The 141233-nt window shown below is 39.7% G+C and overlaps 1 protein-coding gene across 6 annotated transcripts; it reads right to left on the bottom strand.

Annotated features, from left to right (window-relative positions):
* Positions 1-53354: 53354 nt before the first annotated feature.
* On the bottom strand, positions 53355-124561 carry znf827 (zinc finger protein 827). Of its 6 annotated transcripts, XR_007958170.1 has the most exons (16): positions 124417-124561; positions 111314-112327; positions 109139-109311; positions 106128-106614; positions 98473-98688; positions 90774-91007; positions 73737-73794; positions 69948-70042; positions 65635-65772; positions 65295-65466; positions 64983-65149; positions 63181-63426; positions 59684-59861; positions 58584-58699; positions 55483-55572; positions 54511-54567 (listed from the first exon to the last, which is right to left on the bottom strand). XR_007958170.1 is itself a non-coding variant. In XM_052038364.1 (15 exons), the coding sequence occupies exons 1-14, from the start codon at positions 124460-124462 to the stop codon at positions 58615-58617; spliced, it is 3309 nt and encodes a 1102-aa protein (XP_051894324.1). In that variant the 5' UTR covers positions 124463-124561; the 3' UTR covers positions 54436-54567; positions 58584-58614. The 6 variants fall into 6 exon arrangements, 4 of the variants coding, with proteins under 4 accessions (XP_051894309.1, XP_051894311.1, XP_051894312.1 ...); XR_007958172.1 differs by lacking the exon at positions 58584-58699 and having other exon boundaries at positions 54420-54567; XM_052038364.1 differs by lacking the exon at positions 55483-55572 and having other exon boundaries at positions 54436-54567.
* Between the last annotated feature and the right edge of the window lie 16672 nt (positions 124562-141233).

Genomic DNA, 141233 nt, shown 5'->3' with positions numbered 1-141233 from the left:
AAAAGAATTCCTATCTAATTTTAAGCCATCTGTTAATTATTTTACTTCTATTCTGACTAAGACCAAGTAATGCATTCTGTTCTTTTCTGTAATTTCTGAATCTCAGTTTCCTACTTGGAAATTGAATTCATGGATTTATTGTCGAAATGAGAACTGAGGTCTTGAAGATCAAGTCCACAGACCCGGCACAAAACTTTGTAGTCTATTGGGGAGCAGTGATCATCCCTGCCTTCCTATATGCTTCTGAAATCTGGTCCACTTACCGAAAGCATTTCATGGCACTGTAAATATACTACCACTCTCAACTACACTCAGTTGGTTCCATTGGGTAGGATGTGTCAAAACTGACAGTAGGTTTCAAGCTCTGTCAAGGGAACAGATTACCAAGCAAACAGAAAAAGATTCAAGGATGGGTTCAAAGCCTTCTTGGAAAGAAAAATGTAGCAGCCAACTGATTCTTGGGAATTGCTTTCACGTGACTGCTCATGGCAGAGAAGGAACATTCATATTGAGAACCTTAAGTCTATGGAATGTGGCCATGTTTCGAGTTCTGTGAACAATGTTGGTCCTCCTATTTAAGGAAAGATATTATTTCAGTGGAGGCTGTTCAGAGAAAGTTCACTAGGATTACACTGGGTGTGGAGGGGTTTTATGAGGAAGGGTTCAATGTATTGGGACTCATTGGAGTTTAGAAGAATGAGAGGCCTCTTTGAAATGTATAAGCTTTTAGGAGGCTTGTCAGGGTAAATGCTGAGAGGTATTCCCTCTTGGGGAAGAGTCCAGAATCAGAAGACATGATCTCAGAATAAGAGTGCTCCTATCTAAGACTGAGGTGAAGAATTTCTTCTCTGAGTGCTGTAAGTCTTTGGAACTCCTTGACACAGAGCTGTGGGGTCAAGAATCCTTAGAAATGTACCTTAGCCTAAAATATACCTAATCACTAAAGGAATCATGTCTAATGGGGAAAGGACGGCAAAGAGTTGTTGATGAATATTGGATTAGCTGTGATCCCTTTGAATAGTCTACTCCTACTACTTATAGTCCTATAAGAACACACACATTTCTGTGTATGTGATGGGAGGAGTGAACCATCTCACAAACTACCCACCCACTTGAACCATTTGTGGAAGAATATGCAGTTCTGACATAAGCCTAATCAGTAACCTCAGAACCTAGAAAACCAATGTAGAGGCAAGTCATCCTGTATCACGAGGGCTTGCTTAAGACTTCTGAATTAAGTGAGTTTTTCAAACAGTTCAAGATCTAGAGTTATTAATGGTAGAAATCTCTGACAGACACAACCAGGTCAACTTTCCATTTAATTTTTGCAGAAGGGCTCTGAATAGGGAGTTACTCCCATAGTTGTTGTACATTTTACAGGATAGGAAATGCTGCTAAGGCCATTGTTTATTGCCTTAGCCTTGGAAGAGATGGTGATGAGGTGCTGTCTTGCACTGTTGCAGTCCATCTGGTGAAGGTGTCCTCTATAATGTTAATAGATGGCAGATTCCAGAAGTTTATCCCAGAATCAGTGAAGCAATCGTTGTATATATCCAAGGCAAGTTGCTGTGTGACCTGGAGATGGTGGTATTCTCAAGCAACTACTGCTCTTGTCTTGGTTGATAAGAGGTTATGGATTGAGGAAGTGCTGTCACTGAAGCCTTGAGCTGATTATGTGCATTTTGCAAAAAGCACATAACAAAGTTCCACTGGTGATGCAGGGAATGAATGATTTAGTTAGTGGATGGGTTGCCATTGGCCTTTTTTTATCCTATGTGGCATTTAAACAATTGGAGCTACAGTTATCCAGAGTTATTCCATTGCATTCCTGACTGGTGCTTTGAAAATGTTATGAAGACTTGGATGGTGAGCCACTCATTGCAGAATACCGAATCCCTCACATCATAATGTTTCTATGTTTGGTCCTTTAAGTTTCTGGTTGATAATGATATCCCCAAAATGTCGATCATGGGATAACGTTCTTAAGAGTTCCTATTGAATATTAAGGGAGGGTGATTAGTTTGTTTTATTGGAAATGCTCAGGTGGTGCAAATGTTACTTGCCACTTACCAGCCCAAGTCTGAATGTTACCTTGGACAGATGCACTGTTTCATTATGATGTATTGTGAATGGAACTAGTACTGGTCAGTTATTGGAGTACATCTGGATTATGACTGTGGGAAGGTCATTGATGAAACACATAGTTGGGCCTTAGACACCGTCCTGAAGAACTCCTGTAACAAAGCCCTGCAGTTGAGATATTTAGCCTACAGCAACAACCATCTTTTGTCATAGAGTCACACAGCACAGAAACAGACCCTTCGGCCCACTGAATCCACATCAACAACTAAACAACCCTTTTATCCTGCCCCCACATTCCCATCATCTCCCTCCAGATTCACCTATACGCTATGGCCATTTACAGTGACCAATTACCAACCTGTACATCTTTGGATTGTGGGACCTGGAGGAAACCCACACAGTCAGAGAAAAAAATTCAATCTCCATACAGACAGCATCAGAGGTCAAGATTGAACACAGAAAACTGGAGCTGTGAGGCAACAGCTCTACTGGCTGTGTCACTCTGCTACCCTTCTGTACTCTGCATGTTTCCAGTCAGTGGAGTTGTCAAATCCCTGAACCCATAAGACTTCAGCTTCGCATCAGTAAGGTTATTGGTGAATTAAGGGCTACTTAAGAGCCCTTTCAATAGCATGTTTCATTAATTAGTGATGACTTAGAACAAGGTGATGGGGCAATGATTGCATGATTGCATCACTTTTTCTGAACAGAACATATCTTTCTTTGAACATTCACTTTCTTTGCAGACTCTTCTGCTGAAACTTGTTGGTTGGGGTCTAGTTGGTAGTGCTGTTGCTTCCTTTAGATGTTATGGGTTCAAATTATATTCCAAGGTCTTGAGCAGAAAAATCTAGGCTGACAGTCTGTACTGAGGGAGTGCTGCTCTATTGGTTGTCCATCGTCCAGACCAGATGTTAAATGGAATCCCTATAGGCTTTCAAGTGAGCAGATGACCAGGAGCCATAGCTTTTTGATGTATCCATGCACCCAACTGTTGCTTGATATGTGGAGTGAAATTGGCTGAAGAATGGAATCTCTGGCATGACTCCCGGGAGAAGGCCAAGATGAATTGTATGCTTTGCACTTCTTGTTGAAAGTGATTTTGAATGTTCAACTTTGCCTTTCATGCTCATATGCTGGCACATGGAGACACATGAAGCTGCCTCCTTGAATCCTTTGTTTCACTGTCCACTGTTGTTCATGCCAAGATATTGACAGGACTGAGGCATGGAGTAGAAATACCTAACCCTGGTTTGTAGACTTGAAGTATGTAAGACTGCAGAGATTTGAGCTAATTTGTAAGTGGTAGTGCAATTTGAAATAGTCCATCCAATATCTATACTTTTGGGAATAGAAGAATGATGAAATAGGAAAATAAAAGAATTTAAAGAACTATAATTCATTCACACTAGGCTGCTTGTGAGTTACCCTGCCCAAGTGGAGAAAAGAAATGTATTGGTATGCACAGAGCTCCACCTGTCACTCTTTATCTTATTCAAGTGGCCATTCATTATTTGTGAATCTCGATAAAACTTGTTGGTGCACAATTCAGTCGTGAGATGCATTGATTCTGAACTCAACCTTATCCTTACTTGCAACTTAAATCAATGAGATGAAATACAGGATGAGTCTTTGTGTATAAACTCTAAAATGGCAGAATGAAACTCAAAGATCATAAATGATTTCATTGCACAAGTATGACTGCAACTTTTTTCAGTGAGGCTGCTAGTAGTAAACATTGCAGTGCTTTTATAAAAAAAAACTGAGTAATCCTTAAAAAAAAAGTACCATGAACATTCATTGTGGGTAATTGAAGATTTGGTCGTAGTTTAAGAGTCTGAAGTGTCCTTGATGTAAAATGGGATTTTGTAACTTGACTGGTCACATTAACTGAAACAGAAGTCTGATTGGTTTCCCAAACCAAAAGTCTGGTTGGTTTCCTGAACCAAAAGTCTGCCTGATTTCCCAATCCAAAAGTGTCTTCAGGGCAATGTGTCAGTCTGCTGCCAACCAGACATTCTAGACCTGGTACTATGAAATGAGATGGGATTAATTAATGACCTCATCACAATGTTACTCCTTGGTCACAGTGACCTTAATGCGAATCTTACATTTTGTTTAAGAAGAGAATGGGACCAAGACTAGTATTGTATTTTAACTTTAAATAAGGGCAACTATCAAAGCAGACCTGGCTAAAGTGAACTGGCAAATTAGGTTGAGGGATCGGTCAGCCAAGGTGCAATGGCAGACATTTGAAGGGATCATTTGGAATACACAGCAAAAGTACATTCCAAAGAGAAAGAAATTCCAAAGGAAGGATCAATCCACAAGCTATGGTTAAAACAGTTAAAGGTAGTATTGAAATTAATGAAAAAGCATTCAGTTGTGCAAAAGTCTAGCAGGTCAGATTAGTGAGAATATAAAAAAAAAGCAACAAATGACTGAAAAATTAATGAATTGAAAATTTGAGCATAAGATAAAGCTAGCAAGAAATATAAAAATATAGTAAGAGATTTTATAGATATTTTTAAAAAGTGATAACACACTCAGTCCTATAAAAATTGTGTCTGGGGAATTAATAATGGGAAATAAACAGATAGCAAATAAAGTAAATAGGTAGTTTGCCTCAGTATATGCTACAAAGAACACAAGTAAAAACCGAGAAATAGTGGTACTGTACATCGGGAATTGAGAGGAACTGGGAGAATTTCAGTCACCACGGCGGTGGTACTGACTGGAGCTGTATGCTGATAATACTTCTAATCCTAATGGAGTTCATCCTAGGACTGAGAAAAAAAAGTGGCTAATGAGATCATTAATGCCCATAATTTCCTAGATTCAGAGCATTTTCCATTAGATTAGAAAATAGTAAACATAAGTCCTTTATATAAAAAGGGAGCGACACAGAAAGTTGAACACTGCAGGCCAGTTAGCTTGACATCTGTCACAGAGAAAATAATAGAAGCTATTAACTTACGAAATTCAAAGTAATTAGGCAAATTCGGAATGTTTGTAAAAGGGAAATCATGTTTGATCAATTTATTGGAATTATGAAGTAATAATGTGTGCTGTGGATAAAGATGGAGGTGCAAGGATTTTCTGAAGGCATTTGATAAGATGCCACAAAAGGTTATTGTGGAAAATAAAATGTGTAACAGATAACATTGGTGTGGATAGAAGGTTGGCTGGCTAACAGGAAACACAAGTAGCTAACACACATAGCTAAGCGAGGAGGGTGTGTTGCCTTTTGGATAATGGAGGACATGACAGCAGTACTTAGAGATGACGTTCTTGGGGTTCATCCAGTGAGGCAATATGAGTAGAGCAAGAAGGGGAGGGTCACTCTGGTGAGGCTATATTATAGACCCCCCAGTAGTTAGCGTAATCTTGAGGAGCAGAAGTGGAGAGAAATTGTTCATTGTTGTAAAAATGAGAGTGTCATATTAGTGGGAGATTTTAATTTTCCCTGTAATGACTGGGCCACCAGTCATGGATGGAGTGGAAATTGATGGAGTGTTAAGGGCATGGATGGAGTGGAATTTGTGAAATGTGTCCAGGAGGGTTTCCTGACTCAATATATAGAGGGACCTACTCGGGAGGTTGCGATCATGGACCTCCTCTTAGGGGACGAGCCAGGCAAGTAATTGAAGTGGCAGTCAGGGAGCACTTTGGCTTCAGTGACCATAATTCTATTAGTTTTAAGATAGTGATGGAAAAGGATTGGACAGGTCCACAGTTTAGGGTCCCAAACTGGAGCAGGGCTAATTTTGGGGGAATTAGGCAGGATCTAGCAGAGGTCGATTGGGTGAGGCTGTTTGAAGGGAAAGGAACGAATGGCAAGTGGAAGGCTTTAAGTGTGTGATATCAAGAGTTCAGGAGCAGCATGTTCCTGTTAGGTTGAAGGGTAAACCTGGCAAGTTTAGGGAACCATGGCTGACAAGATATATTGAGGCTCTGGTCAAGAAAAAGAAGGGAGCATACATTGGGTTTAGGAGGTCGGGGATGAGTGAATCTCTTGATGACTATAAAAAGATTAAGAATACTCTTAAGAGAGAAACCAGGAGGGCAAAGAGAGGGTATGAGATGGATCTGGCGGGTAAGGTTAAGGAAAATCCCAAGAGGTTCTATACCTATATTAAGAGTAAAAGGGTGGCTAGGGAGAGAGTAGGTCCCCTTAGAGATCAGCAGGGCTGCCTATGTCTCCAGCCGCAGAAGATGGATGGGATTCTTAATGAATATTTCTCCTCAGTGCTTACTGAGAGGAAATCATGGTTGCTCAAGAGATGAGGGAAACAAGTAGAGATGTTTTGGAGGACATTCATATTACCAGGGAGGAGGTATTTGCAGCCTTACAGCGCATTAAGGTGGATAAATCCCCAGGGCATGACCGAGTGGATCCTCAGACTTTATGGGACACTAGGGGAGAAATTGCAGAGGCCCTTACGGAGATATTTGTTTCATCGTTAGCCATAGTTCCCGAAGACTGGAAGGTGGCTAATGTTGTTCCATTGTTTAAAAGGGTAGCAAGAACAACCAGGGAACTACAGGCCAGTCAGCCTGACATCAATAATGAGGAAGTTACTGGAGGGAGTTCTGAGGGACAGGATCTACCAGCATTTGGATAGACAATGTCTGATTAGGAGGAGTCAGCACAGCTTCATGTGTAGAAATTGTGCTTGATGAATCTTTAAGAGTTATTTAAAGATGTAACCAGAAAGGTAGATGAGAATCTATGGGCATTTAGAGAATCATGGTCTGATCAGGGACAGCCAGCATGGCTTTGTGAAGGGCAGATCATGTCTCAAAAGCCTAATAGGGTTCTTTGAGGAGGTGACCAGGAAGATTGATGAGGGTAGTGTAGTAGACGTGGTCTACATGGATTTTAGTAAGGCATTTGACAAGGTTCCACATGGTAGGCTTCTTCAGAAGGTCAGAGGGCAAGGGATCCAGGGAGGCTTGGCCGTGTGGATTCAGAATTAGCTTGCCTGTAGAAAACAGAGGGTTGTGGTGGAGGGAGTGCATTCAGATTGGAGGGCTGTGACTAGTGGTGTCCCACAAGGATCGGTTCTGGAACCTCTACTTTTTGTGATTTTTATTAATGACTTGGATGAGGGGGTAGAAGGGTGGGTTGGCAAGTTTGCAGATGACACAAAGGTCGGTGGTGTTGTGGATAGTGTGGAGGGCTGTCGAAGATTGCAGACGGACATTGATAGGATGCAGAGCTGGGCTGAGAAGTGGCAGATGAAGTTCAATCTGGAGAAGTGTGAGGTGGTACACTTTGGAAGGACAAACTCCAAGGTGGAGTAAAAAGTTAATGGCAGGATTCTGGGTAGTGTGGAGGAGCAGAGGGATCTGGGGGTTCATATCCACAGATCACTGAAAGTTGCCTCACATGTGGATAGGGTAGTTAATAAAGCTTATGGGATGTTAGCATTCATAAGTTGTGGGATCGTGTTTAAGAGCCACAAGGTAATGATGCAGCTTTACAAAACTCTGATTAGACCACACTTAAAGTACTGTGTCAGTTCTGGTCGCCTCATTATAGGAAGGATGTGGAAGCGTTGGAAAGGGTGCAGAGGAGATTTACCAGGATGCTGCCTGGTTTAGAGAATATGCATTAGTATGCATTTAGAGAGTATGACTAAGGGAGCTAGGGCTTTACTCTTTGGAGAGAAGGAGGATGAGAGGAGACATGATAGAGGTGTACAAAATATTAAGAGGAATAGATAGAGTAGACAGCCAGCGCCTCTTTCCCAGGGCACCAATGGTCAATACAAGAGGGCATGGCTTTAAAGTAATGGGTGGGAAGTTCAAGGGAGATATCAGAGGAAGGTTTTTTTTACCCAGAGAGTGGTTGGGGCATGGAATGTGCTGCCTAGGGTGGTGGTGGAGGCAGGTACATTGGTCAAATTCAAGAGATTACTAGATAAGCATATGGAAGAATTTAAAATAGAGGGATATGTGGGGGGAAGGGGTTAGATAGTCTTAAGCGAGGTTTTAAGATCGGCACAACATTGTGGGCCGAAGGGCCTGTATTGTGCTGTACTGTTCTATGATTCTATGAATAGTAAGATCTAACAAAATAAAAGATGAGCAGTTTCATAATTTTATGGAATCTTGAAATTTTAAGAAAAGTAAAATTGAAAGGTACGTGCTGGGAGTCAGCATGATAAGAATAACAGTCTTGGTAAAAGCTGAGTTGCAGTACTTAATGCAGATCTGTGTTCCTTGCTAAAGAAAGGATGTCATACCCTATAAAAAAAACTTGCTGGTAATGCCATTTTCCCTCTCAGGAAGTCTCCAAGCATTTACAGTCATTAGTTTTGAAGAGTAGTTACTGTTGCAGGGTGGGTGCAGATTTACTCGGGTGTATCCTGCTTTGAAGATCGCAAGTATGAAGACTTTCTTTAAGAGCAGATTATATGTTAGCTGGCAAATATTTATGATAATTATGGGATAGGATAAAGTGGATAGGAATTGTTTCCTGTGATTGAGATTTTCACAGTGCAGGAAAACAGAATAAGATTAAATGCAAGAAGCTTTTAGAAGGGCAGTGCTTGTGAATAACAAGATTAGTGACTGAATAGAGATCACATCAACAAATATTAATAGAAGGTTCAATAAAAGGATGGGGGAGGGTGAAGATAGAGAAATAGAACAAGTGCATGATTAGAACTATTTCTCATGAGGAAGATAGAGTCAAGATGATCTGCTTAGACTGAATGATCTGCTTCTGTTTATAATTCCTGTGTATTCACAAGAAGGATGATCTCTATTCTTGATGGCATTTTAAAACGCACATCCTTGTGGATTCATTGCCTCTCACATACCCTTTAAATACATGGGGTTAGTTCCAGGTAGTCAGTTAGTTGTGTTATGCTGCTTTGCAATGTGATGCAGAAAAGCAGTCATGTAAAACATTGAATCTCAAACCTGCTCTGTTTTATGAAAATATTTCATTATCCAATCTTCAATCCGGGCATAATCTTAAATCACTAAATATGGGTGGATCTCAGCAAGATGAGATGTTAATTTTTTTTAAATTGCAAATCTGAAACCAACCTTTCTCACGGCTGCCCACATATTTTTAATACAGACAGATTGTTGACCAACGTATTTGGAGAATGCAATATTTTAGACATTTTAATGAGGCCATGTGCCTCAGTTATTATGTCTTTCCAGCTTTAATTCTGTCTACCATGTTTCCCAGGCCTCGAGAAACAGCAACTGAAGGAAATATACTACAGCAGGGGAAGGTTAAGTACTTTTCCTGCACTGTTTTCAAGCAGGAAGGAAATTTCTCCATATCAGTGTTCACCTGCTTCCTGTCCCATAATTAATCACCCACCTGCAATCAAGCACTTCACTACCCCAGCTTCCTGCAACAAGAAGTTCCCTTTCTTGATTACCAACACTGCAATCCACCTTAATCATCACACCCAAATAGTCAGTGGATGTTGAATAGCCTGAAATCTCTAACCACCACACCCCCACCCCCCCCAACAAGCTCTCTGCTGAATGATCACCAATTAGCCTCCCCTTATCCTCCTTGGCTGTAAACAGGGTTCAGGAGGGTGAGTGACATGCTCTGTTCTCCTTTGATTTCAATCAGCCTTACGAGCAATTTGACTCTCTTTGGACACAGTTTAAAAGAATACGATTTTGATTTCTTTCCTTCTGTCGTTGGGACAGAGACACTTCCCTATACTACCTCTCTGACCCTATCCTCATCCGTTAACATGCACTCCAAAATGGAAAGGTTCCAGTTCCAGTTGGTTCTCTGTACTGAGTGAGTGGATGAGCAGATGGGCACCAAAATTCCCTTAGAATGAAAGAGAGGGGGAAGTTTATTCCTGTCTCAGTTTGTTAACCTGTTATACATACATTTGTGAATCTAAGTGAGAACAAGGTTATGGTTAGTCCTGCTGTTGCAATATAAATAGAAAGAACTAAAAGTTGTTTTTTCATGCTTTCACCTAATACCAGGATTAGAAAATTGAGGAGATGTTACCTCAGTTTTCTGATATAAATTGGGCTCAAAAGATTGACCCCATTTGCAAAGTCCATAAATGAATAATCATCACTTAGGAGAGAACGGTAGGTGGAATTGTATAGCTACAAGGGATGTAGGGACAGGACTTGACTACTGAACTGCTTGACTGATCTTTACTTTAACTCTTCTTGCTCAGATTAGTTCCATAACCCTTAATAATATTTGATGATTGCTATCACAGCAGGCATTTAGTCTGACAACAATAAGCCTGTTTATCATTCAGGCATGGTTATTATTTTAATAAACAATATTTATCATATTGACTAATGAGTATTAGATTTTATATATTAGATTTTAGATCTTGTGTCTTTCTTGGATTTTATATAAATTCTCTACTGCATATCATTGAATGCAAAGATATACAAATAATGCAATTTGGTTCTCAGGCTCCCAGCTACCTTGGAAACACTCCAACTCCCAAAAGACCCACACAGCCCATGTTCCTATAGCATGGAGGAAACCGGTCAAGTCCTCCAGGCCATTCACATGGCTGGCTTCTCACCACTTGGTCAGTCCCATAATGGGGAGACTGGTTCTAACATCATATGATGAGGTTAGCATTAAATTGGTGACACTTTTAGGTGAGGCCGTGATTTTAGTGTTCAGCTTGCTTCTAATGTTTTTAGCTTTTTCCTAGGATCTAGAAGCTTTATTTGTGAAACATGGATGTTCATCAGTCTACATATTTGTTTGCAAACTGTGTGTCCAAGAGACATTTAAGATTTTAATTTACTCCATTTTTGTTGTCACATTAAAAACCTAACTAAAGGATGTTGAGACTATTTAAATCACCTTAACATTGTTACTGAAGAAATACATCAATCTCAATTTTGAAATTTTCAATTGATCTAGCTTCAGCAGATGTTTTTGTTGGATGGGTTTCCATATTTCCACTATTCATTGCGCACCATTAAACAACTTGGTACTAATTTTAAAGTTATCCATCCTTTGTTCTGGATCCCCCTATGAGAGAAAATGGTTTCTCCCTACCCTATCAAATCATCCTAAATGCCTCAATTATATCACCCCTTAAATATTTTATATGCAGGCTAATACAAATCTAGACTATGCAACTTGTCTTCATAATTTAGCAATTTTGAGTACAATCTTATTTTAGTGAATCTGCATTGTAGCCTCTCCAAGATAACTATATCCTTATTGTGCTGCTGTGTCTGAAACCAAATGCAGTACTTCACACATGGTCGAGCCAGAGCTTTATAGCTATGTGATAACTTGTATTGTTTCCTGAGGAGTAATTCTTAAGGAATAAATTTCTCCAGTTTCTTTTAATTTCCAGTCGTGGTGTCCTCTTGTTCTTGGTTGCCAATGCATGTAGCAGGACATGATTCATTCAGATTGTGGGAGGTGCTCTGCTGGCCCTGTTGCTTAGCAAATGATCAACAAAGCCAATTACTTCACCAAAAGTGGAAGAACGACTTTATCATCTCTGAAAACAAAGTCACTCTAGTAAAACAAAGTTTCTGTTCATCAATTGATTATTTAAGATGACAAATAATTATCTGCAATCGTTCTCTGATTACGCTCCGAACTATCTGAAGGAAGCCTTTGCTCAAGTGGAGACTAAACACTTTCGAATGCCATTCAGATCTTTAGATCCTGAAGAGTTTGAAAAAATCAAGCAAAAAGCAAGTACTGCGTGGATAGAAGAACATGAGAATCGACTGAAAAGTGTTACTACTTATTCAGCTGAATACAGAAAAAAGCAATTGGACGAACCAACTCAGAACCTGGTCCGACCACACTCCCCAACCAGACTACACAAACCCCATCCACCAGAGTAAGGAATAATTTCATAATAATTAACGGCATTTAATAGTTTTTAAAGTATATATTTAGTTTTATTTAAAATATTTTTTGGGCATTCGGATGATAAAGTGGCACATTATTTGTATAGTAACAGAAAACCCTATTGTCTTTAGATAAAGCATAGTAAAATTAAACTTTAATTAAGTGTTGCAGATCCTGATAACTTGGCAAATTAATTAAATTAAACAGGAATCTTCATAGTGACCCACAAACACATTTTGGGTCATCCTGTAAATTAAATATGGAAATAGATTCCACTAAACTGTCCACTGGCAATTTTCACTCATAACAATGTAGGAGATATCTTCATTATGATGAATTAATATTTGAACATTTTGCAGTGCTGTGATTTAGAAATAAAAGAACATTGAGATGTAATTTTGAAAGTGTTGAAAATTTGCACAATTTAATTAACGAGTATTTCATGATTAACAATACTACCTTCATAAAATAAAATCCCTTTGAAGTGTCAGGACAGTTTTGTGCTCTTAATTCACTTCCATGTGGAGATGGGTCACCTCCATCAGAGAGGTGTTGGAAGTGTTAAAATTGACCTCATCATTGGAAATGGAAAACTGATTTTTGATTCGCTCCCAATTTCTCTCCAATAATGCTTCTTGATAGGTGAAACCAGCAGGTTGGGTTATGATGCTCTTTGTGATCCAATAACCTGCCAATAACTCCCTGGATTTTCATGGGACCAGGAGCAAATTATCATTTTGAACTGGAGTGTGGGTGCATGGAAAAGTCAGAACACTCAGCTACATTTGGTGCCAGTCAAGGCTGTGAGTTTCTAATGAAGCCTTGAGAACTCAAATTTTCATCAGCCCAAACATTAGCCATGAGCGAAGGGGACAGAACCATAAGGACACTAATTCCCACATTAAGGAATTTCTTGGTTCTAGTTTCCAACACCCAGAGCTCCTACCATCAGAATGATCTGCCTGGACTCCAAATAAAATACAAGTATTATTTACATAATTGTTCCCATTATAAAGTGAGTATTATTAATATATTTCTCAGTAGTGGCATGATCTACATAAATAAGAACTCGCTGTTACCTTTTCCATTTTGTCTGCTCCCATCCCTCTAACAAGTGCTGGGGATGTGCCATGAATATTTTCCACCAGCCAAAACTTGTTAGTCTTCTAGTGCAGGGAGTTGCTGTCCACAAGTAAGTATTCCAGAGCACAGTCTTCCATGATCTAGGATTAGCTGATGAAGGATGCGCTGAAGCTTGGTGACTTCAAAGACGATATGAGGCAAGGCCACATTTCAAGGCCTTGCAGACATTGCACACCGAAAGGCTGGAATTCATGTAAAAAAAATTTGATCAAGGAATATATGTAAGGGAAAATTGATGCCATGCCGTAGTGAGAATGGCAACATGTGAATGTAGTATATTCATAAAATTTTCAAACATACAGAAAGCAATATTTATGAAAAACAATGTTCCACCAGGATTGAAAATAAATTGCCTTCCTCTGACACTAAAACCAATGCTGGAATCAGGAAATGAGTTCACCAACACCCACGCTGCTGTCAAGACAGAATTGAGGATTGTCAGCTCCTCACCCTATCATAAGCATAATCTAACAATCTGCAGTAGCTGCATCCACATACACCTTAACTTCCATACATTTCACTACTTCATTTCTTGTTACTTTTAATGGTCAGCTTTTGGTGCCCATGATATGACAACCAAATTATTCCTCCTGTTGAAATATTGCCAATACACTAATCACTTACAATAAGACATCACCTCGGGTTACTGTGAATGAATTGGTCGAGCAAAAATAGAGTACAGTGTGGGAAAATGTGAAACTGTCCATTTTGGCAGAAAAACGAAAGAGAAGCAAATTACCTAATGGAGACACAAGAGACTGCAGATACTGGATTTTATTAAAACAGACTGCTGGAGGAACTCAGCAGGTCAGGGAGCATCAGTGGAGGGAAGATTGTTGATGTTTTGGGTTGAGAACCTGCAGTAGGACTGTAGAGGGAAGGTAGTCAGCATAAAATGGAGAGGGGGTGGGGTGAAGCAGAGTCGAGTGGGTGATAAGTAGACTGAGGAGATCTGAAGGATGAGAGCCAGGTAGAGCCAGCTGTTGGGTGGCGGGGGGGGGGGGGGGGGGCGCGGAGGGAGGGAGAGGTGGAATTGGGAGACAGAGGCTGGAGGGTGCTAGGTGAAAGGTGCTAAGGTGCTAGGAGGGAGCAGACAACGAGGAAAAAAAGGGCAGATGGAGGCAGGTGGGGGAAGGGGAGAGTGGAGGTGGAGACAGTTGATGATTAGCGGCAAGACAAAGGCTACCAGTGCTGGAATCTGATAACTAAGGAAGGTGATCATGGGAACCATTAGGGGAAAGGTGAAACCAGATGGGGGAGGGGATCCGGTGGGTGAAATAAGTGGAGGAACCAGGAGGGTGGGATGAAAATGGGTGATCAGGGAGCTGGTCAGCGGGAATGGGAAAAGGGACAAAAAAATGAGAGGACCGGAGATGGATTGAAGGGGGTGGGGGGTGGACACAGGGGGTAAGAGTTACCTGAAATTGGAAAGGTCAATGTTCATATCATTGGGTTGTAGACTACCCAGGCAGAATATCTGAACAGTGAGAAATTGCAGAGTTCTGAGATGGAGAGGGATCTGAATATTCTAGAGCATCATTCGCAAAAGGCCCGTATGCAGGTAAAGCAAGTAATTTGGAAAGTTAACAGAATATTATTGTTTATTGTGGGAATTGAAATAAGTATAGTGGTCATGCTTCTGGAGCAGTGTGTACAGTATGTGTCTCCTCATGTAAGGAAGGATGCCCGTTCATCAGAGAAGGTTTACTCGACAGGTATCTGTAATGGGCAGGTTGTCTTATGAGGAAAGGTTGACAGGCTGAACTGGAGTTTAGAAGAATGAGAAGGGACTTGATTGAAATATGGGAAATCCCAAGGGTACTTGGAAGGGTTGATGTGGAGAGGATGATTCCTTATGTGAGAGAGTCTAAAACTAGTGATCATTGTTTAAAAATAAGGGGTCATTCATTTAGTACAAAGATTGAGGTGAGATTTCTTAGAGAGTTGAAAACTCTCTTTCTTGAAGAGGGGTGGAAGCAGAGACTTTCAATACATAAGGCAGAGGTAGGTAGATACTTGATAAGCAAAGGCATGAAAAGTTAATGAAAATCAAAAAAAAACTGCAGATGCTGGAAATCTGAAATAAAAACAAAATGCTTGAAACACTCACCAGGTCAGGCAGCATCTATGGAAAGAGATGAAGAGTTAATGTTTCAGGTCAAAGACCCTTTATCTGAACTGGAAAAAGAGAGAAACCCCACTGTGAAAGGTTAACACAGGTAGATGGAATGAAATGTGGTTATGATCAGATCTGTCAAGACGTTATTAGAAGATAGGGTAGGATTGAGGGGCCAAGTGACCTCCTCTTGTTCATAATTTGTATGTTTGTATGCATGTTATATCACTACCGTGGGTGCAGGTATTGGAGTATTCAGTATGTTAAATTGAAAAATGGACAATCTGTAATTTGCCATCTTTTTCAGGATATTTTTAGTGACTCGGCTTCATAAAATTCCAAGACACCACAGTACATCTGAAAGTACAACCACCTTGTCATCACAAGGTAAATAAGGAGCACATTAATATGTCGCGTGGTTAGGCTGAAGGTTTGGTGAATATATTGATAGACAAAAAGAAAAGTCAGGTGACATCCACATTGAGGATCCTGTAACCTTATCCTAATGCTATGCAAGTCACTTTATTGGAGTGTGCAGTACATCTAAAATTAGATGGCACTGTGCCCATTTTTGGCTGAGCCATCTTGCCTGAGCCTCTAACATGGCAAGTGAGGAGTGCACATTGATTATTTTAAATGTCCCAGCTGCTATATTGAAGGGAGCAACTTGTAGATAGTAATTTGTCTCTGGTTACTAGTGTTAAATGACCATCTGTTGCCTTCTGTACCCTATTTCTGAAAATTATTGACTTCAATAGAACTGAATACTGGGAGGGCAATAAAATGGCTTCTTTATATCTTTAGCAAAAATCCTAATACTGTTTGAAATTGCCTCTATAATATTGCATGCTACCTGAGTTCAGGAGTATTAGTTCCACAAGCAGTGTTACACATAGTTAAAAAGTGGCTATTGTAGGCTGCTTCCACAAATTAACATTTTAATATATACCTATGTGAATGTGGGTTTAGGAAGAGCAGGATTGACTTCCTAATCAGACATACAAGCTATGCACAATGCTCCTGGCCATGGTCTGCTCCATTACAACTTAAGTATCTCCTATCTCAGGCACTATATTCTAGATTGCAGTCAATACAGATCCAAATCAACAGGTGCCATGTTTCCAAATCCTGTTTCCTTCTATCATTGCTTCCTCCAATTCATCCCTGCTTGCCACTCTCCTTCCTGATCACACCTTCCTGATTTCCTCCTCTGCTGATCATTCCCCCTCAAATGGGACAGATGCAACTCCCCTTTCATCATTACCCATTTTGGTTTCCCTTTCTTGATCATTCAAATTAGAAGAGAACAGCTGCAGCTGACATCATGGACTTGAACTTCAACGCCCCTTTAATGGTGAACCACCTTGGAATTCCATTGGGTGCCCATAAATCACCAGCTCAATAACAAGGAGACCTGAGGTTCAATGTTATGTGTACCTTGAATCAAGTAATTCAGGCATGGGGATTGTTTTGTTTGAATTTCCAAATCTAATTTTTTGTCTGCACTATAAAGAAATATCAGTACCTAATATTTTGTGCATTGACAGAGATGGGGACTTTACATACAGTGCTTATTCTTTTGACAGATAAATGGGAAGAAGTTCTCAGAGAGTCACCAGGATGGCGTAAATCTAATCTACTTCCACGGGCAGCAGTAAATATCAGCAGAACCAGAGAGGTATTTGAAAAGTTATTTTGGAGATTGGCACTTTTTAAATTTGATAGTTTAGGCCTTACACTTGTCTAATAAAGTGAAATAAACAGAATTTGAGATGAGACACCAAATGCAGCAGTTAAGAACAAGTCCTACAAAATATTATTGATACTGGGGGCTAAATCTTTTGAGGATCCATTGCTGTGAACTTGGTTGCAGAATTTATCCTGATCAAAAGTGGCAAGAGCCTACACAGTGCAAGCACCTGGTCTGACAGTACACCACAACATGGGTGGACATTCTCGACAGTCAGAAATATTCAAAAACATGTAAACATAATGAAAAATTTAAGCAATTACAAAAAAATTAATATCATTAAAAATTAAAACATCTAAATAACTTACACTTCAAAATAATTTTATGTAATTAAAAAACAAAACTTTGAATTAATGCTATTTGTCCAAATTAGCTCATACCATGCTTTATCCATTGCAACCAGTCCTCGCCATACAAATTACAGGTTTAATCTGGTTCGGGGTAGCAAAGTGATTGGAGAGATACAGCAAGTTTGCCCTTCACTGCTCAATCAGAGGGAACTACTGGAATTTCCCAGGAGGCTCTGACATTGCTTACTCTTTGTGGATGCTCTTTTTTCATATTTTACTGTGGCTTTCAGTGTTCATAAATTGGTTCTCCTATCATTCCCAGCCCTCTGGACACTTCAGTGGAACCTTTGTACATATAAGCTAGTGTTTCTTTCACCTTCTCTGTAATTTCCTTAACAATGAGTGGGTGCATTCCATTTCGATCTGGGGCTCCATCGTATTTTAGTTGTGTTAGTTTGTGAATGACATTCTGTCTTTTTATCCCAACTGCATTAATTTTCTTTTTAAGCGTCTTCCAGTGAAGTGTTCATTTCAAAGGCTTCATCATATAACACTGAAATAGGCCCTTCAGCCCATCTAGTCTGCACTGATCATCAAGAACTCATTTTACACCAGTCCTATTCTAATCCATTTTTTATTCTCCCCCCAGGTTCTGCCACTTGCCTACACACGAGGAGAAATTTACAGTGGCCAATTAAGCTACCAATCTTCAGTAATAATTCAGCAACAATCCTCCAATTTTTTTGTCAATTTAATTTGTTTTTCTTACTTACTCTGTAGTGGTCCTATCGCTACTTTGATTTTTCCTTTGCTATTTATGTGTCCAAAGAATGCTTTATTTCTTTTCACAACTTTGATGATATAATTTTGTAATTTCTTTATACCCTCCTGATCAGCACAGTGTACACAGAGTGGAGTTATCCTACTGTTCTCTGATGCATCTCTCTTCAGCATTTCTTTTGATTCCCATCAGAAATAACTAAAATTGACTGATGTAATCTCATTCTCTTCTAGTCACTTCAGACACTCCTCAATAACTCAAATGCAGTCAGGGTAGCAGAGGCCTGGCTGAAGCTTGCCAATGAAAAAGGTAAACAGTTGTGACTCTGAGCCTAAGCCAACTGAAACCATTGTTGTTTTCTGTTTTGAAAAACCTCTTCTGATATTTTCAGATTGAATGTTTGACAGAGGTTGTGACAATGTGACTTATCTTGGCTCTTTAGATCGCCAGGCTGTGAAAAGGATGATGGACTGCGCCATCAGTGCATCAGTGGCTATAACAAGAAAAGATGCTCCAAGACAAAGCTACATCAGACAAGTAAGTAACTGATGTTGTAGGGTGAGAGTAATTTATTACAAGGACAGAAACACACAGTCCATTCAAACACTAATCAGAAATGAAAATTATTAGTGCTTGATCATTTACATTACCACTGTAAAATATAGCAAAACATGTGGTTATCTCCAAAAATCAATGCCCTCACAGTTAGTTCTTCACATATTCACATCTAAACAGCTTGTCAGATGTTCACAATGCAGGCATTGCTCACTTAAAGTTTTTGCTAATAGATAACAAATTTGTTTCAAATTCTTTTGAAATATTTATGCAATTGAATGTGTGTTTGAAGTCCCTTTGTCTGCTGTCAAGAATCACTATAGAATTCACCTCAGGCAAGTAAGATCATTGCATTTCCCAGTAGCTCTCTCAATATCTAGCACACCACTGCCTTTATTAATGTGTGTAAATTACTTCTTGTATGTGCCTTTAAATTTTCTTCCAAAAATCTTTGATCAGAAAGGTTTGCTGACGCGGTCTGATCCAACAAACCCACACTTTAATAAAAGGGGTTATGTTATTTTTGTATGCGAAGCGAAAGAAAATTGCAGATGCTTAAAATCTGAAATAAAAACAGAATATACTGGAAATCTTCAGTAGAGATACAAGAGATTCTGCAGATGCTGGAATCTGGAGCAACACACACAAAATAGTGGAGGAACTCAGCAGGTCAGGCAGCATCTAAGGAGGGAAATAAACAGTTGACGTTTCGGGTCGCGACCCTTCATCAGGACTGGAAAGGAAGAGGGCAGAAGCCAGAATAAGAAGCTTAGGGGAGGGGGAGGAGCACAAGCTGGCAGGTGATAGGTGAGTCCTGGTGAGGGGGGAAGGTAGGTGGGTGGGGGAGGGGGGGGTGAAAGGAAGTGATGTAAGAAGCTGAGAGGTGATAGGTAGAAGAGGCAAAGGGCTGAAGAAGAAGGAATCGGGTAGGAGAGGGCAGTAGATCATGGATAAAAGGGAAGGAGGTGGGGAATAGACGGGCAGGTCATGAAGGCTGGGGAGGGAAAAGAGAAAGGTTGACGGGGGCCACAGGAATGAGGGAAAACAAGGGGGGGGCAAAAAAAAAAGGGAGGGGGAAGAGGGGAGGGGTTACTGCAGTGGCCAGCCACTTCAATTCCACATCCCACTCCCATACTGACCTGTCTATCCATGGCCTCCTCTACTGCCACGTTGAGGCCAGATGCAGGCTGGAGAAATAACACCTCATATTCTGCCTTGGTAGTCTCCAGCCTGACAGCTTCAACATTGATTTCTCCAACTTCCAGTAACCCTTCCCTTCTTTCCCACACCCTTCCCCTCCCCACTTTGTTTTCCCTCATTGCTGTGGTCCCCTCACTCCTTCCCTTTCCCTTCCCCCCCCCCCATGACCTGCCCATCTATTCCCCACCTCCTCCCCTCTCCTACTGGATTCCCTCTTCTTCAGCCCTCTGCCTCTTCCACCTATCACCTCCCAGCTTCCCACACCACTCCCTTTCATCCCCCCTCCCCACCCACCTACCTTCCCCGTCTCACCAGGACTCACCTATCACCTGCCAGCCTGTGCTCCTCCCCCCCCCCCCCACCCCCCAACCATCTTATTCTGGCTTCTGCCCTCTTCCTTCCAGTCCTGATGAAGGGTCTCGACCCGAAATGTCGACTATTTATTTCCCTCCATAGATGCTGAGTCAGTGCTGTTGGGTCAAGAATGCATTTGGCAGAAGTCTTAGCTTTTCTCGGGGTCTTCAGCCGTCAGATTGTAACTCTGCTGACACCATTGAGTATATTCAAATCAGAACAATTCAAAACATAGTTTTAACCTTGGAGAATTGTTCTCAAAATTGTATTCTTAGTTATGTTGGCCAGTCATATTTGTATTTTATATGCTCAGTTTCTAAGTGCAAGTATTTATTACAAAGGCAGGAATGACTGCTATTCTGGATGTCCTCTACAGCTACAAATAAAACTATCCTTTAACTCGTATCAGCAGGTTTGACAGCTAACTTCAAATCATTATTAGACCTCTCCAGATGCAAATAAATCAAATTCTATCATTTTGCAACATTAAAACTGAAGTACAAAAACCAAGTGAACAGCCTTATTAATAAATGTTGGATAGACTTTGTACAATTCTCTAACAATGGATAATAAATTCTTTATGTTGTTGAGTAGATAAAGAAGAAAGGGAAGCAGTTTGATCTGAAGACTAATACCTGTTCAACAATATTACATTTCATTAAATAGGTTTCATCATTTGCTGATTCTTTGTGTAGTGATATTTATCTTGTGGTGACTAATTCTTTCCCTTGATGTTTAATATTGTCAAAGTGCTGCAGTTCATTTTGTTAAAAGCATAAACCTAATTGCTTTATTAATAGATCAAGTGGATGCTGTTGTTTTGTTATTCTGGAAAGTGGAGAGTGTTCAGTGCCAGCCTGGCCATTGTAATCATTGTAATCATTGCTCTGCCTTATTTACGGTAAGGATGAAATTATTAATCTGCAGTCATAGAGTCATAGATTTATATAGCATGCAGATAGGTCCTTTGGCCCAACTTGTCCATGATGACAAAGGTGCCTACCTGAGCTAGTCCCATTTGTCTGCGTTTGGCTCATTTCTCTCTAAACCTTTACTACCCATGTACTTGTCCAAATGTCTTTTAAACATTGTAATTCTACCCACTTCTATCACTTCCTCTGGCAGCTCGTTCCATGTAGCCACCACCCTCCGTGTGAAAAATTTGCCCCTTAGGTCCCCTGTAAATCTTTCCCCTCCCACCTTAAACTATACCCTCTAGTTTTAGACTCCCCTATCCTGGAAAAAGGACTGTGACCATTCAACTTATCTATACCCCTCTTGATTTTAAATATACCTCTCTATAAGGTCACCCCTCAGTCTCTTATACTCCAGGGAAAACAACCCCAGCCTATCCAGTCTCGCTTTACGACTCAAGCCATCCAGTCCCGGCAACATCTTTGTGAACCTTCTCTGCACCCTTTCCAACTTAACGACGTGCTTCCTATAGCTAGGCGACCAAAACTGCACACAATTCTCCAAATATGAACTCACCAACAATTTCTAGAGCTGTAATATGACATCCCAACTCTTGTACTCGGTGCCCTGACCAATGAAGGCAAGGACGTCAAATGCCTCTTCACCACATTCAGAGAACTATGTACTTGTATCCCTCGGTCTCTCTGTTCTCCAATGCTCTCCAGGGCTCTGCCATTTATTGTGTAAGCCCTGATCTGGTTTAAATCCTCAAAATGCAACACTTCACACTTGCATGTGTTAAGTTCCATCTGCCATTCCTTGGCCCACTTTCCCAGTTGATCCAGATCCCGTTGTAATCTTAGATAACCTTCTTCACTGTCCACTATATCACCAATTCTGGTGTCATCTGCAAACTTACTAACCATGCCACTTACATTCAAGTAGATGACAAACAACAATGGACCCAGCACCGATCCCTGCAGCACACCACTGGTCACAGGCCTCCAATCTGAAAAACAACCCTCCACTACCACCCTCTGACACCCTGTCAATTTTGTTTCCAATTGGCTAGCTCACCTTAGATCCAATATTATCTAACCTTCCAGACCAGCCTACCATGCAGGACCTTGCTAAAGTCTACTGCTCTGCCCCCTGTTAATTCTCTTTTCACCTCCTCAAAAACTCAATCACGAGACACAACTTCTCATGCACAAAGCCATGTTGACTATCCCTAATTAGTCCTTGCCTTTCCAAATGCAGGTAGATACTGTCTGTCAGATTCCCCTCCATTAATTTTCCCACCACTGATTATCGGCTCACCGGTCTGTAGTTCCCTGACTTGTCCTTGCAGCCCTTCTTAAATAAAGGTACAACATTAGCCACCCTCCAGTCTTTTGGTACCTCACCTATGGCTAACAATGATGCAATGATCTCTGGCAGAGCCGCAGCAATTTCTTCCCTGGCTTCCCACAATGTCCTAGGATACACTTGGTCAGGCCATGGGGATTTATCCACCTTTATGCACTTTAACTCCTCCAGCACCTCCTCTTTTGCAATATGGATATGTTTCAGGACATCACTATTCCCTTCCCTGAATTCCCTAGCTTCCATGACCTTCTCCATAGTAACTACAGACAAGTAGTGCCATTACAGTTGCAGACACCAAGTGTTGTAGCTCCGCTTCAGTCACATAGTTACCATATTGAAAGGACGATGGTTTCCTTAAGGTCAGCATAGATGTGGTGGGCTTAAGGGTCAATTTTTGTGCTGTACGGCTCTATGATTCTAGTTAGGGTTCACTGCTGAACTTTTATTTCAGTTGCACATAGTTAGGGTGAAGTCTGGCTGGTGCATTGAGTTCCAAAGCAGCAGCAGCAGCAAAAAGTCAGCGTTGCACACTGATTGATGTCATGATCTACCTGTCCTACATATTTCCAGTAGGTTTTCATTGTGCACAATAATCTTTTTACCAGGATGCTGTCAGGCACTGTTTCCCCCACAAATGTGCATAAGTCTTAAATGTGGCAAGTGTTAAATTCTTGTTGAAATTTCAGAAGTAGTTTGCTATATTATGATGGGAACGGGCTCAAGTGATGTGATGTTCAGCTTGCTTAGAACATTCTTCAAGTACAGATGGCATCAAATACAGAAGGACATTCAGACTGTATTTTGTTGCAGAGGGGAGGCACTAGGCTGATCTTTGTGCCAAAACATGGTTATGAGGAAAGTCTGGAGAAACTTGGCATTTCAAATAAGATAAAGCTGGAAAAATGCTTCAAAGTTACCACTGGGCATTAAGACTCAGGTCTGAACTAGGTAAGGGTTGAATTTAAGAATGATTGGTCTTCAAAGTGTGGCAGGAAACACAAACTCTTAAAACACATAAGAGATAATTAAATGATCCAAGGAGCCTCTATAAACTTTATAAAACCATCACTCTGAATCAACTCTCATCTATTCCAGAGAGCAACTCATCCTCAAACAAGCTGGTTTCCCATTGGGCAAGTCATGTATCAGTCAAGTGCTGAATCTCAGCCAATATTTCAATGAAAAGCTAATCACTAATGTGACTTTTACTGAGCTGTCAATGGCCTATAAAATTGTCAATCATCATCTGTTACTTTGGAAGGTCTATGTTATGATGAAGGACCATCAGTTGGTCTATATAATCAAAACAATTGTGGAAGCCATCACTTTTAGATTAAGCACAGAAAAAAATGCACCCAGTGGTGCTTGCAATTTAACAGTCTACCCAAAGGAAGTGCATCAGCATTCCTGCTCTTTACATGGGGGGACAACCATCCTACCCTAAGTAGCTTTATCTATGTTGATGAACTGTAAGTCTGGAGGAGATAGGGAACTTCATTAAGATCAAGCCCACTTCAACAGTTGCACCAATTAAACTGGCCAATTACAGTGCCTCTGATCAGATTAAATGAAAACAATTACAGGACAGCCTCTTCCACCAGCCGATCATGAAATAAAACATAACTTTACGAAACAAAATAAAGCAAACAAATAAAACATTAAACATCAATTGGAATGATGTTCCTCTCACTCACTGCATGAACTCAGTTGATCTCAGAGTAAACCTGCTCTGCACATTTTCAATCATAAGGGGCACAGATAAGGTCAGAGTCTTCTTCCCAGGGTAGGGGAGTCTAAACCTAGAGGGTTTGAGCTGAGAGGGGAAAGATTTAAATGGGAGCTGAGGGGCAAGTTTTTCCACCCAGAGGGTGGTGAGCATATGGAACAAGGTGTCAGAGGAAGCTGCAGAAATGAGTACAATTACAATATTGAAAAGACATTTGGATATGTACATGGATAAAACAGGTTTAGAGGGATATGGGTCAAGTGCAGGAAAATGGGACTAGTTTGGATAGACATCTTGGTTGGCATGGACAAGTTGGGTCAAAGGGCCTTTTTCCATGTTGTGTAACTCTATGGCTTTATACTGAGAACATGAGAAGTGAAATCAGTCCTTGCAGCAACATCATCTGAAAGTTTGCAAGCTCAAAATAAGGATAAACCTACCATGATTGGAACTACTTTGCACATACTAGTGTTGAGTATATTCGCCCATATGGGAACTTTCTGTCTACACACATGCTCACACACACACACACACACACACGTATACAGTGCTGAATGGCAGCTGTAGAATCATCATTGGCTGCCTTAAGCAATGAGCATCAACAGCTTGTACATCCTTGCTATAAAACACCTCCAGATATCCGGAGAACGGCAGCCAGCCTAGGAGAAAGGAAATAACAGAGGATGTGAGATATCCTCTACATGGCCACATTTCTACAGAAAAAATCCTGAAGTCATGCAGGAGCTTGCTTATGATGACACAGGTAGGCAGTACTACAACAAAAGTCACCCATGAGAGGCATGGTAGACGAGGCTAACTGTTCTTGACAATAGGGTCAGAGTGGCCTTCAGGGTGACCGAACAACTTCCAACAGGCAGAATGGAAACTGACTGTGGACAGAAAGAATTCACTTGGAGTCCGGTATTTACCTTCAGAACAAACTTTCTCTTTATTACAAGCTGACATCAACAGGGGAGTCACTCATCCTGGAACAAATGCTCCCCGATCCAAAATTTCCATTACTCTTATACTATTTCTTATTTGTTTCCCCCACCCCCCCCCCCCCACTACCTCTGCCCTGCATGCACTGTGTATACATAGAGTGAGATTAGCTTTTGCAGTGTCAAGCTTCAGCGCCTATGTGCTACGTGAGCCATCAAGCGTCAGCACCTCTTGTGCTACATGAGCCCACGTGCAGTTTCATCTTTACCTTATATGTAAAATGACAAGCTTCCATCCTGGAGTTTATGGGATTGCTGTTAGGCTGGTAACCAGGCATGAGTTTATTATAGTTCACTTCAGCCTGCAGATCGTGGTTTGGGTCAGTTTGAACTGGTTCCAGATTTTCTCTGCCTGGTACCAACCCTGCAGACTCCACATTTATCTCTCTGCTATAAGATCATCCCCCTGTTCACTATCACAGTGTTGCACAGACTTTTCACTATTCCCTACTACACTGACCACCAGGAAGGCTCTCTTCACAAGTCAGCAAGTCAAGAACCAGTTGATGCCCGTCTATGCTGCAATAGCTAAGACCTTCGATCTCTGGGGATGTCTTGTTCCAATTATGTAACGCATGAGGAGACCACATCTGGACTATCGTGTATACTTGTGATAAAGAGTGCAGCAAATGTTCACCAGCATGATTCCTGGGATGGTAGGTTTGTCAGATCAGAAGAACATGCTCTCAAGTTCAGAAGAATGAGAGGTAATCTCATCAAAATGTATCCACTTGAGGAATCTACAACCAGAGGTCATAGTTTCAAAATAAGAAGTCAGCCAATCGGGACAGAGATCAAAATAAATATTCACCCAGAGGGTGTTAAATTTTTGGAAATCACCCCCAAGAAGGCTATGGAAGCTCAGTTCCTCAGGACTATTAATAAAATAAAGGAATATGAGGTTAGTGTAGGATGATGGTGTGGAGGTGAAGGACCATGAATGAAGGGCTGAATGGCCTACTCCTGCTTCTATTTCTTATATTAAATTTTAAATTTAAATTTTATTTACAGTGTGGTAACAGGCCCTTTCGGCCCAACGAGTCCGCGCCACCCATTTTAAACCCAAATTAACATATCTGTACGTCTTTGCAATGTGGGAGGAAACCGGAGCACCCAGAGGAAACCCACACAGACACAGGAGAATGTACAAACTCCTTACAGACAGCGACGGGAATCGAAACCCGATCGCTGGCGCTGTAATAGCGTTGCGCTAACCGCTACGTTACCGTACTTACAGCACTTACAGCACTGGTACCATGAGTCAAAATCCTGTGCACTGATACATCAAGAGGTCACCAATATTTACTCTTTGCTGTGGGATTGGGTATAAGGATGAGTTTGTTTTAGGCTGTGTGGATGTTAAGAAAATACAAGAAAATAGGAGCAGGAGTAGATTACCTGATCCCTCAAGCCTCATGATCCATTCAATATGATCATGGCTGATCTGCCTCAGGCCTGCACACCTCTTCTGTGGCAGTCTTCAGTCCTTCAAAAATTTTACCTACCTCCTTATTAAATACCTCCAATGATGTGTCCTTTCCCACCCTCCAGCTGGAGAATTCCAGAGATTCTGTGCGAGAAGAAATTCCAATGCACCTCAGTTATGCATATCTACCCCATTATCTTGCAACTTTGTTACTTCATTTGAGACTCTCCCACCAGCAGAAACATCTCAACATTTATCCTAAAATGCCCCCTCAGGATCTTATATGCTTAATAAGATCACCCACCCCATTCTTATAAACTCCAAAGAATACAGATCTAATATTTTTAGCTGTTTGTGATGACAATCCTCTCATCCAAAGAAATAGTCTTGTGAATATCTTCTGGGACTGCTTCTCATCCTAATCTTTCCTTTCTTAAATAAGGGGATCCAAACTATACACAATATTCCTTATGCAGCCTCACCAGTGCCCTGTATAATTGTAACAATACTTCTCTATTGGCAGCATCCATTACTAAGGACCCACACCATCCAGGACATGCCCTCTTCTTGGGGAGGAGGTACAGGAGCCTGAAGATCCACACTCAATGATTCAGAAACAGCTTCTTCCCCTCATGTCTTTGCACTGTACTGCTGCTATAAAACAACACATTTCACATCATATAAGTCAGTGACAATAAATCTGATTCTGATTCTGATAATTTCTTAACTCCGACCCTTTGCAATAAAGGCCAATAATTCATTTGCCTTCATCATTACTTGTTGCGCCTGCATGCATTAGTGCATGCTAACTTTCTGTGTTTCATGCATTAGAACACCCAGATCCATTCACTCCATTCATTTTGCAATCTCGCCATATTTTGATAATAATCTGCCACTTGATTCCTTCTACTGAAGCGCGGGACCTAACACTTTTCTACATTAAACTGCATATTCATTCACTCAGTCTATCCACATCCTATTGCAGAGTCGAAATATCCTCTTAATAGCATGCATTCCCACCACTTTTCATGTCATTGCAAAACATGGAAATCTTACACTCTATCCCCTCCAAGTTACTAACATGGAGAGCAAATAATTGAGGGTTATGAACTGATCCTTGGGGCATTCTACTAGTTACATCCTCCCAGCCTGAAAGACCAACTCATTCCAACTCTGTCTTCTAAGCGTTAATCAGTCTTCAATCCATGTTAATGTGCTGCCCCGATCTGACGATTCTTATTATCTGCATCGGCCTTTCATGTGGCAAATGCCTTCTTGAAATCCAAATGCATTACATCTATGGATTCCTCTGCATTGATTCTGCTTGCTACCTCCTTGAAGAACTCTAACAAATATGTCAAATATGACTTTCATTTCAATAAACCATGTTAACTAAGTTTGATTTCATTAAGATCCTCTATCTGCCAAGTTATTTCTTCCATAACTATAGACTTAAATATCTTGCCAGCAACAGCTGTTAACTGAAGTATACAAGTGTCCTGCAATTTGTCTCCTTGCCTTCTTGAACAAGCGTGCCACATTTGGGTTTTCCAATCTATTGGTACCCTCCTTGAACCCAGTCAGTTTTGAAAATTTCAACCAATGGATCTTCTATCTCTGCAGCCAACTCCTTCAAAGCTCTTGAATGCATGCTGTTGGCTCCTAGTGATTTGTCAGTCTTTAGTCCCATTGATTTTTCTAATATCTTGCCTCTTATAGTCAGGATTGTTAGACATTCTTCCATGCTGTTTGAAACCAGCCCATCTGTTATCTCTGGGATATTTGCAACATCTTCCACTGTGAAGACCAATGCCAAGTATGGGTTTGAATTATCTGCCATTTCACTGTTTCCCATTATTAATTGATTAGTCTCACCCTCCAGGATTCTCACACTTACTTTAGCTATCCTTTTCCTTTGTTATATACTTATAGAAATTCTTGCTGTTTGTTTTGATATTGCTTGCCAGGTTTCTCTCAGAATCAATTTTCTCTCCCCTTATTAGCTTGTAACCTCACGCTGCCGGTTCCTAACAATTCCGAGCCCTTGGGTCTACTATTAGTTTATGCCACTTTGCTTGATATAGTTTTTGATCTAATATTTTCCTTGACCTCTTTCACTGATGACTCGTCTTTCTCATTAAATCCCTCTTTCTAATTGAACTAAATTTCTGCTGAACATTATGAAACAGCTGCTTAAATACCTGCCATTTCTCATCTACTGACATTTCCTTTAGCTTATTTTTCCACTCCACTTTAGACAACTCTTTCTTCATATTTTTGCAATTGCCCCTGGTCCTGATGGGATGCATCCCAGGGTGCTGAAAGAAATGGCACAAGTTATAGTAGAGGCATTTGTGATATTTCACCAAAATTCTCTGGACTCTGGGCAGGTTCCAGCAGATTAGAAGACAGCAAATGTCATGCCACTGTTTAAAAAAGGATGTAGGCAAAAGGCAGGTAACTATAGGCCATTTAGCTTAATGTCTGTGGTCGGGAAAATGCTTGAAGCTATCATTAAGGAAGAAATAGTGAGATATCCGGACAGAAGTGATTCTATCAGGCAGACACAGCATGAATTCAGGAAGGATAGGTTCCTGTTTGACAAACTTACTAGAGTTCTTCGAGGATATAATGAGTGCAGTGGATAGAGGGGAACAGGTGGTTGCAGTATACTTGGATTTCCAGAAGGCATTCGATAAGGTGCCGCATAAAAGACTTATCAAAAAGATAAGGATGCATGGAGTTATGGGTAATGTATTAGCATGGATGGAGGATCGGATAACTAATAGAAGGCAGAAAGTTGGGATAAATGAGTGTTTCTCTGGTTGGCGATCAGTGGTGAGTGGGGTGCCGCAGGGTTAGTGCTGGGCCCACAACTGTTCACGATATAGATTAATGATTTGGAAGAGGGGACAAAGTGTAGTGTATCTAATTTTGCTGATGATGCTAAATTGAATGGAAAAGCAAATTGTACAGAGGATGCAGAGAGTCTGTAGAGAGATATAGATAGGTTAAGTGAGTGGGCAAGGTTCTGGCGGATGGAGTACAATGTTGGTAAATGCGAGGTCATCCACTTTGGAAGGAAAAATAGAAGATCAGATTATTATTTAAATGTTGTGCAGAGGGACTTGGCAGTGCTTGTGCATGAATCGCAAAAGGTTGGTTTGCAGGTGCAACAAGTTATCAAGAAGGCAAATGGAATGTTGGCCTTCATTGCTTAAGGGATTGAATTTAAGAGCAGGGAGGTTATGCTGCAACTCTACAGGGCCACATCTGGAGTACTGTGTGTAGTTCTGGTCTCCTTACTTGAGGAAAGATTTACTGGCTTTGGAGGTGGTGCAGAGGAGCTTCACCAGGTTGAATCCAGAGATGAGGGGATTAGCCTATGAGGAGAGACTGAGTCACCTGGAATTGTTCTTGCTGGAACTCAGAAGAATGAGAGGGGATCTTATAGAAACATATAAAATTATGAAAGTGATAGATAAGATAGAGGCAGGGAAGTTGCTTCCACTGGTAGATGAGACTAGAACTTGGGGACATTGCTTCAAGATTCAGGGGAATAGAATTAGGACAGAGATGAGGAGAAACTGCTTTTCCCCAGAGAGTAATGAATCTGTGGGATTCTCTGCCCAGGGAAGCAGTGGAGGCAACCTCATTAAATATATTTAAAATATAGTTAGATAGATGTTTGCATAGTAGGGGAATTAAGGGTTATGGGGAAAAGGCAGCTGGGTGGATTTGAGTCCACGGCCAGATCATCCATGATCTTATTGACTGGCCAGATGTCCTACTCCTGCTCCTATTTCTTACGTTCTTATGTTCTTATTTAAATTGACTTTGGACCTGAAGTATTTACCCTCAGATTCTGGAATTTTACCATATTGTGATCACTATTCCCTAAAAGCTATTCTGGTCTGGTGTCAGAATGCAGAGACTGGCACTGCTTTGCTTTGTCCCAATACAAATTTACATACAATTCTTTGTCCACATACAACTTCACCACCGACACCACTGTTGTTGGACGAATCACAGGTGGTAATGAGTCAACTTACCGGAGCAGGATAGGACACCTGGTTGAGTGGTGCCACAACAACAACCTCTCGCTCGACATCAGTAAAACTAAAGAGCTGATTGTTGAGTTCAGGAAGGGGAAGGAGGGGCAAACATGCACCAGTCTACATTGGGGGATCGGCAGTGGAGAGAGTCAGCAGCTTTAAGTTCCTGGGCGTTAACATATCGGAAAACCTGTCCTGGGACCAGCACGTAGATGCAATCACAAGGAAGGCACACCAGCATCTTTGCTTTCTTAGGAGGTTAAGGAGGTTTGGCTTGTCACTGAACACTCTAACAAACTTCTACGAATGTACTTTTGAAAGTATCCTGACTGGTTGCATGATGGTCTGGTACGGCAATTCAAATGTACAGGAACATAAAAAGCTGCAGAGAGTAGTGGACTCTGCCCAATACATCACGGACACATCCCTCCTCACCATTGGTAGTATCTACAGGAGGCGCTGCCTCAAGAAGACATCTATCATCAAGGATCCCCACTCTCTGAGCTATGCCAGCCTCTTGCAGCTACCATCAGGCAGGAAGTACAGAAGCCTGAAGTCCCACACCACCAGGTTCAAGAACAGCTACTTCCCTTCAACCATTCGGTTCTTGAACCAATCGGCACAACCCTAATCACTAGAGTTTAGCAACACTATGACCATTTTGTTCACTTTGCACCAAAATGGACTTTAATTTACGTTTCTCTTGTGAATGCTGCTAAAATGATGCTATGTGCCTGTGATGCTGCTGCAAGTTCTTCATTGCAATGAAAAACACAATGATGCTGGAGGAACTCAGCAGGCCAGGTGGCATCTGTGGAGAAAAGCAGGCATCAATGTTTTGGGTCAGGACCCTTCTTCAGGACTAAAGATAGGAAAAGGGGAAGTACAATACATAGGAGGGAAAAGCACAGCAGTGATAGGTGGACAAAAGAGGGGAGGTGGGGTGGGCACAGGGAGGTGATAGGTAGATGCAGGTAAGAGTGATAGGCAGGTTCAGGGAAGGAGGGGAGAGCAGATCCACTGGGGGATGAGTCAAAGGTGAGGAGAAAAAAAGAGGGGATACAAAAAAGACAGATAGGATAGGAAAGGGAAGAAAAGAAGATGCATGGTGGATGTGGGGGTTACTTAAAGTGGGAGAATTCAATGTTCACGCTGTTAGGCTGCAAGGTTCCAAGATGGAAAATGAGGTGCTGTTCCTCCAGTTTGCACTTGGAATTCTCCTGGCAGCGGAGGAGGCCGAGGACTAACATATCTGTATTAGTGTTGGAGGGAGAGTTGAAGTGACTGACAACAGGGAGATGCAGATCGCTGTTACAGACAGAGGCAGGTATTCTGCGAAACAGTCACCTTGTCTACGTTTGGTCTCACCAGTTTAGAGGAGGCCACACTTGGAGCACTAAATGCAGTAGATAATATTAAGGGAGGTGCAGGTAAATCTCTGTCTCACCTGATATGATAAGATAAGATAAGGTAAGATAAGACTGCTTGGGTCCCTGGATGGAGGTGGTGTAGGGCAGGTGTTGCACCTATGCCAGGGGCAGTGGAAAGTTCCTGGGGTGGGAGCGGGATGGGTGAGGAGGGAGGAGTGAACTAGGGAGTCGCGGAGAGAGCAGTTCCTGTGAAAGGCAGAAACAGGTGGGGAGGGGAAGCTATGCTTGGTGGTGGGGTCCCGTTGGAGATGGCAGAAGTGGTGGAGAATGATGAGTTGGATATGTAGGCTGGTGGGATGAAATGTGAGGACAAGGGGGACCCTATCCCTGTTGGGTCTGGGAGGGGTGGGGGAAATGGCAGAGATACGGGTGCAAGCTCTCTCGACCACAGTCAGGGGGAAGCCACGGTTAGTAAAGAAGTTGGACATCTCGGATGTCCTGGAGTGGAAAGCCTTATCATGAGAGCAGATGAGAGGAGGAGAAATTGAGAAAAAGGGATAGCATCCTTGCAAGAGACAGGGTGGGAGGAGCTGTAATCGAGGTAGCTGTGGGCATCAGTGGGTTTGTGGAAGATGTCGGTGGATAAGGAATCACCTGAGATGGTGATGGAAAGATCGAGGTAGGAGAGAGATGTCAGAGATAGTCCAAGTGAATTGGAGAGCTGGGTGAAAATTTGAGGCAAAATTTATGAAACTGTTGAGTTCCACATAGGGTTTTCATTGTATTTTTGCATACATGTACTTGTGCATATGATTTTTGTGGTTGGACATGAGCAGAAGATTGAATGTTGTGATGGAACAACTGGAGAATTTTTTGATTGACTAAATGGTCTTTCCTCATTAATACTTAGCATATGATTTTGTGAACTCTGTATTGGTTTACAAATACATAGTGTAAATTAGACTAAAATGCGTCAGTTTACATATGTAACAAGTTTAGAAGAAAAATAATACATGTATAAAAGGGCAGTGAAAAGGTAGGGAAATGACATTAGGATGGACAGCTTCAGAAGAACAAGCAGGTGGTTCCATAATATCGTGGTATAATTGCTATTCTCAATTAGATAAGCATTCTCCAAGACTTTTGTTCTCCACAATAATGCACTGAATTTCAGTTTGTGTGTTGTCATGTGATACCTGGGGAGCAGAGAGGAGGAAGGGACCTCGGGCCACAGAGGAGAGTTCGCTCGTGGAAGAATGAGGGGCTGTACTGTAGAAAATAGGGAAAAGATAGGAAGTCAGAGGATGGGAAACTGGTGAGGGTGATGCATGGATTTAGTTGGAGGAAATCAGGGAGAAGGTGAGTGAAAGAGATAAACAAGATCCAGCAGGTAGGTAGAAAGACTTTCTGGACCCAGCACTTCTCCCTTCAGTTTTCCTAAGGCCTGGAAAATTCAGTCAGCCAGCATAAGATCTAAAATAGCGATTAATTCTGAGGAACAGAGCCTTATTATGAGATTTAAAAGACTAGTTTGCTATGCCTAAGGGTTCCCGCTTCCCTTAAAACCAGCAATGCCAAGTTGTGGTGAGGTTCCAGGTTTTTAACAATTTTCCATTTCACCCAAACCAAAGTTATACACAGAGTCAAAGTGTCATACAGCATGAAAACAAGCCCTTCAGTTCACTGAGTCTGCATTGACCATCAAGTGCCCACTTACACTAATCCCATTATATTCTTCCCACATTCCCATCAACTAACCTCCCCCCAGCCCCGCATCCCAGGTTCTATCACTAAGAACCATCTGCAGCAATTAACCTGCCAACCCACACACCTTTGGCATGTAGGAGGAAACTGGAGCACCCAGAGCAAACCCACATGGTCACAGGGAGAACGTGCAAACTCCACACAGGCAGCACCCGAGGTCAGGATTATACACGTGTCCCTAGAGCTGTGAGGTAGCAGCTCTACTACCTGTGCCACTGAGCTGCTCCAATAGATTTTTGTTGGGTTAAACTTCCCCTATGTGATTGGAAGAAACTATATAATAATGAATAGTTGGAGTGTGGCTTCTGCAGAATTCTCGCAGAAACAAACCAGGAGGAAAGGGAATGAAAGGGGTTTTGTCCTGGAGTGCCCTCTTGTGCCTAACCACAATACTACATTTTTAAAAAGTAGCACGTGATTTTCTTTCCAATGTACATGGTCACAAAAGACCTGTATTATCATTGCAAGTACTCCTGACACTAATGTATAGATATTGTTCACATTGCCAGTGTAGCAATAGTGTAACTCTGTATCCTGCCAATATTGTAAATGAGGAAAACGATAATTTACATTAAATTTTGCTCAGCAATTTCTCTCGAACTTCTACAGATGAGCCATATAAAGTATCCTGACAGGTTGTATTTCAGCTTGATATGGCAACTGCTCTGCTCTGGATGGTCAGAACCTGCAGAAAGTGGCAAACACTGCCCAATCCGCCACAGGCTTCTCACATCCTTCCATCTTCACAGTGCATTGTGTTATGGACTCAGTGAAAGTCCCTTTAAGATAGAGAGTGTGTGTGTATGTGTGTGTGGGGCGTGCTTACGTCAATAGAAGATAAAGGACGTAATGACGTTGTTGAAGAAGAAGAAGAGAGAGAGAGAAGGGAGAGAGACACCAGCCTGCTTGTTTTTCCTTGGTATAATCAGCTGCATCCTCAGCAGACAAAGCAGAATAAGCTTTTTGAGCTTTACCTTTAATCACACTCTGTACCATAAGAGCCCATCCTTTCCTTGGCCAGTTTGAACTCACAGCAACCTTTTCAAAATGTTGGAAATACTGATCAACCTGATCTTCTTCAAACGGAGGGACTAATCGAACCTCCCTGCTGGCTAAAAACCCATCATCAGAATCAGATTCCAAACTCTTTCGCTTCATTTTTACTCATGCTGCCTCTTTTTCTCCTCGTTATCCAGCTCCATCTGCTTCATTGCTAGATCAGCTTCTATCTTCATCTGAGTTATCTTTTGTTCGGTCTCTAATTTCTTTTGTTCGGCCTCTAATTTCTTTTGTTCTCGTTCAGCTTCTATCTTTAACTGGGTTTGCTCTCGTTCAGCCTCTATCTTTGCCAGCTGCACCTGTGCCTCAGAAATTGCTATTTCACTTCCAGGAAACTGTTTTAACACTTCCTCCTCAAACACCTTCTTTTCCACATAATGGCCAGCTATCAGTCTCTGAATATCTGCCTTCCTCATAGACTGCTTTACTTCTGTAAGGTTTAGCCTTGTAGCAATCTTTATCAGATCATCCTTTTTCGCCACCTCCAATCCCTTTTGGGTTGGTGACTCCAAAAATGCCTTAATATCCATTGCTGCTGGTTTCCACACACACAAGCCAATTAAAAAGAATTTATCAGACCTTCCTCAAAAATCTTTGGATTTAATCTCGAACAAATCTCGTCAATCTGGGGTACTATCCCAGACGACACTCGTTAACCTTGGGAACTATCCCGGACGAGCCCCCAATTTTGTCACAAACCAGCAACAAAAGAAACACACTGAGCATGATTCAGTGTTAAAAACTATTTTATTAATTACTACTTATGATAATACGTAAAATAAAAGTAAAAATGTTAGTATGTTAGAATTCAAGAATGTTAAACCTCGAACGTTAACCCCAAAACTAAACTTTGTGTGTGTGTGTGACAAAGTCCAAAACTCCCAGTTCCTGAATGGTTCTTAAAGTTCAGTTCCGCAAGCCATAAGGTGAAACATGAGCAAGGGCTTCTTCAACAACCACCGTTGTCTGAAGATAAGATGTAGATGTAGAAAAACATAGAGAGAGTACATACGAAATCCAAATGTTCCACGATGGAACCCAAACGACACTCCAGTGTTTACTCGGTAGTGACTTCCTCACCCCGAAAAGCATCCGAACCGTGGTCGTCCACATACAAATACCTGTTTCCTTCTACAGGTCAGCAACAAAGTGAACTCCACCGGATTACTTCCAACTTCCATACATGGATTTCAGTGGTAAACACAGTTATTGTTTCTCATCCATCGATAGAGAAAAACAAGCAGGCTGGTGTCTCTCTCCCTTCTCTCTCTCTCTTCTTCTTCTTCAACAACGTCATTACGTCCTTTATCTTCTATTGACGTAAGCACGCCCCACACACACATACACACACACTCTCTATCTTAAAGGGACTTTCACTGAGTCCACAATACTACATTTTTAAAAAGTAGCACGTGATTTTCTTTCCAATGTACATGGTCACAAAAGACCTGTATTATCATTGCAAGTACTCCTGACACTAATGTATAGATATTGTTCACATTGCCAGTGTGGCAATAGTGTAACTCTGTATCCTGCCAATATTGTAAATGAGGAAAACGATAATTTACATTAAATTTTGCTCAGCAATTTCTCTCGAACTTCTACAGATGAGCCATATAAAGTATCCTGACAGGTTGTATTTCAGCTTGATATGGCAACTGCTCTGCTCTGGATGGTCAGAACCTGCAGAAAGTGGCAAACACTGCCCAATCCGCCACAGGCTTCTCACATCCTTCCATCTTCACAGTGCATTGCATCAGGAAGGCTAACAGTATTGTCAAGGATGCCTGCCACCCTGGCCATTCTCTTTTCTCTCTTCTACCTTCTAAGAGAAGATACAGGAGCTTGAAAGCCTAGACGACCAGAATGAAGAACATCTTCCCCACTGCTATCAGACTTCTAACCAATGACCTCTTTCACGTCCCCTTCCCAGTGGTGCTGGCACATTCTCCAAGCCTTAATTCTACCTCTTCCATTACTGTCACTTTAGCATTTCTTTTTGCACTACCTCAGTTTGCGCTATTATACTTTGTACAATTCCATTGTTTTTGCACATTTATTGTAATACTTATTATTACCATGTATACTGTTTACTCTGTGAGCTTCATGCAAGCAAGGAATTTCAATGCATCCTGGTGTATGTGACAATAAACTAGTCTGTACACGTATCCAATTATCCACTGATTAGGTTGCTTGTTGCTTATAATCACTTTGCTTTCTGACTCTAATGGTACTTTCTGAGGTTAAGCAGCCTCTCAGATCAGAAACCAGAAGCTCACATGAATAAGATAAGATATATTTACTAGTCACATGCATATCAAAACACACAGTGAAATACATCTTTTGCATAGAGTGTTCTGGGGGCAGCCCGTAAGTGTTGCCATTGCTTCCAGTGCCAACATAGCATGCCCACAACTTCCTAACCCATATGTCTTTGGAATGTGGGAGGAAAACGGAACACCTGGAGGAAACCCACACAAACTCCTTACAGACAGCAGCTGGAATTGAACCCAGGTCACTGATGCTGTAATAGCGTTATGCTAACTGCTATAATACCATCTTTCAAAAGTTCATGAAGACTCAATTTTTCCCTCCCAATTATGACATTAGACAGCCAAGATCTTATAAACCAGTGGTGAATTTCTTGAGACACAATGTGACCAGTGTATTGTTCAACATTTTCCATTGGATGGATTTTCTGTTGAATCATATTCTGCGTTTGAATGCCCAAGTGATTTCTGAGTCTTGGAAAACTCTGATCATTATTACCTGGTGTCAGACTTGTTCAGCTGACAATGCTCTTGTTTCTTGATTAAAATGGTGTGGGCCAGATACTGTACCACAAGTTGAATTTATGACAGTTGACACTGCAATGTCCTTCAGTGGAAGCAATACTATGTTGAAAGTGCTTAAACAAATTGTTAAACCTGATGATTCAAAATTCTGCCAGGATGCCTTCAGATTAATTGAAGACGAAATGGATCTTTTATAACCAGTGCAAACTGGATGGGCCAAAGGTCCTTCTTGCATGTTGTATGTCACCTTGACTCTCTAAGAGTAAATAAATTACCATTCTGGGCCAACATTCCCCCTTCAATCAATACCATAAGCAAAACAAGTTAACTGATTACCACTCCCCTTGGTCTCTTTTTTTCCCTTATCCCACCAGCCCCATCATCCCATCTCTTTCCCTTCCCCCACCCTCTCGATCTGCCCATCACCCACACATTCCTCCCACTGGTTCCCCTCCTCACCTCCTTTCCTTTATTCCATGGTCCACTGTCCTCTCCTAACAGATTCCATCTTCTTCAGCCCTTTGTCTCTTCCACCTGTCACCTCCCAGCTTCTTACAACATTCCCGCTCTCCCCCCCCCCCCACCTGGATTCACCTATCACCCACCAGTTCTTGTTCTACCCCTTTCCCCCACCTTTTTATACTGGCTATCTCCCCTCTTTCTTTCTAGTCCTGAAGAAGGGTCTCAACCCGAAACATTGACTGTCCATTTCCCTCCATAGATGCTGCCTGACCTGCTGAGTTCCTCCAGCTTTTATGTGCTGCTAACTGATTACCCTTGGCTGTAAACTCCTGACACACCTCCAAAGTAATAAAGTGGAAAAATAGTGTATGGTTCATTGAAACTTTTCAGTGACAACAAATATAATTTTGTTTGTAGTTAAGCTTGGTATAATGAATATAGTTCATCATTAGCCCAAATTCATGTCTGTTTTTCATTAACAGGCACTATCCAGATTTGTCAAGCCCCAGTGCATTGCCTCAATAGATCACTGGTTGCAGAAGGCTGAAAAAGAAGGTAAAGTATTATCAGTTTGGAAGCACCATCAATAACCTTTTTAAAGTCAGCTTGTTTTGTAGGTATTTTATCTTATACTAACACTCATATTTAATAGGATTTGTTTTAAGATTATTCATGGAAACATACAGCACAGAAACAGGCTCTTTGGCCCACCATGTCCAGTTTAACCATTAAGTACCCATTGTGCTAATTCCATTCACCAGCACTTGGCCTGTGGCCTTCCATCACTTGGCAATTCAAGTGTTCAGCTAGATACTTAAAGGTTGTGAGAGTACCTGTCTCTACCACCCATTAAAGCAGTGCCTTCCAGATTCCAAGCACCATCTTGGTGAAAAGGTTCTTCCAACAGCGAATATTGAGAAAAAGTGGATGTCCAGGAACCACATGGCCCTCATGTGAACTGACGATGGTGCTCACATAAGGTAGTGGCAGATACTAACCATTTTGCCTTGGTACTTACAGTAGTGGAAGAAGACGGCATTCCAGATAAACCAAGGAAACTAATATTGAACAGGGGGATAGACTGCTCACAATTAATGAAAGCAAATTAAAAGTAATGAAGAAAATAATGGTACTAAGGAATGAGAAATCCCCAGGACCAGATGGGGATTTCCATCCTAAGTTTTTGGAAGATATAGGTAAGAACATCACAGATGCCTGAAATAGAATCATCCAAGATTCCCTTGACTCAGGAAGTATTCCTCTCAGCTGAAACAGTTTGTATATGATACTTCTGCTCAAGAAAGGTGAAGGAAGGAAATCAGAGAATTTTAGAAGACATGGATCGTCAAGAAATTACTAGAGTCTATGGTTTTGGAGGGAGTGATGGAGCATCTTGAGAGAGCCAGCAAAGAAACATAGTATGATCCTTGCTTACATTACCCATTTATACACTTTTCTGGATAAAGTTGCAAATGTCTGTCAGCTCTGCCTTATTTGAGATTTTGTCACCAAAGTGACCATTTCATTTATCTTAGTTGAGAGGGAGAGAATTTTTGTGTAAATGGAACAGCTTAAAAGACAAGTATGGAAGGTCCAATCAAGAAAAGCATTGTGCCACCCAGCCAATGTGTATTGGCAGTTACGTGCCACATGGGCGACTCATTGACCTGCTTCCTTCTCCTTCTGCCATCAAATCTTGTTGTAGTGTATGGTTCAACCATTAATCCTAGAAAACTAATTCCACAACCTTGCATTTCTCTGTGTGAAGATGTTTCCCTTGTTAACTTTTGTAAATCTGTTATTTTAATCTTATATTTCTCAATCCTCATTCCAGACATCTCATCTGCTGGAAAGGGAATAATTCTATTGGTTCCATCCTATATTTTCTTAATTTTGAACACAAAGCATTGGGCTATTAGAAGATATATCATTGTAAAATATCCAACTTCTTGTTTAGTGAAAACCTTTCTACATAAGGAATTGGTGCTCTAATGCAAATTCTGATGCCCAGATACACATCCTCATTCTATAGCATTAAATGACCTACATGGTGGCCTTAGTACAAAGTACCCTGCCTCACAAATTCCTTCCATTGAAATTGATTCCATTGACTTCAGATGTAAAGTTCAATGTACTGATGCCTCTATATAACAGGGTGGGATAATGGCACAGTAGATGTTACAGCTCCAACAACCTGGGTTCAATCCTGACCTCTGGTGCTGTCTGTGTGGAGTTTGCATGTTGCTTCTGTAACCCTCCCTGGGTTCTTCACAGTTTTCTCCCACATCTCATGCTGATTAGTAGGTTCATTGGATGCTGTAACTTGCCCCTAGTGTTGGTAGGCGAACCAGAGTGGTTTTGAAGGGAATTTGGGACAGAATAAAACAAGTGGGGAAACAAGTGGGGAAGTGAGATTGATAGAGTTATTCTGAGAGCTGGCAATAGACTTGGTCAAATAGCCACCTTATATATCACAGAAGAAAAGGAAAGAACATATGAAATAACATGTTCAGCATTACTGGTTGAGAATGAATTTCTAGGCACCGTAATCTATGTTTTCTTGCACAGTACCACAATGCAATTGCATTGCGCAATCATCAATTTAATGATGTAACATGTTTTTTTAAAGTTATTTCTGATACAAGGGTCTGAATGACACAAGTGCTAGTTGAACAAAGATTTGCAGACCAGTAAATATGGGCTTCTCACACTCACACCCACTGAAAGTGTTAAGTGATCTGACTGACATTTCCACAATGAAAAAGCACACAACTTCTCCAACACTTATCCTACTACTACCAAGATCAGTGTTGGAGAATTTGTGGGATGTTGTGAACATACAAGGCAGAAGTAGTCTACCTCTCCTCTCCTGTAGCAGCTGGTGTTTCTCTATTCTTAACTCTATTCTTAGGAATAGATAGAGTGGACAGCCAGCTCCTCTTTCCCAGGGCACCAATGCTCAATACAAGAGGGCATGGCTTTAAGGTGGGAAGTTCAAGGGAGATGTCAGAGGGAGGTTTTTCACCCAGAGAGTGGTTGGTGCATGGATTGCACTGCCTGGGGTGGTGGTGGAGGCTGATACGTTGATCAAGTTCAAGAGATTGTTAGATAAGCATATGGAGGAATTTAAAATAGAGGGATATGTGGGAGGAAGGGGTTAGATAGTCTTAGGTATGGTTAGAAGGTCAGCACAACATTGTGGGCCGAAGGGCCTGTTTTGTGCCGTATTTTTCTATGGTTCTATGGTTAACTGTATAGAACAACTGCTCTAATTGTTTTCAAAAGTTTTCCAGCAATACAGCACTTACATCCCTGAATACCACTCTTGCCTCTAAGTTTTACATATTACACTCACAATTATTGAATTGTACAAATGTAACCATGAGAAATTGTATAGAATGCTGAACATTATGGTGGTCCAGAGCACCCTTTAGGTATTCTGTTATCTGTTAATTTCTGTTAGCCATTGAGAGGAGAATTAAAGACTCATCATACACAGGAGACCACGTAGTCCACCTTGACTGTGTTAGAGCTTTCTGATTGGTCGCACTCCCAAAAAACCCTATAAATTTCTTAGTTTTGTGTATTTATCCAAGAATATTTTACGTTAGTACTGAATCTGCCTCCACCACCCATCCAGACGGAGTATCACAATGTGCTGTGACAATGTATCTCCCCAATCTCTCCTTTTTTTTAACCAATTACCTTAACTCATCTAGACAACTTGGGTTTGCACCCTATCACATCCTAGACATTCCCTTTGTTTTTTTCTACCTTTTTGTAAATCAAAACAAGCATGATTTCTCACTTTTTTGGTTCAGATGATCAGTCCATGACTTGAAACGTCAAGTCAGTTTCTCTCTCCACTGATGCTGCTTCTGCCATTTTCTGTGTTAGCACCCTAAGTCTGTGGAAGTTATTACTGACACTCCTATCAGTAGAAACAAATCCCCCTATTTATTATATTAAAACCATTCATAATTTTGAATAGCTCTGTCAAACCTTCTCCTAGTTTTCATGTCTAAAGAGATCAACCTCAGATTCTCCAATCTCTCCAGGTAACTGAAGTTCTTCATTGCTAGCTCTGGCAAATGTCTTCTGTATCCTCTGAGGTCTTGACATCTCTCCCAAAGTTTGTTGGCTAGAATTGATTTTAATAATTTAGCTGAGGCTTTACCACTAATATACAGAGACGTAATACATTATTGCTTCCTTTGGTCTCTGTGTCTCTCTTTTTAAAGCTATATACAGTATCATGTATTTTTTTTAAAAACAGATTTATCCACTTGTCCTGCTACCTTCAAAGGAGTAAATTCACCCACTTCCTTCCCTGCCCCTGGCTCACTGGGCTAAAATTCCAAAATTCCCATTGCTTTAGCCTGAACTTGCACCTTCAGCTTCTTTCATCTCCTCATTTGCCCTTTTTGATCTTGCCTTGTCCATGAGACCAACCTTGTGCTTCCTTGAGGCTCCAATAAACTGTTAGCCAGTCAACTTTCTTTGCTAGTACCAAGTTACCTGATGTTGTTTGCGATGATATCCCCTCTGCTATTATCTCCTTCTTTCAAATTTTCAAATAAAAATAAATCATTTACTTGGCTCTTCTCAGAAATTACCACCCCATCTCAACTTCTCTAATGTTAACATGTTGTCAACTTCAAAATCTGTGCTCTTCTTTCCCAGAAATTTATGATTGAATTCATTCAATCATGTTTCTTCTTAGTTGACACACAGTAATGACCTCTAGTGCTGTCTATGTCACAGCTCCAGTGACGCAGATTCAATCAATGCTGTCCACATGGAGTTTTGTATGTTCTACCTGTGACCACATGGGTTTCCGGTTTCTATCTACATCCCAAAGACATGCAGATCTGTAGGTTAGTTGGCTACTGTAAAGCTGCCCTCAGAGTGTAGGTAAGTGGTAAAATCTGGGGGAAGTTGTTGAGAATGTGGGAAGAATAATATGGTTAGTGTAGGATTAGTGCGAATCAGCGCTTTAAGGTTAGCACAGACTTGGTGGGCCAAAGGGACATTTCTGTGCTGCAGGGCTCTTTTACTGTATGCCCCGTATCAAATTAACAAACAAAATCCCATTTGACGGTGATTCAGGAAAACCCTTTCTCATCTACCTTACTGATCTTTCCGCACCCTTTTATGATGTTAATCACACCAACTTCTCTCTATCATTGAGGTGGGTGTGATTCTATTCAATTTTATTCTTAACCATCCCACAGCCAGAAACTCATTTCTTGTTCCCACAAGGTTTACTTAAATCCCACAAAAATCACTCTCTGCAAGCTTTTTTTACTTGCTGTTGGTGGGTGACATAACCCAAAAACATGGGGTCAGTTCTCTGCTGGACGACACACTTCTTTTGTTGCTTGCATTGTCCAGCTTGACCCACTGCTTTACCCACGTGCTGTGCTGAAGTCGATGTCTTCAGTCCCTGCTACAACCTCCGTTCCCTAATTAGTAAGTCATTTCACCTCACCAGGCACAGTATCAAAAGCTGAACAAGACTATTGTCAACACTGGAATCCTACCTCTTGAATTAAGTTTCAAATCCCACATCTATTTTATTATCATGACAGATCACCTTCACCTCTGTGGCACTGCCTATCTTTATTTAATATTCATTAACATTTGGTATGTGTCACTGTATTTTCTGTTAATAAAGATGCTTGAAATAAAAATTGACTTCATTCAATGATATTTCTCCCTAGCCACAATGTCTGGAATCATATTATAAGCCAGCCCCGAAGAACCTATTACTCAAATCCAGCAACCTCATGATTACTGTTACTGCAATTAGTAATTTTTCTTAAATTCATTATTTAATTAATTACTTACATTTAAATTCCCTAGCTGCAAATGTGGGATTTGAACAAATATCACTGGATCATTGCTCCAGAACTCAGGTTACCAGTCAAGCAACTTAATCACTATGCTACAGTTCCCTTGCCACACTCTTTTTGGCAGACCTGTCTTCAATTGCCAGAAAAGTTCTGGAAATTCACTCCCTAAGACTCTCCATCCCTTTACCTCTCCCTCCACCTTCAACTTGCTCCTTAAGTTCTTCCTTAAATTTTGTCTGAAGTTTTTTTCCCTTTACAGAAACAATGGCTGTGGAACGGCTACTAAGAACTCTTTCTAGTAGCAATCTTCGAAATGTGCAAATGAAAGGTCCTCGCTTTCAGCTTGCAAACCGCGCCTCTGTGTGGGAGATGACCTCCAAACCATATATTTATGATTATCAAATACATCCAGAGTGGGTGACCCAGCCCTGGCACACGCAGTACAGACAAAAACAAACAGGAACCTTATAACTTGGTACAAACCTAGATATCACGAAGAATTAGTTTATAGTCAAGATTTTTGAAAGGAAAAGTTATGAATAATCAAAAGGTTTATAACTTATGTCTTGTAATTGAATTTAATAAAAATCTAATAAAGCATTTGTTTAAACAGTGATTTTTGATGCCAGCCAATGTGCTAGTTTGAGAACATTACTGAACTCAGGAGTGTGAAAGGATTTAACCTAGCAGCACAGATTAGGGCCATGAATTTAGAGTGCTTCAGCTTTAAATGTACACAGTACTTCAGGTCCTTCCTAATCTCATGCATTTATACTACGGAGTATTGGAGTCACTCTGCATCAAAACATGCCCTTCAGCCTACCATATCCATTAAATAGTTCCATCTAGTATCTTAATTCCTTTGCAAATTAAACAGTGCTTGATCTGCAAAAACAGTCCATTATCAAAAATTCCTCAGTATCAACAGCCATTTTTCTCAATTTCAGTTGATTATCATTTAAAAAATTAAACAACAACAATGTTATTAGGCATTGTCTTGGATCCCTTCCTGAAAATGCAGAAGCAAATTTGAGTATTGATTTTGAAGCAATATTAGATCAATAATTGTGTTAATGTTTTATTAATTAATGTTAATAATTAATGTTATTTCAATTTACTCATCAGTGAAATCATTACCTGGTGGTTGAATGTTCCAAAGTTAAGTAAGTGTCCCAGGAAAGCAGATGAACATGTTTTCACTTCTAACCATCAATCTAGTCATTATCCATTCCAGGTACCAATCACTTCCAGTTTTCACTGTGTGAAAAGCTTGTGGTATTGCCCAGATTGGTTCTGTCAACACACAACAGGGACAATCCAGTTTGGCCATGCAGTACTCAATTCTTCTTTATAAGCAGTCACTCAGGGCTTCAGATGACTTGCCTCCACTTTACTTCTGTAGTTCTGAAGGGGTTAATGAGGAATTTCCTATCCAACCCTCACACCAGCTTCTTCGCAATTTAAAATTCCCCTCTTTTTAAAAAAATCTTTCCCAGTTCTGATGAAGGATCTCCAACCTGAAATATTCATTTTGTTTCTTTTGCCACAGGTGCTGCCGGGCCTGCTGAGTGTTTCCAAAATTTTCTGCTTTTATTTCAGCTGCATCTGCAGTTTTATCAGTTTTCCCTAAGGAAGGGCATTAGGTATACCTCATGTGGGGTATTGGTCTTCATACTTATGATAGGATGTTAACACATTGTAAGCAATTCAGGAGTTCAGGGAAGGTTTCCTAGACTAATAACTGGAATGGGCACTGCAGCTTAGAAGTGCAAGAAGGGACTTGATTGAAACATACAAGATTCATAGAGTTATACAGCATGGAAACAGGTCCTTTGGCTCAACTTGTCCATGCCAACCAAGATCCCTATCTACACTAATCCCATTTGCCTGTGATTGGCCTATATCCCTCTAAACCTTTCCTCTCCACTTACCTGTCCAATTGTCTCTTAAGTGTTGTAATTGTACCCACCTTGACCTCCTCCTCTGGCAGCTCATTCCATATACCCACAATCCTCTGTGCGAAAAACTTGCCCATCAGGTCTCCTTTAAACCTCTCCCCTCTCACCTTAAGCCTATGCCCTCTAGTTTTAGATTCCACTAACCTGGGAAAAGGATTGTGACCACCTACCCTATCCATGCCTCTCATAATTTTATAAACCTCTATAAGGTCACCCCTCAGCCTCCTTCTCTCCAGGTAAAACAGTCTCACCCTGTCCAATCTCTCCTTATAACTCATGCCCTCCAGTCAAGGCAACATTCCTGTGAATCTTTTCTGCATCCTCTCCAGCTTAATCACATCCTTCCTATGGTGTGGTGACCAGAACTGCACACAGTACTCCAACTGCTGTTTAACTTGTACAACTGTAATATGATGTCTCAATTTTTGTACTCACTGCCCCAACCAATGAAGGCAAGTGTGCCATACACCTTCTGCGTTACCACTTTCAAGGAACTATGTACTTGTACCCCTAGGTCTCGCTGTTGAATAAAATTCCCCAGAGCCCTGCCATTCACTGTGTATGTCCTGGCCTGGTTTAACTTCCCAAAATGTACCACTTGGTACATAAATTCCAACATCCATTCCCTTGCCACTTTCCCAGCTGATTTACATCCTGTTGTAATGTTAGATAACCTTCTTCACTGTCCACTACATCACCAATTTTGGTGTCATTTGCAAACTTACCAATGCCACCTATATTCGCTTCCAAGTTATTAATATATATGACAAACAATAAAGGACCAAGCACCGATCCCTGCAGCACATCACTGGTTACAGGTCTCCAATCTAAAAACCCTCCACCACAACCCTCTTCCTTCTAATACCAAACTAATTTTGTATCCAATTTGCTGTCTCACCTTGGATCTCATGTATTCTAACCTTCTGGACCAGCCTACCATGCTGGACCTTATCAAAGACCTTGCTAAAGTCCACGTAGACAATGTCCACTGCCTTGTCTCCGTCAATCCTCTTGGTCACTTCCCCAAAAAAAACACAAATCACATTTATGACATATGATTTCTCATGAACAAAGCCATGCTGACTATGCCTAATCAGTTATTGCCTTTCCAAGTACAAATACAAACTATCCCTCAGAATTCTTTCTAGTAACTTGCCCACTACTGATGTAAGGCTCACTGGCCTGTAGTTCCCTGACTTGTCCTTGCTGCCTTTCTTAAGTCAAGGCACAACATTAGCTATCCTCAGGTCTTCTGGTATCTCATCAGTGGCTAACAAATTTACAAAAGTCTCTGTCAGGGCCTCATCAATCTCCTCCCTTGCTTCCCACGATGTCCTAGTATACACCCGGTCAGACCCTGGGGATTTATCAGACTTTATATGCTTCAAGGCTGCCAACACCTCTTCACTTGTAATGTCAAATTGCTTCGGGTTATCACTGTTCTCTTCCACAAACTCACTAGCTTCCATGTCCTTCTTCACTGTAAATACAGATGAGAAGTATTCATTTAAGACCTCGCCCATCTTCTGTGGCTCCAACACATAGATTACCACACTGATCCTTAAGGGGTTCTCCCTAGCTACCCTTTTGCCCTTAATATAGGACATAGAACATAGAACAGTACAGCACAGGAACAGGCCCTTCAGTCCATGTTGTTGTGCCAATTTAATTAAATTAGTTATCAAATGCCCAACTAATCCCTTCTGCCTACAAAATGTCCATATCCCTCCATTTCCTGCACATCCACGTGCCTATCTAAGAGCCTCTTAAATGCCTCCACCACCACCCCTGGCAGTGCATTCCAGGCACCCACCACCCTCTGTGTAAAAAAAACCTGCCCCGCATATCTCCTTTGAACTTACCCCCTCTCACCTTAAATGCATGCCCTCTGGTACTAGACATTTCAACCCTGACAAAGATACCAGCTGTCTACTCTGTCTACACCTCACATAATCCTCTATCAGATCTCCCCTCAGCCTCTGCTGCTCCAGAAAAAACAACCCAAGTTTGTCCAACCTCTCCTTATAGTACATGCCCTCTAATCCAGGCAGCACCCTGGTACACCTCTTCTGCACCCTCTCCAAAGCCTCCACATCCTTCTTGTAATGGGGCGACCAGAATTGAATGCAATACTCCAGATGCAGCCTAACTAGAGTTTTATAAAACTGCAACATAACTTCCCGACTCTTGAACTCAGTCTCTCGACTAATAAAGGCAATCATGCCATACACCTTCTTTACCACCCTATCAACCTGTGTAGCCACTTTCAGGGAGCTATGGACCTGGACCCCAAGATCCCTCTGGTCATCAACACTGTTAAGGGTCTTCCCATTAACAGTGTACTGTCCCTTTACTTTTGATCTTCCAAAGTGCAACACTTCACATTTGGATGGGTTGAACTCCATCTGCCATTTCTCCACCCATATCTGCAACTGCAGTATCCTTTGGCAGCCTTCTATGCTATCCACAACATTACCAATCTTCATATCATCTGCAAATTTACTAACCCACCTATCTATGTTTTCATCCAGGCATTTATATATATCACAAACAGCAGAGGTCCCAGTACAGATCCCTGAGGAACACCACTAGTCACAGACCTCCAGCCAGAATAAGTCCCATCGACCACTACCCTCTGTCTTTTATGGGCAAGCCAGTTCTGAATCCAAATGGCCAATTCACGGTGGATCCCACGCATCTTAATCTTCTGGATGAGCCTCCCATGAGGGACCTTGTTAAACACACTACTAACAATACAGTGTGGACGACATCCACAGCTCTACCTTCATCAATCACCTTCGTCACCTCCTCAAAAAAAAACTCAATCAAGATATGACTTGCCCTGCACAGAGCCATGCTGATTGTCCCTAATTGGGACATGGTTTTCCAAATGCTCATAAATCCTGTCCATATACTTACAGAATCCTTTACAATTCTACTTTAATTTATCTGCCAGGGATATCTCATGTCCCCTTTTTACCCTCCTAATTTTCTAAAGTGTACACCCATGTCCCTTATACTCAAGGGACTTGCTTGATCCCAGATGCCTACATCTGACATATCCCTCCTTTTTCCTGACCAGAGCCTCAATATCCCTTGTTGTCCAGGGTTGTTCCTGTCAGCCTTGCCCTTCACTTTAACAGGAATATCTGGCCCTGAACTGTTCCAGTCTCCCACTTACCAGACATCCTTTTACCTGCAAACAGCCTCTCCCAATCAACTTTTGAGTGTTCCTGCCTAATGCTATAAAAATTAACCTTGCCCCAAATTAGGGCTTTAACTTGTATAATCAGAGCCACAGGATTAATTGATGCATGCAGAGTCCTCCAGCATATGGAATGATCCCCCTGGAAATACTTGCCCTGGTTGTATCTGCCACATGTGCCACAATCTTGCCATCATAAGGGCAGACCATATGTAGCTGCAGCAGCAAGAGCAGGGGAGACATTTGTGAATTACTGGTGATGATAGGTCCTTCCCAGACTTGATGATTGGGCCCACCCATTATCTGGAAGTTCTCTTGTGGATCCCACTCAATTGCTTCTGCACACAGGCAGGGATGAAGGGACGAGTTCAGGCAATGATATCATATCTTGACACCAGAGATCTGGGATTCCCAGAGCAAAAGCAGCTCTCCAGAGTCTGGCTGTGAACATCTTCATCAAGTGCAGTAGAATCACATTCACTTGTTTACCAACAGCATGAGCAATGTTCAGACCAAATTGCACAAACATTTTGGAGGAACATACCATCAGCCACTAACGTCCATTAGAATAAAATCAGAAAATAGGAGCTACTCAGATCAGGCCACACTTATGTGAAGAGAAACAGAGTTGATGTTCCAGGTTGAGGACCCTTCATCAGAACAGTAGGCTGTCAGTGTCCATGTGGACACTGGTTTCTGTTGATGCCGATGGAATTTTACATCATATTCAAAACTTGCCAGTCTGTCCATCAAGGAGGCACATGGTGGTGACGCAACTTAAGTCTCGACAGCAATTTAGGACATATATTGAAACTTTAAACCTGTCAGCTTGAATGTCATTCTCACCAGAAAGTTAATACACTTGGCTGTCAGATTGCTGCCCATGACAAAAGAAAATTGGTGTACCTCACTCAGGTAGATGATAGCAGATAAAGATTGCTTTCTCTAATGAGCAATTCAATGGCAAGCACTTATAACTTTCAAACTTTTATTGGGATAGATAGGTTCAGAAAATTTCTTTGCACAGGAGCATTGCTTGCTTTGCCAAAATAAATGGTGGAAGCAGAAACCACTGGATCTTGAGGATAAATATTTGAATTTGAGGAAGATATGTATTTAGTTTAGTGGCTGGTTTAAAAAGAAACAGCACAATGGCTTTGAACTGCTCTAGCAAAGCACCTACACACTCACAAAGGGCTAAGTGATACTGCAAAACCCTTTACATGCTTCTTCATGACCAAGTTTTCTGTTTTGTTCTATTCCAGATTGGTGATGAGCCAACCTAAAACATTAGGAATAGGCTATTCGGCTCTTGTTCCTCCTCTATTCAATTAAATTATAGCTGCCATGATACCTCACCACCATTTTCTTGCACCAACCCCATAATCCTTGAATTTCCAAAAATGTATCCATCTTTGTCTGAAATATATTCGGAAGGTGAGCCTCGCAGCCTTCTTTGATAGAGTATTCCAAAGAATCACTAGCCCCTGGCTGAAGAAATTTCTTCTTTTCTGTCCTGAATGGTTGAACCCTTATTTAGAGACAGCAACTCATGGTTCCCATGGCAAAGGATGGAAAACTATACAGGGAGACATTGGAAGGGGAAACATGAGTAGAAACAAAATGCTGAAAGGGAAAAGCAAATAGTGCCAAGAGGGACTAAGAATGTTAAAAAAGACAAGCTTAAAATGGCTTTGTGTCTTAATGCATGGAGCATTCACTATAAGGTGGATGAATTAATTGTGCAAACATAATTTCTAAGTACTGGTCACTCTCTGTGCACAAATACACTCGAATCCTTCACCCTCAGGTGCTTTTGTATTATTTTCCACAAATTATGTATATTTTATGTTTTACCTATCTACACAATACTGCATTTACTAAAATTAAATGCTATTTGTCATTGTTTGGCTCAAGATCAATTAAGTTCACCAGACTGATTTCTGAGATGGTGGTTTTGTCAAACGAGGAGAAATTAAGCAGATTTGGGCCTATTCTGTTTTCAGTTTAGAAGAATGAGAGGCAACCTCAATGAAGATTTCAACATTCTTTTTGAGTTTGACAGCATAGATGTGGAATTGAAGTTTCCCCTAGCTATAGTGTCTAGAACCATTGGTCATGGGCTCAAAATAAGCGACTGACCATTCAGGACAACGATGAGTACAAAAGGGCAGGGGAGGCTCAGTCACTGAGTATATTCAATACGGATCAGTAAGGTTTTTTTTAAAGATATTGATGGAATTGGGGATATAGAGTTAGTGTAGGAAAGTGGTGTTGAGGTAAAAGCCACGAGCCTAGTGAAATGCGGAGCAGGAACAAGAGACAAAATAGCCTACTCCTATTTCTATGTTCTTATAGAAGTCCGAAATAAGTTTTTCCCCTGTTCCTTACCGAGCTTGTTAACCTTACAGTTATGGTCCCTAGACTTCCACAAGTGGAAACATCTTCTCTGCATCTATCTTATCAAATCCCTTCATGATTTTAAATACTTAAATTAAGTTACCATTTTGCCTTTTCATTTCTAGACTTTTCGGCTTTTCCTTATGGGTATAACCTCAGTTCTTGTAACTTGTTTCTAAAACTAGCCTCTTTGGTGCCTCTATATATAATTTACAATGTAATAATTAAGTCTAGAAATCAATTTTGTAATTTTCTGTTTATATTAGGGCAACAACTCTAGTTAAGTACTATCATTTAAATGGCAACAAGTACGCAGAATGGCAATCCAGAGTATGTTTTCGATATTGGAATGGAACCATGCAGGAAATAAACCAAGCGTCAGCTTATTGGGAAAAACAGAAGGTGACTTAAAAATCTGTGAATTATTTGACAGTCTGCAGTTGATTCAGGACTGTGGAAAAACAAATCTTTACAGGAGTCAGCAATACAAATACTTCTGTCTACTTTGTGTGGATTTGGGGGACAATTAGCCAATATAGGAGCAGAAAATCTCACAACGATTCTGGTGCAAAAATGTTTCATTGGAAGTTCGAAGTATAAGGAAGAATCAACTGAGGCTACACAGATTTGAATCTTTGGTACACAGAAGTCACAAGTCATTGACCCATAAACAGGTCTGCACAGTAGGTATTTATTTCAAAGGAATATTTGAAATAGCTATTGTATTATTTATCTTCTGATAGCAATTACTTTTTTGGTGCCATAGTCAATGCAATCTGAATTATAGTTATAAATGGAGGCTGGGCAACTCAGTCTGAAATAGATCAAAGTGCAGGAATTTAACAACAGACAAATAGTTTTGTAACATTCAGAAAGCTAATTTGTCTGCTGTGTTTGATACTGCTTGCAAGTAAAAGGCAGTTTAAAATTGTCCTTACCTTAAGTAAGTTGTGTACAAATCATTTCTACTTCGAACAAAACTATTTCTACATTAGATATTATTCTTCTGGAATGAACCATTTTCCTCCCCAATTCTCACTACATTCAAAATATCACAATTATACAAAGCACTGCTACAAATTAATTAGAACCATGGGAAAGCAGTTCATAACTGACAGAATTCACCAGTTTGAATAGGAATTGGCAACATATTGTAGTACAAACTAAAAGGTGATGTTTCTGTAAAGAAGCCTGGATGCCATTTTGATGTATGAATGATGTCAAATATGCAGGCTGAACCTAGGAAATGATCACTCTCCCCGTCACAGGTAGTGTCTGCTGAGAAATGTAACATCAGCAGAAGCATTAATTCAACTATATGAGTCGGAGGAACAAAAAGGAAAATGTATAGTGGCACCTTGACAGGAACAAAACTAAGTACTAGGAAACCAAAATAATGCAGATTTATTTAGAATATACTGCAGGTTACACTAGTAATGCAACTGAACAGGAAATAGAGCAAAAAATCTAAGTGCCAATCACTGTCACAAACAGCCTTTTAACAGCTTTTTTTTAAATGCAGCAAAGCATAATCAAAGCAAAATATATAAATATATATTATATGTACATACACACAATAATATATATATAAATATATATTATTATATATATATTAGTACACACACACACACGCACACACACACACAATCTACACGGTTCAAAATACTGAAAACAACAATGTTGCATTTTGAATAAACAAAATACTGGAACTCAACTGTGTGGTTGAAGATGAACTTCAAACATAGTGCAGGGATCATTTATACTGCATTGAATGCAAAAATGTCAATGTGCCAGTCTAAAGCTTGGAGATGATAAATGCTGAAAACAATATTCAGCAATGCCATGCATCTTTCAAAGTGCTAATGGTTGTTGCCAAAATAAATGGGGCCGATCACTATCACGCTGATCAGATTTAGTCAACACACTGCTGCTCTGAAATTAGTAATACTAGGTAGAAAATGATACTACTTTAAGTAACGCAAAAATGTGCAAGACTAAGCATTGTGCAAAATTCTGCCTCATCACATAACTTCTCTTTTTTTTTAGACTGGGCATTTTACAGCCCAGAGTCCAACTACCTCTTTCCAATACTTGGGTTTCCATACAAATATGGACATATAAGTATTTATATATAATTCAAGCAGCACTTATATGAATACAAGAAGCATTTACAGCAACTTCTACGCATTCTACTCTTCTACAATAATAAACATTTTTGAAAAAAAATCTTATATTGCAGCAATGACCACGGTTCACTCTGTGGCTGAAACCTAAACTGTGTTTGTCTGTTCAGTTAAGCCAAGGTAGGCCAGGAACGAGTTTTTGGGGGAAACACTATCTGCGGGTGCAGTCTGCTGCTGTGACGAATGGAATGTAGTTTCACATTTGTTTTGAGGAAAAAGTGTAGTCAGTGGAATAAGGTGGGTGAGATCACAGTTCCTGTATTTATTGAGATGTGCAGAAATGCCATTCAAGCCAAATAAACCAAATGATCCCGTTGAAATTCCATTCTTGCCAGTCACTGACAGTGCAACAGATTGCAAAGCCTGTGATGCTGACATAACTGAAAGTGGTGAAAGGAGCTTTCTAGGACTGCCACTGTTTAATACAGAGTTACTTTCTTTCCCAAGTACAGGCTGGACCTTCCTTTCTCCTTCCAAATATTCACCATTTTGATGTTTCTTTACGTGCCGGCTGAAGACAAATGGATGTGTGGTTGTGAAGAAGCATTCTTCACAGCACAGAGTCTGCCTGGGAGAGTGCTTCAACTTTTTGTGTAGGTTTAGATTGTCTTTGCGTTTGCAGCTGTAACTGCACTGGTCACAATGGAAAGGACGCTCCCCTGTGTGGACACGCACATGCTCTATCAGCTTATTGGCTGTCTTGGAGAGATAACCACATTGATCGCATTTATAGTGATTGCCAAGGCGATGTTCACGGATATGAATCTCCAGCTCCAGTTGGTTTGCTTTAACCACTTGACAGATTCGACACTTGAATTCCATTTTGTAGTGTGTCCTTAAATGGCATTCCATGGCTGAAGGACGGTTTGTGGCGTAAACACAAAATGGGCACCTGGTGTACAATTAGAAACAGAGATGAAATTTAAAACAGATTTAATTATGGTATAATACTGTGTGTTGTAACAAGTTTGACACGGAAAGACTGTAAAAAATGAATTGAACTGCTCAATAGCAACAGATGATACACTCACTGAAACACCACTGACTTGCTTTCATGTCCATAAATTATTAGATCAACAGTAAAAGCTCAAATTAAGTTTTACGTAGAGGGGAGGAAATAAAGTTTTTTTCCAATAAACTATATTTTTGTAATATAGATCAAAACTCATTCTTTAGAATGTTCCCAGAAGGGAACTAGCAAGGGTTCCCACATCTGACCAAAATGTGAATGCTATTCCTCAAGTCATTGGGAATTAGAGCACTCTTCAGCTCCTATATGTACAAGAGGCACATCACTGAGAGGGCACTACAAGCACTTTCACCTCTGTACTCTTAAAAGGATTCTCTTATCATGCTATATATAAATGGTACAATTTCAAAATTCATATTATTTGTAAATTCCTCTTGTTGTTGCTTACTCTCTGTAATTTCTTTTAATACAACTAATCTACTCCATTATTATTGACCACTATGGTCCAACATTCTGCAATGTCCTTGCCAAACCCACGCATTACAATATTTCTCCCCACCTTAAAGCTTCTGAAACTCTAATTCTATGTTCATACTTTTGGTACCTCCATTAATTCCTGCCTGTTGTGAGATAAGCCCCTCAACAAAGTGAAGTCAGAAGGTCTGCTATGAAAGAAACCCTAAGCAAGCATAAATTGCTTATAATTCAGCACCAGTAATGATTAATTTGGCATAATCTCAAACTAGAATGAGATTTCTAGGTTTCATATCGGTTTTATGTAAATAAAGGATATACAACGAGGCTTAGTGGTTTACCAAAAAAATTTTTGCAACTCACCAATGCCACAGTAAACCATCAAGTCAAAGTTGTGCATCCGATTTATACCACATCACTTTAGAGAAATTGTAACTTCATGGTTCAAAGTATCTGTTCAAATAAATATTTAGAGAAATGAATAAGGAGACCAAGGATTTATTAATTTTGGAGTTGGGTAGCAGGAAAGACGGATGCATAAAAATAGGCTGATAAAGGATTTCCAGCACAAAAGATAGCTGTGCTTACAAGTTTTGGAAGTGTGTGGCAAAGCTCTAGACATGGACACCAGATGGATCAGTGTAAGTGACGTGAACTGCAAATATTGATGCAGCAAGCTGAACAATCGGTGGGCACAAATAGACAGACAGTGTTAGGAAATCAGCATCAGGAAATCAGTCAGGGACATAGCTAGAGTGAGGATATTAGGAGATCTGGGCCAGTAACACAATATTACAGCTAGAAAAGGAAAGGCAAGAGATTATGGACTAGTTGATTGCTATTGCTTAGAATCAGTATGAACTTAGCGGGCTGAATGACCTCCTTCCATGCTGTAACCTTTCTGTGATCTAGAGTAGAAAAGCAAAAGTTACACGTGTGAATGCTGCATAATTTAAAGAATGAGAACTTTGTATTGCTGCTTATTGCTCAGAAGTCCTCATATAGGCAGGAGTTAAGAGAAAGAAGAATATAAGAGCAAGTCTAAAAAGTGGGCAAAGTGGGTGTTGACAATGAACACTAAAAGTACAAAACCATTTCAATCCTCAGTTTTATCTTTTACCTAAATTAGTATAAGTAAATCAGTCATTAGCTCACAGCAAGAGTAACTAACTTCTCATGTAGTATAGCCATGAGGAATCCACAGGGACCAGTCCAATTCAGTTGAACAGACTGCAAAAACTAGCATAGTATGCTTAAACAGAGTTTGCAATGCAACATACATCAGACCTGTTCCATTCTTATTAAAGTTTATTGATTTTATATTTCCTCTTTTTATAAAAACTTTCCTTTCTTCCTCGCTCCATTTTCCTGCCCTATACAGCCATGTTAGTGACTATTTGGTATATCACAGCAGTGCCTGATCCTGCTCTTAAAAGTAGTTCACACGTGCCCATTTATATCAAGAGATATCAGATAAAGGCTAGGAGAGGGAAATCTGTCCAATCTTCCCTTTAAACCAGGGTGCTTTCAAAGATGAGTCAAAACAGAACTATTCATTATAATAGTTATTTTTCAACCCACATTCTTTTAAACAAAACCAAGTTACTTCAGAAAATAAAATTCTGTAAGTGTCAGCTCCTTGCACTGTACTGTATATTGAGCTGCATTCTTTGACATCTAATGAACATTTTACATTTAGGGAAGAAGGTGGAAAGACGATATTGTGGGAATATCTTCTGTCCGAACCCAGGTCTCATACTGGGGCTTATTCAGGCATTCCCAGCCGAAGTCTTAGTTTCTAGCACTGGCGTGAGCCTAAAACAACAGCAGAATCTTCTGCCCTGCTGCTTCTGTGGATTCCCCCATGGAGTCCAACAGGACAGCATGAATAACCACCTAAATCTGTCCCATTTTAAACAATGCAAATACAGCATTTCTCATTCAAATGAAAAGGAGTCAGGGCCTCATCAGATGTCTGTGTTGCACTTCGCCATGCCATAGTGCTGGGAATGGGGCCCTGGGGCAAGTGGACAGTGATTTTGGGGCAACAAAGTGTCTGCATCATTATTTAATCCCCTCCCCCACCCCCCTTCTGTTTTCCCAGTTTCTCTGCCTGATCTTCTTCCCCAAATATGCTGTCTCCTGGACTCCTTCTTGGGATAAAATTGAGGAACTATCTTTTACTGCCTAAAGCATCCATTTTTCATCCCAGTCGGTCACTCAAATATGCACTTTCCATTGGCTACGTGTTTATCTTCTGGTTCCCATTCTCTACAATATTTCCTCAGTTTCTGATCTGTGTAAACTTTTCCTCTCCTATGCTCTTTCCTCCAATGTAAACCTATATCACTCCCATTTGAATTGCTCCCTCTGGTCTGGCTATCCTTCCTCATTCATCCATTTGGTTATAGATCTGAGTGTTTCTGTTGCAAAACTAGTTTAATTATCCAGGGCTAGATCTTGCTAAACCACATCAAATATGCCACGGCCTATTCTCTTCACATCACGTTGTTCACTTCAAGGTCAACCCAAACTGAAGACCACAGCTATTTTTCTCCAACATTGGAAATATTAAAATTTCTCATCTGTGCCTTCCTTCCTCATTTTCAAATACAGGGAACTCATGGACAACTTTAACTTACCCTTTTTCCTGGTGTCTAATAAGCCGCACCTCTCTCCTGCCCTGCTTAATCCTGAACCTGTTTCTTTCCCTATTTCCTGTCATTCTTCTTCACAACATACAAGCCATGTTATCTTCTTGGACCTCATTCCATCTAAACTGATGAGCACCTAACTTCTTATCCTTGGTCTCATACTAGCTAACATCTTTAAAGGTTTCTTCTAAACTTCTGTGTTCTTCCTTTCAAAACTGCCAGTAACACCCATCTTTTATATTAAAAAAAACTATTCTTAACCACCTACCAAAATTTCCATGTAAAACTTCCACACCCCATCTTTCATGGAACCCTAGTTTGAAGCTCTCCAATTAACTTTCCACCCCTATCACAGCACTGAGGCAATCCTAATCAAAGCCCAAAAGGATATCCCAGGTTTATCATCTTGGCACAGCATTCCCTCTTTTTAACTTCTCTGCAGCCTCTGGCAAAGGCAGCGATACCATCTTATTTTAATACAAACCCCATATTTCATTTCATCTTGTCCTGGTTGAACTATATTGGCTCCTGATCAGTTGATTCAGTTTAAAATGTGCATCCTTTTGTTTAAATCTTTTTAGGCTTCTCCAAGCCCCTACCCACATTAACATATTTCAGTCTTAGAACTTTTCCCTTCTTTCTCCACCCCTAGTTCCTCTTACTTTATTTTTGTGTACATTTCCTCTTGCCCTCACCCACCATTGGAAGAAGTGACTTCAGCTGCCAAGATCCATTCCTCTGAAAGTCTCTCCCTAAATCTTCCTGAAACCCCACCTTCATCTCTCCTTTAAGGCCCTCCTTAAAACCCACCTGTTTGACCAATCTTTGTTCAACCCTCTTATTATCTCCTTTGTTGGCTTGATGTCCACTTTTGTCTGTGTATGCCTCCGGGAAGTGCCTTGAGACGTTTTTCTACGTTAGAGGGACTACATAAATGCAAATTATTGTTATTGCTTATCCTTTGCAATCTATTCTTTATAATAGTCTGCAGTAAAACCTGGACTAAATGTGATTACCTATGACACACCAGTGAATGATTCGAAGTACTCAGAAGTGGAAAAATATTTCGAAAAATATAAAAGGGCTGAGTTTCCCAAGAGCAAAGGATATCAAAGTGAAAAATGCTAAATAAAAAAATTTCACCCAAATCTCCACTATAAAGTTCAATACAAAAACCCTTCACTTCAAAACCTAGTCTAGTTTTAGCCAATTTTATTTTCTGCAGCAGTGGTTGTACTATAATTGCCTCTGGGGATGGAGAAAGTAAATCAACAAGGGTCTAATTTCTCTTCATTGTCAAGTGAACCCTACTGTAATTTGCACATGTAAGGCAGCTAGGCGAGGACAAGACTCAGCTATATTTCCCCACTTCAATCTTAACACTCTACTATCTCACTGAAATGCCAATTCTTTGTATGCAAAACTCAATTTTTTCTCAGTTTCAACCTGTTTTAAGTAACCACTAACTGCGAGGACATCAGATTTGTATTATAGACTACTTAACAGTAACATCAACAGTTGGTATTAAAAATTAAAAGGAAATGCTGGAAACCCTCATCAAGTCAGACAAAGTCTGTGTAGAATAGAAAATTAGGTTAATGTTTCAGGTCTCTGACATTTTGTCAGAGGATGGTGCTGACATAAATCATTATTCCAACATTTTTCCTTTCATGGAGAATGATGTCTGACATGCTGGGGATTTGCAACATTTTCTGCGTAGTTCAGTTTCCTTGTATTTTTGTGGTACTGAACAAAACTGGCTAATTTTCTCAATTGATATTGGAACGATTTTCTTAAAGCCAGTATAAATTTAGCTGCTTCAAAACCAAAACTAAGCAAGGAATTAGTGCTGAAAAGTTCCTTAAAAGTTAGATCCCAAGAATGGTAGTCTAGATTCCAGCTTTCCTTACTTGAGTCCTCCGGTGGATACATTATGGCATTTTTTGTGCTCCAATAGCTGCTCAGATGTTTTCAAAAATTTGTGACAGATGTCACATTCATACATCCTGGTGATGAGGTGGATCTGCAGATGTCGTTCATACATCATCTTTGTTTTACACACAAAGTTACAGAAGATGCACTCAAAACCTGAGGATTAACACAAGCACCACAATTATAAACTACAAATGAACACAAGACAGGATGGATTTAAAAAATCTTTAAACAGTCAGTACATACAATAACATTGTTCTAAGTGATTGACAAATTACAAAACAGTAATTAGGTTCATTATGAATTAGGATCACCCTTGGCGACATGTAGCATGAGGAAAATGTGAGTGCTACTCCCAACAAAGATAAGCCACTGGTGCGAGTGTTGATCCCGGACATGCAAGTTTTGTGCAGCAGGGAGCAGCCCCAAAATAATCTTACTTGATTCATCACATTTGACACCACAGGCCAAGATAGTGACACTGTGCAAGTCCCCACAAAAACAGCAGCTTCAATACAAACAAAAAACTGTGCTGCATTTTAAACTGTTAAAGTCACTGGCCCCTCTAACTCCTCTTCTGGGATCCTTCTTCAAATACATTTTATGTTGTCTGCTTCAAGTACAGTTTCAGGAGGCAACAGTTGAAGTAGACCTACATGCTCTCCTGCAATGCAAGCAATTAACTCTTCCTTAAGAATGAGGTGCTCACAATTCTCTCCTGGCACTTTTCAAAATGCAGGCACCATATTGCTGGATGACAGTATGAAATCTAACAAGTCCTAATTAAATAGTGCCTATAAAAGCCCCAGGGTCTCCAGTAGAGTGTTATCAAACAAAAAAATTAAAGGCCAGACCACGTACAGGCTGATAACCAATAGCTCAGTCAAAGAGGGAAGCTTTAAGGTATATCTAAACAGCAGAAAGAGGGAGAAAAACAGAGCAAGGAGAAATTTAGCGTAAGAGTTCTAAAGCTTCAGGGTTTGGCAGCTAAAGATATAGTGAAGTTTTTAAAAAGTTGGGAATGATTAAGAGGAACTGATTAGGGGAGCACAGATAGTCAAAGGTAATAGGGCTGGAGGAAGTTATAGGGAGACAATAGATAGATTTGAAAACAAGGGAGAAAATTTTAAAAGTTAAAGCACTGCTTAGCTAGTGGCCAATGCAGTTCAGCGAGCACAGGAGTAATGGCAAGTTAAGATAACATCTACCAGCAAAAAGATTACTTAGATGGAAAAACAGAATAATGATTGAATATAAACTACACAAGAGTGAGGCTGCTTAAAGAGGCAATGGGGCTGAAAACCCAGTCACTGTATCTATGGATAACTACAGATCTGGGATCTCTGGCATTGACCCTCCAAAACTAACCAGAGCAATAAACAAATCTTTAAATAAGTTTGTCTGAAAGGGTTCAAGAAATTATGAGGATCCCTCAAATAAACCCCCATGCCACAAAAATTACAGAATGTTATCCTGGGTTGAGGGTAAATGTTATGTTGTCCCCCATAAAGCCTCTCCACTATCTAAAACATAATTAGAGTGCTTGCAAATTCCTAGTAAGTGTTGCAAAGTGTTGTTTCAGGCTGGAATCCCATATGGGCCCCATAACTCCCACTGGATGAATATGTATGCAAAGTTATACTCAGTGCACATGCTCTACTGAGGCCAGAGATACCGAATTTCAGCCTTGTAGACATGGTTCTTATGGTTTTCCTTAATAAGTTCTTAGAAATGTTTTGGCTGTAATGGAAGAATATTCTTTGTGATCTAATCGCCTCAGGTACACAAGTAAAGGAAATAGAAACACATGGTGAGTTTACAAAGGCAATCAAGGAGATTTCTGGCTTTATATTCTGCTTCTACATACAATTAAGATAAATATATAGTTACAGGTTGCTATACCTATGAATTCATTGCATATGGATCCCTTTGCTCTACTGCAACACATGCAAGTAACTGCATGATCTCCCTGTGATTGCATAGATTTCTCCCTGGTGTTGCAGTTTCTTCCCACATATCAAAGACATGTTGGTAGGTTAAATGGATACTGAAAATTGCCTTTAGTGTAGGGAGGTGGCAGGAAAATTGGAGCTGATGGGCATATGAGAGAGAATAGGTTATAGGGAAGTAAGTGGGGGAATGGGACTGATCGGATGCTCTGAAAGCTGGCATGGATGCAATGGGCTGAATCGCCACCTCCACTGTTAAGGAAATATGAGAAAATAAATATGAAAAATAACATTATATTCTAAAGTAAACATCTATCCCAAATTGCGTTTCTTTGTTTTTCCCCATATGCATTAAACCACGTGAAATTCTGTGTCATTAGAGTAACCAACATTGACCAAGGCCACACTGAAGGAAAGGCAATTTAAACAAAAATGATTAAAGAAAATCTTTCATTTACTTAGTACTTTATCATCTCTCTGACAATTATAAGAAAGTACTCTGCACACTTATTTCAAGTGTAGCCCTGCTATGGAGGCATTTGCTCACAGCCAAATGCTATTCAGTGAGATTGGTTGACTCCTCATTTCCCAAGGCACTAGATGTGTTAAACTGTTGGTATATTTCCTTGGAGGGAGATAAAGGCAAATAATATGGACAAGTTCCAATACATTAATTGACAGCAAATCCAACAATGCATGCCCAGAGATGAATTAGTTTGCATCATCAGTGCACTCCTCATCGTGAAACTTCACTTCTTCAAATTAAAAAATGTTCATCACTTCTGCAAGGAATTTCTGGACAGATATATCAATCCTTTATGTACAATTTGTGATTTCATGTTTCTTTTTCAAGTCTGTGCTGTTATAGGTCTTTTGACTTCTATTATTTAAGTCATTTTAAATATAGTCAAGCAGTTTTGATCTGAACGTGTGAACCATCTACATTTCCAATGACGTTTACACCATGATGAGTTATTATTAAATCTGGGTAATTTATTCCATGCACAGTGTACATGTAGATTAAGATCTTAGATCTTGAGATTCAGTCTGTTTATTGAAAATGAACTATTATCCATTATCTTAAAAGCAGCAAAATTCTAAACCTTAATACCTTAGAGGACTGGAAAAATTATTTAGGATTGGTGGGTTTGAGACACACATAACCACTTGTATATTTTGATACCTTTAGTAACTGGAAATCAAATTTCCAGGTTGCTCACTTCATCACTTTTACCAGCAATTTGTGAAATTTCTTTCAGATTATTTTTATTTATAAGCTGAATAAGAGCCAGCTTCTAATTAAATTCTAGCTAATCATAATCTACTTGGACTTTTCATGCATGGGGTGCACTTGCATCTGAATATTTGGTTTTATGACATTAAAGAAAAGGTCTCAGGTTATTAGCACTGACTTCCAGTTTAAAGTGCCACGCTGCTTTGACACAAGGGGAGTAAAGACATAAACAAGTACAATAAGCAAAAAGACTTCTGCTGGATCATTAAGACAATAAACAGATCCTCCTTACCTTTCTCAGTTTTTTCCTCAGAACCTGATGTAGATGACCCACTGAGTGCCACTGGAGGGTTGAAGGAAGTACTTTGCTCTTCAGTGGTGAAGTCCGAGTGGGGGATTTCAGATTCAGTGACAGAATCACAAAGTGCTGAAGATGAAGACAAGGAAGATGACGAAGACGATGATGAAGAAGAGAATATAGCAGCTGCCTTGGATTCACTGGCGGGACTATGACAAGAGGGTGTTTGGACTTTCTCATCTGTAGAAGTGTTAAAAACCAAAGTGAAGACATGGGGAAGTTCTGCCATTAGTTGACTGCACATACTTTTTTGACAAGTGTAACCACAAGCCAAAGCGATAGCTTAATTTGACACTAATTCCAGGGCTGTTCTCCCACAATTTGGGCTGGAAACAAGGTGTCCGAGAGAACATGTTGCAGAGAAATATCTGAAAACATCTACCTATGAAGGTTTCCTGGGATCTTGGATAAAAACTTCAGAAAATGATGGTAATTTTAAAAATTAGTTACAATTACCAGAAGAGCATTTGGTTAAAAGTAAGGCCGTTGAGCAATGAAAATAAGAAGTGACTCTAATTATGTTGGTAAAAAATAAGAATACCAACACGAGTATCCCAAGGAAATGCTTTTTCACAATAACTTCTAATAAAATAATTCAAAACTTTCACAGTTCAAATGCTCCGCAGTCCTTTCCCTATGTCACCAACAGCCTATATTGCTCTGATCTCCGCATTCCTCCTACTCTGGACCCTCCTGATTTCTTTTACATCAACATCAGTGACCAACCACATGGCCTGTTGATTACACTTGTATTTAATTTGGATTATATGTTCCAAGGGGAGAGGAGTGAAGAACCAGATAGGTGGGTCTAGAAAGGATTAGAGAAAGGAGGGCAATTGCTGCAGCTTGCTCTTTCTCTTCATAGAATTGTACAACAATTGGTCTACCCGATGCATGCTGTCCGTCGTCACACCTGATTTCCTTGCCCCCCCCCCCAATTTTGTCTCTCTCCTCTCTCCCCAATCTTTTCCCAATGTCCTTCTGCAACCTACCTACTTACCCAGCTCTTTCTCTCTCTCTCTTCCCCTATCAAATTCTGTCCTCTCATAGCTACTCCTGCTGCTCCTCAGATCACATGTCAGCAAAGGTCAGAGGGATCTTAGCTGAATTCTTGGAGTTTGGCAGGTCAGATTGGTGTATAATGCACTTGTTATTGAAGATGTTGGAAGGCTGAGGATAGTAGTAGTGAAAAGTGCCCAAGGGAGGCAGTTCGCCAGACCAAAAGTGCCCTGCTAAAGCTCACGTCAAATACTTTTATCTCCAAATACTCTGCTACACCTTCAATTAACCTGTTCAAAAATCTACACAGTAATTTGCTACGGTACTAATCATACTTGTGAAATGATCTTAATTGACAGCCCTAGTTAAAACTGAAAATTAAGCTTGATTTATGAAATTATTATTTTGGATTTAAATTCACTTACCAAAATATTAAGTTTTGGCTTTTCAGAGTAATGCTGCTCAATTTGTAAGTGTAACCCCAAGCTTCTGGTCACCAGTTGGTTTAACTCTCTGTCCCAGTTATCCATTACATTCCTTGTATCCATTACATTTCAAACAAAGCTCAACAGAAGCTAATGAAATAGCTTTTGATTGGGCATTTCAGGGCATATTGAACCAAATCCATATTTTATATGGTTATTGCAATTTAATAGAGAAAACCACCTGAGCAAAATTAAAAACATACTGAACCAAATAAGCCATTACCCAGAACTAAAGTTAACTGCCTTGGTTACCTGCATGTGCTGCATATAAATGTGCTTTCATTTCTGTTTCATCCATGCAGGAAAAGTTGCAGGTATTGCAGCACAATGAAAACATCCACTGCTCCTTATCTACATGTAATGACATGTGGCTGACAAACTGCAGATTCACCTCGGTCTCAAATCCACAAACATGGCAGCTAGATAGAAAATTAGGCAACATGAAAACTATTGCTTTTTCATCTTGTTTATTAAGTGTTCAATATTTTAAAGAAAATAACATTGGCTGAGCATGACCGTGAACTGAGGTGAATTAGCATCCTGCACAGCAGAAACAGAATTTACCTGTAGTAATAGGGACTGTTCTTACGATCACAACTGTTTGAGGTTACAGCAGTAGCTATTTCCTCAGAATCTCCACTCACTAACTTCACTGAATGGATTGTCAAATGCTGGTTTAAGTTTGCTCGGCACTTGGCAGCATACGGACACAAATGACACTTGTACTTTCTTTCTTCTATGAAAATAACATTTTGCAATGGTTAGCTTTTATACACCCTTGCAAGACAAACAATCTTCAACAAGAAAAGCTCTTCCAAATTTAGTGACAGCTATATACTTTTTTTTATCTTGCATCTAGTTTATACACACCACCAACTGACAATGCTGTTGCATGATCACTTACCTGTGTGCAAGGAAAGATGCCGTGACAATGTTTGCTGCCGACCAAAAACTTTCCCACAAACCTTACAGGGAAAAAGTTGTTCACAAAATTTCCATGGCGGGTTAACAGTCCCTGTCTCAATGGGTAATTTTCCTGATTCTGTAAATGGATAATAGTTCTTTCATAAGTTCTGCTAAAACTTGTATTATTCCAAAAGTTGGAAAGCATAATGACAGAACCAGTATTGGCTCTATAAAAAGTGGGGCCTCTCCACTTCAATACATTGAAGATATTCAAAATCCTTCACATATTTTAAACTATTATTTCCTCTTACAATAACAACATGTTCTTCCTATTCATCAGGATTACACTTATGCCTCCTCAATTTAACAAAATTAGTAAAATAACCATTGAAATATCTACAATGTCCTGTGAAGGAGAGTAAAATCAACATTCCTAGTGGATTTTCAACAATTTTCACTTGCATAGCACCCTTAACATGGTAAAACGTTTCATGGCGTTTAACAGAATGTCATTAAATACATGGAGAGAAAAAAACCTGGTCAAAGAATAGAAGTATTATGAGTGAGAGAAGTAGAGTGGTTTAAGGAAGAGAATTCCCAAGCTTGTGGCCTTGGCAGCTGAAGGTATTGCAGCTAGCAGGAGAATAATTAAATTGGGATTTACAACACACCAGAATTGGAGAACAACAGAGATCCTGGCGGGTTGTAATGCTCTGGTGCACAGGTAACATAACTCGCATATGGGCCAAATGGCAGAAAATGAGCAAAACATACATATTAGCAAGGAAAAATATTTCTAACTTTCTGATGTGATAATCAGTGACGCATGATTTTCAGTCCTTGCAAATTTTAAGTGTTTTACTAAGCGATATGTGTTCTCCTCTCCTCTCCTGAAGGTACATAAACCTGCTGAGATACAGGTTTGAGTGCCAACTGTTATCTGGTCAGAGTCTTATATAGTTTAAGCTTAGTAGAATCATATGGCACAAAAACGGGCCCTTTTGGCCATCCTTATTCTTGCCAACTGTGATGCCAATCTACGCCAATCCCATTCGCTTGCATTAGGCCCATATTCCTCAAAGCCTTTCCTATCCAAGTACCTGTCCAAATGCATTTAAAACATTGTAATTGTATCTGTGACTACCACCTCCTCTGGCAACTTGTTCAAGATAACCACTACCCTCTGTGAGAGAAACATATCCCTCCTTTAAATCTCTCCCCTCTCACCTTAATTCTGTGCCCTCTAGTTCTCAACTTCCCTGCCCTGGGAAAGACTCTATCTATCCTATCTGTACCCTTCATAATTTCATAAACCTTTATGAGGTCACCTCTCAACCTCCTACATTACCAGATCCTTCCTGTAGTGTGGTGACCAAAACTGTACACAATACTTCGTGTGGTCTAACCAATGTTTTGTACAGCAGCAACATGACGTTCCCACTCTTATACTCAATGCCTTCTTCATTATCCAATTCACCTGTGTTGCCACTTTCAGGGAGCTATGGACTTACACTACAAGGTCTTTCTGTACATCAACTTTCTTATGTCCCTGCCATTTATTCCATATGTTCTACCAGAATTTAACTTCCTGAAGGGCATTACCTCACACTATTCCAGATTAAATTCCATCTGCCACCGCTCCACCCAACTTTCCAGCTGATATACATCCTGTGTTCTTAGACAACAGTCTTTGCTATCTATGTCTCCACCAATTTTCATGTTGTCTGCAAACTTAGTAATCAGACTACCTAGATTCTCATCCAAGATTTCTAGATATATTACAAACAACAAAAGGTCCCAGCACTTATCCCTGCGGTACACCACTTGTTACAGATTTCCAGTCAGAAAAACATCCATCCACCACTACCCTCTGCCTCCTACCACTGAGCCAATTTTGGATCCAGTTTGTCAACAGAGTTTTGTGCTATAACCTTCCGGACCACCCTGCCATGTGACCTTGTCAAAAGCCTTGTAAACCATGCCCATTGCCCTGCCTTCACCAGTCTTCTTAGTTACTTCCTCAAAAAAACTCAGGTGTGAGACACGATCTCCCCTGCACTAATCCTGCCTTTCCAAGTGAACATAAATTCTGCCCCTCAGGACTTTCTCTCACAACTTGCCTACTACTGATGGCAGGGTTCATTGGCCTAAAGTTTCCAGGCTTATCCCTACTGCCCTATTTGAACATGGGGACAACATTGGCTATCCTCCAACCTTCTGGTACTTCACCCAAGGGTAACAAGGATGCAAAAATCTCTGTCCGAGCCCCAACAATTTCCTTCTTTACTTCCCTTAGCATCCTGGGATAGATACCATCAGGCCCTGGGGATTTATTCACCCTAATATCTGCTAATATTTTTAAACACATCTTTCTTCCTGATACAGACATGCTTTAGAATATCAGCATACCCCTCCATTAACTGTCAGGCCTCCACATCCTTCTCAATAAGAAATATTCATTTAGCACCTCACTCATATTTCCTGGCTTCACACATAGATTACCCCTTTGGACCCCGAGGTCTTTCTTTAGCTACCCTCATGCTTCTAATATACTTATAAAATTTTTTAGGATTCTCCTTAATCCTACCTGCCAAGATCATTTCATGACCCTTTTTTGCTTTCTTGATTTCTTTAAGTTCTCTCCTATATCCCCTAAAAACGATACCAATTTCCTATCCCTGACATATGCCTCCTTTTCCTTAATCAAACCTCCAATATTCTTTGTTAACCAAGGTTCCCTAAACTTTCAATCTTTGTTTCTTACCATACAGGGACATACTGACTCTGAACTCTTAGTATCTTACTTTTAAATAGCTCCCACTTATCAGATATCATTTTCCCCTCTAGCAGCTGCTCCCAATCTATTTCCACCAGGTTCTTTCTTACACCATTGAAATCTGCCCTCCCCCAGTTTAGGGCCCCACCCAACCCTGTCTTTACCCATGACTACCTTGAAGCTTACCAAACAATGGTCAGTAATCCCAAAGGCCTCCTCCACAGATACTTCCATCATTTGTCATTCTCATTCCTTAAGATAAGATCAGTAAAACCCCTCTCTAGTTTGGCTCTCTACATACTGCCTCAAAAAAAACCTTCTTGGACACATTTTACAAATTCCACCCTATCCAAGCCCCTTGCGCTAAGGCAATCCAGTCAATATTAGGAGAGTTAAAATCTCCCACTACTATTACAACCCCATTGCTTTTACACCTCTGATCTGCCTACATATCTGTTCTTCTAATTCCTGCTGACTATTGGGAGGCCTATAGTACAACCTCAAAGTAAACACCCCTTTCTTATTCCCAAGTTCTATCCATATAGCCTCATTGGCTGTTCCCTCCAGATATCCACCCAGAGTACCGCCGTAATGCTAATCCTGGTCAGCAGCACAATGCTCTCCCCGATCAGCTTCTCTGCATTGATTCAATTTTTTCTTAATGTTCTCAAAATTGCAGCCATATTTTTATAACTCATATATTGGCATTTTTATGATGGGACTGTACTGATTAAATTTTTCTAAATTATCCATGCAAAACACCCACAGATAAAATATCCTGAAGGAACAGAGTGATTCTTGTGAATACATCAAAATAAATTCCATCTGCAGAAAAGTAACCAGGATAGTTGGATATCTCGACCATAAGATATTGCCCAATTAACAGAAAGGGAGGAATAACAGAAAACTTATTCAAGTTGGCATCATGAGATGGTCATTTCAGTCATGTTCCTCGTTTAAAGTCCCAATATATTACTATTTGTCCTATTTGAATCTATTAGCTTTTTAAAGATAAAAGCTCAACAGCCAACTGAAGTTCTTCTTTCCAGTACCCTAAAGCTGCCAACAGAAATATCCTTGCGGAAGGATTTTAACACCTCCAACTGTGCCTCTGCTGCCACCATTTTTATAGCTTAGAGCTTGATACCATTGTTTTTGCATACTGTGGGCAGACTCCAGTGTTAAAGACTGAAAGCCATCCATCTTTCTTGAGTAAATTAACTGATCCTGTACAGCAGCATGGATCCATATTTGTAGAGTCATTACATCAGAGAATTACACGAGAGGATCAGAGATACAGTTGTAGCTGTTTCTGTTACCTACTTGCTTCAAGCTTGGATTTGATGTATTTACACATATCTTTTCATGCTCAAATTTACACATTTAAAAAATATTCAAGTATCCACTGCATACTTGAAAACTGCATTTTAATGAACCAGTTCCTCATGGATTAATATGAAGCACACCACCACAAATTGTAAAACACCAAATCTTTAATGCAACAGGCAGGATATGAAACTGTACATAATACATACCTTGCGATGATGTTCTTGCATGGAGATTAGATAAAGGATCTCTCAAGTTTGAAGCAAATGGTGATTGTCTAAATACTTCTTCACATAAAGAAGAACTGGACCAAAAGAATACCAAACCCCAATAGTTAGTTTTTAATGAAGTTTCTAACATAGACAATTTTATTTAACTAGACACTGAAAACATTACTTGTGAAATAGCAGTTAAATTATTAGGAACTAGGTAGCACAGCAACATAGAAGATTATCCTTTTACATCAAGGGTTTAAGTGGGAATCTAACCCTGGTTAAAATTAACAGTGCATTTCACAGTACAGCGATCTGCTGATTGTTCAAGAGATTTAATACATTAATCCAACTCTCTGCACCAGACCAGAGTGGCAACTTTTCATGCAAACATTCTGTCAGCTGGTTATTTGACTATCTGGTGCATAAAAACTAATTTTATTCTTTCCTGTCAGGCATCCTAACTTCAAACACATGCACAAAGATGACAGATGGAATTACTGGATAGCAATCGGAAAAGAAAACCCCACAGTACTTGTCATTCCCTAAACATTGGCTAGGAAGCAGATTTCAGCAAAGGCTGGGGTCCTTGCATATATTATATTGAGTTGTTACGTAGAACATTACAGCACAGTACAGGCCCTTCGGCCTACAATGTTGTGCCGACATTTTATCCGGCTACAAGATCTACCTAACCCTTCCCTCCCATGTAGCCCCCCATTTCTCTATCATTCATGTGTCTATCTAAGAGTCTCTTAAATGTCCCTAATGTATCTGCACCCACAACCTCTGCCGGCAGTGCGTTCCAAGCACAAACCACTCTCTGTGTTAAAAGACTTAGCCCTGATGTCCCCTTTATATCTTCCTCCAATCACCTTAAAATTATTCCCCCTCGTGTTAGCCATTGTCGCCCTGGGAAAAAGTCTCTGACTGTCCACTCTATCTATTCCTCTTATCATCTTGTACTCCTCTATCAAGTCACCTCTCATCCTCCTTCTCTTCAAAGAGAAAAGCCCTAGCTCACTCAACCTATCCTCGTAAGACATGCTCTCCAATCCAGGCAACATCCTGGTAAATCTCCTCTGCACCCTCTCTAAAGCTTCCACATCCTTCCTATAATGAGGCAACCAGAACTGAACACAATACTCCAAGCGTGGTCTAACAAGAGTTCTATAGAGCTGCAATATCACCTCCCGACTAATGAAGGCCAACACACCATATGCCTTCTTAACAACCCTATCAACCTGCACGGAAACCTTGAGGGATCAATGGATGTGGACCCCAAAATCCCTCTGTTCCTCCACACTGCTAAGAGTCCTGCTATTAACCTTGTATTCTGCCTTCAAATTCGATCTCCTAAAGTGTATCACTTCACACTTATCCGGGTTGAACTCCATCTGCCACTTCTCAGCCCAGGTCTGCATTCTATCAATATCCTGTTGTAACCTACAGCAACCTTCTATACTATCCACAACACTACCAACCTTTGTATCATCAGCAAACTTACTAACCCACCCTTCCACATCCTCATCCAAGTCATTTATAAAAATCACAAAGAGCAGGGGTCCCAGAACAGATCTCAGAACACCACTGGTCACTGACCTCCAGGCAGAATACACTCCATCTACCACCACCTTCTGTCTTCTATGGGCGAGGCAATTCGGAAGCCACACAGCTAAGTTTCCCTGGATCCCATGCCTCCTGACTTTCTGAATAAGCCTTCCATGAGGAACCTTATCAAACACCTTACTGAAATCCATGTACACCACATCCACTGCTCTACCTTCATCAATAAGCTTTGTCACATCCTCAAAGAATTCAATCAGGCTCGTGAGGCACGACCTGCCCCTCACAAAGCCATGCTGACTGTCCCTAATCAGCCTATGCTTCTCTAAATGCCCATAAATTCTGTCTCTAAGAATCTTCTCCAGTAAGTTGCCCACCACTGAAGTAAGACTCACTGGTCTGTAATTCCCAGGGTTATCCCTACTCCCTTTATTAAACAAAGGAACAACATTTGCCACCCTCCAATCAACTGGCACTACTCCCGTGGCCAGTGAGGACGCAAAGATCGTCGCCAAAGGCACAGCAATCTCTTCCCTCGCTTCCCATAATAACCTTGGATATATCCCGTCCAAGAAAACAATCCATTTATGGCTTTAAAGCTGATTGGGAAAATTGTTTATTAAGTAAAAGTGAAAGCCACATGTAAGCAAATGTTAAATCATTATAATAAACATGGATGGGTTATGCAGAGAAATGTTCCGTTGCATTGCTTTGCTCAACTGCCAATCAAATATAGGCAGATTGTATACCATAAATAACTTACCAAAATTGATTTGTGTTTATATTTAGGTACTTTCTGCAGAACATTACATAAATGCAGTAAGTTCTTGTTGGAAGTGCCAAGGTCATAATGGCTCATTTGTTTCCTTTGCTGAGTCTAAATGAGCTACACAGCATGAGAGCTGGGCAGTTAGTGTCTTTCCAGGTCTCAACCTGTATCAGTCTGAAACTTAGTATCTTTCTTATTTCTCAAAACATAGGAGGAAGCCATTTGGCCCATTGAGTCTATGGCAGCTCTTAGCACAATCCCATTTTTCCCATTTATTTCCTGGTAACCTGTTCTCTCACACAAGTTCATCAACTCCATTCTACTTCTTCTACTACCAATGCTGGAGCAATTTACAGTAGCCAAAAAACCTACAACCAGCACATCTTTGGGATGTAGGAGAATACCAGAGAATACAGGAAAATTCCATGTACAGGGACTCCCTGGGTTACAGATGACCTGACTTAAGGAAATCCTATTTTACACAAACTCTTCCAAACATTTTTAAAGCATTTTTCAAGGTAGTAATAATAATGTTTTATGGTATCCTTTAATATACAGTGTATATTCCATTAGTTTAATTATGGGTAGCGTTAGGGTGAATATTCAACGAAATGAAGTAACTATAAGCAAGTGTACGTAGAGTGATATGATATCAGTTACTGTACAAAATGGATGTTTCTGACTTGAGGAGAAATTGGCTTATGGACACAGGTTTATGGTCAACCTTTTGGCCAAGAGAAGCTATTCAGCAGAATTTCAGAAGGATCCTTCTGTAGTCTTTTGGTTCTTTGCGCTTGGAATAACATTACAAATCAAACAGATTTCAATAAAATTATTGTCCTATCCATTCAAAGTCAGAAACTGTACTTCTGCCATCCTGTACCTTCCTCCACACAGGAGGATGGACCACTAAGCTACTGTTAATTTCATTAAATGACACAAATTTAGAACTTATTGGAACCAGTTCCATACCATTGATCCATAATCACTAGAAACTGGGCCAAGGTTTCAGAAGAAACTTTCTCAATTTCTAGCATTTCAGATTTTCAGCTCAGCTCCAGTACTTTTCCCTCTCTCTTCTGTTCTCATTGATCACCTATTTACACTTCTTCCACACAGATCAGCTGTGATTAACAAATCCTAACCATCTCCTCTTAGCCACCACTACCACTACTTGTGTCATTCACTCTCTTGGTCTCTACCCTATCATAGACATTTCCATTGTTCTCACCATCCTACCCCTTCTCTGCAACTTAAAACATACTTAATTTTCAACCATTCCTAGTTCTGATAAAAGCCATCAACCTGAAATGTTAGGTCTATTTCTCTCTACAGCTGCTGCCCGAGTATTTCCAGCAATTTTATTTCAGTAGAAAGACTTTATTTGTTGATTAGCCATTTTTCACTCCAGATAGAAGTGCACTGAAATTGAAAGAAAAATTGATACTTACCTGCTGCTACTCAACTCTGAAGCTTCCTTTCCTTGTTCTTGTGCTTTACTTACTTTTTCTACAAAGGGATAAAGCAGAGCCGAAACATTAAAAACGACATTTGATTTTAAATAAAAAAGTATGAGGAAATTATTTCTTTGTTAGCAGATTGTGACTTCAAAACACAACTCCATATTTTTATGTATCCTCTAGCACTTTTGTGTATTGCTCCAGATTCCAGCATTTCTTGTGTCTCCATATTTTAAGAACAGAGTTATTTAGGATCAGAAACAAGAACAGTGATTTAACCCATTTACAGTTCTGCCATTTAATTTTATTACACTTCACTATATCTCAATAAAAGACATTACCCATCAAAAAAAAATCTCGGTCTTGAAAATTTCAATTAAACCAGACGTTCACTATTCCTAGAATGAAAAGTCCTTGTTGATTAAAATTCTAAATGACCTAGCTCTTGTTCTGGATTTAAGTCCTGACAAAGTTCTAGTGAATCTGCACCTTATCACTTCTAGGGTTATCATATCTTTCCTGAGCTGCAGTGAACAAAGCTGAAGAATGTACTCCTGATGGGGTCTGATAAAAGGCTCTGACTGAAACATTACTTCTTCATTTTTATATTCTTACCCCCCTTGTCAAAAAAGTCACTATTCCACTAGTCTTTTACATTTGTGCAATGGCTTTTTGTTACTTGTGCACATGTATTCCCAAATCCCTTTGCTCTTTCCTACCTTCCAGTCTCCTCTAAGAAAATGTTCTGATTTCTTTCTCTTAATGCCAAGAGGATGGCCTCATGGTTCCCCACAATGAACTCCAGTTTTGTTTACTTTATCTAACCATGTCTCTTTTCACCTTATGCATTTAATTCTCAATAAGTGCTGTAGATAGACACATTGGGCCAGATCTTGCTGGTTTACTGCTTGGAATCACTACCCATGGACCCTGCATACCCCTGGGTTGGATGAAGAGTGTTGATCTCACAGATCTCCACACCCTGGAATCAGTGGACAAATTCTTAGCAGCAACTTGGTGTCAGTTGACAGAGGGCTGAAGCTCTGCACCCGAAATGCTCCTAGCATAAGATGGCACTTTGCCTTCTGTCAAACCTGCTAGGTATTTTAACATTGCCTTTTTTTTAAAGCCTCTGACATTGAATTAAACAGCCGAAGGCTGGCAGTTCTGATCTGCATCACCATTTCCAGACTGCAAATATCTGCATCTCTCTGCTTACTCAATCTCTACATGCTGAATATACTCATCTAACATATAACATGCAACTGGGTACGAAGATGCTTTAACGGTGATCCATTTTTCAAAGTCTGTGAGAGCAACTTGGGCAAATTCTCACCATTGGTCACAGAGATAACTCTGGCTACTTATGTTTTCACAAGAAAGCAATAGTGTGACTTCTGGCATTTTTCTGTAGCGGTGTGACCACGTATGGTGTCTGGCACTCTTTGGATGAAGACCCGTGCCTGTGCTACTCTTGCTTGATTGGCATAATGCTATTTATGCTTGGATGGGTTGATTGGTCTTTTAGTGAAATGATGAGGAGCAGAGATGCCAAAAAGCCAAAACTCGGCATTTTTCTCCAGGTTCAGCATGGGTGGTGGTTTTCCACATGCTTGGATCATGTGGAATAGCTGACAGTCCTTTATTACATTGGTAGTAGATCTTCCCAAACAAACATTATTTTGTGCATCTCAGAGGTTAATAAATATGAATATTGGCATCTCCTTTTTCTCAAAATCAGCTTGGACATGTTGCGTAGGATTCAGCACCTAGTCAGTGCATATCATGCCTGATTGGAAACTAGCTTGCTTGAGGATGAGTTACTCTTCTAAAATGGTGAGAGCCAATTCAGAAAAACTTGCACAAAGTTTGCAGTGGTGGCAAGGAAACAAAAAAAGATGAGAACTCTTTGGAATGGAGGACTCTTCATTTGAAGTACAATACACACTCATGTCCAGATCTTGGCTATATTTAAATTTAAATTTTTTTGAATTTTTAAATTTTATTTACAGCGTGGTAACAGGCCCTTCCGGCCCAACGAGTCTGTGCCGCCCATTTTAAACCCAAATTAACCTACCCGTACGTCTTTACAATGTGGGAGGAAACCAGAGCACCCGGAGGAAACCCACGCAGATGTGGGAGAACGTACAAACTCCTTACAGACAGCGACGGGAATCGAACCCTGATCGCTGGCTTTGTAATAGCGTTGCACTAACCGCTACGTTACTGTGTCACCCTAAGATCAGACCTTGCACAAGTGTTGAACAGTTTCAGCAGCCAGTCATTTGTTTCTGGCCAGAATTTCCATTCAGTTCAGCATGCATGCCATCAAGGTTGACAGCTTAACCAGTATTCATGTCATGGATGGCTTGTGCCATTTCAGCTATTGTGAACCAACTATTGAAATTGTTCTTGTTATGTTATTTTTGTGTTTGCTTTCCTGCTGTTTACTGTTTTGAAGCAATGGGTGTTCTATCTGGTTAGCTGTTATGCTGTAGTATTGCTCTGCTTTCTGTGGACTGTTACTCAGTTAATTATTGACCAAGTTCTCTTGTTATTATGTGTCATGTCTGCTTCTTCAAAGTTTCTGTCATGACTTGTCTTGTTCTTCTACCAGTCCAGCAATTATCGCTTCTCCTTTTGCAATGTGTCTTCAACAAAAGGATCAGTTTCGAACCTGATCTGCAAGCTACATAATGGGATTTGGCCTTCACAAATAACACCTACATTCTCAGGTTCTTGTGGAATGTGTTTTCTGGCAGCATGTTTTATTATGTTTAGAAACTGCTCAGTTTTCTGGGGAAAATCTGACGTTTATCATTACTCTGTTGGGATAGGTTGTGAAATTCTGCCAGTTTGCTAATTTGAATTTGGGTTAATGACAGAATGGTATCATTTTTAGTATAAAACTGGCTGGATATACACTCCATGGGATAGTTTTGACAAACTGGGATTGGTTATCTTGCAGCTGAATGCGATGATGTTATTGTTGACAAACACAAGGTCAAGATTGCAGCCTCATTCCAGGCATCCACTGCAAAAAGTGCATGGCATCATGAATCAGATACAACTGATTTGTCCCTGTCCAGGTTTCTACTGGTAATGTTGTATCCATAATTGTTACAGTAGCTGTTACAAGTCATCAGTGCCATTGAATCATGTTTAGATGGGTCATTGCTTCCAAAATTTAAATTTTCTGTTGGGTGGTTTGATAGAGAATTGTCCAATTTTTAAAATTACACATCTTGATTTTATTCTAGTGAGTCACTAATCATGCCTTGATAGGCAGATCTGATTTTACAAAAAGAGCACCGTCACACTGTTCACAAAGCTTTTCAATTGCCATCTTCTTCTAGAGATAATCGTGGTCAGTTGTTACTTAGTCCATTGTGTGCCATCCCAGAAACCCACATGGTGAACCTTTGCTGCACTTCCTCCAGAGCAAATACATCCTTCTTCAGTTTACAATGCTCCAGGTGACCTCACAAAGGAAATGTAGAACTGCAGTAAGACATTCCTATATTTGTACTCAAATCCTCTGTCTTCCCAATTGCCTGCAGCATTTGCAAGTTAGTTTTCAGTAACAATGCCACCCATGTCCTTTTGAAAACCAACATTTCCCAGTCTCTCACCATTTAAAAAAATGTTTAGCATTTCTGATTTTTCTCCTAAAGTGGAAAAACTCATTTCTCCACACTGTCCCTCATCTACCATCTTGCTATCCATTCACTCAGCTTATCTATATCCTCTTAAAGTCTCTTTGCAGCCTCATCGCTAGTCACATTCCTACTTAGTATTATTGGTAGTAAACTTGGAAATGTTATCATCAATATAGATCGCAAATAGTTAGGGCATGGGCATCTATCCCTGCAGTCATGGCCTGGCAATCTGAGAAGAACCTGTTTATTCCTTCTTTCTGGTTTCTACCCTTTAATCAAAAATCAACCCATGCTGCTATAGGACTCCCACTTCTACGTACCCTTATCTTGTTCAACAACTGCGTGTGTGGGACCTTCTTCTGAAATTCCAAGTTCACCACATCCATTGCGAAACTCCTTTTCTACCCTACTAGATACATCCTTAAAGAACTGCAACAGATTAGTCAAACACGATTTCCCTTTTATAAATCCATGTTGGTTCAACTCAATCATACTTTTATTTTCTAAGTGTCTTGATAGCACATCATAGAACATAGAACAATTACAGCACAACTCCGGCCCTTCGGCCCACAAAGCTACACCAAACATGTCCCTACCCTAGAAATTACTAGGCTTACCCACAGCCCTCTATTTTACTCAGCTCCATATACCGAGCTAACAGTCTCTTGAAAGACCCTATCGTATCAGCCTCCACCACCATTTCCGGCAGCCCATTCCACGCACTCACCACTCTCTGAGAAAAAAACTTACCCCTGACATCTCCTCTATATCTACTCCCCAGCACCTTAAACCTATGTTCTCTTGTGGCCATCAATTCAGCCCTGGGGAAAAGCCTCTGACTATCTACCCTATCAATATCTCTCATCATCTTATGCACCTCTATCAGGTCCCCCCCATCCTCAGTCTCTCCAAGGAGAAAAGGCCGAGTTCCCTCAACCTGCTTTCATGAGGCATGCTCCGCATCCCAGGCAGCATCCTTGTAGATCTCCTCTGCACCCTCTCTATGGCTTCCACATCTTTCCTGTAGTGAGGAAACCAGAACTGAGCACAGTACTCTAAGTGGGGTCTGACCAGGGACCTATATAGCTGCATTCATTACAGATTCCAGCACTTTCCTAACCACTGACATCAGGCTAGAAAAGGTCAGTTGTTCCCCATTTTCTCTCTCCTTTCTCAAACAGTGGAATCATATTTGTCTTCCTACAATCTGCAGGACCCATTCTAGATTCTGTAAAATTTTGGAAGATGATGCTCGGAATATTCACCATCTCTATAGCCACCTCTTTGAAGAGTCTGGGGTGAACAATCAGGTTCTTGGAATTCTATCAGTTTCCAGACTCATTACTAGTATATCTCCACCAATACCAATTTCCCTTATTTCCTCATTTCCACTGAACCCTTGGGTCCCCACTATTTCTGTGAAGTTTTTTTGTGTCTTCTTCCATGAAGAAAGACAAAATATTTGTTCAGTTCCTCTGCCAGTTGCTCATTCCCCATTATAATTTCCCCTGTCCTTGTAAGGGCACTCAGCAGTCTTTTCCTTTCTTCATAGCTGTAAACACTTTTACAGTCTGTCATACTTCTTGCTAGTTTACCTTTATATTCTATTTTCCCTGTCTTTATCAATTTCTTGACCATTTCAAATCCTCAGGCTTACTCTTTCTCCAGCAAATTTTAAAATCTTTTCTTGAGATTTAATACTATCTTTAATTTCTCCTATAATCCATGGGACCACTTTCCTTGTCATGTTGGTGTGACATAAAGGAACACATGTTTGTTGCAAATCAATCAAATGCTAGCCATTGCCTGTCCACTGTCATATTGTTTAATGAAGCTTCCCAATCTATCACAGTTATGTGAATTTACAACCAAAGAGCAGCAGTAGGTTATTCAGTCCCTCAATTAAGTTTGACCATTTAATAAGATCATGGGTGATTTAATTGTAACCTCATCTCTGCATTTCAACGACATGCAGTAGCCTTTCTCTCCCTTGCTTATCAACAATTTATCTACTTCTGCCTTAAACATATTCAAAGCCTTTGCTATGTTGTCTTTTGAGGAATAGAGTGCCAAAGATTTATAACAATTTGCCTCATCTGTCTTAAGGGGGTGCCCCATTATTTTAAGACAGTGATGCATAGTTCTAGATTCTCCCACAAGAGAAAACATCCTCTCCACATCCATCTTGTCAACACCCCTCAGGATCTTATACGTTTCAGTCATCCCCTCTCACTCTTCTAAACTCCAGCAGAAACAAGCCTAGCCTCTCCAAACTCCCTTCATAAGACAACCTGTTCATTCCTGGCATGAGTCCAGTAAACCTTCACTGCACTGCTTCCAATGCATTAATATCCTTCCTGAAACAAGGAGCCTTATGCTGTTTATTGTACTCCAGATGTGGTCTCACCCAAAGCCCTACGTAACTGAAGCATTATCTCCCTACTTTTTTATTCAATGCACCTTACAACAAACAATAATATTGTTAGTTTTCCTAATTACTTGCTATACAAGCGTATTGGCCTTTTGTTAATATGTACTTAGACTTCCAGATCCCTTTACATCTCAGAGCTCTGCAAGTTCTCACCATTAAGATAGTATCCTTTTTCATTTTTCCTGCCAATAAGGACATTTACACGTTTTCTACCACTATACTCCATTTGCCCACTTTAACAATTACCCTTATAATCACACAGGTACATCAGGCATTCTCATTTGGTACTGGATTAGGTGATAAATAGTGACACCAGGTTCGGCAGTCAGAAAGCCTCCCAGGAATGTGACATGAACATGCCTGCTGGGGTTATAGCAGAAGCCTCCACATAGTAGCCACAAGACTTTCTGACTGCCAATCCTGCAATTTACCATTAACTGAGTAAGTAAAATCATTTAGTCTTGTTGATTTAGTCGAGCTGATTGTCACATTAAAGGGTGCTGGATCCTGAACACAGGACCAGAGTTCTACAATTTTAGATAACTCCAGAATTCTGCACACACTCCTTTGAAAATAAATCTAAACGGGGTACTTGCGAAAAATGATACAGGAGTACAGATTCACAAGTCATTAAAAGGTTACAATGGAACCAAACGAAGGCATTAAAAGCACATAAAGTCCAAGGTTTGTTCTTGAGAAATAGAATTCAATTGCTGAAGTGATGTTAAACTTGTATACAATATGGATAGGCCACATCAAATAGTTCCAGGCTCTCTCAAAAAAATTGATAGAGGTATTGGAAAAAAAGATGCAGAAGAGATTTTGAAGAGTGATACCAGAACTGGATGGGTACAATAATCAGGAAAGATCGATGAGAATAATCAGAAAGATCTAGAAAAAAGAACGTTTCCATTTGTGAGAATAGGGCCATGAATGCAAGACTGTCACACATAAATCCAACAACAAATTCTTTGTTCATAGAAGTATTCTATGGAACAATGTCTGGATAGTACAGGAATGTGAAGCAAACCGCTGGAGTGATATACAGCTCTATGGAGCAGAAACACCAACAAATAGCCAAATAGCCTATCCCTGTGGTGTAAAATTCTATGTATTATATTACAGTTTGACAGTAGTAATGAAAAATTTAATAGGTTTCAGCTGTGGGAAAATTCTCAACCAGGTAGCGTCAGAAATAATTGCAACGACACATAGCACTTCACGTTCCTATCACGCTTTATTCCTTCTGAACCCTCATTAAAGTTGGCTTGTTACAAGACTTACAATGTTGCTTTAACTTTAAAGGAGCTCAACAAACACAAGTAGGACTTCAAAAAGATGAAGCTGTGTCAGATTTCCCCCCAACGTTAAAAGTAGTCCAACAAAGCTACAGGTTATCAGTCCAATAACCTATATTACAGCAACGTTGCCATGATTTTGGCACCAACGCTCTTGTCACTGTTCTTTGTAGAGCATTAGTCATGCAGCACTGCAATGATCATCTTCAGCATTACATCATCCTAGAATTTACATGTGTTAATCTATTTTATCATCTACTGCTCCATGAAAATAAAATTTCATGGGCTGGAGCTTCACTTGAAATGTAGCATAAACTCTCGTTAACATATGAAAACTACATTTCTATCATACATCCACTGAAATTAAGAGGTTTAACAAGCAGGATTAGCTCCGAGGATGTTATTTTGTTTAGTAAACACATGTACAATTTCTATTGATTAATAAAAGTGAACTGAGTTAAATAACGTTATTCATTTTAAAGACTTGGATATACCTCTTCCTTGCTATTTTTAATCTAATTAACTGTACAATAGAGCATCAACACCCCTCAACCTATCCCTATTCTGTTGACATACGATACAAGGAAAAAAATATTTGCAGTTTATTCATACTCCATACAAGGGCAATAGTTACTACTTAAATTTTCATCACTCCCAAAATGAATATCTCACTATGAACAGGTCTGTTAATTGTTACTAGAATTTCAATTTCAAATTGTGTTCCATAATACTGGTTCCCTCTAAAGTCAAACTTGTGCCCAATTGCATTGTTCAGTATTTTCTTTCACACTTTACATTTGACACCTCAGCCTACGCAGTAATATTTTACACAGCGCTACCTCATGTGAAAATCCCTGGCAATATAAGATGGTAGAGTTCCCAGAACTGAGCTGGTTTTGCTTAACAACCAGTTGAAGTTATTCTGAAGTATAAACACACCATTAGATGTAACTGTTCTCTGGCCACAGGACATTGCCACATATCATATATCTTCAGACAAATTGTCAGGGCCAAGTAATTAAATGGGTCAAAACAATATAAGGCATTTCCCTAGTATCTAATGGATAAAGAACACAGCAATAAGCCACAAGGAATATTATAGTTCATTACACAGCTCACATTAACTCGCTTTTAAGTGCGTCTGTTACAGCTGGTGTTAACAAAACTTATCTTTCTATGCATGCAAAATGTAGTGCTCATCCTGAGAATACTAAGTAACCAATGCACAGGTCTCCTGGCCTAATTGTTATCCTTTGTTCTAATCAATGGTAGCCAACACTTTTTTGCGGGGGGGGGGGGGGGGGGGGGTGTTCATTGGTGGAATGGAAAGAAGAAATTCTAGGAGCATAAATAACAGGAGTAGGAAAATAAGCCTCTTCCAACTGCTCTGCTATTTATTAGATCATGGCTGATTTTTTACCTGAGTGCCACTTTCTTATAAATAATCCTATACCCCTCAGTTCTCTTGACCTCATTCTTTAATGTATTCGGCAGCTGTCTCTCCAATGGTCTCTTGGGTAGAGGGCTGTAAAGATCCATTACCCTCTGGCTAAAGAAATTTCTTCTTATCTCAGCCCTGAATAGGTGACCACCCAACACTCACCAACCCCCCCCCCCCCCCCCCCACCCCCCAACAACCACCACCCTCCCCTCCTAGCTCCAGACACCCCAGCTAGGGGGAATTTTCATTTCATTGATTTTAAAATATTTTTGGCTTTACAAATTAAACTTTCATTATTAAAACATTACAACTTTTCCACTTAACCAACACAGTACTTGGCGTTAATTTGTTTTGTTTTTGGCTACTTGATTCTCTGACCACAATAAGCTACCATAATCTTTAATAGATTCCAACTGAAGCCATTGAAAAACCTAAATTTTCAGGATTTGTGTTTAATTTGAAATTCTGCACACACCATCCATTAGCCCCTACCACACCACGGGTGGGAATATCAAGCTTATAAATAAAGTTAAGAATGAGGGACCACTATAGTAACAGGTCCCTATTACTGAAGTAACTAAAACATCTTATCCCATCAGAGCACTATAACTTGCAGGTCCAACTCGTAGGTTATGGTATTTGCTTCTGATGGACCTTCTTTCCATTGAAACAGACAGGGAATTTCCCCAAGCCCCCACTCCCCCGAAGATATTATACAGAAATGGCATACACATTAGTGGCCAAATGGGAGAATCTGCCCCATCTTTCATAACTTTCTCTCCCTACCATAATAATTTCCCAACAATAGCATCAGCACCATGCCCCAAGTTATCACAACAGTCAATCTATGCAAGATTGGAAATATGGGAAGAGGGGCTAAAGGGAATATTTTATCCAGTTGTATTTTCCATTCTCCAACTCTTCCTGCACTCAAATTCTCTGCTGCTGAAGCTCCATCAATTAAAAAAATACTCATCTTCATACCTTGGCAAATGGGCTACAATTCTCATAACCTCCACACAATTTTAGAAATAGCTGTGAAAAGTTGCATGCTGACTAGCCCAACGATGTTTCATTCTTTGCCAATGAAAACATGCTGGACTGCTGCTTGACAGCACATGGTGTTTACTATAATGATCTATTACTACTAATCTGGTAATTATCTGAAGATAAGAAACTTACTGCAGATATCATATAGTGATTTAGTGAAAGGTACAGAACTCATGACCTTATTAGTTTCTACCAGTCCTGACTATGTGGCAATTACGAGCTGGCAGAGTTAGTTAATTAAGTTACCAAATTTCGGAAAAGAACAATTGCTGTTTTAAAAAAAAGATGCTTTTTTTTAGAAAGGTAATTAGTTTGAATTGTTGAAAGTTTCCACACCTAAACTTTATGAAGCTTAGCCAACCAGTGAGACCTCCTATCTACCAAGTCCTCACTGTCTTGTCTGAGGCTTGAGGGCCAGCAAGATAGAAAGATCTTTTGGGATAAATGTAACCTATGGGTTATATGCTGTGCATCAGTACTCTAATATGGCTTGCCATCAAAGGATGTAGGAAAAGGATGATTCAAACTCCTTCAATTATTTAGCTGGTCCAGATAGTGAGGAGTTGGACCTCATCATCAGGAAATTCCAGATTTAACTGCTGCAGCTTGTTCAAGTCATTTCAGCCAGAATAGTGATAGGTCCTTGTTTCAGTAAAAGGAACATCAGCCCCTAATTCAGAAATCCTTGCTGAAAGTGTGCATGTTGATATTTGTTGGGAACACAAATAGCCTTTTTCTGAAGTCTTCCAATGCTGTGTGCGCTTGGGCCTCAAGTGCCATCAACTAGGAGTCATAACACTAATCTTCCACACAGTTCAGTGTTTCCTGAAGGCACCCACCTCCATCCTCGAAGCAGTGTCACACTAAGCAAAATTCCAACCTACATTTCCTTAGCTTTGACAACTTATGTTGAAAGAAGAAAGCAATATTCCCACAAGAAAACAAAAATCTTACATTCATTGGTGTTTTCACCATTTTAGAATTGTTTGAAGTACTGTGCAGTCATTTAACTGCAGACAATATTGCAATGCAGTAAATGCAGCAGCCTATTTAAAGCAAATACTACATACGGGGGAAAAAACCCACAAATTGCTGGAGGAACGCTGTGGGTCAAGCAACATCTGTGGAGATAAAGGGATGGTTGACATTTCACGTCAAGATCCTGCTTCAGGACTGAGAGTGTAGAGGGAAGATAGCTAGCATGTAGAAGTGAGAGGGTGGGGTGAGAACAGGGCTAGTAAGTGGAAATAGGTGAGGAGAAGTGGGGGTTAAATGATGGGCAGATGGAGACAGGTGGGGGAGGGGATAGGAAAGGTGAACCAAGGTGGAAGAGACCCAGGTAGATAGGTATGTGGGTGATGGGTAAATGGAACCAGGTGGGGGAGGATAATGAGTCTTGGAAATGAGTGGCAAAGGGATGGAAAGGGTGAACAAAGGGAGTGAGAGTCTTGGTGTACTGGTGGAAGTGGAAAAGGAACACAAGGGGAGTGGGTTACCTGGAATTGGAAAATTCAGACGTTCATACTACTGGACTGGAGGCTACCCAATTGGAATACGAGGTGCTGTTCTTCCAGTTTGCATTTGGCCTCACTGTGGCAATGGAGAAGGCAGAGGACAGACAGGTCGGTGTGGGAATGGGAAGGGGAGTTGAAGTCACGTACATCCAGAAACTCAAGAAGTGGACAGAACAACAAGAAGCTCTGTTGTAGACAGAGTGAAGGTGGTCTTCAAAACAGTTGCCTAGTCTACACTTGGTCAGCCAACGTTGAGGAGGCCATATTGTGAGTACCAAATGCAATAGACCAGGTTGGAGGAGGTGCATGTGAATCTCTGCCTCACCTGAAAGGGCTGTTTAGGTCCCTGGATGGTGGTGAGGGAGGAGGTGAAAGGAAAATTGCTACAACTCCTACGGCTGCAGGAGAAAGTGCCAGGGGATGGAGAGGGGTGGGTGGGAAAGGATGAACGGACCAAGGAGTTCACAGGGAGAGTGGTCCCTGCAGAAAGCTGGGGGGGGGGGGGGGAAAGAAGTGAAGATGTAGCTGGTGGTGGGATCCTGTTGGAGCTGGCAGAAATGCTGAAGGATGATATGCTAGATACAGAGGCTAGAGGGGTAAAGGTGAGGACCAGGATAACTCAACTCTGTTCTGTCTGGGAAGGGGGGGGGGGGGGGGGTGGTGGTGGTGCTGAGAGCAAACATGCAGGAAATGGACGAAATGCATGCGTGGGCTTCATCAACAATGGTAGTGGGAAGGAAGTGGACATCTCACAAGTCCAAGAGCGGAAAGCTTTATCTTGAAACAGAAAGACTACATATGGGAATGTAATAATAACCAGATAATCTGTTTCAGGGAAATCAAATGCGAGACAAATATTGGCCAATCCAACAAAGAGAATTCCCATGCTCTGAATTAAAGCTACGAGTCTTTTTACTTCCATAATAGAAGGGGCATTGGTAATATCATCAAAATATAAATTAAATTCCTTTCATCAATTTAGAAAATTGCTTTTTTAAAAAAGGGATGAAAGAGCTTAAAGAAATTCTGAGTGATACTATCTGGCGGGGGAAGTGGAAACAAGAGCAACCTTTCTATAGCTAAATGCTGCTTGCAGCTATGGAGTCACTTGTAGCCTGAATATTGCCAGTGATGAGCTGCTGTACTTGCCATTTCCTTACATGGCAAGAACATAATTTACTGCTGCTGAATTTCTGTTAAGTGCCAACCTGATCCTAAGTGGCAGCAATTCCTTGCACAATGTAATGCCCACAAAAAGGGCAAAAGCAAACACTGCTCACAAAACCGCTGAAAGGAACTTTGCCAGCTAAATAATGCCCCGGGGCCTCACCAACTGTCAAACCTGCTATTCCTGACATTCCAAAATATTCAAAAACAAATAATAAATTAGATAATTATAACACTAAAATATAACTTAATATACTGTATACCTAAAGTTAATTAATTCACAAAAACATAAGTGAACTAATTCCTATCCTTGACCCTCACAGATGTTCCCCTCCATTCAAATAAATGGACTTGTTGCTCGTACACTAGGACTGACGATGCAGGTTCAGTGGACAAATTCCATAGTGCAATTCCTTGGACAAATGCCACAAACTTGTGCTCCACTGCTGAACCCAATGAGCAGTCGAAAGTGCTGTAGACAAATCCAGTGATCAGCGGCCAGCAAATTCAGGACTCATACATTCACACATCGCAAATATGGTGGCATTTACTCAGAGAAATGCTGACAGATCAGTGTGGATCAGCCAATCGTCCCCAACAGGTTCTACTCTGATAAATATCTGGAAGCTAAAAAAACTGAAATATCTGTTTCTATCCTTCAACATTATATAACATTTTAAAGAACAGAAAGAATATATGTTGCTCTACTCTGTCTTGTTTTTCTATAACATCCAAAATGCCAGAAAAGAGAAAGGAAAATAAACCAGGAGCATGTTTAAGCATATTTTGTAAAAGACCAAAAATGGGAATTACATAAAGATATTTATTCCATGTTTACCAGAATGTTAATTTCATCTAAGGTCACAGATTCAATTATTGGGTGATTAAGGGAGGTTTGCAGGGGAAATAACAATTTAATCTCATTGTCATCATAAACAGTTCATGAACAGTTCAGCTGAAGTCATTTGATAGTTATCAGCTTTGAAATGTGTAGCCAATTTTCCCTTCCCTAACTGAAGGACCTGGGCCATACTGATGACAATCAGCTCTCAAGTTATCAAAAGGACAACAGAAGACAGATAAACTAACTGAAAGAGCTCAATATTTTGGACTGAAACTGAGCACTGGTAAAATAAAGTTGATGAAAATGAATCAGAAGCTAAACACCTCATTATCAACAACAATGCCATAGGAGTAGGAAGTCCACCGATCTGAGAGGCATTGCAACAGATGGAGACACAGTGAAAGGTTAACTCAAGAATTAACAGAGTCAAACTGTACCTTACCATGTTGAGTAATATTTGGACATCAAAACAAGTGACAGTGAAGGCAAAGTCAAGCAATAACTTCAGGATATTGTGTGCTCAGAGCATTGGAAGCTTGCTAGAAGAAGAGCTCAAAAGCTAGAGACATTTTAAAATAAGTGTCCACAGAACATTTCAAAATGTTCCGGCTGAGAAGAATCACAAACAGTTATATCAGAGGAAGATCTAAATATTATGGTGAAAAAGTGGAGAGGGAAACGGAGATGGCTTGGGCCAAAATGTTATAGCTAGTTTGCACAAGCACACTATATCAAGTTCTGCTCTGTAGACTGCTCACAAAGTGGGATTGTTCAAATGAGAGATGCAATCAGAGGTTAAGGGGGCAGGCAAAAGGGAAAGGAATGTCCAAAAATGAGAGCTAATTGCCAAAATGGTACCATACACAGTTATGAAGTCAAAAGATAAATAAGCTGACGGAGGTACTCAGCAGATCAGGCAGCATCTCCACAAATGCTGCCTGACTCGCTGAGTTCCTCCAGCAGCTCATTTTTTGCTTCAGGTTCCAGCATCTGCAGTCTCTTGTGTCTCTAAGTCATAAGATTTGTTTGTCAAAATTCACAGGTGAAATGAAGATGGGGTTTTCCTTTGAGTGAAAGCTCTAATATAAAGTGCTATTACAACAGAATCTCCCAATGGAGTTTTCTGCTTCCTGACACATTTCAATGGTTGAGGAACCCAGTTCCATGATGGTTGGGATACTCCTTTTCATTCTGACAAAGTATCAAGCAGAAGTTACAACTAGAAAGGGTGGTGTACAACTAAAATGCAATATCTGAAGTTACATGAAGAAACTTGATTTTTCTTTTCAGAAACAAGTTAAACAGTGGAGTGAGTTCAGATAGCAATCTGAAGCAGTCATAATTTCATAAGATTACTCAGCCATCTTATTCACCTTCAAACATACCAGAAGTAGCCAACGACTATGTTGCACTCAACAATTACATTTCCAGAATGAAAAAAATGTTAGAAAAACTCAGCAGGTCAGGTAGCATTCCTTCAGTTCTGAAGGAGGGTTTTTGACCTGAAATGTTAGCCCCATTTCCGGTTCCACAAATGCGATTAACCTGCTGAGTATTTCCAGCATTTTCTGTTTTATTTTATATTGCCAGCACTTGCAGTTTTTGATCTTCAACTACATTTCTAGGACCTTGTAACTATTAATACTGTGATATTGATCCAGCTTTCCCCTCACCTACTTGCCCTATTTAACACACTGTCTATCACCTTCTACCAGCCACAAAATGCAGCAAATCTCAACAAAACACAATCAAAAAGACCCATAAAAATAAATAAATGATGTTTAAAACCACTCTGTTTCCTCTGGAAGATCTTGGATGGGGCTGGAAATATACTCGGTGGCACATTGTGGCAATATTCCAATCTCTTCCCCTCCCTTTCCATAGCATCAAGAGGGAAATTCTAACACCATGAGTTGGTGCGCGTAAGGATGGAAATGTGCAGTATTTCCTATCATTTGTGTTGCTCTATTGATGGTTTTGGTGCCACCAATAAGTCATGATGTTCAGGTGCTTTTTTTTTGTGGACCAGACAAAACTATATAAAAAAGGGCTCTGAGCAAGTAGGTTTAGAATACAGCAGTATGCTAGCTATTTTAGGCCTTATATGTCCCTCACACTGACACAATCTCTTAGCAGACATATGCCAATAACCTTCACATGAAAATATAGCTAAGGACAAGAGGCATTTCAGGAAAGATGATGCATCTTAATTAAGGTAGTTATGATGGAAAGCTTATGACAGTGTTTGAATTAGAAAGTGACAGGCTAATGTTTCAACTCAATTCTTCATGGTATTCAAAATTTACAAAGAGCCTAAATGCATCAGAGAAATTAATGTTGTTAAAAACAATCAAAAGTATTATAAAAATTGATATTCCTTTACTGGAAAAGGAATAGAAGAGATGGGAATGGGGAATTAAAGTGTGTATGTTTCCTCACCACCCTCTCTCGTACATTTATGACAGTTGATTCCAATGGTTCGCATTCAGAGTCAATTCCTGCCTGGTTGAAGATGCTCATATGAAGCAGGCACCTTCCTTTCATTTACTTCTTTCCTCACTTTTCCCCACAACCCTAAAGTGCCTTTCTGCCAGATTGACAGAGAAGGCAGATGAAGTTGCAGCTAAGGATCACATTTAACATTTGTTAGGGACTCGGCTGTCAAATATCCCTGAAAACAAATTGTGAGCATTAGAACAATCAGTACATTAGTCATTGCTAAGTGCAATTATAATCAGAAAGCCAATAACTAATGACAATATGGTTTTGCACTAGCTGAAATGGCCCCGAGAAAGGCATGCACAGAGTGATCCAACAGGATTTTTGGAACAGGATTTTTAAAACTTAAAAAAAAGTCACTAGTTATTTATAAAATGACTTAAGTGAATAACCGAAATACCATACTAATTGGCTTTTGAAATTATTTGTTTTGAACACAAAAACCAAAGCTTCCATCACATCACCCCTATCACCAGGTACCCGCTAAACATTTTTCTCACTTTTCCTCTTCTGATGTCACTACCTGCTAAGGTGCAATTCACATTTGTTTCAGTTGAAACCTGCATGCCTTAAAGAATTGAGAGAGGAAGTGAAAAGCTGGTGAATGATCAGGATCTATAATCATTGAGATGAGAAAATAATCATCACAAGAAATGTGGAAAAAAAACTCATTACAGAATATGTTAGCAACAAGCTCCAGATGCTAAGGAAGTCTGAAAGCTATTACAATATCCAAGTAGAAATAATCGCTGACATTTATGCATTCTAAAAGGACAGGTGGTGTCACCAGCAATGAATAATCAGTTAAGCCTTTAGATCAGATCCCAGCTAAGCAACTCAGCATAGCTGATTCCTATGAATTTCATGAAAGCAGCTAAGTTTTAAATGGTACTCAACCTTTTAATGATAGCTGCACTTTTATGACAAGTGATCATAATTTATTGGTCGTAATTCATGCCAATCATTGTATTCTTACTGACTGAAACCATATTACAATATCAAAATAAAGAGTTTGAAAGGCATACGTCAGAAAGTAAACTTTGGCACATTGCTCTCTTCCCAGCACACTTCAATCATTATTACTCTGACACAAGATAGTACATTTATTGAGCAGCAACAAAATACCTGAGAGTTGATAAAGAAGCTCTGATGCCATCTTCACTGAAATGTCTTGAGTGAAAAGCTTAATTTCTGTGAGAGGTATAACTTCAGGGGAATTCTGTGACCGTTCACTTTTCACTGCCTTGCAATTAAATGAAGGATTAGGAAGTCGTGACAGTGTGGGGTCAGGTATTTCCAGTTCCATTGGTTCTTCTTTAATCGTTACTACCTGTGTTCCCAGTTCCTTTTTATTTTCAGCTGTGGCAAATCAAGAAAGAAAAAACAATAGCTAAAAGTACAAAATGGATTTTGTACAAGCAACATAACTGTACAAACAATACATCCTGAAGTTTGAACTACTGAAGCAGGCCATTCAGTCCATCGTGGCCATACCAACTCTACGAAAGAGCCACCCAATTAGGCCTGCTTCCCACCTCTTTGCCTACAGTATTGCTTTTCCTTTGCCCCCAAGTACATGTTCCATTTCCATTTGCAAGTTCCTATCAATCTGCTTCTATCATCCTTTAAGATGATGTGTTTCTGATCATCACAACGGTATGTTTTTTTGCCAATTATCTATAATCTACATCCCTCCTGCCAGTGGAAACAATTTCTCCTTTTGTTTTAATCAAAACTCCTCAACTGGGAACTTGTCTATTTAAACTCTCCTGACCTTCCAAGGAGAACACTTGTAATTTCCTAATTTCTCCAAACCACATTTTATTTTTTTAAAAAAGGGCAAAATGCTCTACTGTTTCACTGAACTACTGTATGTGATATATTATACTAAACATGTTTTCTATGCCGAAACACAGAAGTTTACAATTAATACAACAAACCAAAGCTGCTTCTAAATTATATCTTGATATCTTGCTTATGGCGAGAAATCAACTGAATAACATACTGATCAAATAAATTCAACAACTCAGTAACTAACATGCTCCTAAGATACCACAGCCATCCCAAGGTCCTTGCAGGTAACTGCTCCTTGATCTTCTGCGAACTGAACATTCAGTTTCCACAAAAAAAAAACACTCAGGAAAAAATGTTTCATTTTTGTACATTTTAAACATGCCATTTATAAATAGATACAGTAATTATATCACAGAAGTATTCAGTTAGAATCCTTAGTACATGTTCTTTTTGTTAATAAATCAATAGGCTGGTGAAATTGGCCACATTTTAGAAACGGTTACAATAGGACAGGTGTCTCAAACAGAGAAGTTTTAGTATCTGGTTTTCTACTAACTAGAAAACTCTACCAATCGACACTTTTCTCCATAAACCAATACAAATTCATCCAGCATGCATCACCTTCCCCTTTTATCCAGTATGTATGTCCCATCCAACCTAATGGCTGCATGAGTAGGATGTGGACAAAAACACAAGAACGTTATGCTTATGATCATGCAGAATTTGGGAGATAATAAAGTGACTAGAGAAGGGTGACAATAAAATTTGAAGGAATTTGATGTGGACATTGACAAATTAAGAAATTAAAAGCTCAAACAGTTCAGTTACTGAATTTTGTGACTTCAACAAGGCCATCGAAACCTGCCAAGGTCTCAAAACTGGAACTAGCTCAGTCAGACAAGGTTTTGTATGAATGGTTTACTTTGAAATGTTTGTCAGGCACACCGACTTCAGGACCAATGCTGATTGAAAAGGCCAAGGACTTGAAGGATGAGATCACAGAATTCTGCAAGTTTTCGAATTGCTGATTGCCATGCCTCCAGCTTTGGCATGGCATCCAAGGGCTTGATACTTTGGCTGAGAAAAAAATCTGCTGATCAAGAATGTTGAAAAATATAGCAAGTTCTTTTAGTCGAACACGGTCTCTACCCAAACAAATCTACAATGCTGACGAGATTGGTGATTGGTATCATTGTCTTCCAGAATCAATAGTGGCACAAGCAAGGACAGTAAGATAATCCTAATTTTGTTTAAAGCCAGATGCTGTTTTCTTGTTTGCAATGTGGAAGGCATACAAGGTTTAGTTCATGGAAAATACAACAAAATAACGCCACTTCCAAAAAGTAACTTCATTCACATCCCCTCCCTACCCTTTTCTTAAAGTTATAACGTATCTTTAAGATATTGACTTCTTGTTGCAATAGAGTTTCATATATTGGTACCTTGCCCAGATATTTTTTTCATATTGTAAACCTAGATAAAATTGCTGCCAAGCTATTAGACTGTAGTAAAATCAGCACTGAGTCTGATTCCCATCCTCTTGTTCACTTCCACACATGCACAGTCATATGGAATTACTGGAGTCAGATTTTTGGCCAAGCCTTCCCCTGCTCTTTGCTAGCCTAGGGACAGGATACCAATACGTCTAAAACAATGCCTTGAAAATCACCCTGATGCAGCACCAAGGGTCTGTACAAAAAAAATAGTACATTTTACAAGTCAGTGAGGAATTCAGTAAGTTCTTGCAAGGCCAAGGAAAATTTCAGAACTAAATCATGTGTAATTAGAGAACAGAATTTTTGAGATTTACCATAAACCACAGAAAGCAAACATTGAAATAGAAAAATAGGAGTAGGCCACTTGATCTTTCGAGGCTGTTCTGGCACTACAACCACATCTGACTCTGTACCTCAGTCCCATATTCCTGCACTCTCCCCATATCTTTGATGCTTTTCATGGCGAGAAATTCATCTCCTTCTTAAGGACATGTAGCAATTTAGTTTCCTTAGCCTTCTATGGTAGAGAGTTCCACAGGTTCAGTCCTAAATGTATTAACCCATAACCTGAGACTCTCCTGATCCTAGAAACCTCCCATCCACCTCACAGCCAGAGGAAACATCCTCCTCACATCCAGCCTGTTAAGACCTGTCACAATTTTGTACATTCAGTTACGGTTATTCTTCTAAACTACAGCAAAACCTGCAAAGCTAAAACTTGTTTATGACATGCAAGTACCAGAATTTTGTTGTATTTGTAATTCAGTTACTGCCTCTACATTGTTGTATTAAGTTTCATCATCTAATTCTATAATGAGACAGGGCTTCTGCAGGGTGGAGGGGAGAAATGTTTAGTGCATCAAAGTCACCAAACATTTAATTCTCCAAGGTACTAAGTTATTTGTTAATCTTGTAAAATGCTCTTTTGCATCTATTGTTAAACTATTACAAAGATTAATGATATTCTGTTGTCATACAAGGAACTATTTTAAATTTGGAAGGCTCAGTATTATACTCTGGTTGCAAACTCAGAATATGCAGTAAATGGCAAAGGTTTTCTTGTCACAAGGAGAAAGGCCACATAATTGAATCATTTGGTCAAACAGAAAAGCAAATTGGCACCTCATTAGTTCAAACAAAATAATATTCCACTCTATAGTTTCAGAAGCAAAATCTCAAAATTCCTAAAATTCATATATGGCTCAGTAGCCAGTTTCTGCCACTAGAGGTCAGAAGAAGGTTTACAAAGACCAAAGACAATCATTCATGGTGTCTCAGACTTGGACTGTGATTTACCTCTATACAAACAGGCTTAAATTCTACAATGACAATACCATAAGGCTGTGCTCCTCTGAGTGCATAATTTGAATGGCTGCCTTGCTTTGCAGGCAGCATCGTGCGCATCAGTTTCAATTTTTTTTTAAATACTTCTGTAAATAAAAGGGTGCAAGTTCAATTATCTGAAGTTCAACATGCCAATTTCAATAAAAGTGTATAATTATATTCAGAAAAAAATCTGATTAAAAAATGCATGGAAGTGAAAAGAATTTGCAGCAAGGAGTCAACTCCTTTTGAAGTAGGGAAGAGGAAAACATGAAGAGCAAGGCAATAAGAGATTGTTTTCATGGATGTTGAGCATTTGGACCCATGTAGTATTGTTGCTCAGAAGGTTACTCATCAAATGAACACTTGCATCCTGGTGACCACAAATAACTCAAGCACCTAGCTCAAATAATTCAATTAAGTGCTTGAAAGAAAGCTCCACATAAAAAGAGCAAAGCTGAATGAAAATAATTAAGCTTAGCAAAGTGAGACTTTTTAAAAATCATTCCTAGCAGCTGTGAGTTATTTCTTATAAAAAGGCAGACTATACACAGAGGTGGTCACAACTTGTTGAAAATTGGGTACTTTGTCCTTCCTCAGTCCACTTCTTATTCTGAAATGCCTCAAAGGACCTATAGCATGGCAGCTTAGCTCAGGTGATGCTTGCCTTGTGAGCCTAGTCACGAAATGCAATTTGATCAGATAATCCAAGTGGGCTACTGACAGCCTACTGTGAAGCAGAAGATTGTAACTTCAGGATCCTGTGACCACCTATTTAGATGGATGTTAAAGATTCTTTGGCTCTATTCAAAGGAAATTTCAGAACAGGCAATGTTCCCTCAACCCTTATGAAACAGATTAATCAACCTTCAGCTCACTTTTATTGGTTGAGGTGTGTTTGAAAAGGTTTCCTGGTCTGCCTACCCAATAGTTGCTGCATTCCAAAAGTAACTTAGTGTGTGTGTGAAGCACTTCAAGTATCAAATAAACAAAAGGTTTTTATGCTGTAAACAGCTGCAGAAATAACCATTGGGAAGTGTTTCCTCTGATCTTGTCAAGCAAGGAAACCTTCCTTCTGCAGCAAAATATTGAGCCAAATACTCAGAAGGTGAGGAAAGTGGAGATTTAAGAATTAACGTAGCTTTGTCCATGAAGGAAGAAAAATTGCAGAACCCTGTATATAATTCAACAGTTTAGCTAAAGTTGCCCACCCACTTTTGTTCATGTCTTTGATGAAAAAGAGATCCAAGTAATTATAAATAGATTTCAAGCCAACTTGTCATCTTGAATTACAATAAGGTTTTAATGAAAGCACATCCCACACTCAAAAGCTAAAGAAAGCCTTTGCATACCTTGGTGTGAGATTGCCCAATGTAGAAATAAAATGAGCACTTTATCTGGCAAGTTAAATGGCAACAGAAGGAAGCAGCACATTTCAGTGCATAATGCATATCTGTACATGTACGATTTAACATTCTTTATAAGGCGAGGGGAAAAGGTGAACCTTTGAAAAATAAGTGAGCAAAGGCATATCTATGTGTGGTTCAAAAGAGTAGCTCAATTTCCCACTCTACTTAGTTACTGACCGCAACAAACATGGTTGCATAATGATTAGGTTAAAAGACTAAATCCAGAAAGTGCAAGTTTGGAAATTGAGTTTAAAAAAGTCTGGAAATAAAATGTTGCACAACTGACAATGTAAAATTCAACTGGTTCATTAATATCCTTAGGGAAAGAGTGCCGTAAACCTGGCCCAGTATGCCTTCTATACAACTGCATACAAACACAGCTGACTCTTAATTGCCCAGTTACATCAAATAGCTGATATGAACGGCAACAGTACAACAAGAACGCCTCTCGCCCCCACTATCTTCAAATGGATAATGGGGAATCCAAAATAAATATGGCTTGGCTAGCAAATCACAGGTCCTAAATGAGAATAGGAAAAAAGAACGTGTGCATTATTCCCTGGGGACAGAGGTGAGTAAAGGCAAGAGAAATAAAAATCAGATGGCGAGCTGTCAATGAAGCTCATCTTGCACACCTGCCAATAGTTTGGGATTTCCCGCTCACGTTTGCAATAAAAACACATATATAAATCTGGAGACAAAATTAAACAACTTTCCAAAACAAAATAACATTTATAATATTGCAGTTCTGAATAGCAAGTAACATGGTGGGTCACAGCATGGGGTATTGATTTTTATTAATCTGGTGAAGAACTCATTTATCTGCACGTGGAGATGATGATTCTTCCACAAAATCATCAGTCAAATGTGAAACAGTGGTTAATTGGTGTTAGTCATTTTATAAAAAAAACAGTTTCTTAGACTTGATGATTGTTATGTGCTCTCACAATAACTCTCCTGCCAAATATAGGCAATGGTAGTAGTAATAAATTAGCAGCATCATTTTAACAAGCAAGCTGGACTGTCATATCTCAGAAAAGGCATTAAAAGAATTGTTCTTGTATGAAATGCAAAACATTCCCCCTGCATGCGTTTCCTCCAAATGCTCCAGTTTCCTCCTACATCCCAAAGACATGTTAGTTAATAGGTTAATTGGGCACTGTAAATTTCCCCTAGTGTGCAGGTGAGTGGTAAAATCTGCAGGGAGTCAAAGAGAGTGTGGGGAGAATAAAAAAATGAGATTAATGTAGTGTAAAATGCGTGGTTGATGGTCAGTACAGACTTGATGGGACAAAGGGCCTGTTTCCATGACTCTACTTACATTTAGCACAATAGGATTATAAAATGGAATCAATGCATATATTGACAGAAATACTTTGCTTGAGGGAAGAAAACAAGCAGGGTGATTAAGCATTCTCCATCAGTCTTGTTTCTGCATATCCCATTTGGATATTCCTCTGCACTCCCTTGCCCTCATCCCACCATCAATGGCACTCGCAACTTGTTACAAATTTGTGCATAATTTTCTCTCCTTCATTTTTATGCATAATCTTGTCACCCACAAAGTGTCCTCTAGGGAATGGGGACTTGAACATATAACACCCTCACCTTATTGCACAGTTCATTTCCCAACACACAGAAATTTGGACCTTATGGAATGTGCAACCTTCATGTTCAGTTTAGAGCTGTTTTCTCCTGGTTACTATTCAAGCAGAAGATTCCCATTTTGTTACGCAAAAAAAAAATTAATTCAGCAACAGATGAATTTATTTCCAAATCTGTTAAGGGTTTGCTTTGGCAGCACTGACACTGCAAATGTTTTCAGTAATGGCAACTATGCTCTATGGAGCTCAACGCAGAATCTAGAGGCCCAGTAAACATATCCAGTTGCAGTCCCCAGATCACCCCCTGCCAAAAAGAATCAAGAACTTGATAGACAAAAAGTTCCTTTCAACAAGTTGGATTTAGCAAAATTATGATAAAATATTCCAGGTTATTGAAGGACAAGAGGACATTCAAATAAATATGGGCATCTGACAATACGAATTATTTAACTAAAACAATGTCCATTCAGTATGGGACCTGGATTTGCACCGTTCAGTCTCGTGCAATGAATGCAAGGGTACTCTTACAGGAGATACTGTTTCACCTTTACCAAGATAACCCTGTAGTTCAAAGATAATCCTAATTTATCTCTAATTGCTATTTCACAAAAACACAAGAATGATAATTCCCTAGCAGAATCTTTTCACCAAGAAGGCTGGCAGTGACAGTGCACATTAGATTGATGATAACATGTTGAAAAGCAAGATACTATAGTGGGATTTAAGGGCAGAGTACATTTGTACATGTGCTGAAGTATATGGACAATACTGGAAATAAATACTGCACTATGAGCAGAGCTAGAAACAAATGAGAAGCACAAATAATATTAGCAGTGTTTTTGTTTAAGAAAAAGTAGCCCCATTAGGCTATTTTTCTTTCATATGTAATATTTCCCTTTTTCTTTGCCATAATCACTAGACAAGGCACTGTGAGACCTATGACTCTGGATGAAGCCACAGAGCAACCAAACTTGACACTTCTCCCTGGAAGATACCAATGCTTCCCAATATGACTTAACCAGGAGCTCAAAGTCACACACCTCATGCCATGATACTAAATCTTAGCTCTAACCTTAAAAACAATTTTTCAAAACATACCAAGATAATTTGTTCAAAACAAACTAAAATGTTTTGCTCATTATTGGAAAAATGAAGTGACAGAGTTACACAGTTGCAATCCAAGTCAACAGACAAGTACCTGATAGTTTAAATAGGAGTTCTGATGCCACCTTACAAGACATATCCTGGCTGAACAGCTCTGAAGCAGCAGGAACTTCAGATAAAATCTTCGGTGGGGGCTCATTCCCAATAAAGTTAACTGATCGCGGTGACGGAATAGGATCAGGTGTTGTCCTCTCTTTAGGCTCATCTTTCACTTTAATCTTTGGAATTAAGGACCCCCTTTGGTTTGCAGCTAAAATTTTGAAAGAGAAAAGCATATTAGAACAACACTCTATATGGACTATGGCTCTGCTTTATAGATACAGAGCATTTACTATTTCGCTGACTACTCTACAATTAGCCATTCTAGATGAACATTACTTTTGCTGTACATTAAAATCCTTTCTAGATGGTGACACATACTAACCTATAGTTTCACAGGCACTAGACACCCTCAGGTACTTTCACTAAAACTGTTGCTTTTTTCCGTGCATTAACAAAGAAAGGTCAATTTACAGATTCACCTTTCAGGAGTGTGTATCAGAAATCAAAGCAATTCTCAGAAACATTTTGATTATATAGACAAAGGAGAACAAATTCCTCAAAATGCAAAGTTGAGGAATTTGTTCCCCTTTGTCTATATAATCAAACTGTCTATAATCAAAATTTGTCTATATAATCAAAATTCCAGATGGATATTGAGATTCTGAAATAAAAAAAGTGCTCAGCGGATTAAGCAGCTTCCACTTTAGCCATTTCCTGAGAGTCATGAACTCAGTACAAAGGAGTTAGATTTTAAGAACAACATCGGGACTAATTTCTTGTTGTGAACTTTGGAATTTTCTACTCTCAAGAGCTGAGGATGCGCAATCACTGAGTATCTAAAGACGTACTTGGGTTATGTAAGAAATTGCATTGAGGCAGTAAAATCAATACAATCTTGAGGAATGCTAGAGCAGGTTTGTGGGGCCATGTGGTCTATTCCTGATATTCTCAAGTTCTTGGATCCTATCTGGCCTCTGACCCAAATCAATTTATCCACTTTGTCTCAATGTCTTTAGATTTCTGGTTAATGAAAGGTATTATCAAAACTAGATTTAAATTTAACAATTAATCCAGCATTAATTGGAAGTTCCAAACTTCTACCACTACTTGCATGTAGAAGTACTTCCTAACTTCACTCCTAAAAGGCTAGCTCTAATAATTTTTAGAATGCGATCCCTGTGATTCCCCAATTAGAACATAATAAAATAGGAGCAGGAGTAAACCTCTGCTGAAACCTGCCCTGCCATTCAATAGGACGGCTGATCTAAGCTAGCCTCAACCCTGTGCCAATACCCCATAACCCTCAATTCCTCGATCTTTCAAATATTTATCCATCTCCACCTTAAATGATCTGGCCTCCACCACCCTCTGGGGTAGAGTACTTCAGGTATTCACTACCCTCTGAGAGAAGAAATTTCTGTGCACCTTATTTTGTAACTGTGATCCCTTGCTCGTGACTTTCCCACTAGTGAAAACATCTCAACATCTCCCCTGTCATAGGATCTTATATGTTTGAATAAGCTCATCCCTCATTCTTCTGAACTCCAAGAAATGCAGACCTGAAGCACCTAGCCTCTCTGAGAGGACAACTCTCTCATCCATGGAATTATCCTAGTGAATCTCCTTTGGACCACCTCCAATGTTAATACATCCCTATTAAGGCAAGGGGACCAAAACTGTGCACAGTATTCTAGGTGTGGCCCCATCACACCCTGTACAGCTGCAACAAAGCCTCTCTATTCTTAAACCCCAGCCCTTTCGCAATCAAGGTCAAAATGCCGTTTTGCCTTCTTGATTACTTACTGGACCTGCCTGCTAACTTTTTGCAAATTCATGCACTAGGTCATCTAGATTCCCCAAAATACTTGTTTACAGTCTCTATTTAGATAATTGCCTTTTGATTCTTCTTATGGAAGTACATGACTTCACATTCCCCCCACATTAAACTCTATTAGCCAGGCTTTCACACAGTCACTATGTATATCCTGTTGCAAAATCACAATGTCCTCAGCACAGCACATCCTTCCACCTATTTTCGTATCATCAGCAAACCTGGAAACATTACATTTCGTTCCCTCCTCCAGGTCATTAATGTAAATAATAAACAATTGAGAGACAAGAGTCGATCTTTGGGGTACTCTACTAGTTGTATCCTTCCAGCTTGAAAAAGACCCATTTATTCCAACTCTCTTTTCTATGCAACATCCAGTTTTCAATTCATGCTAACACAATTCCTTCAACACCTTGGGCATCAGAATCTCATGTGGCACCTTATCAAATGCCTTTTGGAAATCTAAATAAAGTACATCTACAGGTCCCCCTCTATCAACTCTCCCCGTTACATCCTCAAAATATTTGAGCAAATTTGTCAAATATGATTTACCTTTCATGAAACTATGTTGACTAAATTCAGCATTTTAAAATAATTAGTTACTTCCTCTTTGATTATTGACTCTAGCATCTTGCCAACAATAGATGTTAAACTAACTGGTCCATAGTTCCCCACCTTCTGTCTTCCTCCCTTTCTGAACAGGGAAGTCACATTGGCCGTTTTCCAGTCTTCTGGTACCTTCCTGGATCTTAGCGAGTTTTGAAAAATTTCAACTAATGGGCCCACTACCTTTGCAGCCACTTCCTTCAAAGTCCTTAGGGACAGGCCACCAGGTCCCTGTGATTTGTCCACCTTTATCCCCCTTAGTTTTCCTTGTGATTGGGATTAGGATTTTTTTTTACAAGTTCCTCCATGTTATTTGAAATTAGACCATCTGTTTTCTCAGGGATATTTGCAATGTCCTTGATGATGAAGACTGATACATTAAATTAATTTTTTTTGCACCTGCCATTTCTTTGTTTCCTATTATTAATTCACCAACCTCATTCACTAGAGGTCCCACATTTACATGAGATGTCTTCTTCCAACTCGTGTATCCACAGAAACACTTACAATTTGTTTTGATACGACACAAAAGTTTTCTTTCAAAAATCAATTTTCTCCCTTCTTATGAGCTTTTTAGTCTTTCACTGCTGGATCCTAAAAACTTCCCAATCTCCTGACCTACCACCAGCCCTTGCTACTTTCTATGCCTTACTTTTCAATATAACATCACTGATGCCCTCCTTTGTTAATCACAGACTGTGCCCACTTCTCATGGAATCCCCTCTTTTTAATTGGGATAAACTCCTGTAGAGCATTATGGACCAGCCGTTTGAATATCTGCCACTGTTCATCTACTGAACCATCTCAGAAGCTTATTTTTCCAGTCCATCTTAGACAACTCCACCTTCATTCCATTACAAATGCCCTTATTTAAGTTGCAGACAGGGTTTTGGTCCTGTGGCGTTCACCCTCAAACTATATCTGGAATTCTATCACAGAGAACACAGAACTACATCTGGAATTCTATCATAGAGAACAGTACAGCATAAGAACAGGCCCTTAGGCCCACGATGTCCGTTCCGAATTAAACTAAATCTTTTTTGCCTGTACATGATCCATATCCCTCCATTCCCTGCATATTCATATCCCTTTCTAATAGCCTCTTAAATATCACTATCGTATCTGCTTCCACCACTAGCCCTGGCAGCACATTCCAGGCACCCACCACTCTGGGTAAAATAAAACCTGCCCCATACATCTCCCTTAAACTTTCCCCCTCTCACCTTAAATACATGTCCTATAGTACTTGACATTTCTCCCCTGGGGAAAAGATTCTGACGGTCTACCCTATCTACACCTTTCATAATTTTATTAACTTCTATCAGCTCTCCCCTCAGCCTCCGACACGCCACAGAAAACAACACAAGTGTGCCCAATCTCTCCTTATAGCACATTCCCTCTAATCCAGGCAGCATCCTGGTAAACCTCCTCTGCACCCTTTCCAAAGCCTTCACATCCTTGGGGCATCCAAAATTGCACACAGTACTCCAAGTGCAGCCTAACCAAAGTTTTATATAGCTGAAACGTGACTTCCTGACTCTGATACTTAATGCGCCAACCAATGAAGGCAAGCATGCCATAAGACTTCTTTAACATCCTATCTACTTACATGGCTACTTTCAGGGAGCTATGAACATGGACTCCAAGATCCCTCCGTACATCAATGCTGTTAAGCGTCCTGCCATTAACTGTATACTTTCCTCTTACATTTGACCTCCCAAAGTGCAACACCTCACACTTGCTCCAATTAAATGTCATCTGCCACTTCTCTGCCCATATCTGTAATTGATCTATATTCTGCTGTATCCTTTGACAGCTCTCTACACTGCCCACAGCTCCATATTATGATTGCTACTACCTAGGGGATCTTTAATCACAAAATCTTTTATTAATCCTTCCTCATTATACATGACCAAATCTAAAATAGCCCGTTCCCAGGTAGGTTCTGTAACATACTGCTCTAAGAAGCAATCCCTGATGCATTCCACAAATAATTCTAAAATATCCTTGATTCATCCAATCAATATATAGATTAAATTTACCCATGACAATTGCAGTTCCCTTCAAACACCCCCTAGTTATTTCTCCATTTATGGTCCACCCTATTGAGTGATTGCATTTTGGGGACCTACCGATTATACCCAACTCTGCTAATTATGATTTAAACCCAAACTGATTCAACATTACTAGCTACTACCTCTATATCACAGCCCAGCACTGCTCTGAAAACATTCTTGAATAACAGCGCCACCTCGCCTACTTTCCCTTTTGGCCTGATCTTTTGGAACACTCTATAACCTGGAACACTGAGCACCCAGTCCTGGTTACCTTGCAACCACATCTCTGTAATATCCATTATATCATAGTTATATGTTGCTACCCTCGCTATCAACTCATCTATCTTATTGAAAATGCTACATGCATTCAAATAAAATTCATTAAGCTTTGATTTTTTTTAAAAAGCTTGTACTAACTTTGAATTTGTTGCATAGTTTTGTTGACATTTTCTGCCACAGCTTGTCAAACTTTGCCTGTCAATTTCCCCCTCACAACGCTATGCTACTGCTTTTTCATTTCCTCTTGATTTATTAAACATCCCTTTCTTGGAGCCCTCTCCCTTCCTATTTAAGGAAGATTTTTTTCAACCAGAGGATGGCTGGTTGAAAACTGGAATGCACTGCCTGTGGAGGTGATGGAGGCAGTTACTCTCATAGCATTTAAATAGTACTTAGATGAACACTTGAAACGCATAGCATAGAAGGCTACGAGCCAAGTGCTGAGAAATGGAATCAGTATAGATAGGTACTTGATGGCCAGCACAGACGCAGTGGGCCTGAGGGTTTGCTTCAGGACAGTAGAACTCTTGACTAGATTTTTGTGTTCAGAGATCTGGAGTGCAATTTGAATATGTAACTTTTTGATTCAGAAATAAGGTGTTATCAATTGATGTTACAATCCTTAAAACATTAAACACTAAAAGGGAGATTTGATTAAGGTCCTTAAGATTTTGAAAAGATAGAGAAACATTATCTATGGGCATGGAATGTCAGACAAAGAGAGAAAGAATTAAAAGTCAGAGCACAGTATTTCAGCAGAGGGGTTAGGAAACACTTAAAGGTTGCTGGTATAGTGGACTTCCTCCGGCAGAAAACAGTAGGTGATAGCTCAATTGATAACTTTAAATTATGAGGTTGATGTCCTTGGCTGGCTAAAATCAAAGAATGTGCATCCAAAGCAGACTGATAAATTTGAGATCAGTCATGATCTCATGGAATGACAAAATAAGCTTACAGGGCTAAATGGTTTACTACTCTCCCTTTGTTTGATTTTCCTTTTCTATAAATCAATGACCAACTAAGACTGCAAGTGGCAAATTGCTGCTTTGCCTTACCAGACTGTGGTTCTCCATATTCATTACATTATCTATAACCCAATACCCAGCAAAGCTTCCACAAGACAAAACCTTGCATGAGATGTCTCCCTTTGCAAGACAAAATCAGCTGCCTCCTGTCTGAATCAATTTCAGAGCCAACAAAAAATAAAGTTTGCCATGTGCACCATATTCAGCTTTACTCCTGCACCTAGGGATATTCTATGTACTAACATATTTAGAAAGATATACTACACATGCAAGGTCAAAATTTGGAGGCTCTGTTATCTGGCAACTTCTATTATCCAACAGAAATGAACTCTCCCTGTCCCTGCAAATTAGTTTCCATGTAGTTCATAATAAAGGCTGCACCCCCAAATTTAGATGTGCTGCAACTCTCCAGTGACAAGTTTTCATAAATTTACCAGCCATAATTTAATATCTTAGTTCTGATATATTCAAAACAGATTTTTGAATGCAAGATGACAAATTAAAGCTCACGTCAATCTTTCTCCTCTCCTGCATCCCAAACACAACTCTCAATTCCTCAAAAACAATTTAAAATTTCAGTACAGCACGAGTTGGATTTTAGAAGATCTAACCACCACTTGGACAAAATGTAATCTTGGGAATTCTTGGGAAAGATAGTACCCAGAAGAATACTGAAATTGGTAAGCACAAGTCCAAGATTCAAGCACAGTATTTTTAAAGTCAGAGCTACTTCATTTGAATCTGCCTAAAGTTAGTTTTCAACCCATTTTAATTTGAACTGACTGTACATGCAACAATTGCCTTTAAAAAGCATGTCATTCCAAAGGACAGAATCAACAACTACTCCATACCATGTATATATTGCAGGTTTAAGTTTGGGAAAAAAAAATTCAGACTAAGAAATAACTGATTCTACATTCAGAAGGTGTGCAAGACTTATGCTGACCACAGAGAACAAACTGTTGTCTCGCACATATATAAACCCAGCATACTCGCAGCATGGTATCATTGTGGAACAACATGTAAACAGGCTGCAGAATGATGTAATTATTGTTCCCACATCAGTTATTGATCATAAAGTACACTTGTAAATATACACAACTTGCAAAATAATTCTAGAAATGTATTAACAGTGTCACCCATTGCAGGTTTTATCGTAAAAGTCAGTGACCAAAATTATTATACTAAACACTCCAGAATATTACATGACAATGCAATAAAAGTTTGGAACCAAGGTACATCAGTTCTCTAATATAACAGGTGATCAAACCTTATCTAGCTGTCTCACTCAACAGATACAGCATTTTACACTGCTGACCAATCACAAATGTTGTAAAACAGAATTACAGATTGTCGGGTCTGGAATAATGATTGATAAATCTTTGTAATACTTAAAGAACTATAAGTTTCTCAGACAATATTCCCTAACACTTTATAGCTTTTGATTGCAAGAACAAATGAAATACTTTTTTTTAGGAATAGCAGGCTATTCAGCACCATATTTTCTTTACGTTGTGTCCGTCGACACCCTAAAGTAATAACAGATCATTAGCCTCACACAAAAAAATTTCAATTGATCCAACAGCTACAGTCATCAGGGGTCAATAATTCAAACTTTTACCAACTTGTGTGAAAAAGCGTTTCAGATTTCACCCCTAGATGGTCTAGCTTACAGCATACAGAGAAATATATAGATCCTTGTTTAAGTTTTTAATTCAAGAATAACATATCCTAATTTTTCACTTTAATCACAAAAATGCAGCAACGAGTCTTCAGAGAGATAGAAGTTACCACCAGTCTAAAGTAACAGACAAAAAAAGCAATATTTAAGCAAAGAAAACTGAAATACCTGATAAATTCACAAGAAAGTCTGTTGCAGAAATGTCTTGGCCAAAGAGAAACACTTTTTGGGTGGCTGTCAAGTCAGATGGCTCTGATGGATTTGCTGTACTCTGCTGCATTGCTTCTGGTTTTTTGCCAAACCTATGATTATCTGGTAGTGACATACTGGTGACATTCATGTCAATGGGTTCCTCTTTAACTGGTTTCAATGGAACAGCAGTTTCCTTGTAATTTTCAGCCATTGTTTCATACAAAAGATGGTCCTGAATTTTTAACTTATTCCCAAGTAGTTGTGTTCCCTCATTCTTATCAGCAGTCTCATTAGAAGGTAGCCTTTTGACCTCAGATTCAGTAATCTCTTCTTTGACCTTCACCTCTGTTCTGGGAAAGTGCTGATGACAGCGCATGTGGAGTTTTAAACTGAAGTGACGAGACGAGGTGAAAGGGCAAAGCTCACAGTGGAAAGTTTCTCCTCTGTCCTGGTGCTGATGAACCTGGTGATTGACAAAGTTGTTTGTAAAGGGAATAAGAGAACATGATAAAAGCTTTAAATGTAAACCTTTACCCTCACCACTTCCCAATTAAATACACAGGCACATTTTCTTCAGGGTGCCATTCTAGTGAAAGAAACAGCTAAATACAGACAAAAAAAAATCAAATGAGCTGGTTGAATCAACATGATGCATTAAAAGCCTACAACTATTTCATGTCTCAAATTTCTCTACAATTGATTATCTGTGACTTAACCTAGCATCACTACCTAAAATAGAACAATCCATTTGAAAAGCAAATGGAACAAGGGGTTTTGTGATGTCAACTAAAGAAAAAAAAGACATGTCTATTATACAGAAAACAAATGAGCACATAGCTACACTTTGCAGGGGTTGAGGTGGGTAGAATCAACACAAAAGAATGAAAACATTTGATCAGTTTATAAACATTTGAAGTGGAAAATTTTCCTGAAATACCATTTAGTAAAGTTTTGATTCTTATCAGTTTTTCCCTACATCCACATTTTTTTCTTAAATCACATCCAAAGGTTTGCAGAACATTATTACACCATAAGAAAAGCTAATCCTATCTCCTAAATTTATAGTACTATTTACTCTATTTCCATATGACATAGAAGGCAGTCATTTCGGCCCATTTATTCACACTAACTAGTCAGGTTCCCCACTAATTTTCCTGTAATCTATTCTCCTACACTCCCTTCAAATACCCCACCCCACGATTCTACCACTTGCCTACACACTAGAGGCAATTTACAGGGGTCAATTCGCCTCCCAACCTGCCTTTGGGATGTGGGAGTATTGTTTACTCAGGGCAAACCCGCAAGATCATAGGGAGAATGTGCAACAGGAGGTCAGGATCGAAACAGGGTCGCTGGAGCCAAAAGGCAGCAGCTCTTATGCTGCGCCACTGTAATTAGAAGAAAATAAAACTACAGCTTACTGGAAAGAGCACTGTTTTGAATATGCATATAGTATATGAAAAAAAATCAGAAAATCTGTAGATGCTGAAAACCTGGAAAACATCTGTGAAAAGAGGAACACAGTTAATGTTTCAGAGACCCCTCTTCATAACTGACATCTCAGACCTGAAACATTAACTCTGCTTCTCTTTCCACATGTTACCCGACCTGCTGACTGTTCCTAGCACTTTCTGTTATTATTCTGCATATGACACAGAATGATAATGCATGCTTGAGCCACAAAAGATTACTGAAGACTAAATGCAACCTCTTAAAAACCAGGCATTTTGGTGACACCAAGGTGATTAAAGGCATGTCCACATTCTGTTGTGTGATCAGACACATAATTCTACCCCAAAATAGACCTGATTTGCAGGTCTGATAACCTGCTGAAACTGAATATGGTAAAGAACTCTCTACTCTCCATCCTAAAGGTATTGCTTCTCGTCTCTACTCCGATTTTCATTTTGCCAATACAATCAATATTGAGAAATGAGTAAATGAAGAATTCAGGAAGTATCCACAGCTGGTTGATCCTACAGCTTCTTACTTACAATGTTAAAAGTTATCCTGCACAGTAAATTACTTCATGACTTTAATACTTTAGGTCATGTGAAATAAAGGCCAGTTGACTTTCACAGAGATAGTTATCAAGAAATAACACTAATTTCGTCATATTGGTAACAGAAGGTCACCCAGCTATTTCCATAAAATTAAATTGGATCATTTGAACAACCAATTTATTCCTGGGGTTCATTTTATTTTGATATCCTATTTATTAATCTGGCAAAATCATGAGACTCATCATAAAGTGGATTATAAATGCTCCAAAAGACCTATAATAACCAAGTTAAAAATACAATTTGAATATTTTCATTCCCATATTTTGCAGATATGTTTCTTACAGAAAGGCAGTCTTGATTTTAGTTCAAATTTTAACTGAATTAATGACTAAAAAAAACCTACCTTTTCCAGCATTTACCAACATCAAACACTAGCTCCATACCCAGATTTATTACCCAATTAAATATACATTATGCTATTACATTTTTCAGCCCCTGGGATGTGGGAAAGGGATAGTGAGGTAAGTGCTTGTATATAAAAGGTGAAGGTAAAAACCAACTGCATTAATTCCCTGACAAATCAAAGCTTTTTGACATTCACTGTGCCTAGGTTTTTAACCAGAATAATGGTCACTTGGCAAGGTACAAGATAAGTAGTGTCTACAAAATTGCTTTCAGGAGACATTTGGATGGGAGGAGTAAGTTTCCATATTAAGGTAAGTATCTACTGTTTGCTATGATTATAAATGTTCTGGTTTTAGGATGATAATTCAAAATAAAACTGCCACCTCTTCTTAGCCAAACTTAATGGATAAATCATTTTCCAGCAATGAGATAGGTGATATTTGAATATCTCAGTGATTGTCAACAATTACTTAAGTTATGTCTCTATTTATTTAAATACTTGTACTATTCCACAATTCATCAGGAAAGTACACTGAGAAATACTCATTAAAAAAAAGTCATGCCATCACTTCATGGTACCTTCATGTGTGATTTCAGATTGTCCTTGCGTGCACAGCGGAATGGACAAAGTGGACATTGGTGACTCTTTAGCCCTGTGTGAATCACCATGTGCCGTTTCCAGTAGCTCTTGCGTTTTATAACCAAGCCACAAATGGGACACTGGAAGGATTTTCCTCCCTCTTCCTCAGAAACTGTAAAGTAAAATAAAGCCTCGAGTAATTCATCTGCACTGCATATCAATTGAAAGGTTTCAAAGATATTCTTAACTCAGTTACTGAAGTCCACTCCTGATTTTCTGCAACCATTTGACAACACCAGAAACCAAAATGCTACCATTCCAATTTATGTAAATACTGGCCATCTTTTCCCTCCTCTCAGTCCTGATGAAGGGTCTCAACCTGAAACATCGACAATTTCTTCCACCCCCACAAATATGGCTTGACCCACTGAGTCCCTCCAGCAGGTCATTTTTGCTCCAGTTTCCAGCATCAGCAGTCTCCAGGGTCTCCTTATGTAAAATATTACTGTGTATTTCCCCCAAAATCTGCAGCTTGTATTTAACTAGTACCTTTACAGTGTATATAAAGCATCTCCAAAGTTTTAAATTTGCAAGCAAAATTAAGTACACTAAGCTAAAAAAAAAGGGAGATTACAAGTCACACCAAAAGCTTGGTTATAAAGTAGGTTCCAAGGAGGGCTTTAAAGGGAAAGTGAAAGCTAGGGAATTGGGTTAAGGGAAGAAATTCCAGAGTGTTTCACCTGAGCAACCAACTGTAATTAACGGTGGAGCTTGAGGGGATAAACAGGAGAATCTAAGGAATCAAGAGCATTAAAGGCAAGAGGAAATTGGAGACAAGGTAGATAATTTTAAATAAAATTTAGGGAGAAATCAGAGCCCATACAAATCAGGTACTTCTGTCTAGGCACATTGCAGCCTTCGTGAACGTTAAATTCAACAATTTCAGGAAATTTGATTTTACTGTTTGCAACTGAACCTACTAGTTCTGCTTTAAGGTTACCCATCTGTAATATTAACTTAGTTTTTTTCTCTCTCCATAAACACTGCCTGATCTGCTGGATATCTCCAGCATTCTCCTTTTGTTTTCAGGTTTCAGCAACAGCTATGAACTGCATTTTACATCTTTAGCATGTCCCTTTCTATCTGTAACGGTCCTTATAAATCTATTAAGGAAACAACTCCATAAACATTGGATTCACTTGGGCAACCCTAGCCTCAGCCTAATGGAGATACTCTGTTTGTCCTATCCATCCCTTCCCCAACCTCTCTGCAACTTAAAACTAACTTTTGTCACATCCTCAGTTCTGATGAAGGGTTTTAGACATGAAAGATTAATTGTTTCTCTTTCCACAGATGCTGACTGACTTGCTGGGTGTTTCCACCATTTTCTCTATTTAAATCAGCAAAGACATAGGCAAGAAGTATGCATCATAGGAGACAGGCAGCAGTGTTGGTTGAGAATTTGCATAGTGGGAGGTTAGTCAGATCTGGGCATGATGAATTAAAATTTCAATAGCAGATGGGTTGAGGCAGTGGTAGGAATAGATAAACAGAGAAGTGGAAATAGGCCAATTTTCCCACGGAGCTTAGAAACGTAAAGGTCAAATAGGGTGTTCTTCGACACTGATTCAGCTCAAGATAATGGGGAATAAGATTGGTGTATGCAGAGTTCATGGTGAGGGTTGAAACTGTTGTCTTTGGTATGCCAATGTAAGCTATATGAAACTAATTTATTCAAGAAGGATAAAGCAAAAGCAATCCAAACTTCCTCAGATGGCACCAAAAATGAGAGATTTTTTATTTGTCAACAACATTACCTCAAATTTAACAAAGTCTAGATTGGATTTTGTATCAGCCTCCATAAAGGGAAAACCTGACCATGCTGCACCCCTCTTTCCAACAGAATATAACATTCACTGCTGAGGCTCACACACACACATAGCTCACATTAAAAACAAAAGGGTTCCCTTCAAAATACACTTCTTGAGGACCCCTAAATAACTTCAATGCAGCTCCCTCCCCATCTTCAATATCTGAATTTAGGATAAATAGCCCATCAGGAGATCCGAAAGTACTTCACAATAATAAGTCAATATGATAAACACAAAAATTCATGAAAAAGATGGACATCAAAACAAAAACTCTTTTAGATTTTAACTATAATATACTTTTACCTTGATTGGCAGGTTTCAAAGACTTCTGTTTGGGGGCAGGCAACAGCAATTCCAATGGAGCTGATGGAATCAATTTTTCTTGTTTCACTTCCATAGATTTTAAGGTATCTCCTGGGATAAATTGATCTTTTCTCTCAACTAACATATTACCAGCAGCTCTAGCTGCAACTTCTTTTAAGAGGGCAGCTGATGAGGTCATTGAGGCCAGAGAAAGGAAAGAACTTCCTGGACGCTTGTGATCTTGAGCAGAAGACTGGCTTCTTTCACTAACTTTCTTTGAGAGAGCAGCCAGCGCAGAACTAGCTGATTGCTTTTGTATAGGGCTGTAAGGCGATGAGTATGGACTAAATCTCATAGGCTCCTCTGCTCTTGAAAGACTTTTGTCCAGGCGGACCGCATTTGCAGCTGCTTTAAGTTTCTGTGTGGCTGAAGCAGGTGATAAACTACAAGATGATGAACTCTGCAGCCAAATATCTTGGTCCCACATAAAGCTGTTACTTGGACTAAAATTATTACTTTGCTCCTGCTTAGCAGCTAATTTCCTAGCAAGAACACTTAATTGTAGTGCATGAGGGGAAGATGGTGACAAAGGCAAAGCTGAAACAGGACCATCTACAGAACCCTCTTTTTCCTTAGCTCCCAGACCAGAGCTGCCACTGACTGGCCCAGCCTCTAGCAGTCGTCTCAAATTGCTACTCATGGGTTTGTGCAAAACATGGGATCCCATTTCATGTAACAACGGTGAAGAAACAGGTGACAATGCATCCTGTTTTCCCAAGGTGTCTCCAACCTGATCATTTTCGGAGACTAGCAATTCCAATGAGTTCCTTATGGGAGTTGTGCTTCCCGAGGAGTTATCTGGAGAGGTTTCTTGTTCTTGCAGCTTTTTCCCAGGTGACACATTAAGGTCCTCTTGTACATCTAAATAGGAGACTTCGGAAGGAGTTTCAGAGGCATTTCCAAACCAATCCTCTTCTTCACCCAGTTCTTCTCCTGCTTCTTCTTCATTTCCATCTTGAAAAGAAATTAGGGAATTTAACAGAGACCAAGACATGGCAATTTTATTGAAACAACTATATTTTCTTGTTTAATACACTCATTTCTTAGGAGATAATTTATTAGCCAAATTTTCCTGACATCTTAGAAGAAAAGACTTGCTACAGTCCCCACATGAAAAAAACATTTTCCTTTGATTTGTTTATATCTACACTAAGTTATCAACCAATGATCATATTTAATCTCCAGCCTTTATCTGGATTACAGCTTTACTCAAACTTGTTTGAGAACAAACATCCCAACATTAGACAACAGTTAGACCTTCAGCTGGAGTAATGTGTCCAATTCTGGCCACCTCTAGGAAAGATGTTACAGTCTTACAGATGAAAGAAAGAGACTTAATAGAATAATCCAAGAACTAATGATTTCAGTCTAGAGAAGAGTTAATAAAGGTGTTCAAAATTATGAAAGGGTCTTGAGTAAGGGTAAACGAGGAGATACAATTTCCGAAGACTGGAAGGTTTGTAACCAGAGGACACAGATAACTAATAAAATGAACCAAGGGGTGGATGAATTATTTATTTTACACAGAGCATTGTTATGATTTGGAATACATTGTCTGAAAGGCTGGTGGAAGTAGATTCTTTGAAGAGGGAATTGAATATATATTAAAAAAAAGGCTAAACGGTAAGAAATGCAACAAAATGGATAATTTTTGCAAAAGTTAGTACAGGTACAGTGCACTAATTGGAATCCTTTTGTCCCAAAAGATAATACATTTCCAAACAGCTGAGCTATCTAGCAATATATTAATGTTTGCTAGATGAAACAAGAAAAAAACATTGCTGATGCCAAGCACAAAGTACAGTGCTCACTGGTAATTGAAGAAAATACCAAGGGCATTTCTATATTAATTAAGATAATGGTAATGTTCAAAATCTGACTTTCATGCTGATGGTGGTTAAAAAAGAAAATAAATGCATCTTTAATTAATGGCTGCAGAAGAATTGGGAACTTTGCATATTTATAGTATTCTTAGATCCACATTAATGTAAATGGTTACTTCTCCAGATCTTCATTTAAAGATTAAAATAAGATCAGTTTGTGTGATTGCCCTTCTGATCTCTTATCACAAACATACTCATTATTGTTTTCCCATGAAAGAACAATGATCACAGCTGCCTTTGGATGGAGATCAGCAAAACCCATGATTCAGAACTCCCACAAAAGTGATTTTCTAATGGAAAAGAATAGCGCTTTTCTAAAGGAAAAACATACTTCATAGAATGAACTACACTTTCACATCTCTCCCAAATAGGAACAGCAATATTGTGTTACTATAGATGTTATAAACAATTGGTGCATATAGGTTCCCCTTCCTGCAAGCAGCTAGAGGTCACCACTGAAATACAAAATGCCTACTGACTATTATTAGATGCTTCCTCACAACCCAATCAAAACGAGTCTTATTTTCAGTACTGCAATGTGAAAACAAGCATGGAAGAGAGCAGTAAGTAGTAGGATGCTTAGTGGTTGCATAGCAAAGCTACCACTAACCCTCAACTGTTGCCCCCGGTAAGGACAATGGAGAACTCTTTCTACTGTGTCCAAATCAATTGAGTGCTAAGGGTACAACTGTACCATCTAATGCAATATTTGTACTTTTCTTACAGTACAGGGAATGCATATCCAGTGGCAGCAATGATCAACTCAGGGTGAAGCTTGGCTCCATTGTGATGCTGCACCAATGACCTACGTGGATGCTAGCAAAGAATATTATGGAGACAGGCCCTTTTTGTCTGACTATTGGAACATTTTGCCATTTTGATTTGACATACTTGCACTGGAAGTTTTTTGTTGTATCTATCACAACTATTTATGCTGGTCTCACCCTTGTGCTTCAGATTCTGCTTTGCGTACTCATCAGTACTACTACTGTGTGACTACAAACTGCTGTCATATTGGCTGTAGTTTGGTGTTTGACAGTAGCTACATTTTTAAAATCTTTTTCAGTAAATATTTAACTTAATGGTAGGGAGCTAATTTGTTTTTAAATGTATTATCTTGTGGGACAGAAGGAGCCCATTTGTCACTCTATGGCTGTACTGACTTCTGGAAAAAAAAACTATCCATTTAGTCCCACTTTTTTCCACTACCTAACCTCCTGAGCGTTTCCAGCATCTTGTATTTTATTTCAAATTAATAGCACATTCGATATTTTACTTTTGAAGCCCCTTCAGTCTTTGCAAGGGCAGTTCCATACAAAGGGTTGAGATGCTTTTTGTACCTTCAATACTTTATGTTCCATATACTAACATTCACTTGATGTGCCCATTCTGTCCCTGTAAACAATCTCATGCTCTTGAAATTACTTTTACACAGTCTTCCATGGCCATTTATACAGTCCGTCAATCTGTCCATTTGAGTAATTGAACATAGACAAATTAGTTGATCTATGAACACTAGGTCTAATACCTCACTTCCATTGAATCTACTTAAAATCCACCAATAAACACCTGGGCTTAAATTATGGCTGTGTTATCGAGTTGGAAGATGAATTTTGCCTAAGCACATGAAAAAAATCTGCAAAAAAGTTAGAAAGCACGAGACAGTAAATTCAAAAGAGGTGTTTGGGCAACAACAGGAAGTTGGAATTGTGACCACACTACAAATTAATTTCTTGTAGTTCTTATTTCTCCAACATGGGATTGAGTTGACCAGTGCATAACGTTTGTTGGTGCCCAGAAGTCCCAATTTTAAGATATGTGCGTGGGGGCCTTTGCATGATTTGAAGAGTCAACAGAACGAAGAACAAAAACTAGTCTGTAATGGACTTGAATAAGATCAAAAAATATAATTTGGTATGGTTCTTAAAGGCCTACAGTTAACCAATAAATGAAAACTAGCAGAGAAATTATCAAAAATTACATAACAGACAGATGGGTAATGTTGCTTCCTTTGATGGCCTGTTAGAAGTCCTACATCACAAAATACACCATGAGATGCAACAGCTGTCATTTCACCTCCAGACTTCCACAATCTAACGTTACAAACCTTTTTTCCAGGCCATTTACTCTTTTTCAATTTGGCATACTATATTTGCTCCTCATGATATTACTTCTATGTTTGGAAGACAAAACAGAAATGCTGCAGAACACCTTTACTTAAATGCAAGTGTGACCCTGAGCTTCTGGAAGCTTATCAATTTAATTCCTCACCTTTTTTCTAACAATGAGAGTTCTCTTCTAAGAAAACTTAAAAACTCAAACTCATCTTTTGCAAGGGGAAATCTACAGCCATCTGGACTCAATGGCCTGGAATTTGCTTAGAGTAGTTACAATTACCCACAAAAACAGATATTCCAAAGGCAATCTGATCCCCAAAGGCAGCAAGGATATGATCGGTAAGACCATGCATTGTGCACACCCTTGGAACTGTAAATCCTGCTGAAATGTTTTGACAGCTGGCTAAGGCATCCTTTCACGTCAGGTTGACCAAAACTGCAAACAAGCCGAATTGTGCGAATGTCAGTAAAAATAACAAAAAAAATTAATGTTTAAGTTAACTTAATTTTGAAAGTGTAAGTGACCTTGATCTTACTCTCTCCCTCACAGCCGTTCTTCTCGGTGGAAATGAATGGAGTCACCAAACCTGTGCCAGATCTAACATGGTGCAGGTTCAGAGGCAGATTTCATACCAAATCTGCTTGGATAGCACAGGAGGTTAGAACTCCAGTGTTGTACTCAATACTTTCCCAAGGCAATGATTCTGCTGTTGCCATGTACAGCTCTGTTAGATACTGTTTCTATGTGCTTACTTGACCTGCTAAGTATCCCTGTGTTTTGTGTCTTCCAGCTTAGTTCACTTCCTCCTAGTATGTGATCCATTCATTATAATATTTGCAATTTTCCAACATTTTAGCCATTGGGAGAACCAAAGTATGCTAAACGCTAGGGAGAACGCCAAAAACATTTAGGATAGAATTTGTCATTCTGGTAATGCAGCACTTCTAACTTATAATTAAACTTAGTTTTTTTACAATATAATTTTCCAATTTAGCTGCAATACTTGTCCATTTTTACAATAATAATTTCACACTAATAAATTCTATATATACTGTGTAGTAGACAAGAACACAGGAATGGGAGCAATTCATTAGCCTCAAGTCTATTCCGCCATTCACTTAGAACAGAGGTTCCCAAACTTTTTTCTCCATTTGAGATTTTGTTGTTTCTTGTCCCTCCACTATTAATTATAAATATCACATTATAATCATATCCCCCACCTCCTTTCCAACTTTACCCTATTTAAAGACTAGGATTAATTCAAGGCTGATGAGTAACAAATTTAACACACTTGCTTTGGTTCCACAACCTTGATATACTTAATCCCTGGATTGGAATTCTTCAAATTACCCAGTTTTAACAGTGGTAAAGGTTTGCCAAATTTTCACTATCCATTAATGAAGAAGTGCCTTCAAATATCACTTCCGAATAGTTTAACTTTGAATTTTAAAGTTATGGCTCCTAAGGAAATGGGTTTCTTTCTCCCATCTTATTAAACCCTTTAAACATCTTAAAAAATCTAATTTGGATCACCTTTGATCTTTTATATTCAAGAGAATACAAACTTAATCCATGCAATCTGCTCCGAATATTCAGATTTTTTTCTAAAGAGAGCACCTGCATCTTTCTAATATACATTATGTAGTCTGGCCAAATTCAAGTCCAACATAACATTTGCAAGGTGCACTTACCGGTATTAAATTCAGTATTTGGAACAACATTTGACCAAAGCCGTATAAAGCCATAACAAAACTTCTACTCCTTTGTATTCTAGTCCTTTTCCAGAGATAAAAGTCACCATTCTTTTAGATTTCTTAAATGAAACGTATTAAAAACCTGTCTTTTTCTATTCTCAGCTGTGCTAAAGAACTTTGCATTAGCTGGATTACTTTTCCATTTATGCTGCATGGCAAAAATTGTTTTCAAGTTATGCACAGCAAGATTCCACAAACAGCAAATGAATCACCAGGCAATACCAGCTTGAAGGAGAAATGCTGATCAAGACAATTGGAAAGTTCCCTGTTCTTGAAGTAGTTTAATGGTACATTAACATCAACCTGAATAAGCAAAGGAAACTTGAGTTCAAGATCTCATCTGATAGGCAGTGCCTTTTCTAATGCAGCAAACAATGCAAAGCACACAACTTTGGCAAAACAATGCCTCATCCCTCAACATCCCGGAGGTTTAGTAAGGGAACAAACATTACAAGTATCAATGCTAGGAGAATCTATTAATCATGTGGTACTGTTTTTAGGCTGAGGTTAATGGGAAAAACAGTAAAACAAAAGTGTAACGAAAGACAAAAACTGGAAGGGAGAAGAGACAGCCAAAAAAAAGTGAGATAGTGCAAGAGAGACACCTCTAAATTTACCTCTAAATTGGTTTATTACTGTCACATGTACTGAAGTACAGTGAAAAACTTGCAATGAATTGATCTGTGTGGGCGGTATGCAAGACAACAGTGCATTGAAGTAGTACAAAGGTTAAAAAAACAATAACAGAGTACAGAATAAAGTGTTACAGTACAGAGAAAGTGCAGTGCAGGTAGACAGTAAAGTGCAAGGTCACAACATGGTAGATTACGAGGTCAAAAGTCCAACTTACTGTACAAGGGAACCATTCAATACTCTTATAACAGTGGGTTAGAAGCTGTCCTTGAGCCTGGTGGCACGTGCTTTTAGGCTTTTGTATATTCTGCCCGATAGAAGGGGGTACAAGAGAGAATGTCCAGGCTGGGTGGGATCTTTGGTTATGTTGGCTGCTTTACAGAAGCAACGAGAAGTGCAGACAGTCAATGGATGGGGAGGCTGGTTTCCATGATATGCTGAGCTGTGTCCACTACTCTCTGCAATTTTTTGCGGTCATGGGCAGAGCAGTTGCCATACCAAGCCATGAGGCATCCGGATAGAATGCTTTAATGGTTCATCGATAAAAATTGGTGAGGGTCAAAGGGGACATGCCAAATTTCTTTAGCCTCCTCAGGAAGTAGAGGTGTAGTGAGCTTTCTTGGCTGTGGCATCAACGTGGTTGGACCAGAACAGGCTATTGGTGATGTTCATGCCTAGGAACTTGAAGCTCTCAAACCTCTCGATCTCAATACCATTGATGCAAACAGGAGCATGTGCACCGTCTCCCTTCCTGAAGTCAATGACCAGCTCTTTTGTTTTACTGATATTGAGGGAAAGGTTGTTGTCATGACACCATGTTACAAGGCTCTCTATCTCCTTCCTGTACTCCAACTCATCATTACTTGTGATACGTCCCACTACGGTGGGATCATCTGCAAACTTGTAGATGGAGTTGGAGCAGAATCTGGCCAGGCAGTCAGGAGTGCATAGGGAGGAGAATAGGGGGCTAGGATGCAGCCTTGTGGGGCATCAGTGTTGAAAATAACTGTGGCAGAGGTGTTGCTGCCTATCCTTACTGATTGTGGTCTGTTGGTCAGGAAGTCAAGGATCCAATTGCAGAGGGAGGTGTTAATTCCCAGGTTTAGGAATTTGGAGCTGAGTTTGCTTGGAATGATAGTATTGAAGACGGAGCTGTAATAAATAGTCCAATATAGGCGTCTTTACTGTCCAGATGCTCCAGAGATGAGCATAGGGCCAGGGAGATGATGTCCGCCGTGGACCTGTTTCAGTGGTAGGTAAATTGCAGTGGCTCGAGGTTGTCTGAGAGGCTGGAGGGCATGATATTCAGAGAAATACCTCTTATGGTTTTGTCTCTCTCACCCATTATTACTCTCATTTTTGCTGTGGCTTCTCTATCGTTCAAAGCCATCTATCTAACTCTCTCCTTCAGCAATGATGAGCAATAAAAATGCAGTAGGATTTACTGAAACATCAGTAATCTTGTTTGCAGTATTCCTTATGGTGCTACAATGTAGTGAAAACTTTGAAGAGTTGGTACTATTTATGTTAAAATGTACGTTTTATGCTTTAATCTGGGTATCAATCTCTAATATCTTAAAAATTGCTTTAAAATATGTGGTGGGTTATTATATAAAGAGAATGAATACACATCTGCTTTGGTGTAAAATATGCACAAAGATTTATGGTAGTACGTTATTCAAAGAGCATACATTTCTTAAAGTACTACCACGTCAAAAATTTCATAAGTGCCCAAATTTCATAGCACAATTGTGTCAGATATTAGCAAACTGTCCACCTAGCTGCCTGACAAAAATTGATATTCAAAGATGATACTAAAGGAAACAATCCAAAAAAGCCATCTATTCTCACGAGTTTAATCAATTTCGATTACTAAGAATTGGTAGGGGTGAAATTATATTTTGAGGGGAAGTGGTGGAAGCAGATACAATAGCAGTGTTTGAGAGGCATTTTGGCAGGCACATGAACAGGCAAGGAATGGAGGGATATAGATCATGTGTAGGCAGATGGGATTAGTTTGGATTGGCATCATGGTTGGCACAGACATCACAGGCCAAAGGGCTTGATCTTGTCTGTACTGTTCTGCGAATTGTATCCTAGTTGGGTAGCCGTTAATTATATCAGTTGCTGCATGATTGATTTTCTAGCCTTGAATGCCAAATCAAGTACTTTGATATGCAATAACAATAAGGAATTAATATCTCTGAATGTTTCATTATATTCAAAATGTTAATAAAGAGCATCAAATGCAAAAGACAATATTTGACACATAATCCTGTTAAGCAAGTAAACAGTTCACTATGCTGGGGATATTCACTTAAAAGGATTGACTATACCAGTTAGTTCATGGCAGACCTAAAACCACATCACAACAGCTTGCTATATTGGAGACTGACTCCAGTGTTATTTCACAACCAACAGTTAACCAGTTTTAAGATAAATCATGTTCCATTACAAATCCTTGCACTAATGTACTGCAATTTCCTCACAGCATCCTCTGCTCTGTCCACTAGGCACTTGAGAAACAAGAAATGGGAGTCAGAGTGTAATGGTTATTTTCATAAGTGCATAGCTGAGAAGCTCCAGGAAATGAGTTTAATTCATATCTGTGCACACCATGCACACAAAAATTAGAACAAACAGTATTGTGTAAAGAAAATATCAATTCTCTATAATGCTTCAAAGGAGCCTATAGCAGCAAAATAGGTTCAAGGGTCCATCTCAAACTTTGGTCATATTGGCTAAACAAGGCCAGAGTGTTACAGAATAACCCCAAGTTAAGGTAAACTATCCCAGAGTTCTGGAACTCCTAATGTGATTAGCGATCATTGCTGTAAATCTGCACACAAGATGTTGCACGTGGACGAGGATAACCTGGTGAAACATGCCAGTAAGGCTTACAATTGAAGCACCACTTAACTGGCTAAGTAATGGAAGGCGATAAAGTCTAACAGATTCAGGAGTAATGAGAACAGTCAATGGAGAAAAACAGGGAAAACAAAATACTGGTATTATTCAGAGTTACAAATTCTGGCTACAAAACTGAAGAGCCTGCATACTCACAAATACTGCATTGGTATGCATCTCTCAGCCTACCCTCTCATATAACCTGAACTTAGACAATCAATAACCTTCCAATTCCATGGCAACTACCAAACAAATAGGTCAATGAAGAACTTGTACCCAACAGAGGACCTGAAAAAAACATTGTGAATTTCAAAAGCAGAAAGAAAGGACGTTCTTGCAACTGTTTTGAAATAATTCTACATTAATAATTTTTGTGCAATGTTATTTTTAGTATGATTTTGACGGCTGGAATAAATGAAACAATACCATCTATATGTATTTTATAAGCATATCAGGATATCTATCTAAAGAATATTAGGGACAAAAACTAGTTCTGTCAACACATTATTTATTTTTAATTTTATATCAATAACTCTTAAAATGATAATCAAGATATTTAACTCGTGTTAAATATTTTCTAGCGATAATCATGTGTGGCATTTTAGGATTAAATAACGGCAATGGCTGGCATTAGCCAAGCACTCAATGATAATCACTTTTCTGCTAATCTAATTATAAACTTGGATTATTAGGAGGTAAAATACTAACTTACTTGCAGTAAACTATTGATTATAACCTGAAAAATATCTCAAGAATTAGATTGAAACTTTTAAATCTTTTGTAGTGATAACAGAGGAGGAGTCCATTTGCCCCAGTGCCAGCTCCCAGAGGAGCAATTCCATTTTTGCCAATACCCCTGCAATTTATTCTTTCTAACATATGCTCATCAACTCCCCTTTGATTCTTTATTGCTGTTAACTTATACTACAGTGTGAATTACAGGAGCCAATTAACCCTCAAGCATATCTTCGGGATTTGGAAGGAAACCAGAGCACCCAGAGGAAACCCATATGATCAAAGAGAATGTGCAAACTCCATAAAGTCAGCACCCGAAGTCAGGGTCAAACCTGGGTCCTTGAAGCTATGAGGTATTGCCATAATGCCGCCCAGCTGGGAAGTTATTAGAATGGCCATCACTGTACAAGTAAGTGACAAGTAGTTTGTCTGCTGTCAATATCTACCATATCTACAGGGGCAACACAGAGACCCAAAACAGAACGAATGCATACATATTATCTTTGCTTCTCTCCCAACTACTCCCCCGACTCCACCATCAATCAACCAGTAAATCAATAACTTTGAACCAGTGCTATCACAATCACCAGGCCTACAGCATCAATGTACATGTAAAAAATCTGATCCTTAAACAAACCAAAAACTGTTGTCTCCCTGAAATGCTTAATATGATGTTGTATGTAGTACATTTCCAGCTTCATCATTGCTACTCAATTTTCATAATTTCACTAACTTTCAGTGTTTTTCTTTCATTACCTATTCCCAAATGTCTTTACCCTGCTCTAATTTTGCCTCACCTACCTTGAAGACAATGATGTGCATTGAGATGACATCCTGCAGGCGCAGTCAACATATAGTTTGACTGTCTAGCCATCAATCATGCAGGTGGCAGACAATGAGTGTCGGCTGACTATTTGACCTTAAGGCCCTGAAAGAGGATTTTGATCTTTTCCTTAATTTAAATTTATAAGCACCTCTTTTGTGGTATAGTGATCTACCAGTCTAGACTGAAGTTATCTAAGTGAGTCTAGAATACCAAAGTGATTTGAAATACCTCCACCAATGCCCTCTCTGCCTAATAACACATGATCATGAAATCAGGTCCAAGCTTTTTCTCGTCTGCATGGTTCATTAACACCTCATATTACGACCTTAAAATTTTTGCACAGACTCTCCAATCTCCTGTTGTAATATTGATTAAGTCATCACGAGCTCCAAAAATTAAATGACAGAAGACTAAAAATCTATGGAAATTTACGGACTACGTATTTATTCGCTGATATTAAAAAGGAGTTCAATATGCATAGAGTTCTCTTAAAACAATGAAGTTGAAGAGTACAGCCGCAGATATGGATCATTGTAACAAGCTTCCCCAGATGTCAACAATATCCTTGCACAACAATTCTTTGCTAAAGTGCTAACTTAAGGGATCAAAAATGCAACTTGTGACAAGACAGCCATAAATGATAGACTCAATCCCTCTTGCTGAGATCTGAGTAGCTATTCTTGTAAACAGTATAGCTTTCACCTTCTGTGATTTCCAAGCTTTCAGTAATCATAGGTGACCTTAAACTAACCATTTGTAGACTACAAAAATGGAGACAAAAATAATTACTTACAATCAATATAAATTTTGCCAGCATGTATTTGAGTCAGTTATTACATAACTCAATGTCAGTAATTAAAACCAGCCTCTCCATCAATAAATAAGTCATTAATTTAACAAATCTCTTAATAGGTTTTGCATAGACAAAGGGCAAGTGCTTTTAGGTAGTCACAATGCTGTGTGCGCTTTGTCGGCTGCGGTGCAATGGTGGTGTTGACCTTTACTGCACAGTCAGTAACCAGAGCAGGAATCCTCGAGCAGATGTTATACACAAGGCACGTTTGCAACGCACGCTTATTTGCCGCGCCTTTATTCACCATTATACCAATTAAAATAGGAGTTTGTCAGACTGAGTAACATTAGATGATTAACAGTAAACTAACATGCGCTTGCCGTGAGAGCGGGCTTGGGTACCGATGCCAGGGCACACGGTATAGTGTAAATAAATGCATCAACACACAGGGAGGGTAAAGCACAGCACTGGAGGAAGGGTCACAATTTGATCCGGTGAACTGCGTTTGCAGCAGAGGGACAGTAAAGGAAGCTAAAGTGCTGCAGATCTGAAGGAGTTTACTAGAGACTTGGTAATGAGAATAAAATATAGAATTAAAAGGCAAGATGTCGGTGCGGGGCCGACGTTCGGCCTCGGCTGCCGGGTCGGCTCTGACCCGGAGCCGTGAACTAGGGCGGGATCTCCGGCGGCCCCTCGGGCAAACCTAGCGAGGCGAGAAATCACCCCCCGCCCCTACCCGAGCCGGCTTCAACTCAAAGTTATCGCTGGAATAAATGAGGCTGAGAGAGAAAGTGCGGGGCTGATGTGAGCAGCTCCGAGTGGGCGGCTGCTGCTGGGCTAGCGCCAGGGCCAAAGCCGGGGGCAGAGGCCGCGGCCTGACCTCTCTCTGGGCCCGGGGCGGGGGTCTACCAATCGCTCCCCTGGCCTAGTATGGCCCCGGACTTTCCTCACTCACTTCGTCCGCCACCCCTTCACCCCTCAAAGGGATTTGGGGGCGGGGAGGAGGAGGAGGAGGGGAGGGGGGGTAAAACAGAGGAGCGAAAAGCCACGCACAGTTCAGTCTGTGACTGGGAGGGGTGAAAGAGACCAGCGTCAACTCCGGCTCCTCGACAGCAGCTCCCGGGCGCCCCGAGACCCTCACCCCGCCCCAGATTATCGCCGAAAGCTCCATAAATAACACCCAGTGTGAGGAGCAGACGGACACTTTGAACGCTTTCCCCCCCCTCTCCCCTCATCGCCGCCAACATGGCGGTCTCCGCCCGCCCGGCCGCCGTGTTAAAAGGTGAAGCGGTGGCGGCGCTCGGTGCCTTTGTCAGCCTCACCCCGTCACCCCGGCCCGCCGGCCCGGCTCACCCTCACCCTCGCCCCCGACGCCGCCGCCGCCGCTCACTTACGCGAATAAGGCAGGCGCTTCGGCTGCTCCTGCTTTCTCCTGGGCATTTTCCTTCCTCCCCAACTCCTCTCTCTCTCTCTTTTAAATCATTTTCTCTTCACATTCTCCTTTCTTATCATTTTTTGTTGTTGTTGTTGCAGATGCACAAAACACCAACAAGAAAAATTGACACAGCGCGCACTGAGTGTGAGTGACATGTAACGTTGGCTTTGCACTGCCCGTGTCCGTGTGTCAGCCGGTGCCAGGGCTCACGGCGCGATGCACCTGGCTAGCTGGCCGTGGCCCGGTGAGTGTGAGAGGGCGAGTGTGAGCTGGGTGTGTGAGGCTGTGCCGCTGTTACCAGGAGCTCTGCCCCAACCCTAACACTAATCCAGGGATCAAAGGGCAAGTGCAGGGACGCCAAGTAAAGGTGCCGCTCGGCTCGCAGGGAAACATTCGAGACGAGCTTCAGCCCTTCCTTGCAATTGCAGACTGGAGCAAAATAAAAATGCATTTCTTGGTGGCATACTGCATCTAAGATCAAATAGATGAGATGATTTCAAATCTAAAGGGCGCCGTTTGCCACATAGAGTGCCCTCCCACTTTGTTTTTCTGGGGGGAAGAACAGGGAATAATTCATTTTTGCCATCTGATAAAAATCTGAAATATACAAGACTTGTCAAGCCTCATTCATTTGCAGCAGCTGGCTTACTTTCGTTGAAAAAAAATCTTACAATGAATTTTGATATATCCAACTTTGTAAAAAAAAATGAACATAAGACCTTTGTGTTTGTCAGGAGTTGGCAAATAGGTTCATCATTTCAAGTCTTGAATTTGAATCATAAGATTTTATTCTGACCTCTAAGATCTACTTCGTCAAAAAAGAGCAACTTCAAAATATATATACGAACCTGTCGGAACCACAGCATTTGTAGGCTAAGGGTGTTTCATCGGGCAACATCAAGCTTCGAGTGTTTCATTTTAACTTACAAAACGTCATAAAGACTGTTCAGTTGGTCAAAATTGTTTTAGAACTAATTTCTGCTTCTTCCCCCAATAATATTGAGAGTGATTCTTTTTAAAAGATAATATGCTCCTTATCTTTACATACCTCTATTTCATATGTATACAATAGACAAGGATAGAAAAATATTTTCTGATATTGACATTTACATATTTAGTCATTGTTATTAATTATATCTTAAGTAACAATTGAACTAATTATGATTGCTTTTTTTTCCAGATCAGCAATAGTTTTCTTGTGAAAGCACATCCGAATTCATCAAGATGTGAGAGATATGTAAAAACGTGCAAAACTAATATATACCTTTGACAAAAAACAGAACACACCTGATATATTCAGCAACAATGATGAATCTAAAATATTAATTCTATTTTCCTCTCTAAAAAGACATTCCCTGCTGAATATCTCCAGCATTTTCTGTTTTTATTTCAGATTTCCAACATTTACATTATTTTGCTTTTGGAATAGTAAATGTCTTTCCTCAGAACAAACGAAGATTGATTAACTAGTTCAACATTAACTTTCTCCCTCCACATTTACTGTCTGAAACATTAAACACTTCTCTTTTCATAGATGTTGCCATGTATTTCCAGCATTTTCTGTTTTTATTAAGGATATATGTTAGTCTTGCATGTTTTAAATATGTCCTCACATTGCTGATGGATCTATGCATACTTTCATTCAAAAACAGCATTAACATGGAAAAAAGTAATATATTTCATTATTTCACCTATTCCTTAATTTATAATTAACATTTATTGAACATGAAAATATCAACATCAAAAATATTTGTTTGCTTTTGTACTGTATATCCAAATGAAACAAACAGGTGTTTCTGTATATAAAGAACATGTTATCTGTTAATTTATTTTGTAAGAGGAATGCAGTGATTAGACTATTAATTGTAAAACAGCTTTGACCAATTGAGCAGTCTTTGCAAAATGTTTTGTGATTTAAAACAAAATACGTGAAGCTTGATGCAGCTGACAAAGCACCTTCAGCTGGCTGTATGTATTCTTTTCCTTTAGATTTCCAAAATCAACAGAATTTTGCTGTTATGATTTACACCTCAATTTACAGTAGAAGATAAAGAAGACACTTGAATTATACAGGAGCTATTTTCACATCCTTTGGATGTCTCAGATAACTTCTCAGCCAATGAATTACCTTTGAAATGTAGTCACAGTTGTTAAATAAACAAACTCAATATCATGTTTACGCACAGCAATCATGAAAAGAGCAAATGACCAGTTAACTCTGTTGGTGGTTTTGGTTGAGCCAGTTAATAGCAAAAGTCTTGTAGTTGTGGAGGAGTCAATGGATTTAGATATCTATGTTCACAAGTGACTAAAAGTTAATACACGAGTACAAAAAGGAATCAAAAACATGAAAAGTATATTGCCTTTTATCTCCTGAGGGATTGCGTATAAATGAACCCCTCCTGTCTCCCCTGTTTTTCTTCATGACTCAGAATCTGACCTCTGAAAACTGGCTCTAAAGTTTATTATAAGAAATAAAAATAGAAGCAGGAGTAAACCATTCACCTCAAATGATTGCTGTGCCACTCAGTAAGACCTTTTACCTAAGCGCTTCTTTCCCGCTGTAACCTTATATCCCTTGATTCCTGTAACATCTAAAAATCTATTGACCTCTTTCTTGAACATACTCAGTGACTGAGTCTCCACAGCCATCTTGGGTAGGGAATTCCAAAGACAAATTACATTCTGGGTGATGAAATTATTTTGAGACCTCTATTTTAGCTGAAAGGTCAGCCTGTATAAATTGTCTTTGACATATGTTAAAGGTGCTTATAAATGTGATTTTTTAAACTTAATTTTTTCAATCTGATCATTTCTGGCAAGACCAGCATGTAATGCCCATCTCCATTGCCTTTGAGAAAGTGGTGGTGAGTTGCCTTCTTGAAACCATTGTAGACCTTCTTCTGAAAGTACTCCCATAGTGCTACTAGGTAGAGAATACCTTCATCAGAATGATTTAGATCCGGCAATGATGAAGAACCAGTAATATATTTCCAAGTCAGAATGGTGTGCGACTTGGAGGGAAAGCTGCAGATGGTGGTGTTCCTATGCTACTTGGTTTTCTTGCTTGCACAGATTGCAGGTTTGGGACGTACTGTCTGAGTAGCCTTGGCAAGTAGCTGCAATGCATTTTCTAAATCGTACTTTCTACAACCACCAGGCACCCGTGGTGGAAGTTGTAGTCGTTACATCAAAATGGCAAAGCACTCATTGGACATTTTATCACTGAACAATACAACTGCTTAATATAATAACTTGTGAAGGTAGCAGTCTGAATATCATCAAAATGAATTAAAATTTACTCTTAATTTAATGTAACTTAATTGAAGTAGTTCATCATTCACATTCATCAAGTTATTTGTACAGAACAATTCATATTGTTGGATAATTCATTTTTGGAAAAAAACAACATCAATTATTTAAAGTAGACTATATTTCTTTCATTCATAATAGTGATTAAAATTTTATATATTTACTTAGACCTTGCAAATATAACACTGGGAATTCCATGAAACAATCGACAAAGGTTGGCAGGGCATGGAATTCCCCAAGAAAATTATGACCAGAGGAATATTCCTGACTCTATCATCCGAAGAGCTTGTTCTGCTATTCAATTAAGTCATGACTGATCTGTACAGTAAGACCATTTATCAGCCTTTGTACCACATGCTTTTATAGGTAACAAAAATCTATCAATCTCTGTTCTGAAATCAATAGCTCTCAGGCAGAGAAAATTCCACATTTCTGAAATAATAACAGAAAATGCTGGAAACACTCAGTGGGTCAGGCAGCACCTGTGGAAAGAGAAGTGGTTAAAGGTTTATATTTTAAGTCTGGGATCCTTTGTCTGAACTGTTCTGATGAAGGGTCCTGGCCCTGAAACATAACCGGTTTTCTTTCCACAGATGCTGACTGACCTGCCGAGTATTCAACTGCATCTGTTACAATGTGCTCTCCTCTACATTAGAAAATCCAAGTGCACATTGAGGGACCTCCTCATAAAACACATCTGTTCAATCCACAAGGGTGTTTCTTAACTTCCTGTTGCTTATATCTCGCCCTTCTATGTATTCTTTATTCCACTTGCACTCTGACCTCTCACTCTTTGGCTTCTTATTCAGTTCCAATGAAACCCAACATAAGCTCGAGGAACAGCATCTCATCTTCCCAATAGGAGAATTACACCGCTCAGGATTCAACATTATATTCAAATTTCAATTAGCCAACCTTTCCATTTTGAATCAGAACTGGCCAGTTCTATGAAAGATCATCAACCTGTACAATTTTTCTCTCTCCACAGTTGCTGCCTGATCTGCTGAGTATTTCCAGCATTTTCTTTGATTTCAGATTGCCAACAACTGCAGTGTTTTGTATGCCACACTCCAGCATTTTTTAAATCTCTCTACTCTGTTATCATCTGTGATTAACAAGCCTTCACCACGCTCTCAGCTGACACAACCACCTTTTGTGTTTTCAATATCTTTTGTCCTCCAGCAACAAACAATCTGCTGGAGGAAGTCAGCGGGTTGAGCAGCATCTGTGGGGGGAAAGGGAATTGTCGACATTTTGGGTCGAAACCCTGTATTAGGACTGGAAGAAAAGCTTGACATCATGACAGGCCTGGATCTCATTGAGGAGTGGGTGCAGGGGTACAAAGATGAGGCCTCTGCTGAGGACTGATTGCTCAGCATCCGAGACAGAGAGGTCAGGAGACATCGTGAAGACCCTGCAGGGGTTGGATCTGGGGCAACATATGGGGTTAGAAGAGGGCAATTGGGGGGGAGCTTGAGGGGGGATGTGAGGGCAAGGGAGAACTTGGGGGAAAGAGGGGAGGAGGAAGGAAGTGTAGTATGGGAGCTGGGGGTGGGATACAAGGTCAGAAGGTGGTGGGCCATGGTGAGAGTGATGCTGGGGGAAGGAAGAGAAAGGTCCAGTGGAGTGTTGGGAGCTTGTGGCTGGGAGGGAGAGCAAGCAGGTACTGACAGAGTTTTGGGAGCCTGAAGTCGGGTGGCTTTTGGCCTCCACCCTATCAGAGCCATTTCTTTGTTCTCTCCACACCCACCACCCCTGCAGCTTAACATATATTCAATTGTTAGCTTTGAGACACAAGAGACTGCAGATGCTGGAACCCGGAGCAAAAATGAAACAAAACTGCTGGAGGAATTCAGTGGGTCAGGCAGCATCTGTGGAAGGGAATGGACAGTCAACGTTCATTCTGGTCCAAATGAAGGGCCTTGACCCGAAACATCAACTGTCCATTTCCCTCCATTGATGCTGCCTGACCTGCTGAGTTCCTCCAGCAGTTTGTTTTTTGCTCCAGTTTTTAATTTTTTCCTGGTTCAAATTAAATGTTATTCACCAGAAACATTAACTCTGCTTCTCTTGCTGTAGGTGCTGCCTGTCCTGCTGAGTATTTACAGCATCCTCTGACTTTACCCCAAACAGCAATCTCTCAGCCTGAAACTCTGCAGTCACTATCAGACCTTCCAGGTCCAGAGCTGCTGTAGTTATTCATCATGATCATCTGCAATCCATCCAAATGAGAGGGAACAGCCACAGTTAGGGCTGGGGAGGGAGAGTGGATGGGGGAGGTGCAGTGTAGAGAGGGCACCACCAAGATATAGTTAGTCCAGCAAACCCAGTTAGAAAACTGTCATAAAGAGAAAGGCTGATTAGTTCTTATCATCATCAGGATAGGAAGTTTCCATTTTAGTTACTGTTCTGAGATTAACACTCATTGAACTAACTTGTTTACATCACTCTTGCATAACCACTGAATGAAATGTGCAGATGAAGTAAGAGAGAGAGGTGATGACAATGTCAGGGTTAGTACGGAGGGAGTGGAGAGCAGGGCGTTCAGCTGGCCTGCTGAGTTCCTCCAGCATCATTGTGTTTTTCATTCAGATGAGGTAACTTGGGAAACTTCAGAAAGAGGAGCACTGTATGGTCCAAAGACCTTTGTCCATGTAATGTTTATTGCTCATTTATTTATTGAAGATGGTTGAAAGCAGATGCATTGTGGTGGTCACACTTGGTTCAATATGTTCAAGTTCTGGAGACATCTTGACATTTCCCTTCAACTAGGAGATCAAACTGCTGCAAGAGTAAGGTGTGATTTTGAGTATGTGTGTGATATCTCATCAGCTTTATCATTACCATTTGCTCATATTTTGCTACTTTCTGAGTCAACATAATTACTTATTGCCCTTTATTATTTTACGGGCAGATTCCTTCAGATAGTACAGAGGAAGCTCATGACTCTGGAACCTGACCCTTTTGTGAGAGTTTCCTGGAATAGACAAAAGTTATGTGGAAATCTAGAGATGAACGCATTCTGAAGGCTGTGGTATGAGCTATAATGTTTAAAATAAGTCAAAACAATTAGATAGGTAGGCAGTGTTTTTGCTGATGTTTTACTGAGCACATATCTTGAGGTTTTCTTCCTTATTAACCACCAACCATTCATTTTGTACACCTGGATGGATTCCTTCTTGAGGAGAGAAATATTTCAATAGAATGGGCACTCTCCTTTATTGATTGAGTCTTCAGCCCTTTAACAAGTAAAGATGTGGACATAGGGTACTTACTACACTGCAGTCTGAAAATTGACTATAAAGATGGCTGAGGGTTTCTTCATTAAATCCATTCTATGCACCAGTGAAGGTCAAGGTTTTGGCCATCTGGGCTTTACAACACTGTTTTTGTCATTGTGTTTAATGCAGCAACATTGATTTGCCAAGGTTTTGGAATAGCACCAAGTGTCATATCTCAGTGGTACCTAAGTTAAGAAATTCCACTCAACTCAATGCTGGACCTCAATAGCAGGGGTGGTCCACAGCCTAGGAATTTGAGGGCTTCAGTAGCCTTGACCTTCATAGGCAATGTTACCCAGGCATGAGTGCATAACTGCTCACAGAAACTTACAAATCTCTGACATCACTTATAAAACCTTAGCCTCCAGTTACCCTGCACTGAAGATAGATGGAGAAAAGAGCATGGTTTCCTGAATACACCTAAGGGATATTGGTATGCAGACATGGGTCCTCCGTCTCCTGCTCCCTCAGTGTCCTCAGTAAGTCTTTCCTGTCTCCAAAGCCTGTCCTTCTGCAATCCATTCAATACACATAGCAAGATCTCTCCAGAAGCACCCTTAAGAAATAAGTAATAAGTGAATAAGGGGCACTGCACCTTGCCTGAAGTCACTCTGTGACCTTGCTGTATCCTTCTGAATCACCAGCTAATCTCAAGAGTGTTCTTCAGTGGAATAAAGAAATGTCAGGTGGGTGAGTAGCCCTTTAAATAGCACAGCTGCAGTAAATGGAGCACTGTGAAAACTTGCTGAGTGGCCAGCCATTCCTAAAGCAGAAAAAGTGACCCAATTTTATCTGGCATTGCTCAAACTGAGCATTGCACAAGGGATGTTGGAACTTGTAACACATCCTATGTGCAAAACGTCAGCAGTAATGCAACCAGAAGTGTCAAATTTCACAAAATACGTGACTCTCACGGATTAACAAAGTTTATACAATTTGCTCATGCTAATATAGAAATTCATTAACAAATGGCTTAAGGACACAGCACCACGATCCAATTTCTAGACAGATGTCCGCAGAAAACTTGGATAAATGACTCTCTATCCCTTCATCTAAGTCATTTGTAAATACAGAGAAAAGCTGAAGCCCAAGTGCAGGGTCCTGGGGGATACCACTACTTACATCCTGCAAGCTAGTAATTTCTGCCAAGTCTATCTGGGAAAGTACCAACCAAAATAGGTTCTTAATTAGAAGAAAAATCTAAAGACGTGCCCATTCATAAACATCCTTATGGGTAAATTAGACACAGATGCAAGTGCTGGCCACCATGTCCTAACATGGTGGCACTTTAACAAAAACATTTTTGAAGTATATCATCCTTGATGTATTAAATAGTAAGCATTGGGCAGTAATGCATTCAAAATTAATAAAATCTATATACAGTATGTTGATATAAAACTTAGATTTTATGATCAGTGTTATCTTCAATGGATTTCTGTCAGTGTTAATTTGTTTATGGAAAGATTTATTGTGATGGAAGTATCTTATTATTTCCACTTGAATTTTGTACTTGAATTGAAAGAACAAGGATAACTTAGCAAATTGCACCTGGATGGCATTGGGGCATCATAATTAACTTCAGCCACTCAGTCTGAAGTGAGGAAATCAGCATGAAGTGGATTGAGGAACAATGACTACTGTTCCTCCTCTCCACTGGTTGAATAGGCTGCCAAGACTGTTACGGGTCAAAGATGAACAGAGAATGATGCATGGGCAAGGTATCAGCGAGTGAATAATGCAGCTGGACTTCTAAACCAGCAAAGGATAAATATATTTTTGAAAGTAAAAGGGATGTAGTGATAGGACTAACAGCTATGGCCAAAGTCACGAAAAGCATGATCAGAAAAGAAGTCAACTCTACATGTACCATGGTCTGTTTTGAAAAAAGGAAGTGGAACTAGGCAGCTGAATTATCACATGCACAGCATCAGGGTTACTTGACCCTTGTGTGGGCAAAAGTTGCTAAATTAAGGATGGATGAGGGAAAAAGGGAACCTTTTTTCAGAATCTTGAGGGTCCTGGGTAGGGTGTGTCACTGGACATTCTGGAATACTAGAAGAAATTTATAAAAGAAAGACTCTTGAAGACACCCATAGTGACAACCCAGGAGCAACCATCGCAGAAGGAGTTCACTAAGTTTGAGACTCAGAGAAGCCTACAATCAATCAGAGTGAGCTGGGCTAGTTCATCTCGCATGGGTCCATCAGTCCAAGCTGTGAGTCTTGTGATTTAGTAAAATAAGTGATAAGCTAGAACTTACTTTGAACTGAGTTGTATCTGGAGTATCGTGCCATGTCAGTTGACACCCTGTACAAGTAAAGTGTCAACAGTGGGGTGGGGGATAAAAAATTTGGATCAGCAAATTGATACAAAAAGGTATTTTTTTTCTTATGAAAATTGAGCTTTCTGAGTTTTAAAATTAACGTAAAAGGGTGACTAAATGTTACTTATTTTAGAAAAAAATTAATATATATGTGATGGCTCAAAATTTACGAAAACACATTGTTTGATGATGAAAGAAAATGATCTTTTCAGTGGTGAATATGAGATTTTTATGACAATCATACTACAATTATGACATCAGCACTCTTGTGATTTTATTTGGGACCTGCATACTGCATAAAATACAAATTGTAGTTACTAAAAAGAAAAACTGTCGGTAAACAAACAAATACATAAATAAGCAATTAAAACAACCAGGTTTCTGGGTTAATAAGTTACTTAAACTGACATTAGTTCAATCTCTTTACACTGTCCAGCTGATCGCTCCTTCTGCAGTGACTTTTCTTTAAATCAAAATACATACTTTTAGAAATAAAAAGGAATTAATACAAAACCTTAACCAGGTTTATGTTCTCCATTATTTTCAGTTTTTGGAAGGATTCTGATGAGAAAATTCACTCATTTAGTTATTTGGAGGCATTTTTCTTCTGTGTACGATATGTAATACATTGTAAAGTTGTTGAGGTGGGCATTCACCCACAAACTGTTTGGAGAATTAAACTAACTTTAGAATAAAAATAGAAAATGCTAGAAGCACTCAGTAGTGGAACAAGAAACACAGTTAACGTTTCAGGTCAGAGAGCCTTTGTCATAACTGGGAAAGGGAGATAAAAATGGTAATTATAAGTTGCAGCAAAGACGGTGGGAGGAATGGATAGGACAAAGGAAATATCTTCAATAGATTGAGACCAGGTCAAATGGTTTAATAGGACATTTAGTGGTGATTATGTTTCTTTGTCTGTGTCATATATTACTAATAGCATGGTTGTGAGACATGCTCAGCAGGTCAGATTATAACAATGGAGAGAGAAAACTAAGCCAAATCACAGACAGTTAACTAACAGCAGAAGCGGCCAGTTTTGATGGAGACAGAAATATTGAATTACCTAAAGTTTGAAAATTCATTATTGAGTCTTGAAAGCTGTAACATGCCTATGCACAAAATGATATTTTAATTCTTAACCTTGTTTTGGATCTCATTGTAATAGTACAGGAGGCCACAGACAGAAAGGTCAGGGTGGGAGTGGGATGGAGAATTAACAGGCTCTGAAATATAGCTAGTAAATTTTGTAAACACACAAAAGGCCTGAAAGCTAGTTTCTAGAGAAAAAACAGTATTCATGTTTCCGGTCAATGACCGTCCATCAGATCGAAGCGTTAATCTATCTGATTGAAACATGTGAATAAAGAAATGAAATAATTTGTTTTTTCTCCTTCTCTGAAGGAAAATTTGTTGAAGTAATAGTTTTAGGCATAGAGAACATTTCAAAATTCTGCAGAGCTTCTCTAATGTCAGAACAGTGCAACATTCCTAACCCAGCCTAAGAACTGGGTCACCTCAACTAAGTGGAAACAGTCAAGAGTTTGCTCTAGGTTATGTATCTATTGGTGGTTATATGCTGGGAATAGATAACTCCCATTTACATCATTTAGAATATATATAACTTGGTAACGTCATTCCAATTAATACATTGAAATTTTAAGTACTAGTATGGAATAATCTTTAAAAAAACTCTTGACATGGTTTCATTCCCATTGAATCAGCAATAAGTGATGCTATTTCCATGAGTCTGTCACCACCAAATGAAGTTATGATGAATGGTAGTAATATTACATAATGGCATGCAATGCAGAATCCTCACTTTTGCTGCAGGATATTTATGGCATTTTTTGTTCATTTTTAAGGATCAGATTTTGCACTTTGCTTTGATACTAAATCAGACTGGTTTGCTAATTTTGTTTGTGGATGGTTACATTTCTATAAAGACTAGGCGTTTTCCAGAATTGAAGTCTTTTTTATTCTGAATATCTCCATGACATTTATTCTAAGATTTTTAGTACATTATCTGTATAATTTGTATTTGTCTTTCAGAGAATTATAGAAATTTACAGCAAAGGAGCCATTCTTTAAATGCCGGTTATTAGGAAGCACTGTTTGCCTGATCAGGAATCTAGATTTTTCTCAACTCAGAGTACTTGAGTTATCATCTGACCTGTCCCTGGAAAAGAGATGGAAGACATTTTCCAGACTTTAAAACCTTACCAAATAATGAACAGCCATAAGAATTATTTCTGAAATTCTGGTGCATAATGAAAGAAAATTAGCACCACATTACTCCTGAACTGTGCAACATTTATAATGGGTACATGAGAGGATACAGTGTGATGTTCCTGGTATCCGCCAACCTAGTTTATTACAGTCATGTTTGGAAATGGTTGGTGATTCTATGCCTGAAAGAAGAGTGTAATTCTCATGAATGTATCCATTTGTACTTTTAATATTTATCACTGTATTTGCTTTAGGCCAACATTTATTTGCAAATATTTTGAGCTGAATTTTCTCAGGACTTCTCTTACTCCTCCACAAGATCTTTACCAGAAGAAAGATTATTTATGTGCATATGAGACACTTCCACATAACTAGTGGCGTTAAGATTGTTTGGAGGCATTGTTCAAGGCATGACTTCCATGTGTCAAGCAGGATCTGGAGAAGCTCAGCACACTAACTCATATTGGTTGTTAAAGCAAGTCAATGGGTGAAGCCATTTCATTCAGAGACACAACGAGGGGAATATTAACTCCTCCACCATCCCTCCTCCCATCCCAAAGGAAAGGTAGGTTCAGATCTGGTGGGATGTTCATTTTTTAAAATCTCAAACCTGAATCCAAACTGCTTCAAACCCGTCAGTTTTGGTTCTACAGAAGGGCAACACAGGTACAAGGCAACAAACCCACTCCCGAGAGGTGGGCTACTTATTTAAATATTTTGATGAGGCTGCTCTTTGGTATTGGTATTGGTTTATTATTGTCACGTACTGAGGTACAGTGAAAAGCTTGTCTTACAAACCGATCATACAGGTCAATTCATTACACAGTGCAGTTACATTGAGTTAGTACAGAGTGCATTGATGTAGTACAGGTAAAAACAGTAACAGAACAAAGTGTCACAGCTACAGGGAAGTGCAGTGCAGGTAGACAATAAGGTGCAAGGTCACAACAAGGTAGATCGTGAGGTCATAGTCCATCTCATTGTATAAAGGAACCGTTCAATAGTCTTATCGCAGTGGGGTAGAAGCTGTCCTTAAGTCTGATGGTATGTGCCCTCAAGCACCTGTATCTTCTACCCGATGGAAGAGAAGAGAAGAAAAGAGAGAATGTCCCGGGTGGGTAGGGTCTTTGATTATGCTGGCTGCTTCACCAAGACAACGAGAGGTAAAGACAAGAGTCCAAGGAGGGGAGGCTGGTGTCTGTGATGCGCTGGGCTGTGTCCACAACCCTCTGCAGTTTCTTGCAGTCCTGGGCAGAGCAGTTGCTGTACCAAGCCATGATACTTCCAGATAGGATGCTTTCTATGGTGCATCGATAAAAGTTGGTGAGAGTCAAAGGGGATAAACCAAATTTCTTTAGCCTCCTGAGGAAGCAGAAGCGCTGGTGAGCTTTCTTGGCCGTGGCATCTACGTGATTTGACCAGGACAGGCTGTTGGTGATATTCACTCCCAGGAACTTGAAGCTCTCAATCCTCCCGACCTCAGCACCTTGATGTAGACAGGTGCATGTACACCGCCCCCTTTCCTGAAATCAATGACCAGCTCTTTTGTTTTGTTGACATTGAGGGAAAGGTTGTCGTCATGACACCATTCCACTAAGCTCTCATCCATGCATGAGGAAAGCTGTAAACTAACCCAACAGATCCCAACCTAGAGTAAGGGACCTCCTCAGAAGGAGGGGGTAGTGGTTAGACACCAGTGAAGACTTAATAGCATTATGCAATTTAGCTTCATAAAAAACAATGAAAGTATATATTTAGCATGCTAACTGTCTCAGCCATAGGACTGCCAGGCATTCCTGGGACAACCCAACTCTTTAAGCATTTTTGAGGTCAAGTGTACATATTTTACCGAGTGTGAACAAGTGGGGCTTTCTTCCAAAAAAGATGGGAACTTTTGAGCTAAAGAGAGTGCACTACTGTGTGGTGGCAGTGAATATTTTTCCAGGACTGCTTCTGTTCTGAAAGGAACAGGATAGTTTCTACCCCACCCCAGTTCCTAAAACTAACCTGCTGCCTTCCCTATGTTGCCCTCTACGACCACAATATGACCAAAATCCCTTATGATTACCCACAAACCTCAGAACCCAGACCTTGTGGTTGCTGATCCACTCCAACAGTGGATGTTTGCAGCTCCCAATCTATCTCTGACCTTTCACAGTCATGCCTGACTCCAAGCTATGTTCCTGCTAACCCCACCAATCTCTACAAACTCAATCCTAGCAAAACAAACTCTCTACCTGCCCCTGGCTGCACTGCTCACCCAAAAGGGAGTCAATTAGACTGGCTTCTGGACAGGCATCCATTTAAAAAGAACACATAAAATGTTGCCACATTTAGAGTAAAGATTGGGGTAAAGATTCTGAGAACTTATTACAATGCATGTTTATTTGGTAGCTGTGTTTGAATAGGTAAATACAGTCTTTCCAACATAATGCACAATTACATTTGTATCTTTTTCTTCACCAAGACAGTATGCGTCAAGGTGGATTGCACACCTCTATAAAACCTTCCTCATTTCCTTGCCATTGGTTTCAGTGGAATAAAAGCCAGGTGCAATCTACCCTGCCAGAAAATACCCATTATGTGAAGATGAAACTACCCATAATTTTTCATATTTCTTCATTCAGTGATTTCTTCACGTAATTGTGGGGCTAGATATTGGGCTGGTATTGTGTTAAAGCACAAATTAGTGTAATTCCAGCAATTATAAAGTCAGTCAAGAAGCTCCATGATACTGAATGGTCATGTAAGAAGAAGTCAGCTTTTTTTGGAAGGATTGGTTTAATGTTGATTATTGGCATGTGAGAAAAATCTTTAATCCTAACATCATTTAAGGAAAATGGTAACATTTATAATTACTGTAAATTTACTGAAGAAGTTTATTTGTTTGCATGATATTTATAAAATATTGCAAATTGCTTTGGAGCTTAGACATAGTTTGACAGAATAGACACATTTTCACATTCCAAAGCTGGAAAGATCATACGATCACAGGTTTTATCCATTTTTCAAGCAGATGTAGGTCATTCTCCTTCCTGGGAATATGTTGTCCACTTATGGGACAGCCACTGATGATGAGCCCAAGCAAAGATATAAGGTAAGAACCTAAAAATTAACAGAGGCCAAAGGTGTAAATTATTAAATTGAGGTATTGAATACTTTTTTAAGTTTAATTATATACTGTATAGGAACATCTGAATGATTTTAAAGAATTGAGCTTAAGTAGCATCTATCTTCAAGAGACCACCTTCTGATATTGGAGACAGGCTGTGTAAAAGGGTACCAGTTTGTTCTGGTAATTAATTACTTAAGGAATTCTGATGAGACATCTATTAGTTCAAGGTAAGTGAACAGTACATGAGATACAAACATTAAGCATTGGATATGCTTAACACTCTAGATACTCCATTATGTGTGATCAGTTTTGAGTAACAGTTCTGTACCCAGAGACCCCTCAGGCTGAAATATAAATGAAAGTTTTCATGACTTCCTTTATTTAATGAGTCAAACTTATTGCTATATCCCTGTAGTGAGGCATAGGGTTGTGACTATAAAATGCTCAGTTCAATGACTCTGTAAAAATGACTCTGATATAATCTTGAAATTATTCATTATTTTAGACTCAGAAACCTAGCACAACAGAAAGTCAACATATTGTATTAGTATCTCATTATTTACTGATTTTTAATTGCTTTTGTGTATATTGCTTACAAAGAGTATTTCATAGTTAGGTTGAAATTTTTCTTCTGCCAGTTTGTCTTATTCTACTTAGAGAGATAAGGAGCATATGAATGTAATATTCAGTATAATCCTGCAGTGAAAGAATAGATGGTTTGCTCTGAATATGCTCAATTCCCATTCTCACTAGGCATAGGGTTAAATCATAGAGTCACAGAGTTATATAGCACTGAAACAGGCCCTTCCGCTTAACTCATCAAGGCTGACCAAGTTGCCTACCTAAGCTCATCCCATTTGCCCATGTTTGGCCCATATCCCTCTAAACCTTTCTTACCCATGTACCTGTCCAAATGTCTTTTAAACTGTATATGTACCCGCCTCTGCCACTTCCTCTGGCAGCTCGTACCACATACCCACTACCCTCCGTGTGAAAAACCTGGCCCTCAGGTCCCCTTTAACATTCTCCCCTCTCACCTTAAATCTATACCCCCTACTTTTTGACTTCCCTATCCTGGGAAAGAAATCTATGACCTTATCTATGAGAACCTTATCTATGCCCTTCATGGTTTTATATACCTTTATAAGATCACTCTTCAGCCTCCTACACTCCAGGGAAAAAAGCCCCAACCTATTGAGTGTCTCCTTATAACTCATGCCCTCCAGATTTGGTAACATCCTTGTGAATCTTTTCTGCATCCTTTCCAGCTTAATGACATCCTTAAGTGTTGATTTGGATTAGGCTTACTTTGGATGATGCTCTTTTGCTGTGACTGGGAGCATAGTTTGCGGGGAAATAGCCTGAAGTACAACAAATTTTTGTATCTCTACAGGTTCACTGCCTTGGTTTTTGCCTCGTGATTTGCTCAGTTAGTGTGGTCTTATTTCATTGCTGGTGATGATTCAATGCACAGAACCTCTGCCAAATTCTCTTGAGAAACTTATCAATGGTGAGCATTGCACCCAGTCTTCACGATGGTGACTCTTAAGCAAGGATCGTGTGTTTATTTATAGAATAAAGCACCATTGGAGTGAATTTTCTCTGGGTTTCTCTCATTCCATTCCACAACTCAGGTAGAAATCTCACATGCACATAAAATAGGTAAGTGGTAGCACCAAAGATTGATGGCAGCACGAACAATGTTGATTTAAGGTTTAATTTTCAGCCAGTTCAGAGCACCTAGCAATGATCAGTTTTAATCTTGCATATGCTGTGACTATCAGGAGAGAATCTAATAAAGCACTTCTGTCAATTGCATGAAGTACTTAACCTTTTATACAGTTTCTATTATACCATTTTCCAACCAAGGAAGGAGTTATTTTTAGGTGCTACTTATGAGGAACTGATGAGAACTGGCAGATTAACAGCATAAGCACACTGAATCTTCCTGTACACTAACACACGTAATTAACATTGTGCAGTCATCTGTTATCATGCCTAGTTCTGACCTTATAATGAAAGAAAGATCGCTGATGAAACAGTTGAAGATGGTTGGGCCTGGGACACTGCCCTGAGGAACTCCTACCATTAGGACCTGAGACTGGTATGACTGACCCTTAACACCCACAGCCATTTATATTTGTGCAATGTATGACTCTGACCATTGGAGTGTTTTCCCCTTGTTACCCATTGTCTTAAGTGTTATTGGGGCTCCTTAATGATGCATTTGGTCAAAGACTGTCTTGTTGTCGAGGGCTGTCAATCTCACCTCTACTCTCCTCCTGGATTCAGCCCTTTGGTCCAAGTTTGGACTAAAGCTGGAATAGAGTGGTCCTGTAAAAAATCCAAATTGGGCATCAGTGAGCAGCTTTTTGGAGAGGAAGTGCTGATTGACATTTAACATCCATATCATTTGACTTCCCTTGCGTTGATTCTTTGCAAACGTCTTCTTTGTGCCAACAAAAGCAGAGATGAGTATGGTGCTCAATTGATGTGGAACACAACCTTCTCATCTA

Source organism: Pristis pectinata, chromosome 2 (assembly GCF_009764475.1).
Source record: "Pristis pectinata isolate sPriPec2 chromosome 2, sPriPec2.1.pri, whole genome shotgun sequence".
Lineage (NCBI taxonomy): Eukaryota > Metazoa > Chordata > Chondrichthyes > Rhinopristiformes > Pristidae > Pristis > Pristis pectinata.
Note: the sequence above shows the minus strand (reverse complement) of the source record. Positions and strands in the feature narration are given on the sequence as shown.

Excerpts from the sequence above, each read along its gene's own strand:
- znf827 (XM_052038349.1), bottom strand. The coding sequence starts at position 124,462 with ATGCCCAGGAGAAAGCAGGAGCAGCCGAAGCGCCTGCCTTATTCGC. Across the intron at positions 106,615-109,138 it reads ATCTGAAATCACACATGAAG|GTTCATCAGCACCAGGACAG; the intron begins GTACCATGAAGT and ends GTCAATCACCAG. Across the intron at positions 65,467-65,634 it reads GCATCTTTCCTTGCACACAG|AAGAAAGAAAGTACAAGTGT; the intron begins GTAAGTGATCAT and ends TTATTTTCATAG.